Source organism: Moschus berezovskii, chromosome X (assembly GCF_049115385.1).
Source record: "Moschus berezovskii isolate FMDL1 chromosome X, NW_MosBer_1.0, whole genome shotgun sequence".
NCBI classification, from domain to species: Eukaryota; Metazoa; Chordata; class Mammalia; order Artiodactyla; family Moschidae; genus Moschus; species Moschus berezovskii.
Genome location: NC_142488.1, coordinates 8884599 through 9015717, shown reverse-complemented (window position 1 = coordinate 9015717; position 131119 = coordinate 8884599). Strand labels below are relative to the sequence as shown.

The following is a 131119-nucleotide window of genomic DNA, read 5'->3' as shown; positions in this document are numbered from 1 at the left end:
CTCTGTAGATCCAGCCTTAATTTCTCATACATTTAAAGTCACTCCTTATTCTGCTCTGTGTGAAGATTCAAAGTTAGCCGTTACGATCCTTCCTAAAAAGATTCTTCAAACACTTATGCAATAACCTTTGAGTGTTAATTTCTCTATATTGATGCCTTCTATTTTCTTCACACATTTCTACTTGTTAATCCCTTTGTATCTTTTACATTTTCCCCCTCTTATCTGCTGCTGGGACATTTGGTAATGCCTGGAGACATTTGGGGTTGTCACAACTCGAAGGAGGGGAGATTGAGGGGTGCCAAGAAACCCTGCATATAAAGTATAATTTGATGCCCCAAATCTTCCATTTCCCAGCCTATATATTTATGGCCACAAGGCTTGTGGGATCCTAGTTCCCTAACCAGGAATCAAACCCAGGCCCCCTGCATTGGAAGTTCTGACTCTTAACCACTGGACCATCAGGGAAGGCCCTTCCAGTCATTTATATATATATATATATATATAAAATGTTATCTCCATTTTATTTTTTTTAATTTTTATTTCTTTATACACTTGTGACTATGCTGGGTCTTCTTTCTGTGCAGCCTTTTCTCCCAAAATTGTGGAGAGTGGTGGCTTCTCTTGTTATAGAGCACAGGCTCTAGGCACACAGGCTCAGTAGTTGTGACACACTGGCTTAATTGCTCCGGTGAATGTAGGATCTTCCCTGACCAGGGATTGAACCCATGTCTCCTGTATTGGCAGGTAGATCCTTTACGACTGAACCACCAGGGAAGTTCCCCTTCCTGTTCACCGTCATATAACATGCTGGAAGCTCTGTTTCATGATAATCCCTAAAATGTGGTGCTGCTGGCACAGGGAAAGTCTAATTGCCTGTATGTGTGTGTCTGTGCTCAGTCACTCAGTCATGTCCAACTCTTTGTGACAACCCCCTGGGCTGTAACCATCCAGGCTCCTCTGTCCATGGAATTTTCCAGACAAGAAAATACTGGAGGAGGCTGCCACTGCCTACTCCAGGGCATCTTCCCGACCCAGGGATCATACCCTTGATCTCTTGTGTCTCCTCCATCGGCAGGTGGATTCTTTACCACAGCGCCACCTGGGAAGCCCTAATTGCCTGTATATTCATAAACTATTTCAGAATCAGTGCACAGGAAGCTGTGAATGGTGGTCATCTCTGGAGAGCAGAGCTTAGTGGCTGGGGCACCGAGAGGAGAGGGAAGTTTTCATAGACATGGGAACACATAACACGAAAAAAAACTATCTCTGAGATACCGTGTTAACCAGAACCAACAGGGTCTCTAAATGTTCTCAGACACTACCTTAATGTAATACATGACTGTGTTACATGTTACTGTCTGTGCTATTTGCCAAGCTTCTGCAAGCCTGGATTTTTCCTTCTGGAAAGTGGGGAGCAGCAAGGGTAGTAACAGTATCCACCACCCGCTGCAGTTTCAAGGCTTACATGAGAGATCTGGCAAGAGTAAGCAGTGTTGGTAGAGCTTTACTAAAGTCTGAGACACAAGGAAAAATGTGTACCCCTATATATGCTTATCAAAATATCTTCGCATACGAGTAGAAAAAGGTATACCGACTCACAATCAGGGCTTCCCTCATGGTTTGGTGCTTAAGAATCCACCTGCCAATGCAGGAGACACAAGAAACTCAGATTCGATCCCTGGCCCGGCTGCCGCAGAGCAACTAAGCCCATGCACCACAACTATTGAGCCTGCACTCTAGAGCCCACGAGCTGCAGCGACTGAGCCCATGTGCCCTAGAGCCCGTGCTCCACAGCACGACAAGCCACCGCAATGAGAAGTCTTCACACCACTACTAGAGAGTAGCCCCTGCTAACCACAGCTAGAGAGAAAAGCCTGCACAGCAATGAAGAGCCAGCACAGCCAAAAATATTAATAAATAAATTTTAAAAAGACAAACACACACACACACCTAAGCCCCACATGGCCCAATTCATTTGCACACCATTCTCAACTCACATAAACACACCCACAGGTGCAAGCAGGGCATGTGCAAGAGAACATTTAGAAATCCCGGCCAGTTGGAAATGACTGTGCCCCTGGCACAGTAATACAGAGTCATCAAACACACAAATTGTTTTTTATTGTATAAGGTGACATTTTGCTCATGGTGAATGTGGGCATTAATTTTGATTTTCATGAATAATCTATTATCTTGATGACAAAATCTTTTGATGCCCGCTTAAATTTTGCCTCCAAGGCTACAGTGCCTTTCTCACCTCCTGCAAATTCTAGCCCTGTGTAGCTGGTACATTGTACTGTAAGCCGGGTGTCTGATAAAACCTGGAGGTGAAGACCTGTTCCATCTCTTTGTCCTGAGTTCATGTGCATCCAATCACACTGTCCAAGTGAGCAAATGCATGCGATCCCCCTTACATAGTTGGGTGCTGTGCACATGGCCAACTCACAAAAGATTTGGGAAATAAGTGGAGGAGGTGGATGATAAGAAGATGCCATCCAACCTTCCCCAGACACTCTGAGCTGTAGTCACAGATCATGATGCACACCTGAAAGCTGCAAATGCGGACCACGTTACCCTGTTTGTGGTGACAAACATCAGCCTTGAAAGCCCTCTGCACTTCCACAGCAGCATCATTGTCAAAGATGTCATTCCAGGAAGACTGAGAGAAGATTCTGGGTAGCACTGAAAGTGTTGGTTGCTCACTCGAGTCTAACTCTTTGCAACTCCATGGACTATAGCCCGCCAGGCTCCTCTGTCTGTGGGATTTCCCAGGCAAGAATACTGGAGTGGGTTGACATGTCCTCCTCCAGGGGATCTTCTTGACACAGGGATTGAATCTATGTTTCCTGCACTGGCAGGCGGATTCTTTACCATCTGAGCCACCCCTGAGGGCTAAGCAAATCCTTTCCCTCTGAAAAGAACTGTTAGTAGATAGCCTTTCCTTTTTCTCTTTAGGTGCCAGTAGACTCAGATTGTACCAAGGCAATTCAGTAGGCTTGGCTCCTCAAATTAGCATAAACACAGTGGTATGCTGGTCAAAGTTCAATAACCCAGCTCTCCAAGGGAGGGGATGGAAGGGGTTGGAAGGCTTGATTTGTAGCAGTTGCAGATGGCAAGGGTGTAAATTCTTCCACCACAGCCAGCTTCAAACTACTGAGCCTGTAGTTGGACAGTGGCGTTAAATATCTCCATGGTACCCAGGCAATTGAAGTACATTCTTTTATGTGGATCTTAGTTCCCTGACCAGGGATTGAAATAGTGTCCCCTGCATTGGAAATGCAGAGTCTTAACCACTGGACCAACAGGGAAGTTCCGGAAGTATACACTTTTCTCACACCTAGACAAGGGGCAACTTTTCTTACCTGAGAACTGGCTTTTGAGAAAAGCCGTTCCTTGTCCAGCTGCTTTGGGTTGGAAATATGATTTTTGTAAAACTGCACTGCTTCAATATAGTAGCCACTAACCACATGCTGGAGAAGACTCTTGTGAGTCCCTTGGACTACAAGGAGATCCAACCAGTCAGCCCTAAAGGATATCAATTCTGAATATTCATTGGAAGGACTGATGCTGAAACTGAAGCTCCAGGACAGTGGCCACCTGATGTGAAGAACTGACTCATTAGAAAAGACCCTGATGCTGGGAAAGATTGAAGGTGGGAGGAGAAGGGGATGACAGAGGATGAGATGGTTGGATGGCATCACTGACTCAGTCAACATGAATTTGACTGGTTGGATCTCCTTGTAGTCCAAGGGACTCTCAAGAGTCTTCTCCAGCATGTGGTTAGTGGCTACTATATTGAAGCAGCGCGATTTTACAAAAATCATATTTCCAATCCGAAGCACCTGGACAAGGAACAGCTTTTCTCAAAAAGCCAGGTCTTGGATAAGAAAAGCTGCCCCTTGTCTAGGTGCAAGAAAAGAGTTTATTTCCGGGGATAGCGGAGGACTGAGGAGCCTGGCTTGATGCAGTCTATGGGGTCGCAAACAGCTGGACACAACTGAGTGACCGAACAACAACCACCACAAGCTGCTATTTACATTTAAGTTAATTTAAATTAATAAAATTTAAAATTCAGTTCCTCACTCACACTAGCTATATGTCAGGGGCCTGATTGCCAGACACAGCTAGTGGCAACCATATTTTAGTGCAGATATAAAATAACTCCATTATTACAGATCGTTCTGTTGGATAGTGCTGTGAAGCATTTCCTTTAAACTAATTTCATTGCAATAAAACAATTTGTGATTATCGTTCAGGGAATTCTGCCTGTAATTACAGAGCAGGGAAAGCAATCTGGTGAGAGTGTCTGTTGGTGAGAAAGACAGAAAAGCAGATTCCAGAAGGCTGCATGCCTCTGGCCGCAGGTCCCAGGCAAGATGTTTCTGCACACCACAAAATGTGTAGCCTCTGCCTTTGGATCTAACCAGGGGCCTGCAAATCTTGATCCAAAATAACAGGATTGAGGGACTTCCCCGGTGGTCCAGTGGTTAAGAATCCGCCTTGCAATTCAGGGGACGTGGGTTCAATCCCTCAGTTCAGTTGCTCAGTCGTGTTTGACTCTTTGCAACCCCACGAATCACAGCACGCCAGGCCTCCCTGTCCATCACCAACTCCCAGAGTTCACTTAAACTCATGTCCATTGAGTCGGGGGTGCCATTCAGCCATCTCATTCTCTGTCGTCCCCTTCTGCTCCTGCCCCCAATCCCTCCCAGCATCAGAGTCTTTTCCAGTCCAGAGTAAACTCTTCACATGAGGTGGCCAAAGTATTGGAGTTTCAGCTTCAACATCAGTCCTTCCAATGAACACCCAGGACTGATCTCCTTTAGAATGGACTGAATGGATCTCCTTGCAGTCCAAGGGACTCTCAAGAGTCTTCTCCAGCACCACAGTTCAAAAGCATCAATTCTTTGGCGATCAGCTTTCTTCACAGTCCAACTGTCACATCCATACATGACCACTGAAAAAACCACAGCCTTGACTAGACAGACCTTCGTTGGCAAAGTAATGTCTCTGCTTTTTAACATGCTATCTAGATTGGTCATAAGTTTCCTTCCAAGGAGTAAGCGTCTTCTAATTTCATGGTTGCAATCAGCATCTGCAGTGATTTTGGAGCCCCCAAAAATAAAGTCTGACACTGTTTCCACTGTTTCCCCATCTATTTCCCATGAAGTAATGGGACCAGATGCCATGATCTTTGTTTTCTGAATGTTGAGCTTTAAGCCAGCTTTTTCACTCTCCTCTTTCACTTTCATCAAGAGACTTTTTAGTTCCTCTTCACTTTCTGTCATAAGGGTGGTGTCATCTGCATATCTGAGGTTATTGATTCCAGCTTGTGCTTCTTCCAGCCCAGCGTTCCTCATGATGTACTCTGCATATAAGTTAAATAAGCAGGGTGACAATATACAGCCTTGATGTACTCCTTTTCCTATTTGGAACCAGTCTGTTGTTCCATGTCCAGTTCTAACTGTTGCTTCCTGACCTGCATATAGGTTTCTCAAGAGGCAGGTCAGGTGGTCTGTATTCCCATCTCTTTCAGAATTTTCCACAGTTTATTGCGATTCACACAGTCAAAGCTTTGGCACAGTCAATGTAGCAGAAATAGATGTTTTTCTGGAACTCTCTTGCTTTCTCCATGATCCAGTGGATGTTGGCAATCTGATCTCTGGTGCCTCTGCCTGTTCTAAAACCAGCTTGAACATCTGGAAGTTCACGTATTGCTGAAGCCTAGCTTGGAGAATTTTGAGCATGACTTTACTAGCGTGTGAGATGAGTGCAATTGTGTGGTAGTTTGAGCATTCTTTGGCATTGCCTTTCTTTGGGATTGGAATGAAAACTGACCTTTTCCAGTCCTATGGCCACTGCTGAGTTTTCCAAATTTGCTGGCATATTGAGTGCAGCACTTTCACAGCATCATCTTTCAGGATTTGAAATAGCTCAACTGGAATTCCATTACTTCCACTAGCTTTGTTTGTAGTGATGCTTTCTAAGGCCCACTTGACTTCACATTCCAAGATGTCTGGCTCTAGGTGAGTGATTACACCATCGTGATTATCTTGGTCGTGAAAATCTTTTTTGTACAGTTCTTCTGTGTATTCTTGCCACCTCTTCTTAATATCTTCTGCTTCTGTTAGGTCCATACCATTTCTGTCCTTTATCGAGCCCATCTTTGCATGAAATGTTCCCTTGGTATCTCTAATTTCAATTCCAATCAGTAACTAATATCCCACATGCCTCAGGACAGCTAAGCCCTCTCTTCACAACTAGAGAGCTGGCACTCTGCAACAAAAATCCCTTATGACACAATGAAGACCTGACACAGCCAAACTAATTAAATGTTTTTTTAAAATGAGAGGGCATGTGTGATTACTTTTGTCAAAGCAAAAAATGAGATGCATGACAAGAAGATATTGTCTATCTACTTAAAACCATAAAAACAGTGACTGCAGCAATGAGTAACCCTGTTCGTGAAACGCTGACTAACACCACCGGCCCTGGCCAGACATGATAGTAACCACTTGCATGAGTTATCGTCACAACAGAGGGTCCTGATAAGGAACAAGGAACTAACAACCTACCACCAACCAGAAGAATTTTAGGAAAACTCCAAAGGAGAGAGGAGATACCAGCACATAAGTCCTACCACCTCCAAGAATCCTCCTTGCTGGCATTCATCTTGGCTGAACAATGCATGTGTGTGCACCAGGAAGGACCCTGCATCAGACTGATTGGCCAGAGACAACCTGGAAGCTAATCCCATTACCATAAAACCTGAGTCTTTGAGTCACATGGCAGAAGCAGTTCTCCTGGGTTCCCTTACCCTGTTGCTCTCTGCCCAGGCGCCCCTTCCCAATTAAGTCTCTTGTTCTGTCAGCAGGTGTGTTTCCTCAGACAATATACTTCTGAGTGTTAGACAACAGCCCATTCAACATCCTGGCACCAAGAAACCAAGTCTCCTTGGAGAAATGACCATATCCAGGTCAGAAACATCTAGTCACGCAGGGTGGTGTTACCAAAACCAAATGGTCTGCTTGCCCACTGCAAAGCAAAGCAAATCTACTGCTACGCTAAGGCCAAATAATGGGCGGCTCAGCTCAAAAGACCCACACTCTACAATAGCTTTCAGGAAAGGATTTTTAAAGGTATGAGGGAGAGGGTGGCAGGGTGTGTAATCAGCTCATGCACAATTCTCTGATGGGCTGATGGTGAGCTAACAGGGTGATGTTTCAGGAATCTCAATCATCAACCTTCTGGTTCCAACGCATCTTGGGTCTACATTCATACTAGTGATCAGCATGCAGTTAACTCCTCCCACCTCATGTTTGCCCAACAACTGAAGGATATGGCCCAGGGTATTATGTATAGCCCTTGAGGAGGAACCAAAGACTCTTGGCTTTGTTTTATGGCTAAACTATTACTGGTGTTGCTTGAATATTTTGTTTTGTTCCTTTATTTTTTTAGTAAATTTTTCTTTTTGGAGCTCAGGGAAGGTCTAGGATGCTAACGCTTTTCTACAAACGAGCTGGGTAGAAGACATGGGGCCTGGGCAGTGTCTGTCCCGAGAAGGCTTTGCAGGGTCCTGTTCCATTTCAGTAACAACAAAGCCATCTCAGACTCCTGGGGACATATAAAAAGGACTCAGGAGTCAACCAGTAGAGGCTGCCCCAGCCACAGAGGGGAGAATTTGAGCATCAGTAAGGATAACAACTCCAGTGGATTAAATCATATCAAACATGTTTAAACTTATGTGTTAGTAATTATTATTATTAATAATATCCAGGAGATAGTGAAGGATGGGGAAGCCTGGAGTGCTGCAGTCCATGGGGTCACAAAGTCAGACGCAACTGAGCAACTGAACAACAACAACAAAAATCATACTAAAAAAACCTCCCCAAAACAAAACAAAACAAAAAATTGGTCACCACTGTAACAGTGCTGGGAATCATTTTCAAAACTGGTCAATAAAGAAAAACATCAAGCACTTACCTTGCTTGTTCCAGACAAACTGTACCACAGAATAACCAAATAGGTAAATTTCTCTTTATAAAAGTTGTGGTGATGGTTTAGTCGCTAAGTCGTGTCCAACTCTTGCAACCCCATGGACTGTAGCCTAAGTATTTCAAAGTAAATAATAATGTCTTAAAAATTGAGAGAATATCATCATTTTTCAACCTTTAGTGAATTAATGGATCTATCTATTGACTTCCTTGGACTGCAAGGAGATCCAACCAGTCCATCCTAAAGGAAATCAGTCCATTGGAAGGACTGATGTTGAAGCTGAAACTCCAATACTTTGGCCACCTGATGTGAAGAGCTGACTCATTTGAAAAGACCCTGATGCTGGGAAAGATTGAAGGCAGGAGGAGAAGGGGACGACAGAAGGTGATATGGTTGGATGGTATCACTAACTCAATGGATATGAGCTTGAGTAAACTCTGGGAGTTGGTGATGAATAGGGAGGCCTAGTGTGCTGCAGTCCATGGGGTCACAAAGAGTCGGACATGACTGAGCGACTGAACTGAACTGAACTGAGGTATTGATTATCAACAGTTGCAAACCCTATAAAAAGAAAAATTATAATTCACCTGATAGATGAAGGTATGTCTAGACCCCCATCCCAGCCCCCTAAAAAGGAAGGGGGGAAAAAAAGAAACTGGACTCTGATCAAGCTTTTAGATTCAACAATACCTCTTCTCTGCATTTAATTTTAGGAAATAAAATTCAGAAGAACATGTTAAAACTATACCTACAATGAGATACAATGAGCCAAGTCCAGACTGTGGGAGATTAGAGAACGCAAACCTTTGTTTGTTCAACAAGTAACAAAGGTGTGTGTATGTGTGTGGGGGTATAGGTTCTGATATCTCACAGCTGAGATATCACTCTACACCTATTAAGATGGCTAGGATCAAAATGACAAGTGTTGGCCAGAAAGTGGAGAAATTGAAGCCCTTGTATATTGCTATCCCTGGTAGGAATATAAAATGGGCAGTTGCTTTGGAAAAGTTTGGCAGTTCTTCAAATGATTAAACGAAGAGTTATCATATGATCTAGCTATTCCACTTTTAGGTATAGACCCAAGAGGAATAAAGGTATCAGTTCAGTTCAGTTCAGTCGGTCAGTCGTGTCCGACTCTTTGCAACCCCATGAATCACAGCACGGCAGGCCTCCCTGTCCATCACCAACTCCCGGAGTTCACTCAAACTCATGTCCATCGAGTCGGTGATGCCATCCAGCCATCTCATTCACTGTCGTCCCCGTCTCCTCCCACCCCCAATCCCTCCCAGCATCAGACTCTTTTCCAGTGAGTCAACTCGTTGCACGAGGTGGCCAAAGTATTGGAGTTTCAGCTTTAGCATCATTCCCTCCAATGAACACCCAGGATTGATCTCCAGGTCCACACAAAAAATTGTAACATGGGGTGAGAGTTGGGAAGGAGGTTCAGGAGGGAAGGGACAAAGGTTATCCCTATGGCTGATTCTGCCTATGGCAGAAACTAACACAATATTGTAAAGCAATTATCCTCCAACTAAAAATAAATTTAAAAAAACCCACTTGTACACAAACGTTCATAGCATCATTATCCCTATTAGGCAAAAAGTGGAAACCCAAATCTCCATCCACTGCTGAACAGATAAACACAATGAGGTCTATCTACACAAAGGAATATTACTCAGCAATAAAAACGAGTGAAGTCCTGACACAGTCTACAACACAGATAATCTGGAAAACATGCTGAGAGAACAAAGCCAACACAAAGGCCACATACCAAGTGATCCCATTACTAGGAAACATCCAAAATAGGGAAATCCAGAGAGAAAGATCAGTGGTTGCCAGGGCGTGGGGGAGGAGAAATAGGGGTGACAGCTAATGGGCACAAGGTTTCTTTCTAGGGTGAGGAAAAAGTTCTACAATTGATTGTAGCATTTGTGCTATGAATGAACTTAACTCTTAGTATAGTAAAAACTGATGAGTTACATATTACATGCTTTAAACAGGTGAATTGTATGGTATGTGAATTCTATCTAAAGAAAGTCCACCCCCCTACACACACCAAAAAAAGCACACGGGCTTTAAAAAAAAATATCCAAAAAATATCCCCCAAACAGATATCTGGATTCTGCTCAATTAGAAAATGAATGACCTTGAGACAAGTGAAAAGGTGAACCATACATAGATGATGAATGCCATTGAGGGGTTATTAAACGTTATGATGTGATAAGGCTACTGTGCATGTCTTTCTCTTAGCCATACATACTGAAATGTTTCCAGCTGAACCAAGAAGGTGGATGGGATTTGTTTCAGAAGATGGAATGAGAACAGGGGAAAGTTCGGTGTAGACCAAACAAGATGGGCCAAGAATGATTTATGTTGAAGGGGTGGGGGAGAGGGCTTTATGTGTGTTCACTGTATTATTCTATTTTCACACCTCTATTTTTATGTTGAAAAAGCTGTTGTTTTCAGTCACAAAGTCACGTCTGATTCTTTGCGACCCCATGGACCGCAGCATGCCAGGCCTCCCTGTCCATCACCATCTTCCGGAGTTCGCCTAAGTTCATGTTCATTGAATCAGTGATGCCACCCAACCATCTCATCTCTTATATACATTTTTATATATTTAAGTCTATAATTACATATTTAAAAAATCACACAATTTCCATTCTGTTTTTAAGGCAGGTTAGTTTAATTTTATAGAAGGAATACTTTCAAAAGATACAAATGACACAATTAGAACAGAGACAAAAATAGAGATGAATACTGATTATAACTTATTCCCACAACAGAAGGTTACATATTTTGGTGGTGATAGTTAAGCTACCAGATGAATGGAAGACCAAATTCCCTTTTATTTGCTGTACTGTTCCTAAAGGACCCTGCTGGCAGACTTTGGATTGTTTCTGGACTAAACTGCTGATAAAACAAGGCAGAGGTTGCTTATCACAAGGCACAGTTATGGACAAACTTAAACATAAGAAAATACCCCTTAAGACGATAGGACTTCACTTTTTAGACATGTGGGATATTTTCCGGGGGTGGCAGTTTTAACCAGTCAGAAGCTGCAAAATCAAGTCATGAAAGAGAAGCCAATTAGGGGACATTGCGTCCTCCTGCCTCCTCAGCTGGCCTCTATCGCTGTCCACCTGCTCCTTCTGACCACAGACTGCCGAGCAGCACGAAACCCATCATCTCCCCTCCTTCATCTGCCTGGCTTTTCTTTGCTTTCTTACTATGGTCCCATTCAGGTGAAAAAGCAGACAGACTCAGAAGGGAGGAGGAAGGGGCACACAGAAAGGTGCAAGCAGTGCTCCTGGAACTGATGTCAAAGCACAGATTGTATCTGTTTCTAGTGAGGCAAAGCAGGGATTTCTTTTTCTTTTCGTTAAACTCTGGGGTGGGGAAGCACGCCAAACAAAAATCATCAGTCTCGACTGGGCAGTGACATTTATCTGCAAATCCTTGCAGGCCTTCTGTACAGGCACAGTGGGTTTCCCTACGTTGCCACATTGTAGGGCTTTAAAGTTAAAAGCTGCTTCAACCCTTCAACCCACTTAGTGCTTCACGTGGAAATGTGGCTACAGAGCGCCTAGGCAAGGTGGCTGGGACTGCCCCACTTCTGGGGAGCCATGCACCTGAAATGTACATGATTTGCTTTCCACACACCCCAGAGCCCGGCGCCAGCCAATTCGTCAGTCTCAACAGCTGGGAACAGGGAGGGTCTGCCACCATCCTGACCCATTCACTAACGCTGTCTCCTGGCATTTTTGGCAGGCACTGATGTTTTACGTGTCTCTATGCTAGGAAAGGTTGGGGGCGGGAGGAGAAGGGGACGACCGAGAATGAGATGGCTGGATGGCATACCGACTCTGTGGACATGAGTTTGAGTGAACTCCGGGAGTTGGTGATGGACAGGGAGGCCTGGCGTGCTGTGATTCATGGGGTCGCAGAGAGTCGGACACGACTGAGTGACTGAACTGAACTGAACCTCTGTTGTGGGTATGTATGTAGGGAAATGAGCAAAGGAAAAAAGAAAAAAAAATCAAGACTAGAGGCAGAGATTCATAGCAATAAGTGGCAAGTGTGAAAAAGCACAAAGTTTTCAGCTTTACCACCACTGACAACTTCACTGTCCGTGATAGGTCAATGAAATGCTTTTACAAAATTCATTTTTAATAAATGTGAAAATGAAGGCAGATTATACAAGGGAGTGGTTACAGACTAATGAGAAGAGAGATGCTGCTGATTAAGGGGGAAGGGGGGACACTTTCAAGGGAAGGGCAGAAAGACGGTGGTGTGGGGACGGGGGCGTCTTCTCTTACATTTTGTGTGATTCACCTCGTTTACTTCTCCGAGGCCTCATGAAGGAGAGTGCATTCCATAGATAATAAATACGTAGTAGACAAACTATACCATTTGGCATTTTATGAGTATGGCATAGCTGTATTACGTAAAGAATTTTTTTCCTCGTGAGCTAGTTCTAAGATTTCTTAAGAAATATCAGGACAACTCCAGTATGGGGTGGGGGCCATCTGACTGAAAGCAAATGCTCTCCTGTGAGCCACTTGCTGGCTAGATATGGCTCCCACAGAAGCCTGCTTCCTCAAAAAATACGCCTTGGAAGGTTCTCGTGTCCGTGCTGTGACGGCTCCATCCATCAGCGGATCCACTGACTCGCTGAAAATGCACCTTCCTTCTCTTTTCACTTTCCTGCAAGCAGAGCAGAAGCTCCATCACTGCCCTCTTTGTTGGGTCTCAGTCTCAACTGGATAGGGCGGACTAGAAAGGCAGAGGCCGGGGGAGGGCAAGCTGCGCCACAGGGACACTAGGTGCCTGCAGGGCACCAGGCACTGACTTACGATTGAGCCCCTGCGGTGGCACCTGACTGAGCCCCTGCGGTGGCATCTTAAGGGAACACAGAGGGTGCCAAAGTGTATGATATACATGATAAATGCACGGAGGAGGAGAATTCAGCACAGAGTGTTTGCATTTCGGGTGTCAGACACAAAACCGGCCCCAAAGTTCCATTCTACCGCATGACAAATACTGAAGAACAAAATTTCAGTCTTAAAATACATCTTAAAGTCAGTATTTTCCTTCAAGGAAAAAAAAGTACTATAAATAAATTACAATACAGTGAATTTGCCTGAACTCACTTCGTTTCTGTCTTCCAGCCTTTAAGTCAAATAAAACAGCGTTAAAAACTGTACACTCTTAACATGATAATTGATCTCTTATAAAATAACCTGTCTTCAGAGATGTCAATTTCACAACAAGGAAAAACCAAGCCCTGTTGTCGTCACTATTATAAAATATATATGTATAGATATATGTTTTGTTTTGTTTTTTACAAAATGTGTATATTAATAGCTTTGCACAAATATTTTAAAGACAAATTTAGCTAGCCTAAAAACTTCATTAAAATAAAACAGGCAGATAAATACTTCATGTGTACAAAGCACTACATCAAACATCATCGGCAGGCAGAGGAGGTACGTTAATCCTTGGTCTTGTAAAAAATGCTATCTTCTCCCTGGGATTGGAAAGAACAACAGTTAGAGGTTGACGGAAATCCAACAAAATCTGGCAAGAGCATCTATCTGCTATCAATGAGAGCTTTTCTTACTGAGAGAATGCATTGAATTTCAATTCCCAGGAGCACATCTGTTTGTATTCTCTAAATAAACATCTGTTTGTATTCTCTAAATCTTTTTGCGCCACCCCCTCCCAATTTTAATAGAGGTTACAAAGCCCCATGAGGGCAAGGGTTTTTCTTCAGTGACTAGAATGGTGCCTGGTATATGGAGATGCTCAGTAAATTTTTTCTTTATGAATAAATGAAAAACTATACAAGTTCTAAATCATAATTGACTACTCTTACATGAAAGGTCCAGAACAGGCAAACCCACAGAGGTAGAAAGGAGAATGGTGGTGGCCAGGAGCTGATGGGAGATTGGGATGGGGAATGACTGCTTAATGGGCCAGGGGAAAGTTTCCTTCTAGGTTGATGGAAATGCTTTCAAACTGGACAGATTGTGACTGTACTAAATGGCATGGAACTGTTCACTTTAAAGCAGTTAATTTTATGTTATGTGAATTTCACCTCGGTTTTGTAAAAAGCCAAACACAAAAGAAAATGGATATAACCAGGTAATTTTCCTCACATAAAAAAATAAAAACAGGAAAAGCTAGTCTATGCTATTCAAATTCAAGATAGTGGTTATTCCGGTGTGGGAAATCTGGAAATGCTGATAACATTTGATTGTTGCTGTGCAGTGTTTACAATTCACTGATACATTTCATATGTAGGATATCCTTCCCTATTATGATTTAATCAAAAACTAAAAATGCAAAGGTGATATGCGTATGTATCTAAATGTGAATCACTGTGTTCTTTACAACAGCAAACATCTGGAAAGAAGCAGGGGATAAATTTGTTAGAAGTAAATTATATCTATTATATTATATCTCATCTATTAGATGAGAGATTACTACCAAAAAAGGTAACAGATGATGAGCAATAGGGGATATTTTACTTTAAAAAAGAGCTAAATGCAAACTCCAATGGACAGTATGATTACAAGTAGCTGGAAAAAAAAGTGCTTGGGGGAAAAAAGAAGATCGGAAGAGAACTGCACAATGCTAACAGCAGTGAAGATTTCTGCTTTGTTCTTGACCTCCTGTGGGTCTTTTTCAATATTTAACTTGACTTTTCATAACGACAAAGGGCTGACAGTAAAAAGCCTGCACGAAAGTGAGGCCCGGGCTTCTCCTCACCTGAACGTCTGCACTTGGATGGGCTCTTTGAGGTTCTGCCCACGCAGCTGGCACACCCCCTTAGAGGCCTTCTTCAGCATCTTCTCGGCTGCCTGTTCTTGATGGAAGTCAAGTTTGGTCTGTCTCGTCTGGAACAGCAACCAGCAACGTGGGGTCAACGAGAAGGCTTCGCTGGCACCGGGACGGGGAGAAAGGCCCACCCGCCGGCCCGCCCCGGGCGCCCGCTCACCTGCCGCTCGGCCTCCCGCAGCAGGCTCCGGAAGCGCTCGTCTCGCAGCAGCCAGGCCGGCAGATCGGTGTGGCCGCGGAGCTGGGCATCCTCCAGGCGCTGGCGCAGCTCGCGCAGGGCGCACAGCTCCTCGTTCAGCTGCCGCTGCCGCGTCCGCGACGCCTGGAGGTCCAGCTCCAGGTCTAGGGATGTACGCGCTGCCAGCACCGCCAGGGAGGACCTGCAGGGCTGCAGTCCAGGGCAGTGAGCACCCCACCTCACCCCCCGCCCTGCCAGCAGCTTCTTCCCCTGGCCGATCCCCATTTCCCGTCCCCTATTCCAGAGAAGGGGCCGCTGGAGGGGGATTTCTCAACACAACATCTACGTGGTTGACCGGGGTTCAAACCCATGTCCAAGAACAAGGCAGTGACAGCCAAGTGTCCCTGGAAGGCCCACCTTAGGTTTTGGCCCAAGTGCACAGAAATATATCCTCTCGCACGGGGCAGGCGGGTGTCATCTTTCTCAAGTGCTATGTGACAATAGAAGCGAAAGTTAACTTGACGTGAGTTTTCTTTGGTTCTGACATTTGATTTTGACTTGCATTTGAAAGGCACAGGTGATATTGTGCAAAAAGGTTTATGAAAGAAAAAATTCTAAATAGCTAACAAGAGAAAGGGCTTTCCTGGTAGCTCAGATGGTAAAGAATCTGCCTGCAAAAGGGGAGACTCTGGCTTGATCTCTTGGTCGGGAATATCCCCTGAAGAAGGGAATGGCTACCCACTCCAGTATTCTTGCCTCGGAAATTCCATGGTGAGGAGCCTGGTGGGCTACAGTCCATGAGGTTGCAGAGAGGTGATGACCACTAAGCAACTAACACTTTCACTTAACAAGAGAAAAGTGATCAAATACATTATGAGGCCAGCAGAGAACGCAGCCATTGAAAAAGATGCAACCTATACCAACATGGCAAATCTTAATGATCTACTGTGTAAGGGAGAAAAAAAGCATGACATAAACCATGTGAGGGCTTTCTGTTTAAACACACACACAATGTCAAAACAAGTTCCTTCCCAGGGAATTCCCAGATGGTCCAGTGGTTAGGGCACCCCTCTCCCTCAGGTTCAATTCCTGCTGGAGAACCTAAGACTGCAAGCCACGTGATGTGGCCAAACAACAAAAAACGTTCTTCCCTGTATAAGCCTGAAATAATAAGCAAGTCTGCTGTTTTTAAGTTCTAAGATGAGAAAAGACTTTTGTACATGGAGTTGAGAGCAGTACTTCCCACTGCATGGCAAACAACCCTGGGGAAGGCAGTTAGTGCAACAAAATCACAAATCCATGAGCATATCAACATTCTTCAGAGGACTGAATCACTGTGTTTTACATACTCATAACACTATTTTGCACATATGCAGAAGTTAAATGCAAATATAAGTGACTTGATAAATACAAATTCATGTTAAACCACTGCTGAATTCATAACAGAGTTCTTAACCAGGAGTGACTTAGCCACTCAGGGGACACTTGGCAACATCTGGGGACATTCTTGTTTGTCACAACTGGGGAGGGGGGTGGCGCACACTACTGGCAACAAGTGGGTCAAGGACAGAGATGGAGCTCAGCTTCCCACAGCGCACAGGACGCCCCACGACAAAGAGTGATCTAGGCCAAAATGCCGACAGCACTGCTGTTGGCACATAAGTCTGGAGCTGGAGTATGTACTTTCTCATCATTCTCAGCCAGCAGCTGCTCAACAAAACCACCACAAGGAGATCTGGGAATTTATTTTTCTTTGAAAGAATCCTTCCCCAGGAAAGTAAGGGAACCATTAACTTACAAACTAGAAGTAGCCAAACTTTGTAAACTGGTGTGATGCAGGGAAAAAAACTTGGTTATATAAAGGACATGAAAGAAAGTCTTATGTAGAAGAATGTTCCACGTTGAAAGCCTCAAATTTTCGAAACTGTATATACTTGCTTGTCGAAAAAGAAAAAAAAATCTGATATAGGATGGCTGATTGTTTATTAATTTACTATATTTTAAAATGTAAAGATCATGTATTATCTTTGATTATGACATTATCTTGGGAAACAAATATTGGTAACATGTTGGCTTTAGATACAGTTTTAAGAAATTACATCAAAGTAAACAAGGAAATAAATATATTACCTTTTCAATAATATAGCTAAAATATTACCTTCTCAGGCTTGTAGAAATAGCTCCCAGGGCACATAGAGACCACACATTAGTCTGCATGGACACATACCTGCTTATAGCGAAGGGTCCGCCTTTCCAGAGTGTTTCGCACAAAGGGGCACTTCCGAGGCAGCGTGGAACTGTCACTGTCACTGCGATAAAGCTGCATCAGAAAGACGGAGGTTCAGAAACACTTCCTGAAGAATCCACATGCATCCTCTGTGTACTCTGAATTGGATTACTCTGTTTCTCCTGCAGGTACTCACACACCCTTAAGGCTTTCAGAGTTTTTACCAGGACTCTGGGATCACTTAAAACCTACACAAGAGTTTCAAGCAAATCAAAGGCAGAGCGAATAAGCAGACCAACCCTCATCCCCATTCCTCCCTTGCGTCCATCAGCCAAACAAGTTGAGGTTTCCAGGCTGATCTAGCAACACAATTTCCATCTTATCAGTGCCAACTGCCACTTGATACGGTGGGATGCTCATGAAAGCCTGCACTGTCCTCAGCGTTTTTCACTTTTTTATCAATCGTTCCTGTCTGCTGTGTTTCTAGCTTTGGCAAGAGCTGGAAAGGAAGGCGTTCCAGGAAAGAGCCCCGTTTCTGGCAGGAGGACAAGTGTACACCACTAACGCCCACTCTGCTCAACAAGGGAAAAGGCCCGCTTTTAAAAAGAAAAATAAATAATGCCGACTTCATGGGAGCCAAGACAGCCTGTATTTCATTTGGCTGCAGGTTCTTGTTTTGGGATCAATGTATATCTGCATGAAAGTAAAGTTCTTGCCTTCATGGCCTTATTTTCCACACAGAGTTAGACTTGCTTGGGGCAAGGTGGGGAGATGAGACCAACAATGATTTCCTACCCACCCATGCATGGTGTTCCTTTAGTGGTATCATTTGTGAGAACATATATGTCTTTTAGCATAAATAAGTAAAAAAAAATAATAAAGGGGACATAAAGAAAACTTCTAGACAGGTGGCAAGGAATCCCAACTTACTCTGCAAACGTACTGGCTTCGTGCTCCAGGTGAGAAAGTCTGAGAACGGACAATGGTGCTGCTCCGAACGAAGGGTGAGCCACGGGCCCTGCGGCTGGGCCTCTCCTTCCGAAGACTCGCTACCTCTTCAGGGAAGAGATCTTCTGTGTTGGTCTCCTTATCAACCTAGATACAATTTATTACCATGACTTTTGCTAGGACATAAGCAATCAACTCCATGTGACCCACTCTCCATGCTCCACATGAACTCAGAGGTGGCATTTCACACTTAACACGTCCAGAATTTCTGATATTCCCTTGGCCAAGCATCTCGACCTAACTAGTTTGTTCAAGCAAAAAAAGTTTTCATGTCATTATGGACTCAGCTCTCTTTCATAGTCCCTGTGTCTGGTCCAAGATCAAGTTCTGTTGGCTCTGTGTTCAAGATTAAGCATGTTGTGACCTCTTGTCATTGACTCTCCATCTGGGTCACCATCACGTTCTGCCTGCTCAGTACAGGAGGCTTCTCACCTGGCTCCCTGATTCCACACCTCCCTCCTCCCTTCAGATGCTTCTCAACGCAGTGCCAGAGACATCCTGATAAAATTGAAGTAGGAAGGACCCTGTGATTCCACTCCTAGGTGTATACTCTAAAGACCCGAAAACAGGTGTTCAAATACTTGTACACAAACGGGTTCACAGCAGCCTTATTCAAACAGCTGAAAGGCGGAAGGAGTCCAAACCTCCATGGACAGATGAGTAGATAAACAAAATGCCCTGCACTCACACAGGGATGAGAAGGAGGGAAGCGCTGACAGACAACGACAGTGTGCTGCGCCCTGAAAACATCAGGCTGAGTGAAAGAAGCCAGTCACAAGACGCCGTGTGCTATACGATGCCATTCATTCATTGATTCATTCATTTTTACTGAAGTATAACTGGCTTACATTGTCATATTAGCTTAAGGTGTTCAAGATAGTGATTGCGTATTTTTATACATTACAAAATGATCACCATGATAGGTCTAGTTACCATCTGCCATGTTACAGTTGATACAATATTACTGACCATATGATTTCCTTATGTTACAGTCTTCCTTATTTCCCTCATCCCTGCACCTCCCCGCATCCTCCACCCTGGCAACCACCAGTTTATTCTCTGTATCTATGAATCTGCTGCTGCTTTGTTATGGTTGTTCATTTGGTTTTTTTAGATGCCACATATAAGTGGCCCATAGAAGGGGAAAAAGTGGAAGCAGTGACAGATTTTATATTCTTGGGCTCCAAAATCACTGCAGATGGTGACTGCAGACATGAAATTAAAAGATGCTTGCTCCTTGGAAGAAAAGCTACGACAAACCTAGACAATATATTGAAAAGCAGAGACATTACTTTGCCGACAAAGGTCCATATGGTCAAAGCTATGGTTTTTCCAGGAGTCATGTACACATGTGAGAGCTGGACCATAAAGGAGGCTGAGTGCTGAAGAACTGATGCTTTCAAACTGTGGTGTTGGTGAAGACTCTTGAGAGTCCCTTGGACTACAAGGAGATCCAACCAGTCAGTGCTAAAGAAAACCAACGCTGAATACTCATTGGAAGGACTGATGCTGAAGCTAAAGCTTCAATACTTTGGCCACCTGATGAGAAGAACTGACTCATTGGAAAAGACCCTGATGCTGCGACAGATTGAAAGCAAAAGGAGAAGAGGATGGCAAAGGATGAGATGGTTGGATGTCTCACTGACTCAATGGTCATGTATGGATGTGAGAGTTGGACTGTGAAGAAAGCTGATCGCCGAAGAATCGATGCTTTTGAACTGTGGTGTTGGAGAAGACTCTTGAGAGTCCCTTGTACCGCGAGGAGATCCAACCAGGCCATTCTCAGGGAGATCGATCCTGGGTGTTCATTGGAAGGACTGATGCTAAAGCTGAAACTCCAATACTTTGGCCACCTCATGCGACGAGTTGACTCACTGGAAAAGACTCTGATGCTGGGAAAGGTTGGGGGCGGGAGGAGAAGGGGGTGACGGAGAATGAGATGGCCGGATGGCATCACCGACTCTGTGGACATGAGTTTGAGTGAACTCCGGGAGTTGGTGATGGACAGGGAGGCCTGGCGTGCTGTGATTCATGGGGTCGCGGAGAGTCGGACACGACTGAGCGACTGAACTGAACTGAACTGCAATGTTTATCTGCTGTCTTTTTGATGACAGTCCTTCTGACAGGTACATGGTGATATCTCATTGTGGTTCTGATTTACATTTTCTTAATGATTAGTGACGTTGAGTATCTTTTCATATGTCTGTTGGCCATCTGAACGTCTTCTCTGGAAAAACGTCAATTCAAGTCCTCTGTCCAGTTTTTAATCAGGTTGGTTGTTTTTTTGATGTTGAGTTGTCTTGAGTTCTTTGTGTATTTTGGATATTAACCCCTTGTCAGATATAATGTTTGCAACTATCTTCTCCCATTCAGTAGGCTGTCTGTTTCCCTGATAGGTTCTTTTACTTGGCAAAAGTTTTTAGTTTGATAAAGTCTCATTTGTTTATTGTTTTTATTTATCTTGCCTGAGGAGAGAAATCCTAAAATATAATGCATTGCTAAGATTAAAGTCCAAGAGCATACTACCTGTGCTTTCCTCTAGGAATTTTATAGTTTCAGACCTTACATTTAAGTCTTTAATCCATTTTAAAATGGAATGAGAAAGTAGTCCATTTTCCCCAACACCATTTACTGAAGAGGCTGTCTTTTCTCCAGTGTATTTTCTTGCTTCCTTCCTCATAGATTAGTTAACCATATAAGCGTGGGTTTATTTCTGGGCTTTCTAATCTGTTCTATTCATCTATGTGTATTTTTTGGTGCCAGTACCATACTGTTTTGCTTTCTATAGCTTTGGAGTATAGTTTTAAATCAGAGAACATGGTATTGTTGTCTCACGGTTTGTAAAAAAAATAACATTTACATTTTTTAGTGCACAGCTCAGTAGTATTAAGTGTATTTATACTGTTGTGAAAGAGACCTCCAGAACTTTTTCATCTTCCCAAACTGAACTCTGCCACCATTAAACAACTATTTTCCCTATCTCTAGCCCATGGTAACCACCATTCTATTTCCTGTCTCTAGGAATTTAATTACTAAATTTAGGAATCTCATATAAGTGTAATCATACAGTACTCATTCTTTTGTGACTGGCTCATTTGACTCAGCACAATGTCTTCAAGTTTCATTCATGTGGTAGCATGTGACATGACTACCTTCCTTTTTAAAGGTAATATTCCATTGTACATTTTCCTTATCCATTCATCTGTGGATGGACATGTAGGTTGCTTCCACCTCCTGGCTACTGTGAATAATACTGCTATGAACGTGGATGTACATGTATCTCTTGGAGACTTTCTTTCAATTCTTTAGGATGTACATCCAGAAGTGGAATTGTTGGATCAGATGATAGTTCTATCTTTAAATTTCTTTTTTTATTTTTAAATTTATTTATTTTAACTGGAGGCTAATTACTTTACATTATTGTATTGGTTTTGCCATACATTGACATGAATCTGCTCTGGGTGTACATGTGTTCCCCATCTTGAACCCCCTTCCCACCTCGCTGAGGAACCTCTATACTGTTTTCTATAGTGGATGCACCATTTTACAGTCCTGATCTTTGTAGATACCAATTTACATTTCTAAATGCACCCCTTTCTAAAATGAGAAATCTTTCTAAAAATGCAAGCCCTGTTTCCCTACCGCTTCATCGTTCAGTAGCCCTTTTGACTACCTCCATTGCTGCTGAGTTGTACTGATTTACCCTGTCTGTTGCCCACAGGGAAGGACTTGCATTTGTTTCTTTGCTGCTGCATCTGCAATGCCTAGCAGCTACCACGAGCACAGGCTGAGAGAGAACGCAAATGTGGTGAAGAACTAGTGACTGAGGAATCCAGGTGAAGGGGTTACAAGTATCTATTGTACTACTCTAGCAACTTCTCTATAGATTCAAAGTGCTTCAAAATGAAAAGCTGCGGGAGGAAGACACACTAAGCAAGCCACTCCCCTGACTTGGACCAATGCTTGTAAAGGTCTGAGAAAGCTGGATGCTGGCAATGACTGGTAGCCATGCCGAGAGCATCTCCTCTTGAGGCGCTGTTCTTAATGTCACAAACGGAAAATAACAATAAGTGTCCAAAACCTTAGGAACCCACGAAATATCCCAAGCCACATGTGATCCTGAAGATGTACATGGGTCATCATCAGATGGCTCATGAATGAGTAAAGATCCAAACTTTTTAGTTTAAAGAAGACAAATGTTTCCATGGTACTTGCTGTTTACAGATGCAAGGGCATTCGCTTGGCTTCCCTCATGCAGGGTAAACACTCCCCACTCCAGGGCAGTGCCTGGTACTGTAAGGCAAAACATTAGGGGATCCATCATACCCCTTGACCTTTTCAACTTACCTTAAGAGCTGGGGGCTGAAGTTTCTCGGGGCTGTAAGGATCTGCCTGGCCAGCAAACGTGTGTCCATGGATAGAGTCAACACCAACGCAGCAGGGCTCTGGGTGCGGGGGGCTGGTCTGGGCACAGCTGCTACAGCCACTGTCCACCGAGTCTGCCTGCCAACTCCTGTAGGTGGACATGGCAAAAGCCCCCAAAACGTTCATCAAGGACCGAACTCACTGCTGCACTCAGAGCATTGTAGCAGAGATGCTCAATCTTGGCTTCTGATGACTGAAGACAAGCACTTTTCTCATAAAGTGAAAGGCATTTAGGTTCTCTAGGGAAGAGAGTGAGTGCTATGAGGCCTTTCATCTAGAGGGTCTGTCTGTCTGTCTCGCCAATTGCAGTCGCTAAAGATGCCAGGACCCTGGGACCACCTCTCTGAGTCCTCTCAGCTTCCTGCCCATCCCTGAACCCACCCCTCTGCCATGCACCTTCCCTCCCGAAAATAAACTCCTTTTGAAAATAAACGTTGAGAAAGCTATTAGGAAGAAGTAGCAAGCTTTGGAAACATGATGCTCTTTATGGAAAAACGTGGAAGTAAAGCAACATGAAACTGCCTCCAGAAAGGATCTGCCAGAAAGCGATACATTCATGGTGTCGCTCCTCTGAGTGATTCCTCTACTGCAGACACATCTACAGTCAAGCATTTGCCCACAGGCAGCTCTGGGTAAGATGTAAAGGGGCATCACCTGATTCTATTTACATGAAATGCCCAGAACAATCCTTGGAAATGGCATGGAGACAGGCGGTGGCCAGGAGCTGAGAGGACTGAGTGGACTGCTAATGGGGATGGGGTTTCCTTTTGGCAGGATGAAAATGCTCTAAACTTGCCTGTGGCTTTCGGGGCATAATTGTGTGCCTGTATTAAAAGCCACTGAACTGTGTGCACTTAAAGGGGTGACTGTATGGTAGGGAGATTGAAATGTGAAAGTCAAAGTCACTTAGTCATGTCTGACTCTGAGACCCTATGGACTGTAGCCCACCAGGCTCCTCTGTCCATGAGGATTCTTCAAGCAAGAATACTGGAGTGGGTAGCCATTCTCTTCTCCAGGGAATCTTCCTGACCTAGGGAATGAACCTGGGTCCCTTGCATTGCTGGCAGATTCTTTACTATCTGAGCCACCAGGGAAGCCCTGGTAGGGAGACTGTATCCCAATAAAGCACTTAATAAAGGGAAAAAACCAGAATTTTAAAGATCTATTATATCCAATCTGGGCAGAGGGAGCCCTCAACAGTCCCCCCCACTTTAAGAAAATTCAGGAACAGGAGGAAAGGTGAAAAGCCTGTGCATACAGCTGGAGTCCAAGTATGGCCTTCATGAAGACAACCATATGACCCCCTCATGAGAATCCCGACTTCTGCGAAAGGTATCCAAGAGTCGCCCAGCACATTCTACAGAAACTAACACTGTAGCTGCTTCACTCCAGGTAGATGAGCTGTGTCTTTCTCAGGGGTTGCCAGCTGCACTCACCTCTCAGACACGGCCTCGGCCTGCTCCTCCTTGCGCTCCATCTCCAGGATCTCCTCCTCCGTGTACTCCAGCTTCACACGCTCCTCAGCCAGCTCTCTCTCTACTGCCTGCAGCTGCGCTGTGGTTCTCGCCAGCAGCACTGTCACTGCATCCTGCAGGACGAAACGGATGATGCTGAGAAGCGGCTGAGGTCAGTGGTGTGTGATGGCGAAACAGAAAGCCCGCGGGAGCACCCTCCTGCCCTGACCGGCTGGCAGCCGTCTGGTGGCCATCCCCAGCTGCCCTCCAGTGGGAAGCAACTCAGCCCTGGTTGACAGAAAGTCAGTAATTTGGCCTTTTTAGGGAGCTCTGAAGATTCAAATTTTAAAGCAACCAACGCATCACTTATGATCAAGAATACGCTGCATTAAAAAAACATTATCCTGAACAGACACATGCATCACTATGTACTCAGCTGCTCAGTGGGTGAGTCAGCAGGGTCTTCTTTGAAACAAACGTGTGTGTGCTAAGTCGCTTCAGTTGTGTCTGACTCTTTGTGACCCCATGGACTGTTGCTCACCAGGCTCCTCTGTCCATGGGATTCTCCAGGCAAGACTACTGGAGTGGGTTGCCATTTCCTTCTCCAGGGGATCTTCCCAACCCAGAGACTGAATCCACATTTCTTGCATTGCAGACAAATGCTTTATCGCCAAGCTATCAGGGAAGCCCAAGCATCACTATAGTCCATTTGGATTACTTCTCTTGAAACCCTGCTTCTTCATAGCCACTGTGTTCTAAAACTACTTCTATTCCTATCACCCCAAACTCTGTTATTAAAGTGTTAGTCCCTCAGTCATGTAGGACTGTTTGCGACTTCATGGACTGGAGAGCCCGCCAGGCTCCTGTGTCTGTGGGATTCTCCAGGCAAGAATACTGGAGTGGGTTGGCATGCTCTCCTTTAGGGGAGCTTCCTGACCCAGGGACTGAACTCTGGTCTCCTGCATTGCTGGCACATTCTTTACTATCTGGGCCACCAGGGAAGTCCATGTTTACATAGCTCTATCTTAGAAACAATGTCCCCAGGAAGAGCCTGTCTCAAAGCTGGGCCACCTACTGTCTTCCTGCAAGCAGCCAGTGTCAGGTCCTGGGCGGCACAGTCTCCTGGCCGCTCCTCCTCCCGCCGGGGTGGCTCAGGGCCAGTGAACACCTGGACTGAGTACCATCGCAGCTGCATCTCGCTCGAATCGTAATCGGTCAGGTTAATCTGAGCAATGCCCTGCAAGGTGTTTAAGGAAAAAACAAAGCACAACAGGTCCTGAATGACTGCATCTTAACAACTGACGAGCATCGAATAAAGTCACCCTTTAATGTTAACCACAAAGGCTACGCAATTTCTCACTGCTATTCAAAGGCTGCATGCATGCATGCTACATCACTTCAGTTGTGTCTGACCCTTTCTGACCCTCTGGACTGTAGCCCTCCAGGCTCCTCTGTCCATGGGAGTTTTCAGGCAAGAATACTGAAGTGGGTTCTCATTTCCTTCTCCAGGGGATCTTCCTGACCCAGGGATCGAACCCGTGTTTCTTTAAGTCTCCTGCATTAGCAGGCAGATTCTTTACCACTAGTGCCACCAGGGAAGCCTGAAAAGGTTGCAGTGAAACGAAAGTCATCACAAAGGATCTAATGGGGGCAGCTCCTTGATTGCAGGTACAGCTCAATCAGAAAGTGCTAGGAGAGGAAGTAGGGCAGAGAACGGACAACATGAAGTGGTGGGTCAGGCTCAGGGTATGCCACTTTGAAGAGCTGGTGATTCTCACAGGAATTTTTGAAAAAAGGTTGGTGGAACTCTTCTCTAATTCTGACACTGATGGAGTGGGACTAAGGGGGAAAATTCCAATCTTGGGAAGAAAGCAGCCTGGTTTCCAAGCCCCACCCTGGTTGCCAGGTAAAGATGGATAGTTGATTCACCCGGTTCCAAGGTTGCCAGATAAAAGAGTTCACATCTGGTTGAACTGTCATTTCAAATAAATAGCAGATTTTTAAAAAAAAATATCAATTCTGTCCCAAATATTACATGGGACATACTTATACTAAAAGGGATCCATAGTTCATTTGAAGTTCTAATGTAACTGACCATCCTATAGTTCTATCTGCCAAGTTTATCAGACCTATTTATTAGTTCCTGTGACTGAAGATGGGGATACTGCATAAGTGGTTACGCAGACGTTTTACAAGTATTCGTTGAGATAATATACAAGTACAAAACACTTGACAAGATAAGGGGTTTTATCACCCCTTTTTCTCCTCCCTGTGACAGAGATCCTTTGACAGCAGCACAATTTATCAGCGCCCCACCGCAGGACTCAGGCAGGCGGGGAGGGAGGAGGCGGGGGCAGGGAGGGGCCATACCAGCAGTTCCTCCTGCAGTTGCGGGTTCACGGAGCACACGTATAACTGAAGAGACTTCAGCGTCACCATGCTTGAATGCACAGGGATTCTGAACACTTCATTAAATACCAGGGGGGCTTGCAATTCCAGAGCCTTCGAGCAGTAAGTGTTTGGCGTGCTGGAGTCAAGTGGGGGCAGATAGACACGGATGTGTCTGCAACCGAGAGAGGGAGGAAAAAAGCAGATGGAGGCAGCATTTACTGACACAGCTGCATGGGACACACGTGGACCACAGAAGCATGCAGATACGCCACCTTGTTTCACTGCCCATACGCAGAGTTTTACTGTCTTTTGGAGAAGATCCGTCAACTAAGAATAAGGCCAAAGAACTTACATGCCCCTGGAGATCAGGGGAAAAATCCCACTCACAAAGGGAAGACTTGCAGGTCAGTGGTTAGGACTTGAGAGGGACTCAAATGGACATTCTGCTTTCACCATCTTTGTGGGAAAAAATCTGGCCAGATCTCTCCACGGTCCCTTGGCTCCCTCCCAAGCTCTGCCTGCCACACCAGGCTGTGCTCCCTTCCCTGTTCACCCCCGGCATGGAAGCCAGCACCCAGGAAACGCTCAAGCATCAGTGGATGCCTCAAACCCTCAGCCTCCCCAAACCAGGCTGCTTCCAAGGGCTTTGTGAGGCCAGTCTACGAAGATGACTCATAGAAGGGGAGGGTGCCATCTGGCCTGAACGCCCATCACAGAGGGGGTTCACCCACCTGGGTAAGTGGGACTCCCCCTCCCACCCATCAGGCACCCATCTTCCCGCTGGGGACAACTTGAATTCCCTTCTCCCAGTTCAGACACCTCATCTGGTCGCAACAGACCACCAAGACTTGTGACCAGGAGAGACATCCTAAGCTCAAAGGCTACTGACGAAGGACACATGGCCCTTTCTCATCATGGCCACACACATAACCAGACTGGCTCCATGAATGCCACCTGCTTCCAATAATAAACCAGCCTCTTCTTAAAACTTACAATCTTTTATATTTCAGACAGACATGCCCTGGCGTTTTATTCTGAATTCAGGTTCTAAAACAGTCTTTTCCCCTGCCCAAACGGCCAAGCAGTACAGGTCAGTGTGGTGTGGAGGAGATCCGGGGGAGCTTACATTCTGCAGTCTTCCTTTACCATCAGCCCAGCAAAGTTCTTCAGCTGGAGCACGTTCACAAGGAGACACTCATTGGCCCTGTCAAGCCTGGAAAATAAAACACGAGTTCAGACTGCAAACTCCCTGAGGTGGACAAATCCTTCTGGTGCAACTACCGCAGTGGCCCTCACCCCACTCCCAGGAAACCGGTGCAAAGTCTGGGAACATTTCTTATTGTCACACCAAGTGGAGGTGGCAGGGGGGTGGCTACTGGATCTTGCTGCTGCTGAACACTCCAGAGTGCCCAGGATGGCCCCCAACCAAGAACGACCCAGCCCCAAGGTCATGAGCACCAACACTGACAAACACTCGGCTAGGATGGCAAGAGTGAGCAAAAGAAAGCTGCTGGGATGTGAACACCCTGCCTCACTCCTCTGAGCCTCGATAGAAACTGCAACTAGGGGATTTCCCTGGTGGTCCAGCGGCTAAGACTCCATGCTCTCAATGCAGGAGGCCAGAGTTCGATCCCTGGTCAGGGAACTAGATTCCACATGCTGCAACCAAGAAGCTGCATGCCACAACTAAAGAACCTGCATACACAGCGAAGACCTGTTGTAGTCAAATAAAGAAATATTTAAAAAAAAAAAAAAGAAAGAAACTGTATCTGGAATCTCAAACGCTTTGCATTGCAAAGCACCAGCTCCCCGGGCTCCACAGGGTGACAGTCCCCAGCTGTGACGTGGTGTTGGGGGACACACACTCTGAACACACTCTGGAGTGTTTAGAGGCAGCAAGATCCAGTAGCCACCCCCCCGCCACCTCCACTTGGTGTGACAATGGAGCTGCTTACACAGGTCCCTTCATCCTTCCCGGCCTGTGGGCAGAGCTCTGAGTTGGTGGGCGGGCCCCAATCTACCCATCATCTTCACAATCCACAGGGAAAGAGTCTTCTGTACTCACAGAAATCCAACATGGATCTGGGGCCCCTCATTACTGCAAGCATCTCCACGAACAGGCTCGTCAGCATCCTCACTCCTAAACACAATCAGAAAAGGAGCCACTCCAAGGGGACATGGTTACTATGGGTTCAGCCCAAACTCCTGCTAGGAGTGTTTCTTAGTGAGAAGGGCTTTATTAAGTGGGGACCGAAATAAATGCTCTAAAGTGAATGAAAGGGAATGGCAGGTCCCCAGGATCCATGACGCCACTGCCCAGGGTGCCTGCCGACCAAGTGGTATTTCTGAGAAAATAACTGCATACCTCTGAAGACCACATGTGATGTTTAGGACAAAGTTGAAAACCGTGTCCTTTAAAATGCTATACAGTAATGAAATGCATACAGACACCCAAGGTGAAATAAATGACATCAAAGTTCTCAAACAAAATAAAGCCCAGAATCGTTCTGCCCTTGCAAAGTGATTTCTTGAGCTGAGGAAAGTGGGAGGGATGGAGAGGCATGGACATTCATTTCAAGTAAACATCCTTTCTAGAAAAAAGCAGGTATCTCTCGCATACTGATTCTCCTTTTCCAGCTCTACTGGGCTTGTGCCTTTCACTGCCCCCTGCCCAGGGCTGGAGAGAGAGCAGTCGTCCTAGAAACAGGGAGCCAGGCCAGTCCCCAGACACCACCCGGGAGCAGAGGGGTTCCCTGGGAATGCTAAGAGCCTCCTCCTGGGTGGAGAGAAAGTAGAAGAGCTACACCCCATAGACATACACAGTGTCAAGCCAGACAGGTATGGGCAGGGCTGTCTTTTGGGAAGTCAGCCCAGGGAGGGGGGAAGGTCAGCTTCTAACCTTTTGTTGGGAGGTTCAAACACGCCACTGTCGCTGGCCAGGGAGTAATCAGATAGGCAGGTGAACATGTGGCACGGTCTCTGCTCCAGCCTCTGGGAGGTGTCTTCTCGAAGGGTCACTGCTGTAAGCAAGAGACATGGCGGGGCTCAGGACGTGACAGTGCAGGAGGCCAGGTCACAGCACAGACAAAAGCACAAAGTGACAGAGACAGGCCAGCATGCGCACAGACGTGTGCTTAACCACACTCTGCTCGAGAACCTTCTGATATGGGCTTCCGGCTGCTTCTTTAAAAGCTCTTTAAATGACCATAAATCTCCTTTCACCTCCTTAATGAGCACACAGGACAGAAGGTGGTGGGAAGGGCCTGGGCATGGCGGCACTCTGAGAGAGAGATCACTCAGGCGTGAAGGACAGCAAGTTCTCTGAGAGCTGCGAGGGTCAGTGTTTCCTCTTTGATGCTGCCTGGTAGTCTCCACGCTTCATACAAGAAATGTGGACTACACTGCTTCACAAGCGGAAAACAGAATTTTTTAAAAATCATCAAAATCACCCCTAAGAAAATGTAGTGACTTTCAAGTCAGAGGATATACAGATGCAACCCAGACTCGGCCTTTGTCAGTGTCTCCCTGGCCCCTTTTTCTCTCTTACTGAAGCATCCTCCTCAGCAGTCCTGGAGACAGACTGGCTTCCAGAAGGTTCTCCTGGGATTAGACAGTCTCGTCACTGAGCAGCTTTACTTTTGTCTCAGACCTAGTTTAACCAAGAGCCACTGACATTCTCCCCTTTACCATTTCATCAAGTCCTTCTACTCCTTTCCTCACAGCACCAAGTGCCCTCTGCTGAATGTGACAATGGACACAGGAGCCTCCACGCTTTCAAGAGAGGCACACGTGGTTAGAACACAGGCTTAAACCATGAAGCCCCAACTGAGCCTCACTCTGGCATCACGATGCCTCTTGTTAGTCACGCAGGGCCCTCTGGTCTCTCTACTTTTCTTCAGGCATCTAAGCTCTAGAAATTGAAAATTTAGACATCTGCGCATCCCTAATTTTAGGGAATTTCTCAGCAAAATTTCTCTCTCGTTGCGATGAAGATGGACAAAGAGAGAAAGGAAATGAAAGGTTTAATCTTCAGTGATCGCAAGCTTAGTGCATTCCCTCAGAGTACCAATGACCAACTTTCTTTTCAACCAAATTACTAATTCACAGAACAATTAAACCCAAACACATTCAGTGGGGTACAAAACAGGTGGGGGTGTCTGTGGCTTTGGTCTCACGATGTTCAGTCAGTTCAGTTCAGTTCAGTCGTTCAGTCGTGTCCGACTCTTTGCGACCCCATGAATCACAGCACACCAGGCCTTCCTGTCCATCACCAACTCCCAGAGTTCACTCAAACTCATGTCCACAGAGTCGGTGATGCCATCCAGCCATCTCAATCTCCGTCGTCCCCTTTTCCTCCCGCCCCCAACCTTTCCCAGCATCAGACTCTTTTCCAGTGAGTCAACTTGTCACATGAGGTGGCCAAAGTATTGCAGTTTCAACTTTAGCATCAGTCCTTCCAATGAACACCCAGGATTGATCTCCTTTAGAATGGACTGGTTGGATCTCCTTGCAGTACAAGGGACTCTCAAGAATCATGTTAACTGCGGACAAAAGCTGACCTTCTAAAGGTGTGCAGCACCCACCTTAGGGGCCGCTGGCTCCACCTCAGTCAGAGGCAGAAACTGATTGGTCCCAAGGTGGCTGGAGGTCCAAGTCCAGCTCTGCTCATCATCCCTGCCCCACAGAAGAACCCAAAGCCCCCAGGTCTGAACTGCAGATGGAAGCCCTCAGGTTGCTGCATGGAAACCCAAAAAACACAACTGCTTACTACTTCCATTCCCAATTCTGCCACTCGGCCTTACACATCTTGAAGGAAGTAACACCACGCAACAATCCAGTCAAATTCCAGGCAACCTGGTAACGTGACTCTGACAAAATTTCTCTCTCATTGCGATGAAGATGGATGAAGAGAGAAAGGAAATGAAAGGCTTAATCCTCAGTGATCGTAAGCTTAGTGCATTCATGGAGCAACCAGATGCAGGAGTTGACAGAAGAAGGAAGTACGGTCATCTGTTGACCTGGGTAAGAAAAAAGCACATGGCAGACCCCACACTACACACCCCAGCCCGTCTGCTCTCGGGCTTCTAGGCAACGATGGGACAGTGGGAGCAGCCAACAAAGTAAGGAATAAGCAATCTTCTTCACATTTATTTTTAGAGCCCCTGAACTTTTCATCATGAAACACAGACCAACAGACACTGAGACCTAAGGACAACAACACCATTTGACAAAAAGTAAGAAAGTATAAGGAAAATCACATTGTGGGCAAAGTTGCCAGTTGACATACTAAAATAATGGAAGCATTAAAGTCTAGGGGGAAATGAAAGGAGAAAAAAAAATACTTCAAGCTTTTAAGAAAGTTCTTACACCACTTTCATAGCCAGATGAATACCACTGAAATGACAATAACAAGAGGAACTGCTGTGCTACTTTACAGGACAGCTATAAGCTATGCCCTTCCTGACCACGCCTTGCCCATCCTAAATAAACTGATTCACTGAACAAAGATGTGACACAGCCTGACCAGCAAGGCAAAGGCAAGCCCAAGGTCACTTACAGTGAATGTTTCTGTCGAGCCGCATGAAAAAAGAGATAAAAAAGCAGAAAGTGAAAGCACTGTAGAAGTCCAATAATTTTAAACAGGATAAAGAATGTAATAAAAACATCAATAAACAGATGAATAATGTCAAAATATTTAATATTAGCAAATACCAGTGGGAATGAAAATAGGAATGGATTTCAAAATCATGACACATCTGACTTTTAAAGACTGGGGAAGATAAAACTGTAGTAAACATGTAAAAACTGTTGAAGATGACCATTTATTTTCCCCCTCCCCTGTCCCACCTTTGGTCTCGTCACACTGATTTAAAACACAATGGGCTATTGTGTATTTTGTGTTATTAAAATTTTATCTTGTTAAAGGTTGCTTGAGTCAAACTTTAACACGTACTGTTATTAGATTGGAGACTGCAGGGAACTGCGTGACCTCAGGCATCATAAATGAGGGGCGGGGTTAATATTATGAGTATTGAGATCCTCACCAACTTTATGAAGCTGCGATGACTCTAGGCTTGGGCATTCCCAAAGATCAAGGGAGGCCAGGAGTATCCATTGTCCATGCCTCAAGCTCCTTACCCAACCCAGCCCTCATGGAGCACCTATCAGGACCCATTCACAGAGTCAACACTTCTAGTCGGTAAGTGGTATTCGTAATTTGAGTGTCTGCTAAATTGCTTCAGTCATGTCTGGCTCTGTGTGACCCTATGGACTGTAGCCTGCCAGGCTCCTCTGTCCATGGGATTCTCCAGGCAAGAATACTGGAGTGGGTTGCCATGCCCTCCTCCAGGGGATCTTCCCGACCCAGGGATCGAACCCGTGTCTCTAATCTCCTGCATTGGCAGGCGGGGTCTTTACCACTAGCGCCACCTGTGAAGTGCTTATAATTTAAGTAATTAATTTGTCATCTGAATAATTCTACTCAGAGTGTCATATACAAATACACCACCAGATGGCAGTATCTGACCATGCCAGAAGCAAAGCCCTCGGTCTAAGAATTGTGAAGCATCATAACATCCATCACAAAGCGGAAAAGAAAAGGAAGTCAGAATCAGAAATTAAGTCAGCTCTTCTCTTTACCACCCTATCTTTATCCTGGACCAAAAGGGGTGTTTGGCCTTGTGTGGACTTTCTGCATACACAGACTGACACTCTTGTACCACAACCTTTAAAGAAACGTTGGTATGGGTGTGTGTACTCAGTCGTGTTCAACTCTTTGGACACATGAAAACCCCATGGACTGCATTCCATCAGTCTCCTCTGTCCATGGAATTATCCAGGCAAGAATACTGGAGGGGGTTGCCATTTCCTATTCCAGGGGATCTTCCCGACCCACGGATCACTGTGCCACCGGAAGTGGGCGGGGAACACAGAAAAGTAAGTGCAAGCAACAACAGATGCACAATTCAGTCCTTATTTTGTATTTTCTTTTTTGAATCACAGGAATAAACATGGAATGCTGAACCTGTGATTATGATGAAGAACAAAGTGAATAAAGTTACTCTGGATATGTGAATTACAGAAATGACGTATATGGGGATATGAAAGGTGTGTATGCAAACACAGAGGGGAAGCCACTGAAATAAGAGAGCCAAAAAGCTCCAGGACTGCCTAAGAATATACTGGATCTCTGGTTAAACACATGTTGCAAGAAACTATTATATATCAGTCCTGAATATTCATTCAGGAAGGACTGATGCTGAAGCTGAAGCTCCAGTACTTTGGCCACCTGATGCGAAGAACTGACTCATCTGAAAAGACCCTGATGCTGGGAAATATTGAAGGTGGGAGGAGAAGGGGACGACAGAGGATGAGATGGTTGGATGGCATCACCGACTCAATGGATATGAGTTTGAGCAGGCTCTGGGAGATGGTGATGGACAGGGACAGGGAAGCCTGTCGTGCTGCAGTCTACAGGGTTGCAAAGAATCAGACATGACTGAGCAGCTGAACTGAACTGAACTGAATAAGCAGCACTGCTGTTTAGTTGCTAAGTCGTGTCCAACTCTTTTGTGATCCCACAGACTACAGTCTGTCAGGCTCCTCTGTCTATGGGATTTCCCAGGCAAGAATACTGGAATGGGTTGTTATTTCCTCCTCCAGGGGATCTTCCCGACCCAGGGATCGAACCCATGTTTCCTGCTTGGAATGCAGACTGTTTACCGCTGAGCTACCAGGGAAGCCCAATAACCAACATGGTTACACATAAAGAAGAACTGATGGGTAACAGGATGGTGGTGAGTGGAAGAGTCCACAAAGATCACCTCGGTTAAGGGCAAGGAAGGTGAGACTCAGCCCCATTCAAAGATGCGCTCAAGGTTACACAGTCAACAGGACAGGGAATAGGGTCTGGGTCTAAGCTGCTAGTTTGAAGCCATTCCCACTACTTTGGGTTTGTACTCACGTTCTCTCTCTCCTTTGCTACTAAAACACTTAACAGTACAGAACCAGGGTTGCTCAGTCCTGGTACTACAGACATCTTGGCTGGATCATTCTTTGTAGTGGGGACCATGCTGTGGGCTGAAGGATAAGCAGTGCCGCTGGTCTCCACCCACCAGATGCCAGTAGTAGTACCACCCCCCCACCCCAGCCCCTCGGCTATGACAACTGAAAATGTCTTGAGACATAGCCAAGTACCTCTAGGGGGCAAAAACACCCCTGGTTGAGATCCGCTGTGCTTCACAAATTATCTACTGTTTGCCGAAATGGAATGTCTGAAAACAGTCTGGCTGTGCGAATGGAAGTTAATTAAATGGGTGGTGGTTTTCGATCTTCTCCAAAAATGAAGTGGGTTCAAATCACTGGAGGTTGGCTCACAAAAGCACATGGGGTCAAGAGAGGGAGAGTTGAAGCCCAGGCTCGGCTTTGTGCACCATCCATCAGCCAGAATACCCTCTGAAACAGCAGACTGGTTTTCCACGTGGGCTACATGTTGACAAGCTGAATTGACAGCAACTAGACAGATGAATCAGAGGAGGCAATGGCAGGCCACTCCAGTACTCTTGCCTAGAAAATCCCATGGACGGAGGAGCCTGGTAGGCTGCAGTCCATGGGGTCGCTACAAGTCAGACATGACTGAGCGACTTCACTTTCACTTTTCACTTTTACACATTAGAGAAGGAAATGGCAACCCACTCCAGTGTTCTTGCCTGGAGAATCCCAGGGACGGGGGAGCCTGGTGGGCTGCCGTCTATGGGGTCACACAGAGTCGGACACGACTGAAGTGACTTAGCAGCAGCAGCAGACAGATGAATGGCATCACCAACTCGATGGACATGAGTCTGAGTGAACTCCGGGAGTTGGTGATGGACAGGGAGGCCTGGCGTGCTGTAATTCATGGGGTCGCAAAGAGTTGGACATGACTGAGCAACTGAACTGAACTGAACTGAGACAGATGAAATTCTCATGGCTACGTGTCTCTTGATCTGAACAGCATCAGAGAAATCGATTTGGTAGCAAGGACTGATGCTCACAGGTATGCCTTTTCACTTCCCCCATGACAGACAAGAACAAGAACAAAGGATAAACAGTGAAGTCACAGGAAGATTTCCAGGGGGCCATAGCCTGACAGCCACCCCCGTGCTAGTCTGAGGCGGGCACGTACAGAAATGCTCCATCTGGGCACACTCCCTGGGAACTTCACTATGGCCCGAGTACTTCTTTATCAGGCTCCCAGTGTGGAGGAACATGTGGTTCTTATCTTTATTTATAACAACTAACATTCTGAAAACTAGCGAATACCGGGAAAGACTTCCATGGAAACTTGTCAGTTTCCATGACATTTCAAGGACCAGGGACAAGACAAAAGCAAAAGCACGCAGGCAGAGTGGGCATGTGGGCTTCCTCATCTGTCATCGAGGACCATCCATCGAGGGTCCTACTAAGCTGAGTGCCCCTGAGGCCTCAGCAGAGCATCTGGCCTCCCTGCACATGGCTTTCTCAATGAGCTTGGATCCTTGCCTCCCAGCCCGGGGCACCCATGGGACTCATCGGTAGGTACCTGTAGCTGTGGGAGCAGTGGCCACTTGGGGTCCTCGCTCATGAGATCCTTCCCCGTCCCCGGGGCACCCATGCGGCGGCAGGGCCACAGCGCCCGGCAGGTCTTCGTCCCCCAGGGCAGCGGCCTGAGCCCGCAGCCTGTCCAGGGCACCCAGGCCTGCCACCTCGAAGCCATCACCGAGCTGGGCCAGGGGCGAGTCTCGAGAGGCCGGGAGGAAGGGCGTGTCCAGGGGCGAGCTGGGAGGGGACAGCGAGGATAGGGAGGACCGCGAAGACAGGGAAGCCAGTGACTGCGGCGTGTCCAGGGAGCGCCTCGGCTTGTGCAGGCCCGGGGGCCCCGCAGTGTCTGCCAGGCCCACATCCCGGCCCAGGGAGTCGAAGGGCACGAGGTCGAAGCGCAGGAGCGGGCCGCCCTCGGCGTCAGGCTTGTCGTACTGTGGGAGCCCGTAGATGTCGGTGAAACTGACGGAGCTCAGCGAACCCCTGCTGGAAGCCAGGGAGCCCCGGCTGGAGGCCAGGGAGCCGCGGCTGCTCCCTGAGGACATGGTCAGGGTGCTTGCAGACAGGCTGAAAAGAGAAGAGCTGCCTGGAGCCCATGGCTGGAGCCCACTCAACCCCACCTGAGGCCAGCCTCTGGGAAGCTCCAGGACCAAAACCCTGCCTCGTGCTCACCAACCCCACCTGTGAGCTGTTTAAGACACCCACTCCCCACCCTTGAGTTCATGAGTATTTCCTTTGTTTCTGTGCATGTCAGCAGAGAACACAGGTTAACATCCAGGACTCTTGCCCAAGTTTAAGTTCCAGCTCAAACTCAGACTAGCTGAAGGTCTTTTTTGGTCAAGGGCTTTTTGCCCTTTCTGAGCCACCCACTTTCTTGGGTGGGGAGTGCTGTGAACAGTTCCCACCTCAAGGCACTCTTAGGAGGGGAACTGAGAAAATAATACACAGAAAGCCCTTGACACTATGCTTTCCAATACAGTTAAGTACTTGAACTCCAGACCTATTACTGAGCATCCACATCTTAAAGACATTTGTGCCTTAGAGAAATAAAAATGTATGTGTGTGTATATGTGCATGGATATATACACTTTCTGATGCTGTGAGTTACAAAATCCTTGGGCAAATCTGAGTTCAGATTCGTTATTCTGAAGTCACACTTGGTTCTCCTCAGAGTCCTTGGATCATGTATGAGCAGCTCCTCTTAAAAAATATCACATATCCACTTTCCTGTCCTGTGTTTACAACCACTTCAGGTTCTTAGTTCTGGGAGAGAAAACCAAGGTAAAGGGCATTGTGAATCTCATGACCACATCATTACATGATGATAATCAGGTTACTCACCTTTGTAACTGGGACTGGAGATAGGAAGTGAGGCGGGTGGCTTCTTCCAGCTGCATCAGGAGACAGTTTCTTTTTTCCTGAAGCAGAATCCTGTAGGTACGAAAACAGTCCACCGGTGGATTTCAAAGATAGCAAGTATATTTCCTAACAAGAAATGCAACTATTAATTCCCCCAAACTGACTGAGGTTTGAATGACTAAATTCTAAAAAGCACATCCAGGTCATAAACACCAAGATAACAGAGATGTGGGTTGTTTTGCTTGAAAATGTACCACCAGCCCCCTGAACAGCACCTGATACACTGGGTGGGTAGGCGGATAGATAGATGGGTGGGTGGATGGATGGATGGATGGATGAGTGGACAGATGGGTGGACAGAAGGATGGATAAATCAATGGGTGGGTAGCTGCATGGACTGATGGATATGGGGGTGGGAGGATGGACAGGCTGATAGATGGATGAGTAAACAGGCAGTTTGGATGGACAACAGTAGACAAGAAGATGGGCATAAAAATGGGAGGATGGGTGTGGGTGGATGAACAGATAGATGGAGACTAGACTAGAAGATGGATACAAATGCCCAGCATGCCATAATCTACTGCAATTCCCTGGAACAAATCAGAGTCCGTCATTTTTAAGCCTTCTTCCAGGCAAAACCATATGAAATCCTAACATCTACAGAATTCAAAGATCAAGCACAAAATAAAAAAGCCACTGCCCAAGTGTGGGAGGTAGTTTTCTCTCTACGTTTTCCTATGGGGTGGGTCAGGACGACGACCTGAAAATACAGGGGCAGGGCACCCGGCACCTGCAGTGGGAGCAGGCAGGATCTAAGTCATGTGTTCCCCAGTCTTCTTCCCTCCTCCATCCCCTTCTCGACCGTCTACCACTTGTGAACAGGGACCAGGAGTCTTGGAGCCCTGAGCAAAGCTGGCACCCCTGGAGGACGGGCAGGTGCGTGCTCCGTCCACCTTCCACCAGGCAGTGGCTGCTGGAGGAAGCAGTGACCATGTGCAGCCGTGCAATCTGGCTTTGCCAGCCGCTCCTCCGGCGCTACCTGCCCACCTTTCAGTGGCGCCTTGCATGGATGTGGCCCGGGCGCGCTGGATCTCCTCCTCCAGGCGCCGCCGCTCCTCCTCCAGTCTCACCACATCCTCCGCCGGCCGCCTCTGCTGGATGATGAGCTGTAGCTCCTGAAGCAGGGCCTCCTTCTCCTTGACGAGCTGCAGCCGGTCCCTGTCAGCCTCAGCCAGGCCCGGCCACGACTCACTCTCCAGCTGGGCCAGCTGCTGCTGGATGTTTGAGACTCTGCAGGAGAGGGACAGGGAAAGATCCACGAACTTGATGAAACACGCACTTCTTCCACAGTCTCAGCACCGTCACGCAGATTCTAGAAACTCACTCTGACCAATAGCGGAATGACTGCACTGAGCCAACCTCACACAGCACAAATAAGGCATCTGGAAGTGAGGTGGAACAAACCCGATGTGGAAGCCCTTTGCATCATCTGCCCTGTCCTACGAGATTCGGGATGACAATAAGGATGTTTGTTGCAGGGCTTCCCAGGTGGCTCAGTGGTAAAGAATCACCTGCCATTGCAGGAGACCTGGGTTTGATCCCTGGGTTAAGAAGATTCCCTGGAGGAGTGCGTGGCAACCCGCTCCAGTATTTTTGCCTGGAGAGTCTCATGGACAGAGGAGCCTGGCGGGCTACAGTCCATGGGGTTGCAGAGTTGGACATGACTGAAGCGACTGAGCACACATGCATGTTTGTTTCAAAGAAGACCCCGATTCACCCACATGCCTGGCATTGCTTCCTGTGTGCTGTTTTGGAATGAGACAGAGGCGGCTCATTTCTCTCCGCACCCCCCTCCCTCATCAGTAGCTGAACACTGTGCTAGACACATGAGAGATGCTTATGGCCACCTGCCTTCTCTGTGCACCTAGCTGCGGAGCCCGCCCTGAGAAAACCCAGGAGAGAATCATACCCCTCATGGGATCCTCAAGAGTGCCGGAGGCCTCGACCATGCAGGACATTCAAAATGCCTGGCAGAGAGCAGGTACTCAAGCAAAGCTAAACACGTGAAATGGAGACTGAACATGCCAGCAAGTATATGAAAGAATGGGATTCAAGTCGCAGTGAGCCTGGATGTGGCGCAGGGTAACTCTCAAGCTGCAGAAACACAGCTCTCGTCACCCCCACCCTGTGCACCCAAGTGGCCCGCAGGCCCACTGGGCAGACAGACTAGTGTCCTGAGGTTGTGCTGAAGGCAGAGGAAGTGAAAGAGACGTGGCTCGTGTTTCAGAGCATCCCTAAAGCAGGAGCATGTTTTAAGCCCTTTATGTTTATATGTGGCTCAAGATGAGGGTGGCTTCTGGGCAGAAGGATTTGCAGACCTGACTAGAAGCCAGCCCTGTGCCGGACAGAGGTTGGCACACGGGCCCAAAACTAAATCCAATGACTTCTCTGAGGTCACAGAGAGCTGTGAGGGCAGCTAAGTGGCAGATGCACTCAGTCCCCTAGCCTCAAGACAGTGGTTCTCAAAGTGGGGTCCCTGAGTCAGCCTTAGCATCACCTGGGAGCTTGTTACAAATGCAAACTTCAGGTCCCATCCCAGATCTGCTGAACACCATGCTCTGCGGATGGAGTGGGGCAACCCGGGTTTTGACAAGCTGTCCTAGGTGCTTCTTGCCAAAGTGTGACATCTGCTACTTTTCAGGCACCCCAGCCTGGTCTGGAGAATGTGAACTGTCCTTGGAGCTCTTAGGGCTTCCATCAGGCAGGGATAGGATGATTCTCACTAAAATGAGAAAGGCAAGAGTGCTTCTGAGACTCTCCTGTTTGGTGCTCAGGACACATTTCGTGAATCAAAGCTGGTGTCCTCGTTGGGTCCAGACTTCAGAATCCGTCTCAACACTGTGCTTCCTTGCAGATACTGACAGTCAGCTGGCATTGGCCCATCTGTTAAGGTCTGTGGGATATCCCTGTACCAGTTTGAGCTGCTCCTGAACTAGACATGAGCATGGGACTAGTCAATCTGACAAAAGGATTGGCCAAGGTGCCTTCTTCAATTGAAGAAGCTGAAGCTCCAACACTTTGGCCACCTGATGCGAAAAGCCAACTCACTGGAAAAGACCCTGATGCTGGGAAAGATTGACGGCAGGAGAAGGGGACGACAGACAGAGGGTGAGATGGTTGGATGCGGTCATTGATTCAATGGATGTGAGTTTGAGCAAGCTCCGGGAGATGGTGAAGGACACTGAAGACTAGCATGCTACAGTCCATGGGGTCACAAAGAGGCAGACATGGCTGAGCGACTGAACAACAACAACAACCTTCTTCAAGCACCAAACCAATTAGAAAATCCACAGTCATGAAAAGAAAAGAGCATACAAGTTATAGTTTAAATGCGCACATTTTACTCAAGCCCAGTTCCCCAAGAAGGTAAAGAAAATAGCTGAATGTCAGTAGCTTTATTAGGCAAATTCTTTTCTAACGTAAGACCAATTTCCTGCAAATGTGTTGGAAAATGGTGCCAAACCATGTCACTGAAAAAACTAATGACAGATGCAGCTCAACAGGGTTAGGAATCCAACTGGGCTTAAGCATCTACCTCTCTCTAATTAGTGTAATTAAAATTTATGGCAGTCATATAACTGAAGCCCAAGGAAGCACTCCAAGCAGACCCATAAATTAGCACCAAATCAGACATTAGACCCAGCGAAATTTTTGGAACGTTCTACTGTAGATCAAGCCAAGTCAAAGGTAAGGAATAAATATAAGAGATGTACAAAGAGCAAATCCATTGGGTCATCATAATTTTTCATTTCAATATACACAGGAAAGCCTATTTGAGCCCAACTAAAGTTAGCAGTATTACCTGGTCATATATACTAATAATTCTCACACTACAAGCACACACATTTTTAAAAGCACTCCTTTTGAGTTTTCTGAAGTTAACATGTGAGGAGATCATGATTCCATTTGCATTGGCTAGCTCCAGATCAGCCACCACTGCACGGGGATTCAAGTTGCTGAGGGTGGGTGGAGATCCAATCTGAGATAATCCTGCTTTTTCCAGGAAAATCACAAGTGACTCAGTCATGTCCGACTCTTTGCGGCCCCATGGACTGTACCCCACCAGACTCCCCTGTCCATGGGATTCTCCAGGCAAGAATACTGGAGTGGGTTGCCATTTCCTTCTCCAGGGGATCTCCCCAACCAGGGATAGAATCCATGTCTCCTGCATCGCAGGCAGATTCTTTACCATCTGAGCCACCAGGGAAGTCCCCAAGTAATATCCACTATCAGAACAAAGAATAAGGAAAAAAATAATTATAAGAGGAAAGAGAGGCAAAGGGCAGATTTCCAAAGGTCTACCCACTCTGAGCATAAAAGAAATAGTACAGTGGCCAGGATTAAACAGTGTACTGTAACTTTCCAGAGCTTGCAAGAAAAAGGTGTATGGACATATGGTGAGGGGTGACTCCTGTAGCAGAAACAATTTGGGTGAAGCTGACTTAATGTAACCCACTTGGAAAGGTTGTTTGAGCTGTACTGAGCACTAGATGAGCACATTGTGCTTAAGAACAGAGGTTTATTGCTTTTTTTTTTAATAATGAAATTTCACACCACTGCAAATCACTGCAGAGCTCCCTATGAATCTAGAGGAATACTAGCATATATTGTGTGTGTTAGGCACTCAGTCGTGTTTGACTCTTTGTGACCCCGTGGACTGTTGCTCACCAGGCTCCTCTGTCCATGGAATTCTCCAGGCAAGAACACTGGAGTGGGTTGCCATTCCCTTCTCCAGGGGATATTCCTGAATCAGGAATCAAACCAAGGTTTCCTGCATTGCAGGCAGATTCTTTGCTGTCTGAGCCACAAGGGAAGATGACTGGAATAGACCAGAAAGTGTAATTTCCCTCTCTAGATCCATAATCTGGAGTTAGACATTTGGGTCTGCTCTTAGCCAGGCTGAGAGAAGCATGTGTCTGTCTGTCTGTACTGGGAACCAAGAATGCTAGAAGAATTCCTTCTTGTACATTTCTTGTACAAGTGGTGTCTTGAATATTTGCCACAGAAGAGGCAGGATGGATTTACCTTTAAAACGATAAGCCTTGTCTACCGTGCTGCTGGCCCAGAAAAGAGCATCTGCAAGGCGGACCCCTCCTGTGTTAGGGTTAATGGATCCAAGAGACCTTCTACCTCAGGCTAAATAACAAATGTACAGTTCTGATGTCCCTTCTATATCTACACCCAGTAGCTGATATGCAGTGAGGAATTGGAACCCTGCTCTTGCAAGCACCATCATTCCAATTCCAGAAAATAAAGGGAAAACCATTTCCAGAAAGGCTATTTTCTACCATATTTTCTCAGTGAAATGAATGAAATACAAGGAAACAAAGCAAGGTCACGATTAAAATTTGCAAAAAAAGAGAAACTTTTCCAAGTCCTTTTTTTTTTTTTTTTTTGGCTGCACCGTGTGGCTTGTGGGATCTTAATTTCCCAACCAGGGATTGAACACGGGACCACGGCAGTGAGAGCACATAATCCCAATTACTGGACTGCCAGGGAACTGCCCAAGTTCATTTTCAAAGAGAATCAAGATCAACTTAAAACTGGCGAGGGTTTGTTTTTTCCCTGAGAGTCAGCTGAGTTTACTGATTTTTATTTTTGATAGGTAATCCCTTTCTAGCCTATATATATCCTCTCACAAATGCCTTTTAAAGGCTTTAAGACACACATCCCTGTGCACAGAATAGTCAAGAAATGAAAGCAAGTCCTCAGTCAAGCATTCTAGTCTCATGTTTATCGTGTGATTTCTAAATTTCACCCCCTGAACAGGCCTAACGTAGACAGAAGTCAAATATGAATCATTTTTCCCTTACTATTTTTGCCCAAACACCTTTTCTGTTACAACCCAGGCACCATTAAACCATGAATGGAAACCTGCATTTATGTGGCAGAAACTGCTCGGACCCTTACGATTCATGTGGAAATCTTAAATATGACCTGCATTTTTCAAAGAAGAAAATGCGCTTTTAAAATTGCACAGTTTTGAGGTATATTTTACATATTCAGAGTAATCCCCAGTTCTTTGAATTTATACCTCAATTCTGGGATCTACGATATAATTTTGCACGTTCCTAAAATACTGCCATTTTCTGGAACAGAAATGGAACTCCAGGCCAGCCACAGCCCTGACTCAGGGTGAGGGGACATGATGGACCCAATGCCACGTTCTAGGACATGGTGCCAAGTTAGTCTCGTGCCTTCAGATGTCAATTACAGCTATAGACTTGATGCTTCTTACGTTTTCTCTCTTTAGTTTTCTTTCTGCAAATATCTATTTAAATGGAAAGCAAAAGTCCACCACAGTCTCAACTGAGATTTGAGTCATATGGCCAGTGAAATCACTTTACCTCAATGAATTAAATATTGGGCAACTACTGTCCATTCAGCTCGACTCTTTATCCTGGAGTCTGAATCTAGACCATGAGGCATAAGAAGCGCCTATGTTCCCTGGTGGGCTCGTGGTTGGGAATCTGCCTGCCAAGGCAGGGGTCACGAGTTTCATCCCTGGTCCAGGAAGGTCCCACATGCTGCGGACCAACTAAAGCTATGTGCTACAACTACTGAGCCTGTGTACCTAGAGCCCATGCTCTGCAACAGGAGAAGCCACCAGGAGAAGCCCATGCCCCACAACAAAGAGTAGCCCCTGCTCGCCACAACTAGAGAAAAAGTCCATGCAGCAACAAAGACCCAGCTCAGCCAAAAATAAATAATCTTTTAAAAATTTATTGAAAAGAAAAGATGGGCCTACAAATACCCCAGCACCCCTCCCTGCTCTCACATCTTGTCCCCTCTGAACAAACAGAGCTTCAGAATGACTTCTTTAAATGGAAAGCAGATGGTCTCCAGGTTTCTTTCTCTCGGCCTGTTTCCTTTGTCTCTCACGACCGTGCCCCACTCCCAAACCCAGATACACGGTCACTGGAGAACTGAAGGGAAAATCCAAGGGACTGATCGAATTCAGCTGGAATCCTAACGCTCCATCAGCGCAAGCACAGGACCCGTCCTGGCAATAAACACTGAGACATGGAGACAGAGGCCGGGCCGAATGTTTTGTTCCTATCAGGACAGCAAGTGTTTCTATGGAAACAGCTACAGTTTGTGCACAGTTCTGGAACAAGCACTCTTAGGTTAAAAATAAGGAGCCATCTGCGTCATCAGGATTGCTTCAAGAAGACTTGTTCCTCCAAACTGGCTTTGAAAAATTCTCTCAAGTTTTTAACCAATAGTGTGAAAATATTCCTATCTTAAGGTCTGCCTTGGGAACCAAAGTGATGTTCCTGAAGGAAAAGGAAGAAACAGTTGTTGGGATATATTTCACATGACCTAGAGGGCTTCCCAAGTGGTAAACAATCCACCTGCCAATGCAGGAAATGCAAGAGACACAGAATCAATCAACCCACTCCAGTATCCTTGCCTGGAGAATCCCATGGACAGAGGAGCCTGGTGGGCTACAGTCCATGGGGTCGCCAAAGAGTCAGACACAACTGAGCGACTGAGCACACATGACCCAGAGTTGAAAACAAAACTAGTCACCATGACAGTGGTGGTCTGGCCTAGAGAATTCTCTAGAAATCATACCATCATTTGGAATTATGAGTTCCACTTCTATAAACTTCCTTTAAATCTGAAGAGACATGAAACCCCTCATTGTCCAGAACATTTATTGTCTTTTGATAACTTCCCAGCTCTGAGAAAGAATCTCGAATCTAGATATACAAGGAAATACATCAAGGTATCAGCTTTTCCCCATTTAGAAATGGCAAAGCCCAGGAGGTTTTACAGAGGGGAAGGAAGCTAATCTTTGCGGGTGCAGCCTGGCAACAAGAAGAATGCCTCAAGGATGTTTTTAAGCAGGTGAAGCTCCAATGAAAGCACCTAACTAACTATCAAATATCAAGATCCACAGCCTAAGTGATCCTTGACCATAAAGCGAGCCTCAGAGAACTCCCTCTGGGGTCGTTCTCCCCTGCCCCCTAATAAACTTGCAATTATACAACTCTCCGCCCTTATCCCTGCGCCCCCTTGATTGAGAAAGCTCTTCCTCAACACATGGGCAGCTGGAATTCCAACATCCCTCAGGGCCCAGCTCCAAAGTTGTTTTCTCCAACACCTAAGAGGAGGATTCATGACAGGGTGGTCCATGACCACAAGCCCTTCTGGATGACCACGAAAGCCCAGGAACCACAAGCTGAGCTGGGAGCGATGATACGTCACGTGAACACAGTTTCTGAAATGAACAGAACATGACATGCCTCCATGAGATCCCGAAGGGCATGCATGTCTAAAAGCCTTTTCTTCTTGTAAATCCAGGGGAATTAGCCCAAGGCTCATACCAGGACGAGGGTTTTGGGGGCAGAAGCCAGGAGCAGAGCAGCTGACCTGGCGCTGACCTGGGTCCAAGAATTCCCTCCACCCACCTGTTCATAGGGGTGAAGGTCAAAGAGCATGTGTGATCTAAGGGGACCCCTGTTTACTCTTTCAGTAAATATTCACCAGACACTATAGTTGCTGGAATTATAGTCATGAGCTAACTGGACAAAAATTTCTGCCCTCATGAGGTTTCCATTCTTGCAGGGAAAAACAAACAACAAAAAAAGCAAACACATAAAGTACGGGCTCCCCAGGTGGTGCTATTGGTAAAGAACCCGCCTGCCAATGCAGAAGACACAAGAGATGCAGGTTCAATCCCTGGGTTGGGAAGATCCTGGAGAGGAGGGCATGGCAACCCACTCCAGTATTCTTGCCTGGAAAACCCCATGGACAGAGGAGCCTGGCGGGTTGCAGCTCATGGGATCCCAAAGAGTTGGACAAGACTGAAGAGACTTTACAGGCACATGCATAAAGTATAGAGCAGGTTAACTGGTTACATTCGCTGGGAGAATCAGGGTGATGGGGTGGTGGATGGGAGTGATCCTTTATTCAGAATGATGAGAAAAGTATCTCTGACAGGGAGCGGAAGGAGAGCAGAGGCCACATGACTCTTTGACGCCAAGCATCCCATTGCAGGCAGAGGAAACAGCAGGGGCCAAGGGTACAGTGTTAGTTGCCTTTCATTTCTGTAACAAATGATCACAAATTTGGGAGGCTTACAACAACACATATCATTAACTTACAGTCCCATCCAAGTACTAACCAGGCCCAACTCTGCTTAGCTTCCAAGATCAGATGGGATTGGGCACATTTGGGGTGGTATGGCCGTAGGCCTTACAATTCCAGATGACAGAAGTCAACAATGAGTGACAGGGTTGTGATTCTTCTGGGGGCTCAAGGGAAGAATATATTTTGCAGTGGTTTCTAGGGGCTGCTCACTTTCCTTGGCTCATGGGCCTGCATCACTCTGATCTCTGCATCCATCCTCACATCTCCTTCTCTGCTTCTTCCTCTTCTAAGGACCCTTGCGATTACACTGAGCCTATCGAGATAATTCCTGGTGGCTCAGATGGTAAAGAATCTGCCTGCAATGTGGAGACCCAGGTTCGAACCCTGGGTGGGGAAAATCCCCTGAAGAAGGGCATGGCAACCCACTCCAGTATTCTTGTCTGGGAAATCCCATGGACAGAGGAACCTGGTGGGTTATAGTCCATGGGGTCGCAAAGAGTCGGACACGACTGAGTGACTAAATGGCCACCATCAAGGTGATCCAGTGTCATCTCCCCACCCCCAGATCTCTAACTTGAGGTCATCTGCAAAGTTCCTTCTACCAAGGAAGGTAACAGAGTCACGGGTTCTGGGGATTAGGATATGGACATCTCAGGGGCCATTACTGTGCCAACCTCCAGCACTAAATCAGGAGTGTGCCTGACGGTGTTAGGCCCAATGTGTGTGAGGAACACTGAGGGGGCCAGCATGGCTGGAACAGGCTAATGCCTTGAGTCAGTGGAAGACTTGCCCTTGGGTCTTGCCACACACAGTAGGGATTTCAGAGCAAGATAAGAAGACCAAGAGTCAGATTTCTTGAAGGCAGCAAGAAACTCTGGGCCATCTGAGTCTTTGCCGGGGGGGGGGGGCTGTCCTGGGTATTGTGGGTTGTTGAGCAATATCCTTGGGCTCCCCACATGGGATGCCAGCAGTGCCCTCTCTCCAGTCACGAGAACCGAAAACATCCCCTGGGGGGCCACTCCCATCCCTTAGGGGCTGATAGAATCTAACATGTTGTGAAAGGAGTGCTTGTCTACAAAAACAATTCAGACCCGGCAATTTAAATAACTGAAAGCATGCTGATCTGTACCATCAGTACATCATTCCCTGCGCCCTTCACCAGGGAAGGACGTGACAACTCACAGAATGTCTTTGTCCATGACTCCAAAAAAATGTACAACGAATGCTGGTATTTAACCAGGATGAGGAGACACAGAAATGAGGGCTCTCCATTGCTACTGGTGGCAGGGTAAAGTGTATAGGTCATTTTGGAAGACAATTCGGTGGGACTGATCAGAACTTCCAACATAAAGGTCTTTAGACACATATGTTTCCTTGCTAAGTATCTGTCCAAGGAAACAGGCATTCCTGCAAGGATGGGGCCTATACATAGATGTGCGCTATTTGTGAAAAGAAAAAACTGGAATCATCGAGATATCCATCCAGAGAGGATAGTTATAATCATTAGAAAAGCTATGCATCATACAGTAGATTTAACTACATTGAGCTTCATTTACTTAAATGTTTACATGAAAACCTGGAAGGTTTCACACCAAATCATTAATGGTGGGAGGTAGGATTAGAGAGGAAGTTAAGATGGGAGGTCTCTATTGATTGCATCTTTGACAAAAGCAATGTATTCATGTATTATTTATGTAATAAAAACAAGCAGGAAAACACACAGGTATATATATGCTAAATCGTGTCCAACTCTGTGACCCCATGGACTGTAGCCCACCAGGCTCCTCTGTCCATGAGATTCTACAGGCAAGAACCTCCTCCATGCCCTCCTACAGGGGATCTTCCCAACCCAGGGATCAAACCCAGGTCTCCTACATTGCAGGCGGATTCTTTACTGTCTGAGTCACCAGGGAAGCCCTATATATACACACAAATAAATGCAAACATACATACGTTACATGTGTACATAGACATACAAGCAGATTTATACATGCTTCTGAACCCTGTGTGTCTATACATATATGCAGTGTGCATGCACGCAGGCGCACACCCCGCAGGTACTATCTGGGGTTATCTCCACCCCCAGGCAGACTCACTGAGGAATGTCTGCTAGCTGTGGGGGAGTTTATATATCCTTATGGCCTCACAGAAACCACACCACGTCTGTGAACAGGGCGGGTGCCGGTCATAAGTACAGTCTTCTGGCATCCCCGCCGCCCCTGGCAGCTTCTCTGTCCATGGCTGCCGGGTGCGAAGGAAGCTGCTGGGGTCGCCCATATGGAAACGAGGCAGATGTGGACCTGCTGAGACAGCACAGTCCTCCACTAGTGACATGGGGGCTGGAGGGTTCTCTTGTCTCTCCCCACTTGATGCCACTGGTGCCTCCCCTAGAGCTATGACAACTACTGACATCTGTAAATGTGGCCAGAAGCCTACCGGGGGTGGCGGGTCCCACCATTGCACCCCTCCCTCACTCCCTGCCCCAGTGGGAACCACTGTTGTAGTGGGGAAAGAACAACTGTGAGCCAACCTGGCATGTCGTTACAACAGATCTCGGATCTCTAAATGTGGCCAAGGCAGCTCAGAAAGGCACTTTGGAGAAGCCCCTACTTTCCCACAAAGGTTGAAGCGCTGGGGACAGTACCCCCCTCTGCAACTGTGGTGCCTTTCCTAACAAGGTTCTGGTGACCCTGAGATACTCCTCCCGTTTAAAAGATACTAATGAAATACAGGGTCCTTCCCTGAAGAATGCTCTTAAATCCTGGACTTTCCGCCAAAATGTTATCATCTCGATATTTAAAAGATTACTCACTCTGTACCAACATCATCTCTAGAAAACCAAAATATCCCTTGCTACGGCTGGTAAATGTCACAGCCAAGCAGTAACAATTACGTTAAGTACAGCACCCATCAAGTTTCTCCAGTTTAATACAACGCAGCAAATTCCAACACCCACACGGCACAGCAGAAACATGCAAGGAGCAGAGGACTACTGAGACAACATTCTCAATATTGAGACAAGAGCGTCAGACAAATGCCACCAGCGAGCTCCAGACAGCGGATGCCTGAGGCCGGGGAAGTACAGTGCCCGCTTTGAGCATATCACTGCATCCTGCAGAGCAAGAGCCAGGAGGATCGGGCAGAGGGGCTCTGAGCAGAGGCTGGGTCATCTCCAGCCGGCCCTCCAGCGGGGAGTCAGATGATCTGCTTTGGATGCTATTTTTACATTTGCTAAAAAGGCCATGAAGCGGATTTCCAGACATCCCTGAATGATACAGTATATCGAGCAAACCCAACTATTTAGCTTCCAGAACGGACGCCCTCGACCTGCTTGGCATTCACTCCTCTTCCTCCACCCCCCTGGACAGCAGTTCATATGTGACTAAAGAAACTTCTTGTAAAAGATAGGCACTATGGCTTTCCGAAGCCCAGATTTTGGAATAGCTTGGATTTCAGACTCTTTTCAGAAGGCACAAGAGAGAGTCACTAAGCCCATGCGCCGTAACTAGTGAGTCCGTGTGCCACAACTAGAGAGGAGCCTGTGCAGCGCCACTAAGACCCGACACAGCCCAGTAAAATAAAGAAACAAAACCCTGCCTGCGAGGGTAACAGCCCGCCTGGTGGTGCTGAGACCAGGAGGGAGGGAGGGACAGAGAGAAGGAGGAGAGAGAGATACATTTTGAAACACACAAACAAGGTCAAGTCTCATTTGCAGAAGGCAGGTAACTTACAACACAGGTTAACAGACACGACTGTGTTTCAGTTCTCTCCATCAGAATGACACAGATTAGGTATTTCTGTCACTCATTGACCTAATCCTTATTAAAATGTCTTTGAAACCAAGATACATGGCTTCTGTTGTTAATCTATGGAATGAGACACCACATACATTAAAAAAATAACAGTTATGCTTAAGATGGTCTGAGGAACCGATGCTCAGTTATCCCTGAGAGGATAAAGAGAGCCCAAAAAGTCTCTGTTTTTATTATATCCCGTCTTTATAATTGTTTGCAATATTGAGAAGTTCCCATTTTAAATGTATGTGAAATTCTGTCACATGTGTTCAGAAGCTACATGTAAACCGAAGAATCTTAATTCTATACTCTATCAGACATTGCTTTCTGGTAAGATGTGGATAAATCACACATTGAAACTCCATAAAACATCTTCCCACAGGAGAAAGGAAATAAGAAGGCAAAGTTTGAAAAAGGAGCTTCTTACCTCTTTCTGGCTTCCTCATATTGCCAGTTAAGCCTGACTCGATCCACAAGCCTTGTTTTATCATCAAAGATGAACTTTTTGGAACAGAAGGAAGATAAACAAGGGGGGGAGACATGTTAAAAACCCATTTTCAAAAAAGACAATTCACTTAAACTTCCAGCAGCAATGAAGAATATTTTAATTCACCTTCCAGTTTCCACTTTTCAAAGGTCTGGAAGGAACCACACCAATAACAGCTGCCCACTCTGGTCATCGGGAGTTGGGAATGTGACTGGTAAGACTTTGGTTGTTCCAACACTCGCAGATTTTTTTTTTAAATAGTGGAAGTACACTTGTCTATTTTGTAATTCCCAACAGCAAATTAAGTTTGCAAAGAAATAGAGAATTCCTCAAAGTTGATACAAAAGCAAAAAAACTCATCCCAACATGTGTAGTACATGCACGCTGTAACAAAGCTGCTGTTCTGGAGAGGTTCATACAATAAGGAACAGAAGCTCTCAGTCCAACAATCAGCGAGGAACTGAATCCTGCCAGCAATCATATAAGCCTGGAAGTAAACCCTTCCCAATCAAGCTTTCTGATGAGACTGCAACCCTAGCTAATACCTCGATTACAGTTTCCTGAGAGCCCCTGAAACAGAAGATGCAGCACAGTTTCCTGATCCACAGTACAAGTATGAGATAATAAATGTGTGCTGTTTTCAAATGCTAGGTTTCAGGGGTGTTTTGTTATGCAGCAATAGCTAACTAATACAGTTTTCAATAACAAGATGTAGTAGAAAGCACAGGGGTTTAGGGATCAGAGTTGCTGATTCAAACCCAGATCTGCTCTCCCCGGCTACATAACCTTAGGTAACCTGGCACCTGGACCCCCTCAGCTGACAAAAGAGGATGGAAACAACTACTTAAATCGAAGTAATAGTCATGAAGCTGCCAACTCAGGGCCAGCCCCAGTAAACTCATAAATAATGACAATTTACTGCTAAAGTTATTATAGTACTATAACCAGGCACTCTCCACCCGATGTTTTTTAGAAAGTCTTACCTAAATCGTTACAGAACCTTCAATCTTACCTGTTTCTCTCAAACGAGGTAAGAGCCTCTAAAAATTCTAATTCTAACCTTATATTAAGCAGCAATGAGTTATTCATGGAATTCAATACATATCGTACTTCTTTCCTTTTCTCATGCCAAAATCTTTAGGCAAAAATGCCAGACAGTTTTGACTTACAGATTCTTCTCTGTCTTAAACCTGAACAAAAAATGTCCAAGTGTACTTTTGAGAACAATGAGGGGAACACTGCAAATAGGCATTTCAGGACATCCAGGACACAGAGGCATTATTTCCTATATGATACTCCTCTCAGAGAGGTACTATTTGTTGATATTTTAAAATATCAGTTAATTATTTAAAACCCACGGTTTTTTAGTCAATGGTTTTCCCTTCTTTTTGTTTCTTTTTATTTATTTACTTTTAGGAGGGCATTCTGCATTTCATTGATATTTCAACTTTACTTAGTGAGCCTAAGAAAAAGAAACCATACAAATTGGTTTTCCATTTGTAACAAATGAATGTAAAACTTCACTCAATGACAGTACAATAGTAGTGTCTTTAAGTATTCACTGCCCTGCTTCACATGATGGCTGCCAATTCTGCTTTGGTGGCTAACTCAAGGCTTCACTAATTATCAAAAGGGGCATTATGAAATTCTTCCAAGTCCCAAACAAAATTAATTTCAATTCCATTTCCTGACATTCTCTTAGAAGAATAAGAAATAGCATCAAAGTATAACCCAAGGGTGACACAGCCACAAAGCTGATGAAAATCACTGGTCTAAGCCAGAGCTCAGAGAACTACAGCCTAAAGGATGAATGTGGCCCACCACCTCTTTATGTAAATACAGAGTTTTACTGGAACAAGCCCCACCCACCCATTCACAGATGACTATGGCAGAGACTGCATAGCCGGCAAAGTCTAAAACACTTATTATCTGGACCTTGGCAGAAAAATTAGCTGATCCATGCTCTAAAGAGTCCTACATTTGTCAAAAAACAGCTAAACTCAACTCTCAAAAGGATTCTGCCTTTTTAAAAAAATCTAATTTATGAAGAAAGAGGTAATAAGCCATTCAATTGCCTCCCAGAACCCTCTGAATCTTCAAGATGCCTGGATGTAAAAAAACCATATTCTTTCTTCAAACTTAATGGCACAAAAGCCAAAACCCTTTTGAAGGGAAAGTGGAAAATTTAAACAAATGGGTGATAGCCACATGAAAGCAGCCATTTTGTTGTCTCTCTGGACATACTCGGTTCTCCACCCCTGCCCCCCACTGCCTGGTGAGCATACCTCGCCTATGATGTCAGTCTGAGAGCCAGCATCGCAAAACTGGTGAGATAAAGACTCGCCCAGTGCGCTTGCGCCAGGCGGGAACTCCTGCAGAGGGTCCGTAAGAGAACAGCTATTCCTGAAGCCATCAGTCAGCTTGGCCAGGCTCTAGAACAGAAGGGAACAAGCGACTTGAACAGCCATGGCGATGCATCTCTTCCCTTTCCAAGCAGTCATTTCCTTCCCATTCCAGGTCAGCAGCCTCATTCCTAGAGAGTAGGCCCACCCCAACCCCATTCTCACGAGATTCCAAAGAAATGTTGATCAGCACATGCACCTTTCATGAAACCCATAGTGATTTAAATCAGATGGCAACTGAGTCCTCCTGGCAGCATGGGAATAATACAGAGAACAACTGAGGGACCATTTTTACTGTTCTTTTTTTTAAACCTTTATGTTTCCTAAAGAAAAAATAAGCCTTCCCTCCAAAAAAGCCAAAAACATAGGGAGTGGAAAGGCAGCTGACAGGGGCTGGAGGGCTCCGGGCAATGAAGAGATGCTGGTCAAAGGGTCCAAAGTCCCATGCATTAAGAGGAATGTGCGTATGTGTGTGCTCAGTTGCATCTCTTTGTAATCCCATGGACTGTAGCCCACCAGGCTCCTCTGTTCATGGACTTCCCAGGCGAGAACACTGGAGTGGGATCAAACTCACGTCTCCTGCACTGGCAGGTGGATTCTTTACCGTCTGAGCCACCAGGAAAGCAGGAGGAATAAGTCCCAGATCTTAGATCCACAGCACAGTGAGTATAGCTAGCAATACTGGAGTGAAGGTCTGAAAGTGGCTAAAAGTAGATCTTAGAAGTCCTCAGCACAGAAAAATCAAGGCACCCATGTGAGGTGTGAACTCATTTTTTGGTGGTAATCATTTCACAACAGATGTGTCTATCAAACCAGCACGTACACCTTAAATTTATAAAATTTTATTTGTCAACTGTACCTCAGTAGAGCGAAGGGGAGGGGAGATAGCATTCCCATCTGAAATGTTTCTTCAATAAATAAGTCCATCAGAGAGGAATGCTACCTGGAGATCTTCAAAACCACACAGGAGGTGAAAACAACTCCCAGACTATTTGTTTCAGTCATAATTCTACAGGGTCAAAGTCATCTTATATGGACATCAGTAGGCCAAAGACTAGATTAAGTATAAATTCTGGTACCTGGAACCCCTTTGGGTGAAAGTTCGAGAGAAACCAGATTTTTTAAGATATTTAAAAGACTGCAGACACGAGATGCCCAGGTGCAGTAGACCCGAGGCAGGTGCCTCTGGATCTAGACAAAAGTGTCTTGGGATGGGCCAAGACTGTTCTCTTTGTATAAGAAAGACAAAACAACTTATTTGATTTTACTAGATGAAGACACTGCTTGTGTGTCTCCCTGGAGTGTCTCAGAGAAGATGCTGGGGTCTGAGGCATCTTCCAGAAATTCTATTTCCAGCCTCCATGGTGGGGAACCCACTCGAGGCAATTGGGTGTAATTTACCTCATGACCTGGAAATACAGGGCATCTGAAAATACAGATTTCTGTATCCCACCCCCAGAGAGTCTAAACCAGGAGATCTGGGGTGTGGCCTGGTAGTCTGCAATTGAACAAGCACCCTGGGGACACTCCAGCCTCACATCCTTGACATTAGGAAACACCGCCACACAAGGTGGTCATGCGCGCACCTGTGGCACTTGGCCTAAGAAGGTGAGCTTTGCTCCCATGTCCTTGTGCGTTTTACACGCTGCAGAACTGAGACAAACACCTACTAGTGCCAGGTGCCGACTCAGAGAACTGAGCTGGAAAGAAAAGCCACGACGGAGAGCATCAAATGCATTCCGCCATGGAGCAAGAGCCCGGCATGCGTCCCTTGGCAAAAACTCAGTTTTTTCTAAAAATAACAGAAGCTACAGGAGTTCAAGTGGCAAAAAAATAAACCAGTATAAAGTCTATCCTCATGGTGGAATACTATGCAGCCGTACAGAGCTACAGGCCCAGCTTTCTGCGAGGGCAACTGATCACGTGTCCACACCATCATGTGTCTGTATAAACACTAGCAGGACACACAAGAAGGTTATAACAGTTGTTATAGGAGATGAGAAAATGGGGTGACAGCAAGACTCTTATGATACACTTTTAAAATTACTTTGGTTATTAAATGATATAAATGTGTCACCCCTTACTGTAGCCTGAGTTGTGTCCTGCAAAAAGATGCTTCAGTCCTAACCCCCAGAACCTGGGAATACGTGCTTATTTGGAAGGAAAAGTCTGCAGATGAAATCAAATTAAGATGAGAACAGATTCTAATCCGATGATTTGTGTCCTTATAAGAAGAAAAAATTTATATGCAGAGATGTGATCACAAAGGCAGAGACTAGAGTGATGCATCTATAAGTTGAGGAAAACCAAGGACTGCCAGCAGCCCCCAGAGGCTGGAAGAGGCAGGGAAGGACCTCCCCCAGAGCCTTCAGACAGACAGTGGCCCTGCCGCACCTTGACATCAGACTCTCGTCCTCCAGACTCGGAGAGAATAAACTCCTGTTGTTCTAAGCCACCTGGTATGTGGTTCTTTGTCATGGCAACCCTAGGAAACTAACATGCACATTTAAAAAAATATATATATATATATATGTACACACACATATATAGAAGATATCAAATATACATATATATTGTACAAACATGTATGTGTTTAAAATTTGCATGATTATATGATAACAATATAATATAAATACGTATATATTTTTTAAATGTTTAAATAAAGGAAAGTTAGATAACCCTGGTATGATGAACATGTTTAAAAAAGGGAAATAAATAAAGGAATGACACGCAGGAGGGCAGAGAGACAGATGCGGGCTCTGAAGAGCTCCCCAGACTCTTACTTGCATCAGGTCCCGCCTTTCCTTCTCGCCTGTATAAATGGCCTTCTTGATAGTCCTGAGCTCGCTCATTATAGCCTGAGCCTCATCCAGTTTGTAGTTGGTGTGAGCATTAGACATCTTGCGATCAATCCTGGTTCAAAAAGAAATAAAAGTCATTCTATGCAAGAGTGTAACATCCCATGAAACAGTAATAATCCAGAACTTAAAAGCTTCATAGAAGGGCGGGGGGGAACAGCTAAAAAGCAATGTTTTGGCAAAGGAAAAAAAAAAGATCCCATAAGTCCTTCCTTGTTTGCGGTGAATACAAGGAGATAAGACTGGTGGTGGATGCCTCCCTCTGCTCCAAGAGCATCTTCTGTAGGCTGGGATGTGCCAGGCAAGATTCCTAATCATTTCCAGAGATTTTAAACTTCCCTCTCTGAGAGCAGGATCATGTCTTATTCGTTAGCCCCAGCATCTCAGTTACAGTCCAAAATGTCTATTAAGCAAACATACCAATGAAATCTGTGTACAAGAATATATGGAAAACAGCACAAAGTAGTGAAGTTTCAATAGTGATGCCCTGCACAAAACTTGGGAAGTCTTATGGCTCCTCTATCTTTTGTTCCTTTATCCTGGCTCTAATTTATCACTCTGTCTCTAGTACTCCCATTCCATCCAAACATCCATTCATCCTTCCTTCATTCCATCCCTGCATCCCAATGTGGCCTGGCCACATGTTTTACCATTTTAGCTGTTCTATGGAGAATTAAGAGTCTCTGATGCAAGGCAGACACAAAGGCCATCCATCTCCCATCACTACATCTGCCAAGGAAGTGGCTCAATTTTTCTTGCAGAGAGAAGTTAGACTCATTTACATAATAATGTCTCCTGATATCCATCATCTGATAAAAGGCTCTCCAATATATCTCATTTAATGTCACAAACAACAACAGACATAGGCTGATGAAGTCTGTAGAAAAGGGTGACATCATTGCAACACAGAAAACCCAAGGCCAGAAAGTGTAATTTCTCCTTAACAGTTAATGACCAATGCCTTTGCTACTACAGGTCTACTGACTCCTCTAGAAAGAAAACTACATACAGCTAAGGGATCCTTACCTGACACCGACACCCCTACAGAGAAATGAAACTTGAATGCAACACACAAAATGTTCTCAACCGCTTAGAAGTCAACGTTCATCGAATGGTCACAGAGTACAGACACACAGCCGCTGTTAAGGCCACAATGTGAGATGCTAACCCCGTTGGCTCCAGCTTCATACTTGGGTGTTGTGATTTCTTTACGGCTTTCAGCAGCGACACAGCCTAAGCGCAGCCATCAGTAAAGCCTGGGACAGAGTCAGCCGCCTGTCAAGGCACCATCAGCTGGTGGTTTGGAGGAAAACAGGCCCCAGTTCTCATCAGGGAGAGAGCACAGCAAACCCTGTAATACATCTCACCAGCAGATGCCACAGAGCCCCCTGACCACCGCCCCCAAAGAACAAAAGTTCAACTTCAAGGCGGCAGGCCTCAGCCCTGACCTTAGCTCCACCCAAGGAGCTCTGAGACCTCAAAAAGGAATGAAGACTGACCGAGAGCAGCTGTTTTCACTCTGTCCCAAGGATGTCCCAGCCTGGTGAGCTGGGGTCGCTGAAGGGATAGCCCACCCACGAGTTGAGGCCCCTCACTGCTTCTTCAGCAAGCCCTTCCCTTCATTCCATCTCAGACAATCTGCTTCCATAGAAGATGTCATTGAAGGGGAAGGATAGGGGAAAAGATTACACACATTTTAACAAAAAAGTGTGAAAGCTCTTAGAAAAGATGATCTCAAAGTTCTAGGAATCTCTGAAATGTAACTGTTTAAAAAGTTATGAATTATTATAGAATATGCAATTACGTGAAATGATACTGTTTATGTAAGTATAACCTTACAGAGACATTTTATATTTGATCTGATTAAATTATATACATTTGATTAAATTACGCATGCATGCATGTTGAGTCGCTTCAGCTGTGTCTGACTCTGTGAGACCCTATGGACTGTCACCTGCCAGGCTCCCCTGTCCATGGGATCTCCAGGCAATAATACTGGAGTGGGTTGCCATGTCCTCCTCCAGGTGATCTTCCCAACCCAGGGATCAAACCCATGTCTCTTACATCTCCTTCACTGGCAGGAAAATTCTTTACTACTTCTTTACTACCTGGGAAGTCCCTGATTAAATTATACAAGTATCTATTTGATTGAATTATATAAGTATGTGTTTGATTAAATTAGACAGGTACATAAATAGCATATTACAATAGTTCAAGTATCAAACACCTACTAGGTGGCTGTCTTGCTGCATGCTATATATCTCACCTTATTTAATTCCCTGAACAGGTTTATGAGATAAGCATAATCTTCCCAGACTTTGTGATGCAAAAATTGAGGCTCAGAGAGACTAAGTGGCCCAAGAGGACAAGCTAAGATCTGGCAGACCCACAATTCAAACCCACATCTCCAAGCTCTCAAGTCCAAATTGGAGGTTTTCCATTTTAGCTGTTCTATGGAAAAACTTGGTGCTACCCGCTGGTGCACTCCTGCTCAGGGTGTCCAGGGTAGGGTCCGTATGCTTTGGTAAGGGGAAGAAGCAGGCTCCACAGAACTCTAACCACTTCCATCTGTCAACTGTGATCCATTTTCATCTAACAAAAACCTCAAAGGACAGGAACTCTCTTTTATATCACATCTGCAAAATTCGTTTATTTGGGAGTTTTCAAATTCCCTCTAAAAAACACAGCCTTTACTTTTCACTCAACATTCAACCAGGAAGGTTGAATGACTTGCTCAAGGTCATACAGTGAGGTCCACACTGAGGCCCTTCATGCCACACTCAGCCTCTTCTGTCACCAGGCTAGCAATATATTCAAGCTCAAGGCCTCCAAAGTGACACCATGTCAAATCTGAGGACTCTCCACACAGTCAGATGGTGCACCAAAGCAGACTGGCACTCTTTACAGCCTGCCTTTGAAAGAAACTGTTAGAAAGAAAAGAAGCACGTTAAAAGTGTTAGTCACTCAGTCGCATCTGACTCTTTGCGACCCCATGGACCATAGCCTGCCAGCCTCCTCTGTCCATGGGGATTCTCCAAGCAAGTATACTAGAGTGGATTGCCATGCCCTCCTCCAGGGGATCTTCCCGACTCAGGGATTGAACCCAGGTCTCCCGCTTTGCAGGTGGATTCTTTACTGTCTAAGCCACCAGGGAAGCCAGAGAAAAGAAGGCGTGGCATCAAAAGCTGATGGCACACCACCGAGAAGGCATTTTTGAGGCATTTCTCATCAACCTCCCCCTGCCCTCAAGCGTCCGTATTTCTTGTTCAACTTAAGATGTCAAGAGAACTGCGTTGGCAAAAATCAAACCGAACGAATTCTTTGACCCACATCTTGGAGGAAAGGGCCACCAGGTCTCGAAACCCCCAAGAAGGAGGAGTCTTGTTACAACTCTACCTTTTACATCACTGGTGCTGGCAGGCGGCCTTGAACGAACCAGAATCCCAAAGAGCTTCTGGCAGCTTCTATCAGCCGTCGGTCCCATGTGGAACACCAGATTCGTCCCACGACTAGGAACAACACTCTTTTTGTTTCCGCCCCCACCTCTGTAGGTTTTACTGTTATCTGAGGAGCCTCTGAGCTATGGTAACAGGATATCCTGCTCTAAGCCTGTGTGGACTGCGGACAAGCCCATGCTCTCCAGAAACCTGTAAATCCCCTCAGAGAGAAAATGCTAATTCCAAGATCTAACACTGCCTCACTGTGATACTGAATGCTCCTCAGAGGGCAGTTGCTCTGAGTCACTGAAGGAGACACACGGGCTTAACTCCATCATGGCATCCCAAGATGGAAGACAGTCATCAAGCAATTAAAAGGGTCGAAGCACAGACCCAAGGGCTGATAAGCACGCACCTCCAGGAAAGGGGTTACTGGCATGTCTAGCAAGCATCCACTTTTATGATTTGAACAGCAGTGGTAGAAATAAGATTTCTTCAAACACAATACAGTACAGTAAGCAGCAGAGAAGAAATGCTGGAGGGCAGTTAATAAGAAGGCTCTGGGGGCTTCTCTGGTGGCTCAGTGGTAAAGAATCTATCTGCTAATGCAAGGGACACAGATTTGATCCTTGGTCTGGGAAGATCCCACGTGCCACAACTACTTAGCCTGTACCCTAGAATTAGGGCTGCAGTTCATGGGGTCACAAAGAGTTGGACATGATTGAGCAACTGAGCGCGCGCGCACACACACACACACACAAATGGATGTATCAGGCTGCCAATGTCAGACTCCAATTATAATCTTTACACCACACACACACACACACACACGAGGCAACCAGAGAGTGTGTACCTCCTGATCAAAGTAACACCACCAGCTACAAACCATACTTAACCCCCAAAAGAAGAGCAAATGCAATGGAACTTGAGTCAGATCAAGCCTGTGGGATTAATGACACCAGTTTATATAAATAAAGAGCAGAGGACAGAGGAGCATGTGAAATGACGCCATGCACATTCCTGGAGCAAAATCCAGGATCGGGGCAATTCTTTGGGACAAGGAGAGTAGCTTCTTCAACAAGTAAGTTGTCAAAAGGAAGAAATGAAGGAAAAAAGAAAAAGGGAGAGGGGGGTAGAGATGAAGAGACATGCTAGCCACATGTACAATGTGGACCTAGTCTGAACCTGGACCCAAACAAACCAGGAAGGTAAAACTCACTGGAGAACGGACAACACGAAGAGATTACTACTAAGTGGCATAGGTGTTAGTTACGTTTTCAAAAGGAGTCCGTACCTTTAGGAGACATTTATGGACTAAATACGATTCTGGGATTTGCTTCAATAACGTGGTAAAAGCTTGGGCAATGAGGCTCTTTAGCTGTGTGACAAAACAAGACTGGCCATTGTGCAGTTAGTTGTAGAAGTGGGGGGACAAGTACGGGAAGGTTCCCTTATACTATTCTCTTGACTTTTATGTACGTTTGACATTTTCCATCATTAAAAGTTTATATATAGTACACACACACACACACACAAACACACATTCTATCATTAACCCAGAGATTTTGTTCATGGCCAGTTCCCATCTACAAAAATTAACAACGCACATAGACTTAAAAAAAAATACAAAAGGCTCTTTTTTCCTCACTTGGACCCAAGCGTAATGATGGATTTCCTTGCTAGCCAGGAAAGTTCACCAAGATAAACAAGTCGAGTTTAAAATGTTGTGAGTCGCCAAACTCTCAGTGAGGTGCCCTGGAAAAAAATACACAGGATATTCTGGGAAGCAAGAACAGCAGAAACTTTTCTGGAGGGAAATCTAGGGTTTCTGCCTTAAGTCGAGGTTGGTAATAATATCTGAGAAGCCCATTGACATACAACAGTGCATGTACTATCTGTGTTCAGAGTCAGGATTTTGCAGTAGGGGTGGGGTAATCATATTATCGATGCTTACCCGAGGTTTTCCCAATTTCTCAATAAAGCATACCAATCCGCATGATGTGATCCAAACACAAGAGCCAGTCTTCAATACCAGAAAAATAAAGAGGCCATTTTCATCTTATACATGGCCTGTGTAACTCAGAGGAAGGTATAAGGCCATTTTGTCACTGGCACAGCACTGTATTAACAAATAAGCATGGTACAAGCACTCCTATTTTTCTCCTTCCTGAGACGTCATGTCATAGCATAGAGTGATTGTGTTCAGTGACAACACAGCAGCCAATCAGAAGTTGCTTCGAGAGGCAGTTTCATCTGGAAAGCTGGGCTGGGATACCCCAAGACCAAGGCCAGGTCCAGAGCTTTCCTTCAGGCCACCCCTCAGTCTGCATGGGGGAAGGCGGTCATTCCCAGAGGCTCTGCCACAGGGTGAGGACCATCCCCTTGGCAGGGGGCATGTTAACCATTGCTGACCCCACACATGGGGGCATGCAAAGGAAAGCAGAAAGAGGATCAAACAGCACTGGCATTCTCTCTGCAGGCTCATACTCCACTCTGGCTGCAGGTATAAACTGACAACTTCCTGTACCGGCTTCTGCTTCCTGTCCCATAAATCTGGAGAAACTGAGGCCACCTTTTTCCAGTCTTAAAATCATGCTGAGGTTTTTCCTGGTGGCTCGCAGGTAAGTAAAGAATCTGCCTGCCAACGCAGGAGACACGGGTTCGATCCCTGGTCCGGGAAGATCCCACATGCCGTGGGAACAGCTGAGCCACAGGTAGTGAACCTGTGCTCCAGAGTCCGGGGGCTACAACTACTGAAGCTCACATGCTGAGAGCCCATGCTCCACAACAAGAGAAGCCCACACACCGCAACTAGAGATAGCACAGCCAAAATTTAGTAAATATTTTTTTAAAGAATGATTGCCTACAAGAGATGAAGTTACTTCCTAGTAATGCCAAGGGGAAGGGGTTTTCCCACACACACGCATGCACACACTGCTGCAGGTAGTGGCAGAGAAAGCAAAAAGCTGACTGTAAGGTTAAAAGCCTGCAGCTCATGCTAAGCGCGTGGCCAAACCCCACCTCAGGGGGGACCTGCAGGGGGCACGGCAGTGTCTCAGGGCCAGAAGAGCCAAGCCCTCCGAGCAGGACCTAGCTCACCTTTGTACAGTGTCTTCCCTGGTGTCTATAGTACGTCCTCAATAAAGAAGCGGACAAACAAGTCGTCAGCCAAAGCCATCCCAGGTGAGTAAGAAAGTGAATCTCTACCTCATGCTAAACAACAGGGTTTGATGTGCCCAGTCATCACCCTTTATGTGAGCCTGCGGTCATTACCTTTGGCAAACACTCACATTCTGTGTTCCCGCCTTATAAAAAATGATACATCTGACACGCGGTGACTGTGTCTACACACAGGATGCCAAGAGAGTGGCACGCTGCCCGTTTACCAAGAATCGTAGCCACATGGACTCCCATCATTTGCTGAAGGCTGACTGTGCAGCAGGCATTGTTGCTGTCCTCGGACAATTTAGCCCAATGGTCACAGCTGTGGACTGAATGTTCACATCCCCCCAAATTCTTAGGGTGAATCCTAATCCCCAATGGGATGCTATTTGGAAATGGGTCCTTTCAGTTCAGTTCAGTTTAGTCGCTCAGTCGTGTCCGACTCTCCGCGACCCCATGAATCACAGCACGCCAGGCCTCCCTGTCCATCACCAACTCCCGGAGTACACTCAAACTCATGTCCACAGAGTCGGTGATGCCATCCAGCCATCTCATTCTCCGTCGTCCCCTTCTCCTCCCGCCCCCAACCTTTCCCAGTATCAGAGTCTTTTCCAGTGAGTCAACTCGTCGCATGAGGTGGCCAAAGTATTGCAGTTTCAGCTTTAGCATCAGTCCCTCCAATGAACATCCAGGATTGATCTCCTTTAGAATGGACTGGTTGGATCTCCTTGCAGTATAAGGGACTCTCAAGAGTCTTCTCCAACACCACAGTTCAAAAGCATCGATTCTTCGGCGATCCTTTAGGGGGTTATTAGATTTAGATGAAGTCATGAGGGTGGGGCCCCATGAAGGGACCACTGTCCTTAAAGAAAGAGAAGAGACACCAGAGACCAGAGCCCCCCACCACATAACAGCACAATGTCAAGACACAGTCAAAGGCTCATAATGGATTTGCCGGTGCCTTGACCTTGGACTTCTGGTTTCTGGAACCATGAGAAGTCAATGTCTGCTCTTTAAATATTTTGTCAGAGCAGTCGAACTCAGACAACTACATGAGAAGAGTCAGCGTAGAAGGTGTGAAGCACATGCCCAAGTTCAGCAAGTGAAACCAGGATCTGAATCAAAAGGAAACAGAACCAACAGGCATGCAAAACCCTTTCTAGAGAAAATGAATTCTTTCAGACCACCAATACTACCATTTACACAGTAACTATTGTTCACTTAGTTTGCTTGCTGCTGCTGCTGCTGCTGCTAAGTCACTTCAGTCGTGTCCGACTCTGTGTGACCCCATAGACGGAAGCCCACCAGGCTCCCCCGTCCCTGGGATTCTCCAGGCAAGAACACTGGAGTGGGTTGCCATTTCCTTCTCCAATGTGTGAAAGTGGAAAGTGAAAAGTGAAAGTGAAGTCGCTCAGTCGTGTCCGACCCTTAGCGACCCCACGGACTGCAGCCTACCAGGCTCCTCCATCCATGGGATTTCTAGGCAACAGTACTTGCTTACTTAATAGAATTCGCAAATAATAAGAACTTCATCTCTGAACTCTCAGTAGGGACAGAGTTCTAATTGCAAAGATGTCAACAGGAGGACGACCAATAGATCAGGCTGCCCGACAGAACATTCTGTGTAGATATATGATAAGTCGCTGTCGTGTCTGACTCTGTGACTCCATGGACTGTAGCCCACCAGACTCGCTATCCATGGGATTCTCCAGGCAAGAATACTGGAGTGCGGTGCCATTTCCTTCTCCAAGGGATCACCCATCTGTGAGGACGGAAATAGCCTGTTATCTGTGCTGGCCAATGCAGGGGCCACTAGCTTAGTGGTCCTCCACATGGGACACACGTGCCCTCCAGAAAACACTTGGCAAAATCTGGAGACGTTTTTGGCTGTCACAGCTGGGTGAGAGGCTGCTACCAGCACATAGGAGGTCAAGGCCAGGGATGCTGTTAAACATCCTGTAGTGCACAGGACAGCTCCAGCTATCTGGCCCAAAAAGTCATGAGCACTGAGGTGGAGAAGACTTGCACTAGACACACATGACTACTGAGCACTGCAGATATGGCTACTGAGACTGGGGACTAACAGTTTAACTTTATTGAGTTTTAATCAATTTACATTTTAGAACTAAAACACTGAAGAGACTAAAACTAGCCAAACAGGAATTCAAATGGAAATAGCCTGTGTGTTTTAGACAGCTAGCTATCAAGAATGTGCACAAATATTCCAATAAAGATCTTGCTTCCCAAGGAAACAAGAACAAGGTATCTTCAAGGAAAAGAGATGTGATGCTTACAACTGGTACATAACGAGCATAAATAAAAGCAGAAAAGCGACCACCCGTGAAGCTTTAAGACACACGTCCCAGTATAGAAGAGGTCAGCACAACAGGAAACCGCAGGGAAGCACTCCCCCCATCACCACAGGCCACTCACTCTTGCAGGGTCTCCACTCCCTTCTCTTTGTACTGTAGTTCTTGCTTCATCTGGGTCAGCTCTCGTTTTAATCTAGAAAGCTAAAGACAAATGACACATTTTTTTTTTCTAAAAGCATGCTGTGAAAAATGATTTTTCTACAGCTGTTAGCACTGTCCTCTCAATTTCTGATTGGCTTGCAATTCCCTGGGTCACCCTCTTGCCAGGACCTTCCATCGACAGGCCTAACACAGCCTGGCAGAGGAGCCAGCTGGCTGAGACACACAAGGCCCGAATCCCCGACAGCTTTCTACCCACAGGGAACCCTGGAATCATCAATGATTTTCTTTTCAAGGTATTAACTGACATAATGCAATGAGTAAACTCTGTCATGCTTTTTTTCTTTTTGCATCCTCCCTTCTGTTTAAAGTCCCACCTAGGAGATGCCGTTGCTCAAGGCATGGCTTTGGGTACCTGGAACTCAGTCACGGAGAGCGCTTATTTAAAACAGGTACTAGGACTCACTCCAGGCCTGTGTTAAAACTGGGAGGTGGCCTGGAGTTTTCATTTTGAACTGATGCCCCCAGTGTTTTCGAGGGTGTGCTAGAATATGAGAGCCACGGCATTCAAAGAGATGCTCTGGTTTAGGGACTGAGACACCAGGACCGGAGGTTTGGGCTCCAAGATGTCTCCCATCCCTCCTTCCAGACACGCATGACAAAGGCTGAAGGGACAGGACATGGTGACACCCAAAGAACTGGGCACCACTGGGAAGGCGCCTCGGAACCTTCTGGTCAAATGCTATGGCAGGCACAATTTCTCTGGGAATACAGCCACTAGGAAAGAACAGCAGACAGATGCTAAACCTGCTGAGAGTCATCCAGTCCTTTGAGGTTGGGCCCTGACACTGTCAAATCTTTCCAAATGGGGGGTGAATCTAGCCGTATGAAACATGGAGGGGTACAGGCGATTTTTGTTAGATGGGCTGAGGCTTTAAAATGAAGCTTTTCTCCTCCTATTGAAAAAATAGTAGAAAGTATAACCAAATGTAATAATAATTCATGAAATTGAAAATCTTACTAAAATATGAGTGTGAGACACACTGACCATCGTATAATGAACCATGATAAGTGATGTTACATACAAATATATACAGGGTTTCTAGTTGTGAAAATATTCATTTTACTCACCCTATCCCGACGACTTGCTATCTCTGCCTTAATTTGGTATGGGTCGTACTTTGTATTTGTTGAATATCCAGAGAAGGCTAAACAGAAGAAAACATTTTATTTTATAATGGATCCTTTAAAGTAAACAAATACACATAAACAGGAGCTTCTAAATCACTATATTAGGTAATGAATTCCCAGTCTCAGATTTCCAAGTTGGTCCTCACTCCTAAGAACGTACATCCCACCACCTTGAATCTTGATGTTTGATTTTTCACATGACGACCGTCTACTTGATTCTACATACCGGCATTGATAAAATATATAGCTATAGGTAAATCAAAACTCTGTTTACTTCAACTGCAAAACTATCAGGTTTAAAACCCACATATACACAGGAGGTGGGGGTGGGGGAGGTATGGTTATGGTATAGAAAACTATTCTTTACGATGAAAACAGTACATATAGTATGAAATCACTTTTACTTCCTTTTGAAATGTACACACCATGGAAGTCAATGGAAGGACAGAACTCAAAACTGACTGTGCTTCTCCATGGTCTCATTGCAAAAGAGTTTATATTTACTCTCTTCATATCTATAGCTTCCACATGAGTGATTTTTGACATAGAAAAGGAAAAAAAAACTAAAGATTTGTAAAAAATGAAAAAGACTACTTCCTAGTCACATGCCAGTATGTGGTAGGCTTGAGTGTTCATGGTGTCGGCTCCCCAAGAGCCGAAGTACCCACACTTTTATTCTAGCAGTTTGTTTTTGATGGATGTTCCGCTGAATCAGATTGCATAGCTAAATGCTTTCTTCAGCAGTGCAGCAAGTATGATTTAAAGTTTTTATAATGGATCCTTTAAAGTAAACAAATACACATAAACAGGAGCTTCTAAATCACTATATTAAGTAATGAATTCCCAGTCTCAGATTTCCAAGTTGGTCCTCACTCCTAAGGACGTACATCCCACCACCTTGAATCTTGATGTTTGATTTTTCACATGACGACCTTCTACTTGATGCTAACAGACACAGCATCGTGATCACAGATGGCCAATACCTGGCGGTGAATGAGACATGTTCAGCCACCCAGTTGCATGCTGAGCATGGTCAGTCAAGCCTTCTCTGCTGTCTCAGCAACTGCAGCAGCATGCAGCCACTTCTAATTTCTATCACCCCGTCCACTTCTCTGCATCCCTTTCTCTTCATGTTTCTGTCTCCTTTCTCTTAGGCCTTGCAGCTGCAGTGACTTGCTTCCTGTCCCTCCCTGAGCTGTGTAGGTTCCTCTTTCTTCATTGATGGAATCTGCCTCTGGGTCATTTTCGTTTCACCTGCTCATAAGAGCCATCTGCAAGGTCACCATCCATTCTTTTTTTTTTTTTTAAACTTTAAACTTTTTATTTTGTATTGGGATATGGCTGATTAACAGTGTTGTGACAGTTTCAGGGCACAGCAGAGCGACTCAGCCATACATACGCATGTATCCATTCTCCCCTAACTCCCCCTCCCATCCAGGCTGCCACAGGACAATGAGCACAGTTCCACGTCAGCATCCATTCTTTAACTCCTTTGATCTGGGCAGAAAAGACTGTCATTCAGGTAACTTAGATGCCAACATCTAGAAACTAGCTTATAACCATGTCCTGATTTAATACTGGAGAAGATGGCTCAAGGCCATCAAGTGATTTAAATGGCAAGATTATTTAATATCCTCAAATAGAACCACATCCCAAGTTAATTTGAGCTCTCCAGATGTCTCCTTAAAAAAACAAACAAAAAAAAAAACAGTTCTATGGAAAGTCTACTATTGAAGCCTCCATCAGTCAGAATTCCAAATTACTAGAATCTACTGGAAATAAATACCTGGAGGAGCTAAGTATTTGTCAACTTTACCTCAAATGTTCTTATATTTAGAATTCTAATCTCCTCAAAACACAGAGTAAAATGTTTTTAAAACAGAATTCTTTCTTAGATGAAGAACGTCTATTTTCAAATCCGAGAACCTCCATTTTGCCTGACTCTTTGGTCTCATTTAAGACCAGTAAGGAAAGGAACACTTCAAACAATGATCTTAAAGAGACAAAAATTATTTCTATAAAATCTCCACATTTAACTCCTGGGATGTAAGTTTCCCAGGCCTGAGTGGAAGGGACTTCCACTGGGGCCCAGATAACAAGCGAATGAGCCAAGGGCTTCCTGACTCCTTCCACGAGTGTCCGTTTGTCACCTTGTAGGTGAGGAAGACAATGCCAACAGTTACTGCCTGGGATCTTTTCCATTCCAAACTGAAAGTAACCCCACCACCAAAGTCCAGGGAAGTTAACTGCAATGTTAAACATCAGTAACAATGATCTGAAACCACTGCCAAAACTCTGTCTGCAATTTCATAGGGTAAATTAGTAAAGAGACTTGAAGTACATACACACTGCAGGAGGGATGGGTACGAATGGACAGACACATGGCAACCTGCCGCCCAGTTCTTCCGCATAGCTAATAGTCCTGAGGTTCTTGGGCATCTGTCTCTCCCCCAGGACACTCAGCCTGGGCCAGTCCTCGATGGGATCCTGACGTACTATGACATCACTGAGCTGCCGAGTCCACCAACGTGGAGGCCACCCCCACCTTGGACACTGCTAGGTCACAATGGATGGCCTTACTGCTCAGGCCCAGGGGAGTTAGTCTTTTCTGTTACTTATAGATGCTGCTGCTAAGTCACTTCAGTCGTGTCCGACTCTGTGTGACCCCATAGACGGAAGCCCACCAGGCTCCCCCGTCCCTGGGATTCTCCAGTCAAAAACACTGGAATGGGTTGCCATTTCCTTCTCCTACTTATAGATAAAACCATCCTAAACGATGAAAGGTTTTCCTTACGGATATCATTCATGTTACTTTTGCTATGGTCTCTCAGTTCAGTTCAGTTCAGTTCAGTCGCTCAGTCGTGTCCAACTCTTTGCGACCTCATGAATCACAGCACGCCAGGCCTCCCTGTCCATCAACAACTCCCGGAGTTCACTCAAACTCATGTCCATCAAGTCGGTGATGCCATCCAGCCATCTCATTCTCTGTCGTCCCCATCTCCTCCCACCCTCAATTCTTCCTAGCATCAGACTCTTTTCCAGTGAGTCAACTCAACGCATGAGGCAGCCAAAGTATTGGAGTTTCAGCTTCAGCATCAGTCCTTCCAATGAACACCCAGGATTGATCTCCTCTAGAATGGACTGGTTGGATCTCCCTGCAGTCCAAGGGACTCTCAAGAGTCTTCTCCAGCACCACAGTTCAAAAGCATCAATTCTTCGGCGATCAGCTTTCTTCACAGTCCAACTCTCGCATCCATACATGACCACGGGAAAAACCATTGCCTTGACTAGATGGATCTTTGTTGGCAAAGTAATGTCTCTGCTTTTTAATATACTATCAAGTTTGGTCATAACTTTCCTTCCAAGGAGCAAGCGTCTTTTAATTTCATGGCTGCAATCAGCATCTGCAGAGATTTTGGAGCCCCCCGCAAAAAATGTCTGACACTGTTTCCACTGTTTCCCCATCTATTTCCCATGAAGTGATGGGACCAGATGCCAAGATCTTTGTTTTCTGAATGTTGAGCTATGGTCTCTAAAAGTATACAAAACCAGGACTGGGATGAGGGAAAAGGCAACTCAAGTACCTAAGACAGTGAGTACATTGTATCTTAATGTGCTAAGGAGAGTGACAAACACTGGTTTAACTTTTAATACTATAACTCAAAAGGTTAAAGACAAATTCTCAGTTCCTGAAGTCTGCCAGTAAGTCTAATGAAAGTCATTTGCAGAATCCAGGGAAAAGCTCAAAACTCTGGACCCCATTTTTAATGGCGTGTTCTTTAGTCACTAAGTCATGTCCAACTCTTTGTGACTCCATGGACTGTAGCCTGCCAGGCTCCTCTGCCCATGGAATTTCCCGGCAAAAATACTGGAGTGGGTTGCCATTTCGTTCTCCAGGGGATCCTCCAGACCCAGGGATAGAAGCTGTATCTCCTGCATTGGCAGGCGAGTTCTTTACTCCTGAATCACCTGGGAAGCCCTTTAATGGCACGTACACCACAACACTGAGAAAAAGAAATGCCTCTCTGCTGAGACACGTCTCCAGTCTCAAGATTTAGGATAAATACCAGACTTTCACCTCTGAAGCTCCCTTTTCATCTAAAGAGTCTGAGTGGGCAGAACTATTAAACAGTTTCAGGAGGCCATGCAGGCGTAAAGCACTGCTTTGCATGATATAAGAAGGTCAAGGCTTAGCTGGACCTCAGCAGTGTAAATTACTATACCTGGCTACTACAATGTAACTTTCATATTAGTTTCATCTATTCTCAGAAATTCTTTTATTTTCCCCTTTGGAATGAGAATTTTATTTTTTTTTCCCTATTGTGCTTTTCTTTTCTTTAAATATATATATTTTTTTAATTGAAAAATATTTACCATATTGTCATGGTTTTTACCATACATCACCATGAACTGGCCACAGGCATACATATGTCCTCTCCCTCCTGAACGTCCCTCCCCAGCCCATCAGTCCAGGGTTTCACAGAGCACTGCCTCTTGTGAGAGATGCCGAGTGTGTTTCCCTACGTTTATAGATGAAGGCTGAGTGGGCAATGATTTGATCTACAGCATGCCATCAGTCAAAGAGGGACTTCTGTCTAGAACGTGGGCTCCTGTGGGTCAGATTAGCTTTTCCAACAGAAGAAGAAATGGGCCTCCGGCTCCCCGGTGCCCAAGAAGTGAACTCAGTCTGTGTGTTCAGTGCTCCGAATGCTGCAGACCCCAGTCATTACTTCAGATTTCGATTTCATGGGCTATTGAAAGGGGGAAATGTGTCCGACCATGCGTCCATTGGTGTCTGTCTCCATCTCCTCTCACATCTCTGGACCATGGGAATCCAATACCGCCCCAGGCGGAGGCCACGCTTTTCAAAGAGGGTAGCCCTTGTCCAAAGACGTCCTGTGAGCAGACTACGCCTTCGGACCAGGTGCGTGCCTCCAGGAGTCAGCACTGCAGGCACCTGCTCGAGGGAGCCCAGGAGTACTAGGGCACAAAGGACAGCAAGCCTGGACAGTTGCCGTGCTGACAGGCAGTAATTACCAGAGCCGACCAAGATGTGTCTATAATCAGGCGAGGCCAAATGAAGAGGGCACGACCTCTTTCTTAAAGGCACAATAAGCAAAGGGACAAAAAAAAAAAGAATCAAATGAGCCCACTCAGAGGCAACTTATACAAGTAACACAAGAGGCCACCAAATCCAAACCAAGAATTCCCTTTCTCGGGCAGACTGGGAGATCTCATGGACATGTGAGCTCGGCGACAGCCTTTGAGGTTGAGTCCTGCCAACTAATACCTGGGAAGATGCTGCGTGAGCCATTTTTCCCCTGCCTGCTCCAACATGCCTATGAGCAGGAAGATGAAGGGCTGAACGGGTGGACGGTGGCCCTTATCCCAGGCTAAGCAGGAGATGAGAAACCCTCACCAGGGAAAGAAGGCCAGATAGTCTTTGTGGGATGGGCCGGGAGTCTCAGAAAGAATGCAGGCCAGACTGAGGACTGATAAGGTCAAGCTTCTCCAGGCTTGAGCCAGGAATTCAGGGCGGGTCAGCGCTTTCTCACCGGAGATAAGGCTGACTTTTTTCCCAGGCACCGAAGAGACTTGTGCTGGAGGATTCTGGGAGATCCCAGGAGCCTGGGGAACAAACAAGTCATACTCTTGCCGCTGGAATAAAGGGTCATGATCAGTGGATCTCAACTCTGGGAATCCCCTGGGAAGCTTTTTTTTTTAAAAAGTGTCTGGCCCCAGTCAGGGCCAATTAAATCCAAATGTCTAGGGGTGGGAGTAGGGACCAGGCTGTAAGACGTTTTAAAAGCCCTTCAAGAGATTCCTCCAGAGCAGCCACGGTCACGAACCACTGTGTGACAATTCTTCTGCAAAGGACCAGATAGCAAATATTTCTGGCTCTGTGGGCCACACTCTGTCTTGTCTCAATCCCTCAACCCTGCTCCTGTACCAGCTACAGACAATGGTTAAGTGAATGGACCTGGCTAGGTCCCAATAAAAGCTTATTTACACAACACCCTGAGTGCCTAGGATTCAGCCTGTGGGCCAAACTTGGCTGACCCGTGGTTCAGACTATAATTTACCCCAAGCAAGAATTCCTTCCAAAAGGTCCTGCAATGGTCACATACTTCATCGGAATGCAGCTGGAGGCCAGTTTCTCAGGAAGAATGAAAGAAGAAAGTTTCTGAAATAATGAATGTATTTAGTGTTAAAAGAAGATAAACAGAAAAACATATTGCAATGAAGAAAGCAGGAGAAAACTCTCCAAGATGGAGCTGCAGAGAAAGTACTTGGAGTGTCTCAGAAACTGAGCCTATGGTAGAGAAGTTCCGTGGCAGGGCTCTACCAAGCATCACACAGGACCAGGGTCCCTGTCAGCTAGTTCCTGAGCATAAAGAACTATAGTCTCATGGGGACGTGTCTGCTCAAAGCCAACAAAGTAGACTCTGCTTTGGTCAGAGACAAGAAAAGTTAAAGCTTGGATATTCTCAGACACCAGATGGCCCAATATTGATGTGAAATTTTTCCTCTCCAACAAACAAGAGTTTTATTGTGGACTTCCATAACTCAGGGGGAAATCTGTGAAGGCTGTGGAAGAGAGTGTTTGCCCTCCCCCATGCCCTTCTGCTCCAATATTAGAAATGGCTGTTTACCTTTATTGCCTCATTTCCCCCCTATAATCAGCCGTGAGAGATAATTGTGTCCCCCCAATACCAGGTTCCAAATAGGAAAAGGAGTACGTCAAGGCTGTATATTGTCACCCTGCTTATTTAACTTATATGCAGAGTACATCATGGGGAACGCTGGGCTGGAAGAAGCACAAGCTGGAATCAAGATTGCCGGGAGAAATATCAATAACCTCAGATATGCAGATGACACTACCCTTATGACAGAAAGTGAAGAGGAACTCAAAGGCCTCTTGATGAAAGTGAAAGAGGAGAGTGAAAAGTTTGGCTTGAAGCTCAACATTCAGAAAACGAAGATCATGGCATCTGGTCCCATCACTTCATGGGAAATAGATGGGGAAACAGTGGAAACAGTGTCAGACTTTATTTTTTGGGGGTCCAAAATCGCTGCGGATGCTGATTGCAGCCATGAAATTAAAAGACGCTTACTCCTTGGAAGGAAAGTTATGACTAACCTAGATAGCAATATTAGAAAGCAGAGACATTACTTTGCCAACCAAGGTCCGTCTAGTCAAGGCTATGGTTTTTCCCGTGGTCATGTATGGATGCGAGAGTTGGACTGTGAAGAAAGCTGATCGCCGAAGAATTGATGCTTTTGAACTGTGGTGCTGGAGAAGACTCTTGAGAGTCCCTTGGACTGCAAGGAAATCCAACCAGTCCATTCTAAAGGAGATCAATCCTGGGTGTTCATTGGAAGGACTTATGCTAAAGCTGAAACTCCAATACTTTGGCCACCTCATGCAACGAGTTGACTCACTGGAAAAGAGTCTGATGCTAGGAGGGATTGGGGGTAGGAGGAGATGGGGACGACAGAGAATGAGATGGCTGGATGGCATCACCGATTCGATGGACATGAGTTTGAGTGAACTCCGGGAGTTGGTGATGGACAGGGAGGCCTGGCGTGCTGTGGTTTATGGGGTCGCAAAGAGTCGGATATGACTAAGTGACTGAATTGAACTGAACTGAACTGAAGGAACTCTCTGTTGAAAACTAAACAACCAGTCTGGCTATCCCACTGTGGGCCATGAGGAAATCGAGAAGCAAAAAGTGCTCTGCCTATCACGTGTCCCTTCAGGTGCTGTGAAATTGCCAGAGGACTTGTCAGTTTACAGTCAGTCCTTATTTCCGGGTCACTTGAACAATGGGAGGGCAGGCTGTTTCAAAATCACGTGATCCATTCTTCCAAGCTGACTCTTCCATGTCTCCAAAATAGTATACACAGCACTGATAACTAGCTCCACCAAAATATCTGGGCTCAAATCCAAGGTCTACCATTCATCGGAGGTGTAACCTTCAAGAAGACCAGTCTACTGAATATTGTTTCTTGTGTGTATAAGGAAAGTAACATCACCGTGTTACAATGCTTCACGATGTTGCAGTCACAACAATTCAGGAAAACACTAGGCCATTCAATGATGGTTCCTTTAGTTTGAGTCACTTCCAACGAAGGAAGTTACGGGGGCTGAGTCCCAAGGTCCTTCTGCTGCCAGTACCTAAGCAAAGAGACACCTCCCTGCTTTGGATGTTTAACAATGTGAGTGATCTGGGCTGTGTGAGACCTGTTGGGTGGCCAACAGGGGCCCAGGTGTGCCACGGATCCTGCCACCAGCAGCTCCTGACATGGGCCCAGACCTTACAGCACAAGCCACCAGAATGACTGTCTTGAACTTTAGCCTGTGGCCAGAAATAGTTTGTCTGAGTCATATGTAACAGAAGTATCCTCAATGGAGTTCAGGTTAAATGGCAAATTGAAGGAGCTTGGTGAAAACCCAGGAACAACAGCTACTTGATAAAATGCTTGGATTAATTCCTAGATTCCATTCACAGTTTTTCTCCCTGAGGAGACCGGCTCTAGGAAGAGCCACTGGCATTTCCAGCCCTTCATGAAAATAGGGAGGCCCCACCTGGCCTCCTCTACTGCATGAGTAGAGGCAGAGATGGAGTCTATGCAGGCACCTCTTGCAGGTTGGGAGGTGGGAGTCTCAGGATCTCAAATCAACACCACAGAGTCATCACCCTCCTTGACTCAATATTTCTTCATACACGACTTTAAAGACAGCATCTCGACTGTTACTTTTTTACTGGGCATTGATAAAATTTTACAGGGCACGGGAAGAGTGAAATTACCTGCAACTCGCTATTTTCCCAAATGTCTGGGGAAAGAAAAGCCCATGGAAATACAAAAACTGATGCTGAGGGATGTCCCAACTCCAGAGGGCTACAAGTCCTGGATGTTTTTATGCTCTAGGCTCCGTGATGCTCTAGGAATCTTCCCCTCCAGCTGGGGGTGGAATCCCATAGGCTGCAACTAGGTCTTCCTATATTTGCATCAAGAGTTCCAGTCCTGAGTCCCCACATGGTCTGCAGCTGAAGTCCTGGCTGCACCAGTACAGTAACCAGTACATAGACATACCTCCCCTCTCACTTTAAATTATTTATTTTATTTTAGGTTGTGCTTGGCCTTTGGTGCTGCATAGCAGCTTTCTGTCATTGCAGAGAGCAGGGGCTAATCTTCCTTAAGGTGTGCAGGCTTCTCACTGCACTGACTTCTCTTGTGATGAAACACGGGCTGTAGGGCACACAGGCTTAGTTGCCCTGTGGCATGTGGAATGTTTCCAGACCAGGAATGGAACTTGTGTCCCCTGCATTGGCAGGTGGATTCTTATCCACTGTACCACCAGGGAAGTCAGACATACCTTCTCATCATCTAATTTTTCCTTTCAATTGCTGGCAAGAAACTTCTTACCAGGTTCTTCTGTTATGCTCTTTTTCCATTCAATTCTTAGCAAGACTGATGGGCAAGTCTCTTTGGAGACCTAACCAAACCTGACCAGTTGCCTGGGAAGAAACACTCTATTAGGTTGAATCATATGAAACTGCCAATAACTGGCCCTTTTTAAGCTACAAAAGTGACAGTTTTATATGGCCCAACCTACTTCTACCAAGTAACTTTTGGAAAGGTTTAGAATCACTAACTATACTCTCAGAAACAGTTCTAAGCCACTACGTCAGCCAAATGCAACCTGGAGGCACAAGTCCATGAGATCATTTAAAAGAGACCATATGCTGAGCCATAAAATCATCTCAATAGATGTCAAAAAACTGAAATCTTACATAGTCTACTCTCTGACCACAATCAAATTAGAAATCAACAACATCACACCTTTAAAAAGTTCCAATAGCTTACTTTTAAAACAATCCATGGTCAAAAGAGAAATCACAAAGAAAATGAGAAAATATGATGAATATTCGGTTCATAAAACATGAACCAAAATTTGTAGGATGCAGTTAAAGTAGTACTTAGAGGAGAATGTATACCATTAGAAGCTATGTGAGAAAACAAGAGGTCTGAAATCAATGCTCTAAGCTCCCACTTTAGGAAGGCAGAAAAAGAAATTAAAGCCAAACTAAGCAGAATGAAGGGAAAACTAAAGAGAACAAATCAATAAAAAAATTTAAAAAGTGATAAAAATAGGGGAAGAAAACAGAAAACCAAAACCCAGTTTGCTGTAATGCTACACATAATCGATAAAGGTTGAGCTACACTGATTAAGAAAATAAAGCACAAATTATTATTATCACAAATAAGAGAGAGGACACTAGCTCAGAGTCTAGACATTGGAAGAATCACATGGGAATTCTATGAAAACTTCAAAAACTTGACAGCTTGATCAGCAGTCGGTAGATTCCCTGTGGGCCAAATTCAGCTTGTTTCCTATTTTTATACTTTTTATCAGAACAAACCACACATGTCATTTACGTGTCATGTCTGGCTGCTTTTGCACTGTAACAACAGGGTTTGGTAGTTGCACCTGAGACCACATGACCTATGGTGCCTAAAATACTTACTATCTGATCCTTTACAGAAAAGCTTACTGATTTTTGGATTAGATGAAAGAGACAAATCCCTTGAAGCACACAAACATCAAAACTGACTCAAGAAGAAACAGGAAAACCTGGACAGGCCCATGTCTATTAAAGGTACTGAATTTATAGTTACAAATATTCCTACAAAGAACCAGATGGCTTTTCGGGTGAATTCTATCAAACGGTTAAGAAAGTATCAACACTGGGCTTCCCAAGTGGCTCAGTGGTAAAGAATTTGCCTGCCAACGAATTAAGTATCAATACCAATCCCACACAAACTTTCCAAAAACTGGGGAGGAGGAAACATATCCCAGTTCATTCTGGGAGGTCAATATTATCCTGATACCAAAATCAGAGAAAGAGATGACAAATAAAACAAATTACGAAGAAACCAGCTTTTCCTAAAAACTAGCACGGAGCTGACCCATCGCATTCTGATGGACAGTAAAACAAACAAACAAACAAGAAAAAACCTAGTACATACCAAGAGGTGAAGGGCAAGAGATGAAGCAGCCTGGAAACTAGACACCATCATACCTGAGCCTGCAATCTTTCTTGTTACACAGAAACACAGCTACCTAAATTACTGCTAAGGGGGCAAACTCCACCCTCACCGCTCTCTTCTCCACAGCTCGTATGGCTTATTCACCTTCGACAGCAGTTGCAGTAAAAAAGATGTCTGGGCCCCTCGCCTCAACTCCATTCTGACCTGCAACACAGGATAAACAAAGCTTTGAGCATATCTTTAACGTTCAAAGCTGTGTCACCAGAGCTACACGCCTGGCAACATGGCACTCACGTCACAGCTAAGTCCCTCCAAGTCTCAATCAGATTTAGGTTTTTATAAGATAAAATCTAGCAGTACCAACTCATACACTCTCCCCAAGTTCACTGCCACACACACCTTCAGTGGGTGGTTAAGTGTGACAACTCTGTCGAGAATGGACTGGCTCAGGCAGTGAGTGAATGGGTCAGGAACCAGAGGCTTTGGCTTCTGAGTGATTCCTTCTGTTCCTGTGCATCTCCTGAGTCCTAATAACAGGAGCCCACGCTCGGCGGGCTCTGAAACTTAGAGGGGTTCCCTTTGGAGAACATCAGTGTGCATCCATCTTACTTGGGGAGAGTTCCCTGCTTTCCCCGCGTTATACTGAGTTTCTTCACCTTCAGTGTCTTGTGCAAGAAAGGATGCTATAAAGAGACAGGGGCCTGACATGCGTGGAGGCTCCTGAGCAATAAAGCTATTGTAAGGAATTCCCTAGGATCACCCTAGACGAGCAGGGGTCTCCGGGGAAGCCCTTTTCCAAGCTGAAAAATGTGATTCGGGAGGTGGTTTCATGTCACTATGTGAAACTGCTTGCTTGCTTTCTCCCTGCCCTCCTTCCCTACATGGAAAGTCCAGGAGGGCAGGGGCCTCTCCTGTCTCAGCTCCACCGTGTTGAGTGGGCACCTGACAAACACCTGCCGATGGAGCGGTAGGGAGTGACCATCAGATGCCGGCATGGGAGGCTGACTACCTAACAGCAGGCAATCAGACACTTTACACAGCTGTCTTGCTGAACTTGCGCCCGGGGTCTGCAGAGACTGGGGTCTGCAGAGACCCGGCTCTGGAAGCCCCACGTGCTCCTGCAGGGGGATGCTCAACTCACAGCTGGTGTACGAGCGGCTGTCGTCCTCACACATCTTGTGCAGCTGCTGGTACTCCTCCTGGGCCAGCTCGAAGCGCTGCTGCTTAATCTGGTAGATTTCTTTCTTGGCATTGAGAGCCTCCTGGGCTACAATTAAATACTCCTTTAGCATCCTTTCCTGCTCCCGCCTCCACTGCTCTCTGGGATCCTCAATCTGGGTCAGCTCTGAAATGGAAAGGGGAAGAACATGAGGGTCTTCCAAGTCCACCAAGTCCAATCTTTAGGCTGAATAATCGTGCAGTTATGTGACCAATCAATACAAAAGTTAATGACTGACCACGATGTACATCATGGGAGAATCTGTATGATGAACCCTCCCAGAGTGTGGGTCACCTCCTATCAACACAGCCATGCCTGGGTCGAGAAGACAGCTCTGTAGATGAGTAAGGGAAGATGATACCAGACAATTTTTGTAAGTTTTTTTTATGTTTTATTAAAGAATTAAAGACATAGAGAAAGCTTCTCACATAGACATCAGAAGGGAGTGGAAACAGTGCCCCTTTAATTTAGTTTTAATTGGAGGATAAGTGCTTTACAATGCTGTGTTGGCTTCTGCCATACAACGTAAATCACCCATTGGTGCACATGTCTCCTCCCTCTTGAGCCTCCCTCCCACCTCCCAACCCATCCCAGTCCTCTTAGGTTCTCACAGAGCCCTGGTTTGAGCTCCCTGCGTGATACGGCATCTTCCCACAAGCTATCTAAGAGTGAATGTTGGTGGACAGGAACCCAAAGGAACCCATCACTCTCAAACTAAGAGACACATACAACCTTTCTCTCCCTGCCTTTTTCAACCTGGGCTGCTGTTGCCTCTGCTGTCCCTGGGACTGGCTCACTCCCCTTCTCCTACCTCCCATGCCAGACCAGAACTTTCTGCATCCTTCGTGGACTTCCTATAAATCCCCCACTTGCCGCTCCAGCTCTGTCATTCAACTTGTTCCTCAAAGGGCTCACGCCTATCTCTGGCTCCAACTTCTCTCCTGCGTGCCCATCTTTTCTTTCCTCCTGCCTCCAAGAGGCATCACCCCGTGGACGGACGCAAAGTACTTCTGAGTCACTCATCCAAAACAACTCAGTCTCAAACAGCGCCCTTTCGCTACCCAAACCACAGCAACCCAAAGGAAGCCACACTGACAAGTGCCTGCTTCTCCGCCTGCCCCTTGAAATGAGTGGCTTCATCTTCATCAACCCACTGAGCCAACCGGGAACTTACCCTCAGAGTACGCCCGCACCTCATCCCTCATGCAGACCATTTCATGGGCCCTCAAGAACTGACTATTCCTGCTCCTGCATATAACAGTGACTGATGTCAGGACATCCCTCCTTCTCCCCTTACTTCAGACTCTCACAACCTCTCTGCCAAAGCACCTGCCTGCCTCATCCCACCAAAAGCCATCCTCTGAGTGCTCGCCACAGTCACCTTCCCAACTCTGCTTCCGATTCTATACCATGTGAGCCTCTTCTAAAGCACAAGGTCTTACCAGGGCATGATGAATGTTCTGCAATTAGACAGAGGTGATAGCTGGACAACACTCGATGCACCCAATTCCACTGAACTGTATACTTTTCAATAGTGAACCTTACAGTCTGTGCATCTCACCTCAAAATGGTTACAAATGTAAATTCTATGTCATCTCTACCCCCCCCACCCACCACACACACAGGAGCACTCACTAGGCTGTTTAAAGTAAGTTTCTTTTGAAATCTCCTTCAAGCAACATCCCCTATCCTCTTTCACACTGCTATCCAAGGGCCCCTCCTGGAAAGCCTCTCTGGGTCTTAAAACCTCCCATGGAGAAATAAAAAAAAACGAAAATCAGGGTCCTGACCTAGCCCTGGAGTTCAGGTTCAGTGGGCCTGGGTGGGAGGCAGGGGGAGGTCACAGCTGTTTTAAGTGCCCAGATGCCTCTGACGATGATTTAGGCATCAGACTCACCAAGGCAACAGGCATCGTTCGCACTCTGCCCAGGGCCCCTGACGGTCTTGGGAACCCCGAAAGTGACCAGGCCAGGGCCCCTCTGGTCCCTCACTGCACTATCAATGTGCACAGTTCCAACTTAACATGTGACTCCTCGGGTTCTCTGTCTTTAGAGAGCTTTCCCCTTACATTCTGTGCTAACAAGAATTAAGACTCCAGGGGAGCTTCCTTGGTTGTCCAAAGCTAAGAATTCTCCCTGCAATCCGACGGACACAGGTTCAATCCCTTGTCTGGGCAGATTCCACATGCTGCACAGTAATTCAGCCTGTGCGTCACAGCTACTGAGCCCATGCACTGCACCCACTGAAGCCTGTGTGCCTAGAGCCTGTGTTTCACAAGAGAAGCCACTGCAATGAGAAGCCCGAGCACTGTGCCTAGAGAGTAGCCCCTGCGCACTGCAACTAGAGGAAGCCCACATCCGCAATGAAGACCAATCACAGTAAACAATAAATAAATAAATAAATTAATTAATTACTAAATCTAAAGAAAAAAAGAGAGTTTGATTTTCAGGAGCAAGTTTTCTGGAATGGGGTCTTTGTCCCATTATCACAATAAAAGTCTTTCTTGTCCTCAGGGAAGAAAAAAAGTTGAGTTCACTGAAGGTGTCAGAGAGAGGAAGCGGCATGACCCTGGAGCTGACGTCTCCAGCCACATCCTCCATGCTGCTGGGTCACCCCAATTATACTCAAGGTGGTTGGAAGAAAGCCCTTGGTGATTACTCGGTTTCCAGGTTCGTGGCCATGTCTAGTGTGTCATATCGAATCCTTGAGGGTGGATCCTGGGACTCACTTTCCTAAGTCACCAGCACGGAGGGATGCTTTGTAAAACTTGCTGTGACTTAGTGAGCAGGAGAGCAAGGCACACCCACAGCAAAGAAGGGGACACAGCAGGAGGAGAAGCAATGTTTACGAGAGACGAGCCAGCACAAGGTGATCCTGGGCCTCGGCAGGCTTTCCAGAAAAGTCATGTAAGGCTGATGCCTGTGCCACTCAGTAACGCCACCCAGGCCTGGAGACAGTGGAACCCTGACCTGAGGGGAAGGTGGCCCAGATGGCCAGAAACTCCAGCCGCATGCAGCCCTGAGGTGCTCGGCAGCCAGGCCAAGGGAGCATGGCCCCGGGTGCAGCCTTGCTAAGCACCATGTCCATCCTGTCAGCAGTGGATCTGCCTAAGAAGCCCTCCTGCCCGTGGGGTAACCACCATAGAGGGTGGCAAGGCTGGGATCACACTCACCCCTCTGCTCAGGCATTGGGTAAGAGCCAAATCACTGCAGGCTGAGTACCTGAAAATGCCCCCAGACACCACCAAGTGTCCCTGGGAGGTAACGCCAGCCCGGGATGAGAACCACTGCTCCCAACAATTCTACAGAGAAGGCTGGCATGGTCTAGGACCTGTGATTTTAGCTGTGGTCTTTACATCATTTTCTCCCTTCCCAAAGCTTCAAAAGGCACATTACAGTTAAAAATCAAAGGGATAAGACAAAATGAAGTTCAGATAATCATCTGGTCATTTATTGTTCCAAGAACTTGTAAATTCCACTCTGCAAGAAATACTCTCCTCATTTGGTTAGCGAATTCTATTACCAGACTGCCCGGGAAATTTATAAAATTTATTCCTTCTATTAGGTATTCAAACTCTGCATTCAACATATTCCATGCAGTCCTGGGCAACATACAAGCCAACATACAATCGCTTCAATTTTTGAACAACTCAGCAAACGAAGATTTTAGACGACATTTATAAAATACAGTTTAATGCTGTATTGGAGAGTAACAATTGTTTCACTATACAGAAAGAGTTCCTAGCATCTGTGAGATGAACATGAAGACTCAATCAAATATAACAACTCAAGCATGGTATTCTACTTACTATTTATGTGGTCCATGTAATAAATTCCAATTTGTTTATCATATACAGTTTCCCATCCTAAAGGAAGTTCATCCCCAACACAGTCGGCAAAGGTCAATGGCTTTGTTATCCTGCAAAATAAAATTATGAAAGCAAATGTGAAAGTGAGGTCAATTTCACCTTTGTTGAGCCGACTCTAGAATTTGGTTTCAATACAAAATTCTGCATCATCTCAACAAATTGACTGCTTTTGTTCCGTTTGGTTGGAAAAATAACTTACTGACTTTGCCTAAATAATCATCAGTAACAGTATCAGTATACTCACGGTTAAAAGCATGACTATCCCACAACGCAACTTTAAATACCAGTGAAAACAGATATTGACAGTTACAAAACAGGTAAAACAAGCATCTTCGAAGCTGTATGCTTAATGAGTTGATGACAATGGAATGTGGCTCTGCCGCAACACGAGAGCACCTATGTTTTGTTCTCATTCTCTGACAAATGTTCCCTGGTCTCAACTTTCGGTTTCTGTGCATTACAGTGTCAATGTATTTAAAATGTAAGTTTCATCTACACCCCCACCCCCACTGGGCATAAGCAAAGAAGTTAAATGTTTACCACTGACCAAAGGCAAAAAGCCAAACAAGCATGGTAACGATACAAGGAGATGCCTACTAAAGACTGCCTGGATTCTTTACTCAGTAGGAGTCAGAAACTGCAAAGGATCCTCTTTGTTTTCTGGAGAAAAACAACAAAAGCATATTGTCTACAGACGTTTCTCCTTGAAGTCAATCTGATCCAGGAAAGCTTGGCTTGACACAGAGAGATAAAGGAAAGGTTTTCCAGATAAGTAGAAGCTCCCCCTCCCCTACACCCCATGATCACAGAGATTGACAGGACAGCTGTGGTATAAAACAGGCCACCCCTAAAATTGTCTGAGTCAGGGCAGCTATCTATTCAGTTGTCTCTAAAAATGCACAGTGACTGGTATGCATGAGAATCTGATAACCTAAATTTCACTAACTCAATCTTCCCACATCTCTGTTTCAGTCTCTCGCCCCAGAAAAGTGAGACACCACAACCCCTGCCAAACCCCACAAGACCAGTATGAATTCTGAACATGTTATTTCCCCAAACTGGTTTGACAACAAAGTTCTGTCCCTCTCAGCTGCTTTTACAAACTGATCAACACCATCAAAACAACACTGATTGTTCTCACCTTCATTTTAAACATATGGTTTTAAGAAGTTAGAAGTCAATATCAAAACAGAAATATACATATAGAAAGTAAAACACACCCTTGGAAATCCTCTTAAATACAATGCGCTCAAAACCCCACAACATCACAAGATGAGCCTACTGCATACCCTCTGTCCCGGCCCCAAACACCAACGTCCACAGCACAATTCCTTTACAGGTAGGGAATGGGATAGTGGTGGCATGGTTCCAAGTCAAACAAGTAACGGCAGGGTATTGTGCATGACTCAAGTCCTGAATGGGACCAAACCGCAACAAACACAGTGTCACCTGAAGATAAACTGAGTTCTGAGCACATCTCTGCTATTCTAGATTCATGCATAAGCCTAGAGAAAATGGCCAAGCTCAGGAGCATTCAAAGCATCTTTTATATATATGACCTCACTTAGTCAACAAACATAGGTGGGAAGCCTGCTCTTCCAGCGCTGCTGAACCCAGCTCACTTATTTTGTGTCGTTGTTCTTGTTGAGTCGCTAAGTTGTATCGACTCTTTGTGACCCCCATGGACTGTAGCCCAGCAGGCTCCTCTGTCCATGGAATTCTCTAGGCCAGAATACTGGAGTGGGTTGCCATTTCCTCCTCCGGGGATCTTCCTGACCCCGGGATCAAATCCGTGTCTCCTGTGTCTCCAGCACTGCAGGCGGATTCTTTGCCTGCTGAGCCATCAGGGAAGCCCCTGGAGGATGTGTCATCCTGATAAATAGATGGATAAATCCGAACAGCAGATTCAGAGAACAATGACCCTGTCTCAACTGCCTTTGACCCCCAGCACCTGGCCTAAGAATAAGTACATTGCATTTTTACAAACATTTTGTTCATTAAGAGAAGGAGGATTAATATATTTTACAGTAAAGAATCTGCCTGTCAATGCAGGAGACACAAGGGACATGGGTTAGATCTCTGGGTTGGGAAGATCCTCTGAAGAAGGGCATGGCAACCCACTCCAGTATTCTTGCCTGGAAAATCCCATGGACAGAGGAGCCTGGCGGGCTACAGTCCATGGGGTTGCAAAGAGTCGGACATGCCTGAGCGACTAAGCACACAACACAAGCACTCTCCTACAATCAATAGATACATTATTTCCTAATAGATATATTATTTCCTAATTTCCACTAGTGTAAACACTCATAAGTTCAACACTTCAACAATTTCTCAAATAGTCAAACAGTTTCCATGTAAGCCAGAAATCCTACACCTATGTGTATACCTAAGAGAGACAAAAATATATATCCACCCAAAACAATGCCCACAGCAGCATTATTCGCCATAGCCAAAAGGTGAAAACAACTAAGGGCCATCAACAGATGAATGGACAAATAAAATCTGGTCTATGGATGGAATGTGATTCAGTCATAAAAAAAGAATGAAGTACTGGCAAAAGCCAGTACTGACAGAAGCCAGACACAGAGGCTACATGCGGTATGCATTCATCTACGAGAAATATCCAGAACACGCAAATTCACAGAGACAGAGGGTAGATCAGTGATTTCAGGGTTTGGAGATAAAGTGGGAATGGGGTGTGATTGCTAAGAGGTTAGGCTTCCTTTAGGGGGTGATTACACTAAGAACTAGTGAATGGCATGCTTTAAAGGGAGACTTCTATGGTATACGTGAATTATATCTCCATTTAAAAAACTATGACGAAGGGAACATCTCTGTGCATACAGCTTGTAAATTGCATTTACAATTATTTTCTTTGAAAGATTCCAGAAATAAACTTACAGGGTTAAAGGATATGAAGCTCTTTTCTCTTTATCATAAATTCAATGTAAAATATTCACATAGTAAAATATAAAGCATAGGAAATAAAAGCACCTATGATCCAGAAGTCCCGGATTGATGGTTTAGCTTATTTTCCTGCATTTCTCCACAGCTGACATCACACTAGATACAATTTCACACGCTCATTTTTTTTTCATTTGTGTATTTCCTCATGTCCTTTAAGTCTCTGTCACCATCGCTTTCTATCATGTGAGAATCTCCTGCCACATGCAGTGAACCGTAACTGTTTTACCAGGAACCTCAAGTCATCAATTTAGGCATGTTCCAATGTTCTGTTCTTTCTTGTAAATAATGGATGTGAGCTTAAAGCAAACTCTTGCTGCACACTGCCAAACTGCTTTAACATCAGCACATGCTCCTAGCAGTGGAATAAGAAATGGCCTTTCTCATCACCCTACGGGGATCTCTTGAATACATTTGTTCAAGGGCTCAGGACAAACCTGGACGGCACGAGCATGCTTTACTATCAAAGAACAAGCAGGTATGGCGTGCAGCATAAGTGCCCCAGCATTGTCAGAATGTGGAGGAGTTGGATGATGAAATGAGGGGCTGGGCACTCAGCGTTCCCCAAGGCGAAGCCCCCATGTGGTCATTTCTCCCCAGTCTCCTCCTATCTGAGCAACACTGACCCGGAGTCGCTGACTTCCCCACTTCTCAAACAGCTCTTGTTGGCCTTGGCAGAGGAAATGAATACATTTTGTTGGTCGTTCTTACTAGAGTTGGTCCACAAGAAGGGGGAGAATCTGGAGGACGCAGACATGGGCTTCTTTTTGTTCCCTTTTGCCTGCTGTATCCTGTAGGGGTCTTTAAGAAGTGGCGCTGGTGGGGCGGTGTTCCCTGGTGGCTTAATGGTAAAGAATCTGCCTGCCAACGCAGGAGACACGGGTTCTATCCCTGGTCTGGGAAGATCCCACACACCACAGAACAACTAAGTCCCTGCACCACACCTACTGAGCTTGTGCACTGCAAAAAGAGAATCCACCACAGTGAGAAGCCTGTGCACCACAACTAGAGAAAAAAGCCCGTGGAGCAACAGAGACCCAGCAGAGCTGAAAATAAAATAACAACAACAGAAAAGGAGTGGCACTGGACCATCTCAGACCCTACCAGTTCCCAGGGAAGCTGCCGAGAAACCTTGGATAAGTCATTCCTTCTCGCCCTGGGCCTGCCTCAGTTTCCTAATCTTTAAAATGGAGGAGATCTGATGAATCTCACAGGGTCCTGCTGGCTGGGTGTGGCCTCCTGAGTTACAGCGTGGAGACCAGCTCCATCCACTCCACCTCCTGCCTCCCCCTCCGCCTTCAACAGACTTGTTTCAGACTGTACTAGTCTCCTTACGTTGTTGTGACCAACTGCCACAAAATAGGTGACGTTAAACAACATGCGTCATCCTTCAGCTCCGGAGACTGGAAGCCCAGATTGATTTTAATGAACTAAAACCAAGGTGTCCATAGACTGCATTCTCTGGAGGCCCTAGGGAGAAGCCGTTCTCTCTTGTTTTCCAGCTTTGAGACTGCTGGCTTCTGCGGGGGCTTCCGGCATCTTGAAAGCCAGGCACGGCCAGTAGGGTCTTTCCCAGGATGCCTTCCATCTGCTTCTCCCTATTCCGCTCATAAAGCCCCTCGAGATTACATGGGCCCAGTCAGATCATCAAGGGTCACTCCTCCCCAATTCCAAGATCCTTTATTTAGTCACATATGCAAAGCCCGTCTTGCCATGGAAGGCAACATATTCATAGGTCCCTGGGAGTAGGACGTGGACACCTGAAGAAGTCATTATTCTGCCAAGCAAATAGCCAGCATGAGACTGCAGCGTGACAGAGAGCAGAGCCAGAGCCTGTGGCCCAGTAACTCAAAAACTATGCATTCTTCCCTCCCAGTGGGGCTCAGGGGGCTGGAATATCTGACATCAACTACCTCGAACTGCAGGAAAATAAAGGTGAGCAGCAAAAGGTGAGAGCAGGGAGAAGCAATCAAAGTATAATCATTGATCTTTCTTTTTCAGTCCATGAAGGCAAATGAATTTATTTGGATGATATACAACCTTCCTAATGGTGACTTTTTTAAAAACTGAGGTAACCAGGTGGCTCAGCAGCAAAGAATCTGCCTACCAATGCAGCAGACCCGGGTTAGATCCCTGTATCGAGAAGATCCCCTGGAGGAGGAAATGGCAACCCACTCCAGTATTCTTGCCTGGAGAATTCTATGGACAGAGGAACCTGGCAGGCTACAGGTTCACAAAAGAGTCGGACATGACTAAAGAACTAAACAACAACAACACTGGCTTAAAACATTAAATACCTTTCCTATGTACATTATATTGTGACTTCTGTATACACTCCAACACGCTCACAACCAAAAATTTAGTTTCCATCGGTCACCATCCAGTTGACATCTTTGAATTTAGTCTTTCCCCCTCTCCCTCCCCCTCTGGTAACCAGTAGTCTGTTCTCTGTGTCTATGTGTAAACACCGATTCTGAACACATTTTCTTTATCAAAAGGAGGCCAGGGTAATCCTACAGGACCTCTGCGACACTATCCAGTCTCCTGGAACAAAATAATGTTTTGCTGTTGTTGTGCTAGGTCTCTTTCTAGCTGTGGTGAGCACAGGCTATTCTCTAGTTGCAGCCCACAAGCTTCTCATTGTAGTGGCTCCTCTTATTGCGGCTCCTGGGTTCTAGAGCACAGGCTGAGTAGTTGCAGTGCATGGGATCTTCCTGGACCAGAGATTGAACCTGCGTCCCCTGCATCGGCAGGCAGACTCTCATCCACTGTACAACCAGGGAAGTCCAAGATAATCTACATAGTTTCCATTCAGGCTTGTTTTTTTTAATATGCAATTCAGAGAGGAAACGATTCATCTCCATTTCATTCCAAACCAATCCTCAAGAAATTTACCTTTTCTGATATACCTGGCTCACAACAAGTTTCAGAGCTCACACAGACCACAGACCCAGGCTGTTTGTGATTATTTACTTGGTAGTAATTGGATTTACTTGCATTTTTTTACTTGCATTTTACAGGTATTTCCTTGGATAATTTACCTTTTTGCAGTGGTAGCGCTTCTCCAACTTCAATGGTGTAACACTGACACCCGAGAGCAGGGTTCTCACTGAGCACTGAGCAGGTCCCTGAACTCATGGAAATTACACAAAAACGTTGATGAGCACAGTCCAGGGCTGTTGGCTGATTCCCTGAGATGGTGGAAAAACTTCTCAAAAAGTTGAGAAGCTCATTTCTTTGTCAAGTCTAGAACAGCAATGAATGTACCACAAGCCTGCCACACTAGTCCTAAGAAGCCACTCAAAAAATCACATTTATTAGTTATTTAGAATATACATATACTTGATTTGGCAACTGTATCTAGCCTTAATTCTAGAATTTAGGGTAAAGAGTAATCATACTTGGAACTCAGACTAAACACTACAATTGACATTTCAGTAAGTGACCCAATTTTAGTGATGAGTCTTAGAATTGTTCTTGAATTACATCTGTGATTTCCTTGTTAAATGACTGTGTGCTTAAGAATTTTTTAAAAATTACATATTATCTGTCTTTTCATTGACTCAAACAAAAAAACTAACACAGTTCACAGGCAGATTCCCATGCTAATCTAAAGAGCAAACAGCTCCTCAAACAAATCTTAGGGGAAGAGGAAACACAGATTTCATGAATAGCAGTGAATCCACAAGACAAATGATCACAGAGAATCACATGCAGGTAAAACCTTTTCCCCCAGTAGCACAAGACTGCAACTGCAGGAGACCTCCAGTCTCCACCATCTTTGATTTAAAAAACAAAAGCCCACCAGCAGACTCACTGCTTCAGTGGCAACAAGTGTTCCCACTATCTTTGATGCCTCAACCAGATACATCTCACTGAGATTTGTCTAAGTGTCATTCTGAGGGACCAAACAGCATTTAGGGATGCATTTGTCTTCCTGAACCTCTGCCAGAAACAACTCAGCAGAGAATGACTGCTACAGTCTGAATATGTGTCCCCCAAAATCTATATGTTGAAACACCCAACATGATGGAATTAGGAGGTGGGACCTGAGGGAAGTGTTTGGGTAATGAGGGTGCAGCCCTTAGGAATAGTATTAGTGCCCTTATAGAAAACCCTAGAGAGCTGCATAACACTCCCACCTTGTGAGGACACAGTGAGGAGGTGCTGGCTCTGAACTATGGAGAAGGCTCTTACCAGAACCTGACCATGTTGGAGCCTTGATCTTTGATCTCCAGCCTCTCAAACTGTGAGAAAAACATGTCTGTTGGTTACAAGCAAACCAGACTGTGATATTCTGTAATAGCAGCATGGGTGGAGTAAGACAACAGCAAAACCTGAGAAGTTGAGAGAGCCAAGCCATGGAAGAAGTCTGGGTGGATCAAAGAGTCTGGAGAGCCCCTTTTCCACCCTGATAGGCCACATTGAATTGACATGAGCAACAAACTTCTATTCTGTTAAGCAATTGAGACTTTGAGTTGTTTGTTAGAACAGTCAGCTAACACATCTGGAGATCTGGAAAAAGGAGAGAAATACTCAGAACCTGCAGGAAGTCTGAACATTTAACCTTATTTGGTTATGTGAGCATCGTTAGTGATTCAGAGCATGTCAGCCAAGTATAGACATTACTGGGAGAGGGTTGGATGCCTTATCCTTCTCCCGCCATGAAGCTTGGAGAGGGAAGGGGTAAGCAGGACCACTGTCCATATTTCTGTTATTGACAGCACTTACCACTTTGTAATCACACAGGTTCACACACTGGTGAACAAAGTCACAACACCTGAAAAAAGACCACGAACTGGTGACTAAGTAAGTGTAAGGTCCTTCACAGTGTATGTTCTGTTAAATCACTGACAATGCTATTGTTTTCCTCTAAAAACTGGGGGAATGTGATCATTATTCTCATGTGGCAGTATAATACTGTACAAGCAGAACAACATAGTTTAAAATCCTGGGACTGAGGTGCTAGAATGGAGGGGTGAGCAAGAGACTGTCTTCCACAAGCCTCTGGTGGGGATCTGGAAAGAGCCAGGTTCCTAAGAGCATAAAACCTCTGGCAGGGAACTGCTTCCCTTCCCTCAACACCCACTGTCCCCACGCCCCCGAACCGGCCTGTCCACCTGCCTGCCTAGCAAGCTCTGCTCGAACAGCTATTCTCAATCTTGGAGCACTCTCTCTCTTTCCCATGCATCCCTCCTGCCCTCTTCCTGCTCAATCCTGTTGCGTCTTCCAAGATTTGGCGCAGATCCCTCCTGTCCAGGGTCTTGCCTGGTGGATCAGAGGGTAAAGAATCCACCTGCAATGCAGGAGATGCAGGTTCGATTCCTGGGTGGGGAAGATCCCCTGGAGGAGGGCATGGCAACTCAGTCCAGTATTCTTGCCTGGAGAATCCAATGGACAGAGGAGCCTGGTGTCAAAGAGTCAGACATGACTGAGCGAGTCTTACTTTCACTTTCCTCCTGTCCAGCCCCAGCCCACCACAGCAGGAAGTAAGCCGTCCTTTCTTGCGCCAGCCTCAGCATTTCCTCTCTCCTCCTGGGACATTTCCTAAAACTCTAAGTAGAACGTGGTTATCTGCTCACACAGCATCTCCCAGAGCATTTGTTTCCTCTGGGCAAGACTGGCACCTCCTCTGGCTCTGATCTGCCCCCACAGAGTTCCAGGGCGCACCCAATAGGTGCTTGGCTGCACACACAGGGTGAGTCAGACACAACCCAATCGATGACAAAGGCAGCCTGCCGCCCAGTATACATCCACACCGCTCAAGAGCTGTTCTCCCACATCTTTGCGTCCACAGAATATGCTCATGAACAGGTGTGCAGATCTGAGATTGGAGAGACTGGATGCAAGGGAGAGGGTTGCTGCACGGTGGATGCATGGCTTCCTCTTCAGGGCAGGGAGGGACAGGTGCTTGAGGTCTGTTTACCAGAGTGCCAGGAAAGGCAGGCAACCGCATCCCGGACGCACACTGCTAACAACAGAGAGCCAGTGTGGGCTGGAGGGCCCTCACTGGGAGACCCAGAGTCAGCGCGGGGCCTTCCAATCCACCACAGCTGCTTTCCTCCAAGCCCCTGGTGCCCACCCAAACCATCCCTCAGAACCTAGCCCACTCCTGATGGACTCCAATGGCTCCTCCTCCCTGGGCTCCCAACCAGGCTAGCTGGGCACTGGGGAAAAGCCCAGCCCCTGGGGTTCTAAACCGGGGGATATGGAGAAACGATGACTCCCAAGAGTCTGATTTATGGAACCCGCCATTTACAAAGAGGAATGAGGAGAGCAGGCATTCCAAAATAAACAGGCAGAAAGCAGATCCGTGGCTGTCGGGGACTAGAGTGGGAAAGTGGGGGGTGGGAGATGGAAATGTTCTAACACCAAATTGAGGTGATGGTCATCCAGCTGCATTCAGTCACTACAACTTATTGAACTACACTAAAATGGTGACTTTTGTGGTATGTAAATTGCTGTTGTTTTGTCGCTTGCCATGCTGGACTCTTTGTGACCCCATGGATTGTAGCCCGCCTAACTTCTCTGTCCATGGGATTCTCCAGTCAAGAATACTGGAGTGGGGGACTTCCCTGGTGGTCCAGTGGCTGAGACTCCCAGCTTCCAATGCAGGAGGCTGAGGTTCTATTCCTGGTCAGGGAACTAGATCTACATGCCACAACTAAAAGTTTGTGTGTTGCAACTAACACCTGGCAAGGCTAAATAAATAAATTCAGTTCAGTTCAGTTCAGTCGCTCAGTCATGTCCGACTCTTTGCGACCCCATGAATCACAGCACGCCAGGCCTCCCTGTCCATCACCAACTCCTGGAGTTCACTCAAACTCATGTCCATCGAGTCGGTGATGCCATCCAGCCATCTCATTCTCTGTCGTCCCCTTCTCCTCCTGCCCCCAATTGCTCCCAGCATCAGAGTCTTTTCCAGTGAATCAATTCTTTGCATGAGGTGGCCAAAGTATTGGAGTTTCAGCTTTAGCATCAATCCTTCCAATGAACACCCAGGACTGATCTCCTTTAGAATGGACTGGTTGTATCTCCTTGCAGTCCAAGGGACTCTCAAGAGTCTTCAATTAAATAAATATAAATCTTAAAAAAGAATACTGGAGTAGGTTGCCATTCCCTTCTCCAGGGCGTCTTCTGGGATCGGGGATGAAATCTACATCTCCTGTGTTGCAGGCGGATTATTTACCACTGAGCCACCTGAGAAGCCCTGGTATGTAAATTACACCTTACTAAAAGGTATGTTAAAAAAATAAATACACACATGCACTGAGACTCCTAACAAGTACTTCATTTACAATGGGAAGAGACAATTTCAGGATTCCAAGTCATATGAAACTCTGGAGAGAAGGAAAAAAAAAATCCAAGGACATAGGTGACTGCCATCTCACTCATGTTAAGCTGTTATCTGGTGATTTTGATTCACACATTCTAAGTCATGGCTGATCAATGTCCCAGATTCTTCAAAATAGCTAAACACATGTTGAAACATTCTCTAAACCCATCATTCCCAATCCTCTGTATTTGAGTCACATTACTCAACATCATGCTCGTGCTATAGCCACAGCCCATTAGTGAGCTCTGAAATTGACAGAGTAAGTTCCAATCAGTGTTGTGGTTTAAAAAGAAAATACAGGAGCATATCACACCACACAAGGGTAGGACGGTGCATATTATGTCATGAAACTTTTCTTTCTGTTGCACATGTGATACAAATGCTCTCCTACTTTCTGGAGCAGTCAGCAGTACTTTGAAAGACAATGCTCCACGATATACCTACAGGTGAGTGTATCCAGTCACACAAGGACCACCATGCTCAGTGCGTGGGGCTGCTGCCCACCAGCCTGCAGGTTTTGCAGACACCACCTAAAGTGTACAGCCACAGCCATGAGCCCACATTGTGCTCAGGGGGATGGGAGAAACCTTCCTCAATCAGCACAATGATTTTTAAGAAGGTGGGCTCATTATCACCACCTCCACTTTACCTAGGAGGAAACTGAGTTCAGGGATGCGCACCTAAGAACTGGCGAGACCAGGGGGAGATTCCTGCATGGGTCACCGGGGGCTCTCTGCACATCCATCAAGAATAAAGGGTTCCCGTCAGCCAGGATCTACCATCTCTGAGGAAAAGACCAGAAATTAAGATGCTGAATAAGCTTAATAAGAATAAGCATGCGTGCGTGTGTACTTAAGTCGCTTCATTCGTGTCCAACTCTGTGCGACTCTATAGACTGTAGCCTGCCGGGCTCCTCTGTCCGTGGGAATCTCCAGGCAATAATACTGGAGTGGATTGCCGTGCCCTTCTCCAATAGATCTTCCCAATCCAGGGATTGAACCCAAGTCTCTTATGTCTCCTGCATGAGCAGATGGGTTCTTTACCACTAGCACCACCTGGGAAGCCCAAGGATAAGGATATATGCACCATATGCAGATTTTCAATAATCTTTATCCTTCTTACTCTCCTGACAAATTGATAATGATGATTGCTCCAAAGAGACTACAATTTGGGAAGTTAATGACCATCTTATTTTTAATATGACCAAAATGATAGAAAACGAATTTAAAACACCCCTCGCAAAAATAAAATACAGTATTATAGACTTTTGGTTCTTACTACTGAGTGCAACAGACAGGAAGGGACATTTAAAAATTAAAAGGGGAGGTTTTAAGGAAGGATTTGGGAAAAAAATAGCAACAATTGACGGAAGAAGAAAACTCAACTGAAACAGGAGAGGAAAACCCCACTGGCCAAGGAGAGCAAAGAGGCCCAACAATAACATTCTTTAGAAATGGCATCACATGGGGAGGCAACTTGGGAAGGTCTGGCCATCCTTTCAGCCCAGGCACACAGCAACGGAGAAGGCACACGAGTCCGGACTCTGTGATCTCTGTGTCAGCTCTGCAAACACTGCCGGCATCAAACTCTTCCCTGAGCATTGTGCCCAGCTGCAGAAGTCCTGCACCAGGCTTCTAAGAGCAACAGCTCAAGGATTTTATCACCCACCCTTTTTTGCATTAATTACCACCAAAAAATAAAAAATTGATGCACACACAACTTTTTGCATGTGTGCTCAGTCACTAAGTTGTGTCTGTCTGACTCTTTGCAACCCCATGGACTGTAGCCTGTCAGGTTCCTCTGTCCATGGGATTCTCCAGGCAAGAATACTGGAGTGGGTTGCCATTTCCTCCTCCAGGGGATCTTCCCGACCCAGGGATCGAACTCGTGTCTCCTGCACTGGCAGGTGGATTCGTCTGCAGTAACTTAACATGTTTTCTTTTGTGAATGAGAATTCCATTCTTTATAGATGCCCCTTCACACATATCAACATCTGAATCCATGAATAAAAGCAGAAGGGAAAATGCCTGAACATCGAAAGCATACAGTCGCCCATCAAGCTCGGATGAAGGAATACGTGGCAGCTAAGGATGCGGGGACTGGCAAGTTCTTGGTTCTTTTAGGTCCTCGATCTCTTTGGGAACCTGAGACAAGCCATCACTCTCCTCCCTAGGAAAATGTGTTTACACGTATACCCAAAGAGCTGCCCTCATATATACACAAAATGCTGCCTCTCTGGGAAGTCCAGTTTTGGGACCCCTGTACCCAAAGCACCCCATCCAGGGGCAAGAGGCGAGAGAGCTCCTCGTACAAGCTCCTGGGGTAAAGACCAGTTCCAGCTCTAGAGAAAGGGGCAACCAGGCCACTTCTGACCTGCCAAGGAAGACAGGGGACCTGCCCAGGCCTCGTGCAGGTGGGGTGAGAACAGGTAAGTCACAAGGAAGCCTCTGCTGGAAGGCACGGGCCCAGCCTGCGTGCAAGGCTGCAGTTCACAAGCTGCAGGGAGGCCTGAGGAATGGAGGCGGGGCGTTGGACATCCGATCTGTTTCTTGGGAGGAAAGTCCCTCGGGCTACAGGGAAAGTGGACAGCAGGAAGAGGGAGAAGAGGTGGGAAGGCTAACAGGAGTCAGCACTGCCACTGTTTCCGGGTTCCTGTTGGATTCCCCCCACAGGGACATTAGGAAACATGGACCTGAAGGTCTCGGGGGCGGCGGGGGCAGGGGGGAGGTGGGCCTCTGCACTAATGTGGGCCCGCCCCGTGGGAAACTCATTCTCCCTGCAAAGGTTCTACCTCACAGGGGCTCGAGACTCCCCAAGGAGGCAGGATGGGGCATCACTGCCTCTACGGCAGCATCACTGGCGGGCAGATACCAGCGGGGAGTGCAGGCACGAGCAAGGCAGGCCGGGACCACTGGGCTGGAGGAGAATGTCCAGGAACTAGGAAGAAATACCCGCCAGACTGTAGGCACCAGCGCAGAGGCTCTGCGCATGCTCTGCTGGACACTGGCTAGGGAGCTGGGGTCAGGCTGGGCAGGACCGCTGGCTGCTGAGAGCAAAAACACAAGGCCCACCTGCATCCAAAACGGAAAGGAACATCTAGGACAAGTAATTAATGCTTTCTTTGAAATACAAGGTATTTTTGGGTTTTGTTTTGTTTTTAACTACTTGTTGGTGCACATCTCCTAGACCTAAAGCCACCAGCACTCGGCACCTGAGCCCACCTGGTCAGAACTCGGAGATGTCACCCCAAAACACCCTGAAGGTCAATGGGGCTGGCCCCTGGATCACTGCTTCCCATCTTGCACATGGGGTCTGCTTCATGACAGCAGAGGGGACACAAGTGAAGGAAGGAGTTCTTCCCAGGACCAGAAACCGAGGAAGAGCAATGGGCTCCGCCTGCCTGGCTCTGGGACATCCCAAGTCGTAGTTGCTCAGTTGTGTCTGACTCTGTGACCCCATGGACTATAGCCCGCCAGGCTCCTCTGTCCATGGGATTCTCCAGGCAAGGATACTGGACTGGGTTGCCATTTCCTTCTCCAGGGGATCTTCCTGACCCAGGAATCAAACCCTGGTCTCCTGCATTGTAGGCAGATTCTTTACCAGCTGAGTCACCTGGGACGTCAAGGCCCAGCAATCCAATCGCAGAGAATGAGACTGCAAAGAGCAGGCCTTATCCTCCCCAAAACCAGCCCAATGCTCTAGACCCTGAGATGACCTTAACCCATCTTCTGACTCCAAGGGTCCCCAGCTCCCTTTCCCTGCAGAGGCTATCTGACTGCAAGTAGGGGCAATCCTGCTCCCAAGACTCTGTTCTGAATCTTCATCAAAGGGTAAGTGTCTTCAGAAGCCCCCACCAGAAATGTGCACATCACAAAGTTAACGATCCTAGAAGTCCTGCCTCCTCAGTACCCGGCACAGACACTGACCCTACAGTAGAAGTGCACTATGCTTAGAGGCATGAAGGGAGAGATGGAGTGACAGGGAGAGAAGGATGGAGGAAAGGATGGACACAGAGAAGGATGGACAAAGGGACTGATGAAGGGATGGGTAGATGCATAAACAGTTGGATCAGTACATGGGTCAATGGAAGGAAGAAAGGAAAGAAAGATATACAGAGGGATGGGTGGATGATGAACAGAAGGATGGAGGGAGAAAGGGAAGAACGAAGAGATGAATTCATTTAGTGGGGAAGAAACTTCTAGCAAAGGAAGAAGAGAATGGAATGAGTTAAGGGAAAAGTCCATTTTCCTATCGCATCCCTCCTACAAGTCAGAATTCCTAAATCAGGCCCCCTAGGACTTATAGGCAAACACATTCCAGGCAGGCTTAAGGGGCCAGAGGGCAGCCCCGTTCCTTCGTGTCTCAATTAGGCTTTATTTCCTTAGACTGCTTTCCTAACTGGGATGCGGGAAGGTAACAAAAGAAGGAGCTGAACTCAAGCCACACACCAATCAAGGAAAAGTCACCTCAAAATTTGCTATTGATCTGATTCTCGGCGAGGCCACTCTGAGAAAGGGTGGGTGATTTGAGGGTGCCCTAGAGAGGGACTTTCCTGCACTGTCCATGGAGGCAGCCACTAGCCACAAGTGGCTAGCTATTGAAATTAGTTAAAATGAAAAGTTCATTCTTTGGTTGCACTGGTCGTGTTGTAAGCATTCAAGAAATATGTGTGGCTAGTGGCTGCCATACTAGACAGGGCAGACATCAGGGCAGACAGATTGCCATCCCATCATTACAGAATGTTGTATTCGACAGCACTGCTCCAGCCAGTCACAGGGAAGTGGGAGGACACTGATGTCTCATGGGAAGGAGACTGGGTGAAAAGGAAGAGAGAGAAGCAGCAGACAACACCTCACGGAAGTATTTTCCCCAAGCAGCATATATTTTAAGGTTCAAAATCTTAAAATGCATTGACACTCTTTGGTTCACTAATCCTAGCAGCACAGTGATTCTCAACTAGGGGCCACGGTGCCTCCTGCGGACACTTGGTAGTGTCTGAAGACACTTTTGGTTGTTACAGGGGTGGAGGGGACGTGCTGCTGAGTCTGGAGAGTGGAGGTCAGGAATGTTGCTACACTGTCTACAATGCCCAGAGCACCTCCCCCACAAAGACACACCCAGGCCAAGATCTAAAATAGGTGAAGAGCTTAATGTATACAGAGGGGCATCACAGTACTATGTACAATAACAGGAAAAAGGAAACAAGCCAAATGGCCAACAATAGGATGGGATCCAATAAACTACTGCCCAGCAACAATCATGCAACAGTCAGTCACTGGGGACCTGCCACATGCCAGGCTCTGCTCAGGCAATGCAGATAATGGTGGTGCTGGTGGCGGTTTAGTCACTTCACTCATATCTGACTCTGTGTGCCTTTATGGACTACAGCCTGCCAAGCTCCTCTGTCTATGGAATTCTCTAGGCAAGAATACTGGAATGGGTTGCCATTTCCTTCTACAGGGCATCTTCCCAACCCAGGGATTGAAATCACGTCTCCTGCATCGAAGGCAGATTCTTTACTCCTGAGACACCAGGGAAGCCCAATGGGGCAAACAACAAAACAGAATTCCCCTCCTTGGGAGACCTACCTGGGATAATGTTTAAAGTGTGTTTAAAGAGACACTGTAATAACTTGAAAGTGCCTTGCCTACTCGTTAGGGAGAAAGGGTGGCTATAAAATTACTTGATATATGACCACATTTTAGTTTCTGTATTTACAAAAAGAAAAAAGACGAGCTAGAGAAGACAGCCAAACACAGCGGCAGCTGTAGGTAGAGGGCTGGACGGGACTGTGGTATTTCCATACCAATAAAATAAGCCCTTTCTGTCTATTCATTCTATTATTTTTCGAGAGTTTGATATTGAAACTCCAACTAAACATCTTAACTTACCTGCTTAAAAAATAATTGTAATACATAGTGGAACTATACATAACTTTGTATTTTTCAAGTCTCCTGTAGATGTATTATCATACTTTTGTAATTAAAACAATAAAAAATAAATTAAATTAAATAAGCCTCTTCTTTCAGTATAAATCTGTGCCCCGGTGTCCCATACCAGGGGGCGCAGTATAGGGGTATAGATGCTTTATAATACTGTATTCCATTCTCTTATGAATTCTTCCCAGGTTCCTCGTCTCTCTCTCTAGGAGAAGGGTAACCAGGCAGCAAGAGGTGGAAGGACATGACTCCAAGGCTGCCCCGGGCCAACTCAGCCTGCAGATGATGTTCTGTCTGGTGCGGAGTCACAGTCCTCGGGTCATCTACCGAAACACCAATGGATTTCCAGCATTTAACCTCAGGAGATTTGGTTCCAAACATCTGAATTTCTAAGTTTCTTGAAAATCCGAAGAGCTGGCACATGGGGATTATAATCCCCAAAGACAAAAGTGGCTAAAGCTGATGAGGGCCATCCCCTGAGGAAGGGCCACCCACTAGCATGCCACAGTGCCCACCACTCCCTGTTGTCTCTGACATTTGGCAGTTTGGTTGGGGACCCAGCAACTGGTGGGTATTTGGGGCTGTAGTCACCCTGCCAAGGTGAGATGCACAGGTGGGAAGACCCTTGGCAGTACATGGTCCCAGCTGCACAGGGAGCTCCTGCCATGCAGAGCCAGGCACATAGCTTGGATAAATGATGCTCATGGTCTAAGGCGTGTAATCTTGGCTAAGGATGAGTGGGCCTGGGGACCCCACCCTAGGAGAAGCTCTATGAAAACTGTACAGTGCTATTTATCTGTTTCAATACTCACTGCAGGAAAGCTATCTAAGATGCTAGGTGCCAGGAGTTCTCCACCAGGAATTCAGCTCAGTCAGGGAGCAAATAAATAACAAATCGTCACTACCTGACAAACTCCCTCAATGGTAGAAGCACAAAGAGGGCGATGGACACTCAGGGAAGAAATCAATGCAACAAAAACATAAGTGGTTTTCACGTTCAGCAGAAGAGCAAACCCTGACCACCAGTCACTGGTCCCAAACAACAATACAACAGTATCTGCATACAACAATACAAAGGCTCGCTATTCCACCTTTCTTTCCCCTTTAGAAAATGTAATGTTTCTGCTTTCTAAGGTGAAGGCTTATCTACCAAAGTTTCATGACGGGGCTGCAATCATCAGCAAACATTCATTCATTGTTGTGAAGAAGATGGAGTCCGGACGACAGTGGATGTTGACAGTGGATGTTCACAGTGGCTGCAACAAGATCACCAGGGACTTCCAAATTCACCCCAGAAGTTAGACCTCACTGATTTTTCAGGGAGCATGAGCAGCAGTACTTTTAAATACTTTTTAGATAATTATCACTTGAAATCCAGCTTGAGCCATCTCGTATAAGTGTGGCTCTCAAAGGTAAACAGTCATCCATCTGGTATGGGGGGAGAGGTAGCAGGCGTCTCCATGAAGAAGGAAGTCAGGAGGTGAGCAGAGTAAGGAACATGATCAGTTACTTTAACCAGTATCTGCTTCTCAAACTGAGAGTCCTACACCTAGAACATTTAAAATATCTCTATAATTCTAATAATTATTTATTCAGCCCAGGCGTGGGAAACAAGAGGGATGAGGGCAGGCTGGCAAAGACGAGAGAAAGGGAAAGTGCCAGCCAAATACATGGACTTAAAACATTTCACGACAATATTGCATGTGGTAACCAGTAAAATGCCACGCTCACCCCAGGGTCTGTTTCTCCTTTTTCAGAAGGAGACAATGATTCTAAAACAGGCATCAATTTTTTTACTTTATTTATTTTTCACTGGAGGATACTTGCTTTCCAATATTGTGTTGGTTCCTGCCATATATCAACAGAATCAGCCACGGGTTTACGTATGTCCCCTCCCTCTGAACCTCCATCCCACCTCCCACCCCATCCCATCCCTCCAGATTGTCATAGAGCACTAGCTTTGGGTTTCCTGCTTCATAACAGCATATTCCCACTGGCTGTCTATCTTACACATGGTAATTTACATGTCTCTATGCTACTGTCTCAATTGGGGCCAGCCTCTCCTTTCCCCACTGGGTCCACAAGTCTGTTCTCTACATCTGCATCTCCCCTGCTGCCCTGCAGACAGGTCCATCAAGACCACCTTTCGAGATTCCATATATATGCATTCACATATATTTGTTTTCCTCTTTCTGAAGGACTTCACTCTGTATAATAGAGTCTATGTTCATGTACTTCATAAGAACTGACTCAAATGTGTTCCTTTTTATGGCTCAGTAATAACTGTCTATATGTACCACAACTCCTTTATCAATTCATCTGCTGATGGACGTCTAGGTTGCTTTAAAATTGGTACACAGAGTAAGTGATAAGCATGAGATGGAAGGATGGCCAGGAAATTACTCCAAACGCTTTCCTTTGCTTTCTTTATAAGCATGACCATGATGAAGCACTTGAGTGGAACGATACTATAAAAACTACTCAGCTAAACATACTCTGTGCCCTAACTTGGAGTTTAATAAGACACATGAACTTCTATGGAATTGAATCCTTTCAAGATGACCTCTCTTCTGCCCATCAAAATCTGTTCTTACGAGTCCCTACGCTGTTCCCAAAGTGTTTATGGAAATAAGTCACTTTCGACCAGTAGGAGACATGGGGGGTGGGGGGACCAGGGATGGCCTGGGACTGAAGGTACAGGAAGGAAGAACATGGCAGAGCCTCAGCCCCTAGGAACCCAGGGGCAAGACGGGACCCACCAGGGTGATAAAGGATGCTGTGGGAAACACTTCCATGTGAGCAGAAGAAGAGATACTGTGACACAGAGAACCCCAAGGAGTGTGCCCTCTCTTGCCCCCACACCCAGCCTCCTATCAGATGAGAACTTCCACTAGAAAGCTTCACCAGCCAGACTTCCCTGGTGGTTCAGTGGTTAAGAATCTGTGGTTTGATTCTTATCAAATGCAGGGGACATGGGTTTGATCCCTAGCATGTGAAGATTACACATGCCACAGAACAACTAAGCCTGCGCACTCTAGAGCCTGTGCTCTGCAACAAAAGAAGCCAGTGCAATGAGAAGCCCATGCACCACAACTAGAGAGGAGCCCCAGCAGCAACAAAGACCCACGGCAGCCAAAACTATATAAAAATAAATCAAAAGTTAAAAAAAAAGCTCCACCAACTGCCCCACAATCATCCCACCTTCTCAGTTTTGAGCCAAGCTCTCAGTCTCCTTCAGAATTAAGGGTCATGTTGTTCAGTCCCTCAGTCATGTCTGATTCTTTGCAACCCCATGGACTGTACCATGCCAGGCTTCCCTGTCCTTCACCATCTCCCAAGTTTGCTCAAACTCATGTCCGTTGAGCAGGTGATGCCATCCAACCATCTAATCCTCTGCCACCCCCTTCTCCTCCTGCCTTCAATGTTTCCCAGCTCAGAATCTTTTTCAGTGACTCGGCCCTTTGCATCAGGTGGCCAGCATATTGGAGCTTCAGCTTCATCATCAGTCCTTCCAATGAAAATGCAGGGGTCATGAGGTAGGGGGAAAACAGACTGACAATAATATCTTTCTTAAGAGTGGAAAACCACAATGTTCCACATTACCCTGATTAAAGCAGAAATGCTGCGAGCAAGCACCAACAGTATGCTTTGCATGAGAAGAAATCGGAAAGAAATAATAAGTGTACAGCTCAGCATCTCACATGCGAGCTGAGGTGCCCTTCCCATGGGCAGAGAAGAAACAGGCAGATGAAATGTCACCTCCCGAGAGGCCTGAAAACACGACAAGTCTTGGTGGTACTTCAGGGAGGCCAGGCCATCCTGTGATGTGAGTGAGCATGTGGCTCTGCACAGAATATTCTTTTTTACTGAATTTTTTCTCTCTTTTTTATTTCTTAAATTATGAAACTGTGATAACACATTTACAAGTACAGGAGACTTGGAAAATACAGAACAAATTTATATATAGTTTCCCTATATATTACAATTATTTTTAAGTAGATAAATTGAGATTTTTAGTGGAGTTTCAATATCAAACTCTCAAAAATTAATAAAATGAACATATAGAGAAGTAGAAGGATATAGTGGACCTGAAAAGCACTAAGAACCCATTTGATGTAATTGAGGTTTATATAATTTTCACACAACAGTAGAATACAAAAATTCTATTCAAGTTCCCACAGAATATAAACTATCTGTACAGAATATTCTGGAGAATGGGGAATAGGTAGCTGATGCCAGCTGACCTTCTACAGACCTGCCGGGTTCTCTGCTTTGATGACACCAGTCCATTCATGGACAGAGGAGTCTGGTGGGCTACAATGCATGGGGTCGCAAAAGAGTTGGACACAACTGAGCATGCACGCACGCAGTATCCATGCAGCCAGGTTGTCAGTAACCTTAGTTAAACCACTATTTCACCAGGCAGCTGTCTGTTTGAGGGGAAAAGATGGGTTATCAGAACCCGCTGGGTAGGGGGCAAAGGGCTGCACTTACTTTTATTTTCAGAAAGTTTCCCAGGAGGTAGAACCAAGAATCACTGGTCCAAATCAGTGGTTCCTGAGCCTGGCTGCTAACTGAACTCACCAGGAGAACTGTTCAAAAATGGATACCAGTTGCAAATCATATACCTGACAAGGGTTCAGTATTCATAATATATGTGCTGTGTGCTAAGTCGCTTCAGTCGTTTCCGACTCTTTGCAACCCCATGGACTGTAGCCCGCCAGGATTCTCTGTCCATGAGATTTTCCAGGCAAGAGTACTGGAATGGATTTGCAACACCCTCCTCCAGGGGATCTTCCTGACCCAAGGACTGAACCTGCATCTCCTGTGTCTCCTGCACTGCAGGCAGATTCTTTACCGCTGAGCCACTGGGGAAGCCCATCCACAATATATAAATAACTTCTAAAGTTCAACAACAAAAAGGCAGACAACCCAATGGGCAAAAAATGGATGAAGGAACTGAATAGGGATCTCTCCAAGATACACACATGGTCAACAAGCACACGGAAAGAGCTTATCATCCTGAGTCATCAGGGAAACGCACACTAAAACCACGAGATACCACTTCACACCCAATAGGATGGTCGCTTTTTCACAGAGCAAACACAAAATAACAACAGAAAACAGTAAGTTTTGGTAAGGATGTGCAGAAACTAACCCTCATGCATTGCTTCTGTAATGTAACATGGTACAGCTACTGTGGAAAACAGTTCTATGGTTCTTCATAAAGGTAAACATCAAATGACCACATGACCCAACTATTCCACTCCTAGGTATATACCCACGGAGAAGGCAATGGCAAGCCACTCCAGTACTCTTGCCTAGAAAATCCCGTGGATGGAGAAGCCTGGTGGGCTGCAGTCCCTGGGGTCGCTGGGGGTCGGACACGACTGAGCGACTTCACTTTCACTTTTCACTTTCACACATTGGAGAAGGAAATGGCAACCCACTCCAGTGTTCTTGCCTGGAGAATCCCAAGGAAGGGGGAGCCTGGTGGGCTTCTGTCTATGGGGTCACACAGAGTCGGACACGACTGAAGTGACTTAGCAGCAGCAGGTATATACCCAAGAATACTGAAAGCGGATACTTGAGTGTCACAGCAGCACCACTCACAACAGCCAAAAGGTGGAAACGACCCAAATGCCCATCAACAAAGAAAGGGGTAAACACAATGTGCTCTACCCAGACAATGAAATGGGATTCAGCCCTGAAAAGGAATTAAGGTTTGATACGTCTGTGAGTTTCCCTGGTGGCTCAGTGGTAAAGAATCTGCCTCCCAGTGCAGGAGATATAGATTCGATCTCTGGGTCAAATAGATCCCCTGGAGGAGGACATTTCGTGTGATATACTCTGCATGTAAGTTAAATAAACAGGGTGACAATATATAGCCTTGACGTACTCTTTTCCCAATTTGGAGCCAGCATGGCTGGTTCTAACTGTTGCTTCTTGACCTGCATACAGGTTTCTCAGGAGGCAGGTCAGGTTGTCTGCTATTCCCATATCTTGGAAGAATTTTCCAGTTTGATTCACACAGTCAGAGGCTTTAGCTCCTCATGGACACCCAAATAAGGGCAAATGTTAATGTACCCTAGTGAGAGCCGACAAGGACCAGAGGGAAAGATTAAACAGAAGCTGCCGCCCAGGCCAGCTCAACAAAAGAATGATCTAACTTTTGAGCTGGCTGATACTCATGGTCAGAGACGTCATCAGGCCCCACTTGACTGCCGATGGCCCCACATACAGGCTGTGATGGCTACAGGAGCCTGAGGCTCAAGACCTCTCTTGAAATAGGCATGATGCCTGTGGCTTAAAGTGTCTGGTGTTCCAACAGTGTTCCCTGTGACAATTCCTGAAGGTGTTTCAGAAATCTGGCTTGAGAAATCCTGACTGGAGATGTGAGGTTTTGTTTCATTGCACAATTCCACCGAAGTGGAGGCAGTTTCCATGACGGACCATTGTACATAGTATTCACTGGCTCCTTTATAAACAAACTGCACTACAATTAACACTTTTTCTCCAGCACCTTCCTATCCCTATTTCTGGAAAGTTCTGCCTTTGATCCTTCAGGAAGTATAATAAGACCTGATGAGCAAAAGAACAACAGTCTCAAGGTTATACTTCTGTTTTACCTTTACTTTCAAGGGAGGAAAAAAGAACTTAATATGGGAACAATCAACTTTAATCTAGGGCTACCTTTTTGGTGAGGAAAAAAACCCAGCTTTGCAAACAGTATCAGTCAACTGCTTCACAAAACCAATTCCAGTAACTTGTATGCCTGCGGTACCATTATGTCATTGGTTTGCTTCTCAGAAAATTTCCCACTTTTTGTCTATTTCAGTAGTTTGGAATGGGTCAAGGCACCTTCTTTAACTCCAGGTGGAGAGATAAAGCAATCTAACAGCAGTGAAACATAAAAAAAGGCCAGGGGAAAGAGGAAAGACGCACAGCCGTATTTTCTGGTCTGCAATCCATGAGGGGCTCCTGCAGAATCCAACTTGGCTTGGACTATCCACAAGTCTGGAGAGTACGCCCCAAACTCATCTCGCAGCTCCGGGTAGTGGAAGTCCCTGAAAAACCTTAGCTCTTCCTCCTACTCCACACCTGGTTGGGATTAATCCACATGATTTTCCTGAAAATGACAAAAGTAGCACTCGTCCCTGAAGGGACATGCGAGGATGTCATTTTCACTGGTGCAAAAAAGGGATGATGCTCACACCAGCCAATGACAGAGTGGCTACTAAGCACCTCGAAACAAATGGAAAGAAAGTCTGTGTTTCTCCACTTTATATAACCAGATAAAAGCTAGCCCATCTGAAGGAAATGCAGACTTTGGATTCCAAATATTTACTGCACTGGCACTAGATTTAGAGTAGAACTGAGATGCTGACAATGACTCAGGAAAAACAAAGATTTGATCAGTTACACGTTTATATAGAATTTTATTAGTGATCTGTATTTTTAAAGGAGCCAGGTGATAAAACACAGCATAAGAAAAAGACTTCTATTAATCATTTTCAAGGTAAAATAAGTACATGAGGTCTTATTTCAAAATGGAAAGTACATCTAAAGCCCCAAGACAGAGTTGGGGGAAGTATTGGTTCTGGCTACCACAGTGGTATTTAAAATGCAAATGGTACTCTGTCCTTCTCCCCCCTCAGTACATGGGAATGCAAGGAGCTATTCTTGGTAATCCTTGACATTTCTGTCAATATGCCATCCACATGGTGACATTTTGGAGGTTTGTGATACTGGAGGTGGGGGGAGGCTTGCTCTCTGGCGTCTTGGCTCTTTGTACCGAGATTACTGAGATGGCAATCGTGGTTGACCTGGGTCGGATCAATCAGAATGATCTATGTGAGATGCCTTCTAAAGCAGTCAGTGCATCCATGACCTGGCGCCACCAGGTCGACTACGTGCCTTTCCTGAGGGAAAGTCACGATGTGAAAGAATTCCACAGAGCTGGCCGCCGTTGGCTTCAGCCTCATCATTTTAGATCTCAAACCACCCAGCCATTAGAAAGTAACTATCCACCTCTTTTTTTTTTTAAGTAACAATAATTCATTTCTAAACCTAAGAATTGACAATATTATATGGCCATTCCAAAAGTATGTGTAAATCTTCTTTAAAGACATACTCTTTAAAAATGCACCACTTGTGCTCGCTTCGGCAGCACATATACTAAAATTGGAACGATACAGAGAAGATTAGCATGGCCCCTGCGCAAGGATGACACGCAAATTCGTGAAGCGTTCCATATTTTTCTGAATTGGTCTCCAATCTTGTTCGTAGGGATTCTGTTGGTTGAATGCCTAAAAAGGGAGGTGGGATGGCTTTCAGATCATACCAGCTCAGCTAGCATTGCTAACCAACTGTTGCAGGCTCTGAAAATAAAAACAATCTTGAACCCCCCAAAAAATAAATAAATAAAAATGCACCACTTGACTGCTAAAATAATAGGAACGAAACACATCTGCTGCACAGCGGTTCCTGGTCCATGGCATTCCTCACAGCCCTGTTGGCAAAGCTGGTGCAAGCCAGGCAAAAGGCCCGGCTCCCCTGTGCTGATGCTAGCAGCTACTCTTCATCTATGGGGGCTACTCTTCACTGCAGTCCATGGGCTTCTCATTGCAGTGGCTTCTCTTGTTGCGGAGCACAGGCTCTAAGTGCATGAACTCAGTGATTGCAGCTCATGAGCTCTAGAGCACAGGGTCAGTAGTTGTGGCGCATGGGCTTAGTTGCTCCACCACATGTGGGACCTTCCCGGAGCAGGGATCGAACCCATGTCCCCTGCACTGGCAGGCAGATTCTTAACCACTGGACCACCAGGGAAGCCCAACTTCGCCTATTCTTAATACCTGTCCAATGTTAAGTGTCTATTAACTATGGAACAAGATCTCACCATGTGATATGAATCTGTAAAACCTCTCACATCACCAAATATTACAAAGACCAGATTCCGCAACATGACATCTCTACTTGGAAATCAATATTTCTGTACATATTTGGGGTGTTTTCAGATCTGTATCCAAGCTAACACAACTACAACGAAAGCTGAAGATGTAAGAGCTTTGGTGGTGTTGACACAGTATACAAACAAGCATGATGACGATCACCAGTCAGCAAACTAGGTTCCAAGGGCCAAACCCAGCATGCCTCCTTTCTCTGTAAGTAAGTTTTTATTGAACACAGTCAGGCACATTCACATTTAGGGATTGCCGATGACTGTTTTGGGGCTTCCCAGGTGTCTCAAACAGTAAAGAACCTGCCTGCCAATGCACGAGATATAACAGACACAGGTTTTATCTCTGGGTGGGGAAGATCCCCAGGAGAAGGGCATGGCAACCCACTCCAGTATTCTAGCCTGGAGAATCCCATGGACAGAGGAACCTGGCGGGCTACAGTCCATAGGGTCACAAAGAGTCAGACACAACTGAAGCGACCTAGCATGCACACATGACTGTTTTTTAAGCTACAAAAGCAGAGCTGAGAAGTTGCAACAGTGACTCTAAGGCCGGCCAAGCCTAAAATATTTACTACCTAGCCCGTTTTTTTCCTTTTTATTTTGTTTTGGGGTATAGCCAATAAACGATGCTGTGATAGTTTCAGGTGGACAGTTAAGGAACTCGGCCATACATATACTTGTATGCATTCTCCCCCGATACCACCTAGCCCTGTACCCACAAAGCTTGATGGCTCTGTACTAACCTCTTCATAACACTTCATTTCTAGCAACTTCACATTCCTAGCCACAAAACCAAGGGAATGCAAAGAACAGCTCCAAGCAAAGAGAAAAAAGTTATCATGCACTCTTTGAGCAGTTGTCCTTACTCTGGTGGGTCACCAGGGGTACACAAGGAGAAGAAAACGAAGCAAGTAACTCAGAAGCAGAAGTGACATAATAGAGGGAGGAAATTTTGATGGACAGGAAAGAAAAGACGAAGAATCACTAAGCTGAATGACTATTTATTCAGTATGACCACAAGAACAATTAAAATGTGAGTATCGACTACACACTAGACATTGACCTTAGTGTCCCCATTTCTGAAAGAAGAAACCACAAGGTTCAGAGACTCCAAAACTGCCTTAGGGCACACATGAAACAATAGAGCCTTGAGTCACACTCAAGACCATCCATGCCTAAAATCCAGGCTAACCACGTCTGAGTGGTCTCTGTGGTTACTGGTACATTCCAAGAACATACGATTATCCATGTTCGTGCATACAAACCTTAACTATCAAGAAAATGTTACACTGTAGCAAATCCAAGAAGAAATTAGAAGCATACAATACAGTTTTAAGATGTTCTTTCAAAAACATGTGAAAGATAAAAATGCTGATCTCCAAAGCGTCAAGTATCAATTGGTCCTTCATCCACAAATTTCATTTCTCCCCAAACACTGCCACATAATCACATACCACGTCGACTTTTCTAAAATGCACAGCAGTGCTAGTAAGTCTTTCTGTAAGATAAATCCCTCTGAATGAAAGAGTCAGTTGCCTTCGTGAAATCAACTATATTTTCAACCTAGTAAAATCAGGCTGTTGCTGGTGGTACTGTTCCCTTACAGTCGGTCAAACTCCTGGGCAATGTTAACATGTGGCTTCTTGGTAAGTGTCTGGAGTCATTGTATGAACATTTTGAGAAAACCAGAAGCCTTCTGCATGGTTAGAGGCTGCCAGCCTAATTTACGTAGCCTGGTCTGTTCAACTACTAAGACAAGGCAACCATCTGAATTTAAAAATAAGACCACTTTAAAAGAATTTTACAAACAACTTGATTGTGATATCATCCATGAACCCTAAAATCATCCCATTTTATGTGAAATTTCAATGATTTTTAGTAAATTTACTTAGATGTGCAACATTTAGGACATTTCAGAACATTTCCATCACCCCAACCATACCCTTGGTTCCCACTCCCCTTTCCTAACTGCACGCCCAGGCAACCACTAATCTACTTGGATGGATTTGCCTTTCTGGACATCAGGGATCAGTAGCTATGGGGTCCCAGGGGGTCTTTCTGTGACTCCAGGTCTTTGAAGGGGGTAAGAGAAGGTGGAAAGCAGCTGTGAGCAAGCACAGATATGCACACGCACAATTCACAATTCCTGTAACTGGCCTTTAAAGACCATGCAAGTTCATAGAGCACAGAACGGAGAATGGGGCCCTTGCTTACCCAGGAACACAAAAGAATGAGAGTCCCATATCTGAATTCTCCCAAGAACTAACTTTTTGTACCTTGAAACCTTAGTTTTCTTTTTTTCCCCCACGATTTTAAACTTTGTATTTTGTACTGGGGTATATGACAGGCAACCAGGGTTTAATACCTGGGTCAGGAAGATCTCCTGGAAAAGGGAATGGCTACCCACTCCAGTATTCTTGCCTGCAGAATTCCATGGACAGAGGAGCCTGGCAGGCTACAATCCATATAGGGTCACAAAGAGTCAGATACGACTGAATGACTAGCACTTTCACTCACTTTCTTCAGCCACCACAAAGTTGAATATCTGCATATAACTTACAGTCAGCCCTGTGTATCCACAGTTCTGTGCTGTAGTGTTCACTACTGAAAAAAAAATCTGATGGACTGATACAGGCCACACCCAAGTTGTTTAAGGGTCAGATGTAGTCTTAAAAGGCATGTTGTTTAAATAATCTAATCTAACTTGCCTTGGTTGTCTTATGACAGTTAGATGCAGCATCCTTGGGGCAGGTGGGGGAGGAAAGAAATCTCTACTGAGAGGGTTCCTGTGACAAAAGGGTCCCTCACTGGGTTTTATGATTCTGAGCACCTTTTCTCTGGTTGGTCAGACTTCCTGCTGGGGTCTTCCTATCCTGTGTTTCCCACCCCACCCCTGCCCACCCAACCCCCAATAACTAACAGTTACCTTGATTAGACTCAGTATTCTCCTAAGATGAGAGGTCCACAAATGGTTTTCTATCAAGGGCCAGAGAGTAACTATTTGCAGTTCTGCAGGCCACATGGTCTCTGTCCAGAGACTCAACTTTGTCCTTAAAGGGCAAAAGCCGTCACAGACAATAACTAATCACGTGAGTGTGGCTGTGCTCCAATAAAACTTTATCTATAGACACAGACTCAAAATCCACATCACTTCCATGAAATACGACTCTTCTTTTGATTCTTTCTCAACCAATTAAAAGTGGAAATCCCATTCTTAACTGGCAGGCTGTATAAAAAACAGGTGGCCAGCCAGATTCAGCTTGTAGGCTGCTGTTTGCCAACCCCTGTCCTAAGACCTCCCAGGGGCAGCATCAGTTCAGCGACTGACAATAAGCCTTGTTGTTCTCGTACATGTAAGAGAATCCACCCACAAGGAACTTCAGGGACTTGTGTGGGGGCACGGTGAAGGCACAGGAGTGCACTTGGACCCTCGAGACTCTCTGACTTCAAGGCTGACCGTCTTCCCCCCATTCAGTGCCCCCGCCACCAACCCTGGCAGCAGGCTGGTACCGCTGTGCTGCTGGCCTATTATTTTCTACAGGTCCTTCTTGTTTCCCCAGCTGTATTTGCATCACCTTGAGGAAAAGGGCTGCTGCTGCTGCTGCTAAGTCACTTCAGTCGTATCCGACTCTGTGTGACCCCACAGATGGAAGCCCACCAGGCTCCCCTGTCCCTGGGATTCTCCAGGCAAGAACACTGGAGTTGGTTGCCATTTCCTTCTCCAATGTGTGAAAGTGGAAACTGAAAAGTGAAAGTGAAGTCGCTCAGTCGTGTCCGACCCTTAGCAACCCCACAGACTGCAGCCTACCAGGCTCCTCCATCCATGGGATTTTCTAGGCAAGAGTACTGGAGTGGCTTGCCATTGCCTTCTCCGGAGGAAAAGGGCTAGGATACATTAATTATGTGTTATCTTCCATCACCAGGGGCTTCCCTGGTGGCTCAGACGGTAAAGAATCTGCCTGCAATGCAAGAGACCCCAGGTCAATGCCTGGGTAGGGAAGATTCCCTTGATAAGGGAATGGCAACCCAGTCAGGTATTCTTGCCTGGAGAACTCTATGGACAGAGGAGCCTGGGCGGGATACGTTCCATGGAGTCGCAAAGAGTCGAACATGACTGAGTGAATAACACTTTTCATTCTCCATCTCATAGCGCACATTTAGATTATTAAAATCTTACCACATACTCATTTCTGGCTACTTGTGCCTAATTTTAAAAAGAAATGTGAAATATTTTAGACTCTCTCTTTCTCAAAGTAACAAACTAAAACCTAAATTAAGATGCTCTTTTCTTTGACCCTCAATTGATTTTTCTTAAAGGGTGACAGCAGCTCCTGTGGGCAAAGTTCACCTGGCAGCCTTCAGGATCACAGGATGTTGTGTCCTCTGCATTAAGAGCAAAAGCACAAAACCAGGTCCCTACAATGTGGAGGAACCTCACTAATATTAGGCAAGGTGAGAAAAGCCTGACATAAGAGGCCATGTGTACAGAATGAAATAGAGATGATTTCACTTGTATGAAAAGCCCAGAACAGGTAAATCCGGAGACAGGAAGTAGACTGGTGGCTTGGTGGTTGCCAGGGCTAGGCAAGGAGGGATGGGAGCCACTGTCTCATGGCCAGAAGGTTTCCTTCTGGGGTGATGGAAATGTTCTGAAACTGCATAGAGCGGGTGGCTATACAACACTGGTGATGTACCAAGTGCCACTGAGAAGTTTATTTGAAAATGAGTTATTTTGTTTTGTGAACTCTACCTCAATAAAAACAAGTGTTTTTAGAGCATGGTCGTAGACCTGTACAATCTGATGGTGGAAAGAACACCTAGACAGAGTGTTAAAACAGGAAGTCACAGGAAAACAAATTTTTTTTGCCAGCACGATTGCATTGATGTAAACTTCTGCAACAAAGATCTGGGCTTCTGCACATACACTTAGGCACAGGAGGAGAAAAGGCCACACAGCAAGCTATTCTCATGCTGCTCCACCAGGGAGGGGGGCAGCTGGGGAGTTTCTCGTGTTCTGCATATTTCCACATTGTGTCATTCCAAAAAGGCAGGAAGGAATGCTTCGGTGGGTCCCCCGTGTCACAGAAAAACACCCCAAGGTCCCTGCGGGCTGCACAGTTTATTAAAGGGCAGGCACGCACACCTGTGTGTCAGAGCACAGCGCCCGAAGAGCCCTGGGGTGTTGGGGGGGACTGGTCTGTAGGAGAGAAGCACGCACAGCTGCTTGCAAAGGAAAAAGCCATCAGGCAGCTCTTTGCTCACTAGGATGGCAAGCAATTAGTTTTCACCAAGTTTTTTGCTCCTTTGGCATTGAAGTTGATCCATCCCATGAAGTGCGTTAAGTTTCATAAATGAGTACCGCAGGCCTCAGAAGGGCCTACGTCAGGCCCGCACCAACCCCTCCCACCACCACCCTTTACAATCTTTCCTTTTCTCTTCGAAGAGGAGCATTTCTGGACAGGGGAATGGAGGGGAGAGGGTGAGGATGGCTGGCTACAGCCAGACCATCTCTGAGCTGCTCTCTGAATGCCAGGCTCCCCCCACCCCTTGGAGACTGGAGCCCTGGCGAACTGGCTGGAGTGACACAGCCTGGTCCCTGACATGACAGGCAAGGTCCTGCAGTCGTGTGAGCAACGAGGCACAGGATGAGGGCACCTTCTCCTCCTTCCAAATGAGACAGATGACCATCTTTGCCCAAGTGGCAGAGAAAAATTCATAAATGCACCCAGTCCCCCAACTCTGTTAACCATCAGCACCTCCTATGCCTCACTTCTCCACTAGCCCTGGGGCCACACCGTGACTCCTGCCTGTACATTGTAATCTCCAGGAGAGCTTAAAACTCGGGGCTACCTGGCCCTGGTGCAGAGGCGCCAGCATTCCTGAAGCTCCCAGCCAGCTCGAGACTGTGCACGTCTCCAGCGGCGAAGCCCGCTCCCCATTCTCAAGGAGCCAAAACAAGCAGAAGACCAATGAGAACAGACAACAGCCGATTACAGCCAGTCTGCGAGCTCTTTTTGTTTCCCCACCAAGTACACAAGGTCATGTTTATATTTTGACACTGTAAACAGAGGAATGATCATTTTTCTGAGTAAAACACCTAGGAGCTGACATTCGTCTAATTAAAGACACCGTTACTTCCTAGATCCTGCAAGGACACCTGGACAGGTGGGTCGCTCCAAGGCAGCAGCCCCACCAGGGAACAGTATTTGGCAAGGAAAGGGAATGGAGCACTGATCCAGGCTGCGATGTGGACAGATCTCGAAAACATGATTCCGAGTGAGATAAGCCAGACGCAGGAGTCTGCAGACTGCATGACTCCACGTACACGAAACGTCTAGAACAGACAAATCTGGAGACACAGAGAACAGACTCGTGTTGCCAAGAGATGGGGAGATAGGGAGTGACTATTAATGGGTACAGGCTTTCTCTCTGAGGCAATGAAACTATTCTGGAATCACACAGCAGTGGTGGTCACACAACCTTGTAAATGTATGAACAACCACTAAATGGTGCACTTTAAAATGGTATCTTCTATGGTAGGTGAGGGCTTCCTTGGTGCCTCTAATGGTAAAGAATCCACCTGCAATGCAGGAGACATGGATTCAATCCCCGGGTCCGTAAGATTCCCTGGAGAAGGGCATGGCAACCCACTCCAGTATTCTGCCCTGGACAATCCCATGGACAGAGGAGCCTGACAGGTTACAGTCCATGGGGTCACAAAGAGTTGGACACAACTGAGCATCGTCATCAGGCCACCTGGCTCCCCGGCAGACACTTAGTCATGTCTGAAGTCACTTTTGGTTTTGCCATGACTTGGAGGGGTGCAATACTGGCAGGCACTCAGCAAAGAGACCAGAGATGCTGCAACCTGCCCAGGCGTCCTGCTAACTACCCTCCACTACACAGGACAGTCCAACAATAAAGAATTACCCACTCCGAAACATTCACAGACACAGGCTGGAGGAGACTCTTGAGTCCCTTGGACAGCAAAGAGATCAAACCAGTCAATCTTAAAGGAAATCAGTCCCAACGATTCTTTGGAAGGACTTATACTGAAGCTGAAGCTCCAATATTTGGCCACCTGATGCGAAGAGCTGACTCATTGGAAAAGACCCTGATGCTGGGAAAGATTTAAGGTGGGAAGAGAAGGGGATGACAGCGGATGAGATGGTTGGATGGCATCACCAACTCAATGGACATGAGTTTGAGCAAGCTCTGAGACTTGGTGATGGACAGGGAAGCCTGGTGTGCTACAGTCCACGGGGTCGCAAAGAATCGGACACAACTGGGTGACTGAACTGAACTGAAACATTTACAGTGCCAGGGCTCCAAGACCCCAGTCTAAAGTAACACTTGCTCAGTTTGGACACCCTTTAGGCCCCTGTCTATCAGCAGTACAGGACGCTGAATGACCCCACTTGTTTCTCTACGTGATCAAATCACTGAACACAATACCATCATCAACAATGGTGGCAAAAACAGTGATGGTTGATAGTAGGGTTAATAGGAGGCCTCCACCTCGGCCCCTGCTGAGTACCAACTACTCCTAAGGTGTCAGCAAAAAAGGTTCCTTTGACATCCCCCACCTCCTGGTTTCCCCTGCCTTAATTCAAGCATTGGCTAAGTCCTGTGCACTGCTTGTCTCTTCACAATTTCTCTGACATAATCCTCAATTTTTCTAGTCCAAGAGCCCTGAATATCTCTAGCTCAGGTCCCTCAGCATCTGTGAAAACCTCCGACAATTTCCGACTGCCCTCTTCTCTCAGAAGTGCACTCTGTCCATCGCTCATACGTGGCTGGCTCATCAAGCAGGACTTGGTGCCTCACATGACTGAGACTTCAGGCCCCGCTCACGAGGAACAGGACTCCTAGGGGGTGTTGTGAGGAGCCTGGGAGAAAAACGGATGTAAGATGCCTGACCCAGCAGCCCATGAGCACCCAGGACACCTCAGCCTGTGTGGCTCTTATCAAATGACACCAGGCTGACCAGACCCTTCCATTCTCTCTGGGAAAACAACACACAGGGTGCAGGAGTTTCCTACTGCTGCTGTAAGGAACTGCCACAAACCAGGTGGTTTAACACAACACACGTTTACTGTCTCACAGTTCTGGAGGTCAGAAGTCAAAAATCAGTTTCATTCGGCCAACAGCAAGGTGTTAGCAGGGCCGCATTCCATCTGGAAGTGCGAAGGAAATATACACCTCCTGGCTCTTCCGGATTCGAGAGGCCGCCTACATTCCTTGGCTCCTGGCCACACAGCTCCAACATCTGCTTCTGCTGTCGCATCTCCTTCTCTGACTCTGAGTGTTCTGCTTCCCTCTGGTCAGGACTCTTCTGCTTACCCTAAGCCCAGCCAGATAACCCAGGATGATCACCTTATTTCAGGATTCTTAACTTAATCCCACCTACCAAGGCCATTTCTGTGGGAAGGTAACTTATTAATCGATTTAGGAGACTAGGCCATGGACATTTTGGAGCACCATTCTTCCATCTGGGTGGGAGGGGCAGGGAGGAGGTCTGTTAAATATCAAACAACAATGAATATAAGACAAAAGTAACCGGGGGAATCAAACATAGCACAGGGGGCACACAGTTACTGAGCCAAGGGAGAGGAAGGTATAGATAGTAGATTTTGGTTCAAGTCTGGAGTCAGACAGACGCCGCTCTTCATCAGCTCTGGGAAGCAAGGTTACAAAGGCAAGCCCCGGGGCTTCAGTTCCATCGTCGTCCCACTGACGGCTCATGCAGCCTTTGTCGGCTTTTAGTGACAGTGCCTTGGAGTGTGTAGCCCACAAGCAGCACCCCTCATATGTCCTAAGACCCAAGGGACCCCAGCGAGGAGAAAGCAGGAGGCAGGAAGAACACAGTGAGGCCTTGGGGTAAACAGAACGTGAGCGTGAGTGAGCCCCACCGGAGGCAGGCTCCTGTCTGCTGGTGCTCGCCACTGGCGCTTCCTGGACCCAGAAGGGTGCCTGAGATGGGGAGGCTGAGCACGGTGCCTCAAACGGAATAGGGGCAGGGCAGTGGGGTGGCGTCTGGGACAGAGCGTTGCATCATGGTCAGAAGATTCAGCTCAAGTCCCGGTTCCTCCCACAGTGGGTGGGACATCCCCCTTGGCTGTGGCCCTCACATGCAAGATAAGGAGAGGAAAGAGGCCATCCTGGCTCTTTTAAGCCCAAAGCTGGAGGATTCAAGCTCCACATGGTCTTGCCTGAGCCTGACTTGCCTAACACAAAGACTCTGGGTCAGTAAAGCTAACCGGTTCCCATCCTTATTCCAAACACCTAGCAGTTCCTTGTCCGCAGCATTCTTCTCATCCCCAGTGCTAAGGAAGCACGAGATACACTCACCCCAGGAGACAATGGACAAGGATAAAGAACCCCCAGGCTAGTGAGCCACCTTCTTGCAGAAGCCACCACCTTCTGCTGAGGGTGTCTGGCAACCATCATTGTCTACATTTTCTGGGTCTCCCATCTCCCAGACAAACCTAGTCTCCATCCATTCTCCTAGCACACAGGAGGCAAAGAACCTATAAACATTACTTCATTTGACTGGATTTAAATGAGAATAACTGAACTCAGGCAATTTTAACTCTGCTTTTATTCCATCAGATTAATTTTACTGAATTTACTGGAAAGGCAGCCAAATAGCAAAAGGACCTGCGCAAGAAGAGCTCACTGGACTCAAGTGTTAAAGTGACCTTTAACACGTCACTTGACCCATGGGTTTCTGCAGTAGAACCTAAAGGAGAAGGGGAAACACAATTTCCACTTCCAAAATCAGAGTGAAAGGGAAGAAAAGGAAACTTGGAGATTTCTAAACATCCGGCAGCTATTTTTAGAAATGAATGACTTTTCCACTCACTTTTCTTAAAGAAAGAAAAGAAAGATATTAGACCAAGAACAAATCAAGAAATGGTTGTTGATAATCTAAATGGAAGAAGATTCTTACAGAAGTCCACTCTTTATGGCTTTAAAAGCAAGACAATCCTCTATGCATATACAAATACACACACACACACACAAACACACACTCCATAATCTTAAAGAATGAGAAATGGAAAAGTCTTTATTTATCACAAAGTTGATAATAATCCCAAAATAGACCCTGAGGGATAAATATACTAAGTTGAGTTGAGTGCATGCTCAGTCGTGTCCAACTCTTTGCAACCCCATGAACTGTAGCCTGTGAGGCTCCTCTGTCCATGGGATTTTCCAGACAAGGATGCTGGAGTGGGTTGTCACTTCCTTCTCCAAGGGATCTTCCTGACACAGGGATCGAACCCATGTCTCCTGTGTCTCCTGGATTGCATGCACATTCTTTACTGCTGAGCCATCAAGGAAGCCCCAAATACAGTAAACCTCCTATTAATTAACACCAAATACAGATTCTAAGAAGACAGCAATGGTGTCATCTGGCTGTGTTATGTGGGCCTCCAACCCGGCAAAATTCAAGAACCATGGATTGCTTTCTCTTTAAAGCAATAGCCTGTTCAAAGGACTTTTGATATATCACAGGATTTCTCCATGTGGCACAGGTCAAACCCCAGCTAGTGAACAAATGGATCCCTAAAAGCTTTTGTCATGATATAATCTGGGCCTGCCACCATCATCCTGACTGTTTATACTCTGCTTTGATCTCAAATGCGCTATGTCCACCACTCTTGAAATGCCTAAGGTTGGCATTTCCAATAATGTACAGTCCCAGCTATGGAAAACAGAACAGTAAGTTTCAACCACTCAGTCCATCTAAAGGTTTACAATACAACCTCAAAAGAAGCAGACATATATACAACCATCAAAGGCACTGAATTTTTCCAAGAGAACCAAAAAAGTTCTTCCTGTATTTTCCACCTAAATGGTAAATACCTTTTTATAAAGTGGTCACTGACCTCCAAGTTAATATATGTGGAATACATATGTGCCACTAATGTAAACCACACGCAACTGACCCACAGAAAATACCAGTCACAGAAATGGTGAATTAACTTTATTGACTGGTTGATTTGATTTTTTTGGCTTCACCGTGCAGCATGTGGAATTTTAGTTCCCTGACCAGGAATCGAACCCGTGTCCCTGCACTGGGAACAAGGAGTCTTAATCACTGGACTGCCAGGGAAGTTCCAACTATTTATTTTTAAACAAAGTTTTGGGGTATGACTCCCAGAAAACTAGGAAAATTATATGCACAGTACTGATATGCAGAGATAGTGAATTTAAACCTACAGTGAGTTCATAATCCAACTAAAAAATTTCTGTTTTGATGCATATTACCATATGTAAAATAGATCACCAGTCCAGGCTCGATGCATGAGACAGGGTGCTCAGCACTGGGATGACCCTGAGGGATGGGATGGGGAGGGAGGTGGGAAGGGGGTTTAGGATGGGTACACCCATGGCTGATTCATGTGAATGTATGGCAAAAACCACTACAATATTGTAAAGTAATTAGCCTCCAATTAAAATTAATAAATCAATTTTTTAAAAATTAAAAAATTCTGTTTTGAAAATACTGAGATTCTTTTTACACATCTGTAGCCACATCTGTAAAGATATTTCCCTAGGTTTGCAACCTCTTTGTTGTAACGTGAAAAAGAAAGTACAGCTACAATAATTCACCAACATGCCCTGAGCTGACAATATGAATGCTGTTAGACACAACACTGAATGGAATTACTGCACAACTCTAGAAGAGTTTGTTCACAACCCTTGGCCCTCAGTTACCTTGCTTACAGCAGCATATTTTATGCTATTACAGCTTTCATAAATTATATATGAAATGCTTTCAGTCAGCAAGAATCTTCACTTAACCAACTACATTCATCTATTTCTCCATAATTTCATTGTCTTTAAGAACCTATTTCCTTGCCTCTTCTGACCATTCTCCATTTGGAAGCTGTTTGGGGAAAGTCTTCATTTCTTGAATACCGTTTTCTCGTCGTGTGAATCAAACTCAACTCAAAAAGTGTTTTAAGTGTCAGATGCACAAGGACAAAATGCTGTGCTCCAACACACAATTTTTTCCATATCATAAAAATCAATCACAACCATAAAGGATAACCAGTCACTAATAAAAATTGGCAGGGCTCTGTTTTGAAAGAAGAAAGAGAATGACTATTACAGCATTTACACCCTTCCGTAGACTCCACTTAAATGTTTGTGGCTTGCTGAACATTCCATACATATTTCGGGCAAGGTATTATGGGAGCTGAAGTGCAAGCTGTCCCCTACTGAATTTTCACTCACTATAAAAACAATGTCTCATAAAACTGTACACATGTTTTTACTTTACAAAAAAATGCAAAACATCCACTTTTGTTCACTCCATCGACGCTCTGAGCATTAGAAACTGGGCTTTTTAAAAATTTGTAGCATGAGTGATGTCCGAAAAGGGTAAAAATGTCATTCGGTAACACAGCTTTCTGGAAAGAGGAACGCAGGCAATGTGTATGAAATACACAGAAAAGAAGTTTCTACCAGCTGTCTTCTGTGGGGTCAGCTCACCTATGTCTTGAATTGCGCCAATAAAATTGAAATTCTTGCATTTATACTTTTCCTCATGAATCTACACTCCAATGAGACCACAACTGTTTTATATTATCTTCATAAAGTGGGTCTTCACCTTTTCTAAGCAAAACAGTACTTCTAATTGGTTCATTTTCCAGTTGTTTGGATTTTTAACAGACATACAACATAGAAGGGCACCACATTCGAAGCAGTTCTACCAACTCCAGAACCTTCCAAGGCTTGATCAGACAGCTGTGGCTCTAGGCTTTAGTTAAAATTATAATATGATCTCACCTGATTTTCAAAATAACGAAGCACCTTTTTAAGCCAATAAACTGTGCTATAATTTCTCTGAGTTTCTGAGTTCAGAAGTTGGCCAGGTTCAAAGAGAATGTTAGGGAACCACGAGCCTTTTGCCTTTCTTTGTCTTTCCCTATTTGAACTTAGAGAAATCTTCAAACAATAATTCAGCAGCTTCCCTCCTGAAAAGTTTATTTTCAAAGGCCAGTGCCATGTAGCGCTGCCTTTCCTGTGCAGGTAGGAGGATGTAAGAGCCTGTCACCACGCTGGGCCTTTTCAAGTCTTAAAATCATTTGGGAAGCTTGCAGTATTTCCTTTCTGGTACTCAGGCCCAACCTGGAGAGAAGTTGCTCCAGAGAGGACAAGATATCAGATAATCACTGGAATCCCTGGGTTTCAAGAGAATCCCGAAATGCCTCTCCCCAAAAGCAGCTGAACCACTGAAACCAACAGGCAATGGAACAAAAAGTTACCTCAAAAGTCATTACGTGAAACTTAATGGCAATCTAGCACTGCTTTCAGAAGCATCCGTTTTTCACTCCGGGGGATTCATTCACATGAATAATGAGACAACTGAAGGCTCTCCTCACATCTTGCACAGAAAGGAAACCTAAAATTCAACTCTTGTTTTCCCTTTATCCCAGAAGCATATGGGTCTAATCATAGTCCATTCTGGCCTCAGTACGCAAGGCTTTTTCAACCAGAATTTGAAGTCACTTTCTAAGGCGCTGAAGAGCAACCACCCCAGTTTGATGGTTACTCCAAAGACTCTGAAGTGTCCCATCTGGCACAGTCTCCGCTGGAAACTAGGCTGAAGCCGCCAGACAAGGAACCCACACCACGAGGCTGGGACGCACGGTTGTGCTACAAGATGACAGCTCATCTGGCCACCGCGGGGCTGAGGGGCGCCTGTGGGCCCACAGTCGGGGGCGGTGGGCCGCAGAGGCCCGGCAGGGATGGGCGAGACTGCGGCGGAAAAAGGAAGATGGCCATCCGTCAGCCCCTGGAGAGGAAATTCCAGGCGCCCAGCTCCCAGGCATCGGTCAGCGGGTGACGTGAGGGAACCAAGTCAGAGTGTCCGTCCCGCGGTGGAACCTGGGGCTCGAGGCCGGGAGAAGGGGAGCCTCGATCTTCGGACAGGGTCCCGGGGGTGGGGGCGCCCGGATCCTCTCTGGGCCCGGAGGACGCACGATCTTCGCCCAGACCCCGGAGGCCCCCCGGGTCCTCGATCCTCTCCCTGGGCCCAAGGTATGGGGCGCCCTAACCCTGGCCCGCGCCCCCCGCTTACCGGTCGCGGGGGTCGATCCACGACGTCTGGCGCGTATTGTGGTCGATGTAGAAGACTCGGCCATCGTAGTCGCGCGCTTCCTCCCAGCCGGCAGGCAGCGGCAGCTCGGCGCTCTCCCGGGCCCGAGGCGGTGGCGGCGCGGAGGGCGCCGAGGGCGCGGGGGCCACGGGCGCCGCGGCGGGGGGCGCGGCCGGCGGCGGCTCCCGCTGGGGCTGCGCCGGCTGCGGTGGCTCCCGCGGGGCCTCGCGGGGCTGTCCCCGCCGCCGCCGCCGGCCGCCGCTCAGCCACGGCATGACGGCGCGGGCCCCGCCGCCGCCCGGCCGCCCCACGCGCGCCGCCTCGTCCGCCAGCACTAAGGCCCGGCGCTCGGGGCGCGGGGGCGGCCGCGGGGACCCGCCCGGCGCGCCCGGGGCATCCTCCGCCCGGCGCCCGCGCACCGGTGCCCGCCTGCCTCCTGCCGCCCCCCCGGCCCTGCGCGCCGCCGCCTGCAGTGCCTGGATCACTCGGGTCGCCGCCGCGCGTGGAGTCACAGCCCCAGAGCTGCCGCAGCCGCTGCCGGCAGTCCCTCAGTTCCCGCGGCGCGCCCGGCCATCTTCGTTTCACAGCACCGCCTTGGGGGCGGGGCTTCGCAGGCCCCGCCCTGTCGGCGGGCCCGGCCCTCCCTCCACCCCTTCGTCCTCGGCGGCTCCTCCCCCGCTTGCTGCAAGCCTTTCGATCTCCCTTGGCTGCTCCGACTCCAATCTCCCTTGGGGGCTCCCTGGTTCTCGGCCCCTCTGGCCCCCACCCCCTCACCCCCGCCCGTTGCTTCTACTCCTTCTCCCCACGGCTGCTCCGACCCTCCCAACGCTCGCCCCGTGCTCCTCGGTCTTCCCCTCCTGCTCCGCGCGCTCCTCCCTCTGCTCTCCTCCACCACCTCCTTGGGCCTCGCCGGGAAACCGCACGGGGGCCAGGATGGGCGCCGCCGCGTCCGTCCGCCCCCGGGCCACCGCGGAGAGGAAGGAGGGCCGGGAGGTTGGCGGCCCCACCCGGGCTGCAGTCGCGGCCTGCCGGGGGCTGACTCCTGGGACCCAAACAATTCCCGGGAGAGAGGGCGGTCACCTCGCTGCACCCATTCCCAGGCCTTGAATGTCTGGGGTCCTCCTCTCTGCCCACTTGATGGGGGACGGGAGCTGCGCCTTAGGTCTCCCAAATACCGCGGATGGCCCCCGCGAAGGTGGGTAGGTCCCCTGAAGGGAGGTTGAAGGAGTTCCATAGCTGGAGGAGGAACCTGAGGCCGGTCCTCTGGGCTGTGGCCTGGGGGACACCTGGAAGTGGGGAGCTGGTTAGGTTGCCACTTCTCGTCCCTGCTAGGAGAGCCCCAGCAGGGTTGATGTGAAGTCCCTACTCCGGGCCAGACCCCCTGACCTGCCCTGAGCTTTTCTGTCTTCCAGTTTGGGAGATCCGATGGCTTGAGTGGAGACCCAAGTAGGCCTCTGCTTGAGAGGAAGCCAGGTCAGCTCCTAAAACATGAAACCTCTATGGCTATTGGTATTTTATGTTACATGCACAACTCGTAGCTGGAGAAATTGAAGTCCAAAGACAGGGCTGGCTCTCTTCTTGCTCCAAATTCCCCAGTTATTTAGTGCCCCAGATCTCTGGCCACAAGACAATGCCAGGAAACGCAGGAAAGTATCAGAGAGGTTTTAAAACCCTGTTACAGTGATACAAAAAGTTCTAATAAAAACCCTAACAGCGATCCACATCTAGCTACATAGGGGAAGCAACGGGAGGAAAATCTCCCCAAATGCTCACAGCAGTTTGCATTCCTTCAGTGGGATGGTTGCTTTTTTAGTTATTTGCCTTCGAAATGGTTTGTAAAAGGGTTCTATTCCTTTTATAAGGGGAAAATTGTTTTAAAAAGGAATGTGCAGGCATGGAGACTAATTGGGACACGTCCGAAGGAGGCCTTTCCGCCTCTTCTCCCACCAGAGCACAGAAGCTTCCTTGCTCCCCTAGAGTCTACCCCCACCCGAATGTCATATGCCGGAAATTCCACCACTGGAGTCCTTTTAGTGAAACATGCACAGTTATTAAATGTCCAAGGGAAAGGGGCACAGAGTATCAAAAGAGCAAATACGTTGTGATCTTGCATGTTCGAGAGAATGGCCCAGTGCTGAGGATCCCCGTGGTGACATCTTCCCTTCTGATTGCCGTGGTTTATTATCAAGGGGGCTGCCACCACCTTGTGCCCCTCCCCCTGCCATGCCGCAGTCACCACACCACCCACCATGGCCAAGCTGAAGCCGAATTCCCGCCCCGCCCTCCCAGGCATCGTGTCATCTCAGAATTTCACAAATCTGGGCGCTATCACTCGAAATTATCCTGAATGGGGCTGGAGTGCATTGGAGTGATGCCAACCTCTGCAGAGAGAGAACACCCACACACATCAAAGGACTCACAGAAGGAAAGGCAAGATGAAAAAGTATCAGATAAAGAGTCAGGGGTGAGGGAAGCTCCAGCCCATGAGGAGCTAAGAGGCAAGTGTTGACGGGCCTTTCACTGACGATAAGATCTCCTGGACTCCTTTGGACTGGTGGTGGACCTGCAAGGTGCAGTGATGCTGCAGAGAACAGGAAAGAGTCTGTGCGCCCCTACCCCTCAAGCCAAGGACTAAACCCAAAATAGGCACCGGGAATGTGACTTTTCTACAAACCAAGCCATAGTGCCGGCTTCAGATTCAGAACTCAGGGGAGGCCTTGGGAGACCAAAAGGAAGATGGTGTGGATGAGGAAACTGAGGTTCGGGTCTTTAAATTCCCAAGTCCTGAGCCCTCGCCCCTTGGCACATGTAGCTGCCGAGAGACAGTCTGCTGTGCTTATTCTTCGAAACACTTAGCAAATATACACCATTTGATCATCATGACAATGTCTACAGGTATTCCTAATTTCGTTTGCACATCAACCAAGGAGAATTCGGAAGAAATGTCATGAATGCAAGTGAAGACACATTGAAGCCCCTACCTGAAAAAGCTTCATCCACAGGCCCACACAGCATCCTGGGACCTCTTGCATTTGTCTTCCTCAAATGAGGCAACTAAAGGAAGAAACTAGAACATGGGATGATAGAGGCCTATGTATTGCTCCATCTTCCCTTTTGACTTGTAATGTTTGCCCCAGGCAGAAGCTGATGTCCCTAAAGACCTGTGTGGGGCTTTGGGATGCAAGAGAAATTGATGGAGACTGTCTTGAAGGGACTGTCACTTCTGGCTTTGCTATAAATTGGGAAGAACTGAGTACGTGTGTTTTGTGTTGGGGAGAATAAGGCCGGTCTTTCTCACAGTCGAGTGGGGTTTTCCATGTTGGACTAAAACACACAAGCACACATAAACCAGTGCAGGGAGAGGAGGCTTTCCTCTGAGCCGAAAACACAATCACTCATTCTCCACTGCCTCCATGTTCAAACCACAGCCTTGCCAACAACAAAAGCACAAACATTGTAGTGACCTCTCCTCCCACCAAGATTTCTGATGGAAATACAGCTCAGGAAAAATACACAGGCCCTGGGTGCTGGTGATGCGAATACTTGTTCTCCTCGCAGACCATCTGGGAAATCCCTTTGCCCCAACTGTGAAAATTTGCCCTCAAGTGGGGCTTGCAAAATATTTTCTTTAAAATGCTTGTTAAGGAGTCAATCCAGCACACTCCTTGCATGCCAGGCAAGCATACAGAACTGGAAGGTTTTTTACTTAGATTCCACTTTCTCTTCCCAAAGGAGAACCTTGATTTATCAAGGAAGGGACGAAACTGCCTCTCTCCACATTCAATACCTGAGAAGCTTCTGGAAAAAGGGAGGCCCCAGGAAGCTTGCAATCGTCATGTCGAAAAGGAGAGAAATAAATACTGCCAGAGAAGTCTTGCTTGCTTGTATAAACAATCTAGTGTTCTAGGAAGTGACACATTGGGTAATTCTACACAATGTGCTGAGAGGAAAACGGAAATGGGCAGGAGTGGGTCTGAAGAAGAAATGGCTCATTGTTTGGCATTCTTTAAATGCTGGAATAGTTACTCAATGATGGGCGCTTCCCATATATTTAAATAATGCAAATCCCCAAGCTGTGGGGAAGATTAGATGGAGTTCTGGCTTATTCCTGTCTTGCCGGTTTCGAGACTGCAAAGGCAGAGAGCAACACCGACATCTCTAATCCGAGACCTCTCCCCAGGCTTGGGAACTATAAGGGGTTGTTGTTCAGTCGCTCAGTCATGTCCGACTCTGAGGCCGCATGGACTGCAGCACGCCAGGCTTCCCTGTCCTTCACTATTTCCGGGAGAAAAGGGGGTGCGTGGGGTTATTCCCTGAGGTTTTCTTTCATGGCTTTCAGTCTCTTAACTTCAAACACTTATGTGACTTGTGATAGGAAAATCCCTTGTTTCACTTTTGAGTGTGGATGGGGACCAAGGGAGTGCTTTCCTCAAATGGGACTTCCTTGATTGGGGAAGATGTGTGCAGTTTTGAGATGAAGTTTTCTCACGGCCTGATCTTCCACTTCAGAGAGGTGCAGAGTATTCCAAAACAGTCAGCTGTGTGGATGAACCAGGCAGTCTGTTTGGTCATTTTAGTGCTTTCTGCTGCTATGCGTTGGCTTCTCCGTGCATAGCAATGTCCTTGGCATTGGTTCATGGCTGTCATGTTGTAGGCGGACTCCCCATTTGTACCTGGGTTATTAAACTTCAGGTTTAAAGAAAAAAAAGAAGACCAATTTCTCATCCAAACTTAGAACGTTTGCTGTCACCCACTTCCTTCCTCTCCAAGTCTCCCCTCCCAAAGCTATATTTTTACTTCTCCTCCTTCCCAACCCTTGGGTAATGTTCGACAGAATGCTAGCGAGCCAAATGGAAATGTATTCCAGGCGAACCATAATTTTCAGAAGACACAGCTGCCATGAGCCGGCATACTACACATGCTTCCTCCTGGCTGGGTTCTCTCCTGTTTAGGATTATGACTCTGGTCCCCTGTGGATTTGGAAAAACAGATTCTTCAACTGCAGACCTCTGCTTTATGAGCCAAGCAGACCAGCTTGGAAGTCTCAGGCTTACAGAAACAAGAGGGCAGATTTATCCGACACAGAAATGAGCACTTTCTGGGTTATTAACAATTTTTTTTTATTTGATGACACCAGCATTATAAATCAGTCTCTTTTGTAGCGTGAATGGAACAGTTTTGGAACACAGGCAACGTCATTAGATCCTGGAACAACAAGCCCGAGATATTTGTAACATACCAGTGCTTCTCGACCGGGGCGACTGTGGCCCCCAGGCAACATTTAGCAACATCTGGAGACATTTTTGGTTGTCATAACTGGATGGAAGGATGCTCCAGGCACCCAGTGAGTAGAAAGAAGCCAGGGGTACTGCTCAACTTCCTATAGGGCCCAGGACAGCCCCACAACAGAAACTCATAAGACCCAAATGTTGCTAGTGCTGAGGTAGAGAAGCCCTGTAATATACATATAATTGGTGGTAACATTTGTTGTACCTAGGCTTCATAGTGGGGAAATCAAGGCCCAGAGAATGTAAGTAACTAGGGCAATGTGATCTGGCTTTTGCTGAAAAGCATCAACCATCTTATCTGACCTCTGTATTAGTCAGAGTTCTCCAGAGAAACAGAACCAATGGGATACATATATCAAGAGATTCATTATAAGGAATTTGCTCAAGTGATTATGGAGGCTGAGTAAGGAAAAGTCGAGTTAGCAATCTGGAAACCCAGGAGAGTTAGTGGTATGAGTTCAGTCCAAGGCCAGCAGGCTAGAGACCCCAGAAGAGCTGATGTGTCACTTCGGGTCCAAAGGCAGGAAAAAATGGATAGAATCCCATGGACAGAGGAGCCTGGAGGGCTACAGCCCATGGGGTCACGAAAGAGTCGGACATGACTGAACAACTAACACACACACACACTTTACAATACTGATTCAGAGAGCCATCTGCTTAGTGTTTTCCTTACTCAACTTCATAATCAATAGGGCTTTGTTTAGCATTTAAGAGGTGCCAAGGGCTACTCAGCTGTGCGTGATAAGAGAGCTTATTTAACAGTCTGGATTTGTTTGTCATTTAACTTTAGGCCATGTCTCTGTGAAGTCCAGCCTGGCTTACCTGGCACAGAAGTAGAAGTGGGCAAAAAGCCAGCCCTGAGCCAACCACACCGTCAGCAATGTTTGATTTTTGCCTGTTTCCTCTGCCTCTCTTCTGCCTCATGTCCCTACCCAGGACTGACTACACAGTTTGCCGTGTACATTTTGCAGTGCCAGATGAAAAGGTGGGACCCTTTTCAGACTGCTTCCACAAAACGCCACAAACAGAGTGCCTTATAAACAAGAGATATTCATTTCTTCCAGTTGTGGAGGCTGGGAAACCCTTGGTCGGGGTGCCAGCATGGTCGGGTGCGTCTTCACAAGGTGGAAAGATTTAGGGAATGCTGTGAGGTTGCCTTTATTTTATTTTATTTTATTGAGGTGTAAAACAACAAAAATTTATTCTCACCATTCTGGAAACCAGAAAACTAAAATCCAGGTGTAGCCAGGTTGGGTTCCTTGTAGAGACTCTGAGGGAGAATTCTTCCCATGCCTTGTGAGGTCTTTTTTAAAAGAACATTGAGTGAATTCTTGTAGCTCATGGTCATGACCTAAACAGCTCTTGAAGGCTCCATCTCCTAATACCATCACATTGCGGATTAGGACTTTGACATGTGGGCTTCCCAGATGGCTCAGTGGTAAAGAATCCACCTGCAATGCAGGAGACGCAAGAGATGCAGGTTCAATCCCTGGGTCTGGAAAATGCCCTGGAGGAGGAATACTTCCCCAAGGTCAGCAGGATGCTGCTGGCAGGAGGAACATCCACTGCCCCTACAACCCTGGATTCCCTGGTGTTGCGGGTTGAATTATGCACCCTGAAAAATACATTCAAGTCCTGTCCCTAGAACCTGTGAGCATTACCGTGTTTGGAAATAGGGTCATTTCAGATGTAATTAGTTAAATTATGATGAAGTCATAATGATGTAGGATGGACCCTTCACCCAGCATGACTGGTGTCCTTGGAAGAAAAGAAAAGACGGACCCATGGGAAGAAGGCCCTGTGATGAAGGAGGCAAAGATTGGAGTAATGTGTCTACAAGTCAATGAACGCTGAAGCAACACCAGGAGCTAGGAGAAAGGCCTGGAACAGACCCTTTCCTAGAACCTTCAAAGGAAGTGTGGCCCTGCTGACACCTTGATTTCAGACTTTGAGCCTCCAGAACCATGAGAGAATAAATTTCTCTTGCTTTAATCCACCCAGTCTGTGGCACTTTGTCTACTGTGGCCCCAGAAGACTAATACTCCTGGAATATTGTCCCCAGGCTCCTGCTGTTGCTCAAGGCTGGATTGGAATGTCTAGAAGTGTCCTGACCAGTGCCAGGAAATCCCAGAAAACAGAAGTCTGCCATGACAGCGCCCAGAAATCCAATCAGACCCAGGAGCCCCAGGTATGACTTGACTCCATCGACATCTGGTGTAGACCAGAAGTATATGATTTTGCCATGTGCTGTGCAAAGTTCAGATTACCTTGGACCACGAGGTGTCCAACCTGGAGATGTGTGAAGAGTCTCTTTTTTTTCCTGATATTTATCTATTTCGAGTCACTAATAATTATCAAAGATTATAATTGTACAGTACTGAGAAGTATAGAACAAAATACAATTATTGGAGGACAGTTGCTCTAAAGATATGGTTTTTGCCATACATCAACATGAATCAGCCATAGGTTTACATATGTCCCCGCCCTCCTTAAACACCTTCCATCTTGCATCCTATTCCATCCCTCTAGGTTGTCACAGAGCACTGGGTTGAACTCCCTGTGACACACAGCAAGTTCACACTGGCTATCTGTTTTACATATGGTAATGGATGTGTTTCCATGCTGTTCTCACAATTCAAGAAGTGTCTCTATGGAAACATTTCAGCTTAGCCTGAAGAAGGAGTGATGGAATCAGAATTAGAGTGAAGACCCCTCCCCCATGAATTGACTAGATCTTGGCACTGAGTTTCCATTGTTGCTAAGATCATAAAAAGACAGATGACCAGACTTGATGTGTTTCCTCAGAAAAACACACCACCTGTGACATAGTCTTGCCCAAAAGTCAAATCCGTATCGAGGGATCAAAGCTTGTAGATCTGGTTACCTACTTTCAGGAAATACAGACATCAGAGAAACAGTTAACAAGTCGGGAATACTATCAGCAAAATCCCAGTTGATGTCCAACAAATGACCTTGTTTCTTCCAAAAATAAGCTCTAAGGGGATAGGAGGGGACAGGGGAAGAGAGATGGAAAAGGAGGCTGTAGGAGGAAAAAGAAAAAAAAACAAAACTAAAGAGATAGGAACTAGTAGCATGGTGTGTTCTGTATTTGAATCCTGATTCATACAAACCAACTGGAGAAAAACATCTGTGATGTTTAAGAGGCAACTGGTAATGCAAACTGGGCACTCTCAAGAGTCTTCTCCAGCTCCACAGTTTGAAAGCATCAATTCTTCATTTGCGGCATGAGGGATCTTTTTTAGTTTCGACATATAGAATCTAGTTCCCTGACCAGGGATTGAACTCCGAGCCCCTTGAATTGTGAGCACAGTCTTAGCCACTGCACTACCAGAGAAGTCCATATCCGATCTAAATTAAAAAAATAATTCCCTAATATCATCACCTAACATTTGAAGGGACTGATCAAACTCAGGTCTTCTGCATTTCAGGCAGATTCTTTACTGTCTGAGTCACCAGGGAAGCTAATGCAGGAGACATAAGAGATGCAGGTTTGATCCCTGGGTCAGGAAGATCCCCTCGAGTAGGAAATGGCAACTGACTCTAGTATTCTTGTCTGGAAAATTCCAGGGACAGAGGAGTCTGGGCAAGAAGCAACAAAAGGAATAGAACTTGTGTTATCCACCATATATCTGCAAACAGCAAGAAATCAAGAGGTATAGCTTGCCAGTCAGATATATTATACTTTCTTGTCAATAAGACAATCTCAAATTCGGTGACCACAGTTGAGACAAGGCCATGTGAGAGATCCAAAATTGAATATAATTTGGAAATCCAAAAAGTATGCTGAAATCACCAGAAGACAGCCACCAAAGACCTGACGGACCTCTGGGGAGGAAAACACAGCAAGCCTATGAGGCAATTTTGCCCTAAAATCCAAACCTGATCTGATCAAAGCCTCTGGAAAGATTCCATGGATTCCAAAGATCTTATTTGCAGACAAAAGGATATTTACA

The 131119-nt window shown here is 46.2% G+C and overlaps 1 protein-coding gene and 1 non-coding gene across 5 annotated transcripts; one reads left to right on the top strand and one right to left on the bottom strand.

Annotated features, from left to right (window-relative positions):
* Positions 1 to 10640: 10640 nt before the first annotated feature.
* Positions 10641 to 122476, bottom strand: WWC3 (WWC family member 3). 4 transcript variants are annotated; one of them, XM_055438024.2, is made up of 25 exons: positions 121840 to 122476; positions 82484 to 82593; positions 78598 to 78801; positions 77601 to 77660; positions 66339 to 66415; positions 65170 to 65249; positions 56063 to 56192; positions 55674 to 55772; positions 53163 to 53309; positions 50818 to 50891; positions 38485 to 38727; positions 37421 to 37510; positions 36081 to 36646; positions 29421 to 29541; positions 28587 to 28661; positions 27648 to 27734; positions 26501 to 26693; positions 25206 to 25367; positions 24113 to 24264; positions 22599 to 22764; positions 18174 to 18338; positions 17244 to 17336; positions 14999 to 15226; positions 14770 to 14897; positions 10641 to 13525 (listed from the first exon to the last, which is right to left on the bottom strand). In XM_055438024.2, exons 1-25 carry the CDS (start codon positions 122130 to 122132, stop codon positions 13459 to 13461), a joined length of 3810 nt encoding a protein of 1269 aa, XP_055293999.2. In that variant the 5' UTR covers positions 122133 to 122476; the 3' UTR covers positions 10641 to 13458. The 4 variants fall into 4 exon arrangements, with proteins under 4 accessions (XP_055293999.2, XP_055294000.2, XP_055294001.2 ...); XM_055438025.2 differs by lacking the exon at positions 77601 to 77660 and having other exon boundaries at positions 121840 to 122473; XM_055438026.2 differs by lacking the exon at positions 55674 to 55772 and having other exon boundaries at positions 121840 to 122472.
* LOC129535370 (U6 spliceosomal RNA) lies at positions 106937 to 107043 on the top strand. Its single transcript, XR_008681632.1, has one exon. It is a non-coding gene; the product is annotated as a U6 spliceosomal RNA (small nuclear RNA).
* Positions 122477 to 131119: the final 8643 nt, after the last annotated feature.

Excerpts from the sequence above, each read along its gene's own strand:
- WWC3 (XM_055438024.2), bottom strand. The coding sequence starts at position 122,132 with ATGCCGTGGCTGAGCGGCGGCCGGCGGCGGCGGCGGGGACAGCCCCGC. Across the intron at positions 65,250-66,338 it reads TAGCAAGTCGTCGGGATAGG|CTTTCTAGATTAAAACGAGA; the intron begins GTGAGTAAAATG and ends ATTTGTCTTTAG. Across the intron at positions 24,265-25,205 it reads TGGCTGCTTGCAGGAAGACA|GATGCAGTGACAGTGCTGCT; the intron begins GTAGGTGGCCCA and ends TTCGTCCTGCAG.